Source organism: Epinephelus fuscoguttatus, linkage group LG18 (genome assembly GCF_011397635.1).
Source record: "Epinephelus fuscoguttatus linkage group LG18, E.fuscoguttatus.final_Chr_v1".
NCBI classification, from domain to species: domain Eukaryota; kingdom Metazoa; phylum Chordata; class Actinopteri; order Perciformes; family Serranidae; genus Epinephelus; species Epinephelus fuscoguttatus.
Genome location: NC_064769.1, coordinates 7,277,200 through 7,421,378, shown reverse-complemented (window position 1 = coordinate 7,421,378; position 144,179 = coordinate 7,277,200). Strand labels below are relative to the sequence as shown.

Below are 144,179 nucleotides of genomic sequence, written 5' to 3'. Positions count from 1 at the left end.
TTGTAAATGTATTATATCATTACTCCGTTGTTAAAATGGAGTGCATTATAACTTGTTTAGAACTAAGAACTCAAAGTTTAGGACTTGGGACTTGCAAAACAATGACTTGGTCCCACCTCTGCTATTTGCGCATAGTAATTATGCTCTATATGTATAAGAACAGGCTCAGTTCCATTACAGTTGACAGTGATGTAACAAATAAACATTTGTAATTTAAAAAAAACACAATGACCCCTTTGAGAGAAAAGAAGAAATTATACTATGTATGTATGTACGTGTGCATGTATGTATGTATGTGTATATATATATATATATATATATATATATATATATATACATATAATGTGTAACCCTATCTTTCAGACAGCAAGCCCCAGCAAGGTCTCTGCGACAGGGAAACAGGACTCAAACTGGTGGTTGAGACGGAGCAAACTTCCCTCATTTATTTGCCTTACGAGACACAAAACAAACTGTCTTCAGTTTCTAAGGCACATATTAACACGTGAATTAAATATCAAATACAGAATAAAATAAACTTCATCTGCCTCTGTTACAGTTACTGATTAGCCAGCTACAACACAACTAGCTCCACACAGTTAGTGCATTGGTATAAACACATTTCAATATAAAAATTACAGGAATTGTCCCATCTTTAACATATAACCACTCTTGGGACTGGCATGTTAATTAAATTACAACAGACAGTTATGTTAATGGCTTAAATAAAGTAGTTTCATTAGTACAGTGTTTGGGAATCCTCCTTACCTTACGAGACACAAAACAAACTGTGAACTACGGTGGCTGCGGAGGGTATACATATATACATATATATACATATATATATATACATACATATATATATACATATACATATATATATATATATATATATAATATATCTAATATGTGTGTGTGTATGTGAATATCTAATATTTGTATGTCTTTTATCAGCATATTTAAAGAGGAATAATAGTTAATTTTGACTTCTGTAACCTCCACAGTTTTTCCTCTGGGTTTGATCGGACATTAAGCCTGAGGCCGTCGAAAGAGTCTCACTGTGTGTTATTGATGGATCATCAACCTCTGGATCTCACAGGCCTTTCTGAATGTCAGCCTCTTCATATATATTAATGAATGGGCTGCTCTCCCTGTTACCAGTGTAGTGGCTGCGAGCTGTACAGCTAAATAACACCAGTGCATTAAAATTTACTTATGAGGATTTTTCTTCATCCACTGAGTGTCATCTGAACTGTGTCTTTGAAAAAGACTTGATTTTTACTGCCCTCTATTGGCAGATCAGTGGTATCAGAAAGAGTGCTGATCATATGGTGAGTTCTAATTTATTCAGTGAGCATCCTGCCTTTTAGAGACAGGATGTGTGTTTTAATGTTCGCCTACACTGTTTACACAGCACACAACAGGCTACTTCTCACATCCTGTTTCTAGAATATGTTCCACTTATAAAATGTCACTGATGTCCTCACTGACATGTTTGTTCCTCTCCACAACAAATATCAACTGTGGCAAACTGTATGTACAGTATATGCTTCAGAAAAATTTGAAGTGACAATTAAATTATACTAATTATAAATAAATATTGTTCTCAACGTCTTTATAAGATCAAGAATGAACTTTGAACCTTACATGTTTATTTTGTTATTGTTAGATTTTGTTGTTTGTTTGGCAGTGTGGTGGTGCAGTGGTTGGCATTGTTGCCTTACAGCAAGAGGGTTCCTGGTTTAAACCCAGGGTGGGGGGTGCTCCTCTGTGCAGAGTTTGCATGTTCTCCCTGTATCAGCGTAGGTTTTCTCTGGGTTCTCCGGCTTCGTCCCACAGTCCAAAGACACGCACGTCAGGCATGCAATCGGTGACTCTAAATTAGACGTAGGTATGATTGTGAGCATGAGTTGTTGTCCATCTCTGTGTCAGCCCTGTGATAGTGATTATCTTGAGTAATCAGGTCATGATTTCTGGCAAGAGACAATGCTGTTGAAGTTTGCAAATGTATTGTTTGCTTAATTTTTTTTTGAATTTATTTAGCACTTTGAACCCCACAAGCCGAATGTCATCAAGTTCCATTATATTGGAGAGAACGCAGACATCTCTATTACACTAAACTAAAAGTTTCAAGTGCAAGCTGCTTTAAAAAAAAATCACACTGAGTGAGTGAATTGTCCGCTGTGATTGCTGGTGTTTTGTCAAAGCCTGTTCCCCCATCAAATAGTGCTTCCCTCCTGTTAGTGCGTAACACCTTCTCGTGGTTTAGGTTAGAGATAGGGTTTGGTTCAGGTTTAGGTAGGGAGAAACACATATCAATGGGTAAACAGTCTCCAACCCAACACCACGGGTCTCTCTCCTAGCTAACCCAACAGGTCTATGCTGTTAGAATAGGGACACAACAAAAATGGGAAGGAAAACAAAATTTTTAGCTAGATGCCAAGCTTTGATTTAACAATTTCCTGAACATTTTCAGGTGACAGTGTGTGACCTACCTCAACTCAGCTACCTGACATCAAAGCTAGCTATCAAATACATGTAATGGAGTAAGACGTACAAAATACTTAAAGGGTTAGTTCAGGATTTCTGAAGTCAGGTCATATGAGGTAGCAGGCAGGAGTCCCACCTGGGAAGCTCAGCATTACATTGCTGTAGACCTGGGTTGATGTTAACATGTATTTTAGCCACCTCTTAAGAGGCCCACCTAAAAAAAATCAATACCAGTCTAAGTAAACGTTATATTGGGGATTTTTTGCACTGCTTTACCTTGCTATCAGACAGCCCTTTTATTTGGCACTACATTTTCTAAACCATAAAACTTCCATATTACTGTGCCTCATTTGCCGTGCACGGTATAACTCTACAGCTCTGCAGCTGTTTGGGCCAGACTGTCAGTGGTTTATAGAAGAGACGACAGAAATTAGTCAAAATGGGTCAATATGATAGCGACAACAACTCTCCAAAGATTATTTGGATTAATTTCATTGATATTTTTGTCAGATATGGAATGATGACTGCTGGGTAATATGTATGTTGATGCTGTCCGAAGTCAAGTCAGTGTTAGTTTAAAGACAATACATGCACGATAGCGTGCACTAGGGCCCGTCCAAACTTCAAACTTCAAGGCGGTTAAAGACACGGCATTCTCATGGCCCCTAACCCTTTAAATACAAGTAGCCTACTGTACCTCAGGGTTTTACATATATGCTTAGTTACATTCCACAAATGATATTTATTCCCAGTGTGTTACATGAGCCAGGGATCTTCAGTCTTCCCCCACTACATATATTGTATAAAACTGTGAGCAAACTCATTCACCTCGACAGTATGGATAGGTGCTGCACAGTGATTCATGTGTAAAAGTTTGCCCATCATTAATGTGTACTGTAATAATGTGTTGTTTTAATGAATGGGACAAACTATCTTTGCTATGCTATGTGTATTTTCAGAAGAAAAAAAAACTTACATTAAAACTTAAATGATCAAACACGAATTTGGTGGCCTTTCTGCAGTAACTCTGAGGACCCCATAGGGGTTGCGGACCCCCTGTTGAAGACCCAGGACATAAGTGATATGTGCAGATTATTATTATATGTTATTAAAGTCATGTCTCTCTTGTCATGATGTATTTATTCAAAGTGTCATGTGTTTATGGAAAAACTCTATTCTCACTCTGTTGAAAGCCAACACACTGCTCTTTGTTTGATAAAATCTAATGAAACATAATGTCTTACTATGAAGCACATGTTATCATTAAAACCTCTCTGTACAGAATGATTGTGTCACAGCGTAGAATCCAGAGCTGCGGTAGCTGCCTGGGATCAGTTTTCTACAATGAAATCTTTTTAGTCTGTAAGCAAACTCAAACTGAGCAACGAGCCAGCTACTATCCAGCATCTGAAAGAGAGTGCTTTTGAATTGATTTCTCATTTGACAGCTTTTCTATGATTAATTACTCTTTTGAGCGCATGGTGTGTGTGTATGCATTTGTGTGTGTGCTCTTTGTGTGCATGTCTGATGATCTGAGAGTGAGAGAAATATTAACAGGCTGATTATTGACACGCAGCAGTGAATATAAAGTATGGTTTGATGTATGAGTAATGTTATCACTGTATTAATTTTAAGGGCTAAGAGACACAGCTTCTAGTTGTGTGTGACAAAGTCAAAATCACAAGTAAACGGAAGCTCTCACTCCATGATTTGGGTCAAAAATGAGAGCTGTTGTGGCCCCGCTCCTGAGTCCTGGCTGCGGTCCTTGTGCCCATGAAAAAGGGCCTTTACAGAGCGCCTTCCTTTGAAAAGCAGGGGGTGGAGGGGGGTGGAGGTGGGGCTTGAACATACATAAGAGGCTAAGATAGTCCGCCAGTCCAATTTGGCACAACATCACCAGACAATTTTCTGTTCGTCTAACCTATACGAGGAGGCTGATTGGATCTCTCCGTTCATTTAAATCCCTCTTTATCCACTTCTGAGGCTTGTTAAACAATAATCCCCTCGGATCGTCCTTCTTTTGAAAGAGAAAGACTGTTAGTGATGAGCACAGTCAGGTTACTCAGAACTTTATCCTGGATGTCGGATGAGGACAACGTGACTGGGGTCCAATCCCGGGGCTTGGTCCTGCAGCCTGCCTGGGACTACCTCCACCAGAACCACCACGACCTCCTGAGGAGCCCTCTGTTCCCCGTGATCCTCTCCGTCACCACCTACTTCCTCCTGGTTGGTATATACACTGTGCTCGACCTGATGGCTCCCACCTGGCCCTGCATTAACCGCTACAGGCTCCATCCTGACAGACCCGTCACCTGGCCCAACATCTGGACCACCCTGGGCGTCACCATCTACAACCATCTCCTCTACATCTTTCCGGCTACAGTTGCCCAGTGGTTGTGGAGGCCACCCACCCCGCTGCCCTGCGAGGCACCCACACTCTGTAGCTTCTTCCTGGGCATCCTGGGCTGCATGGTGGTCTTTGACTTCCAGTATTACCTGTGGCACCTGCTGCACCACCGGGTACCGTGGTTGTACCGCACGTTCCACGCCGTGCACCACCAGTACAACCAGCCTTTCAGCCTCGTCACCCAGTACCTGTCCGGCTGGGAGTTATTCAGCGTGGGATTTTGGGCTACAATAGACCCCATCCTGCTCCAGTGCCACTGCCTCACAACATGGGGCTTCATGGTATTCAACGTATACACTTCCACTGAAGACCACTGTGGCTACGACTTCCCGTGGTCCATTCATAACCTGGTGCCCTTTGGCCTCTGGGGTGGCGCACCAAAGCATGATGCTCACCACCAGCGGCCCAACACTAACTTCGCCCCATTCTTCTCTCACTGGGACTGGCTGGGGGGCACCCACTCTGTGCCAGCTCCCTCGGGCCACGCTGCTGCGGGAGAGCCAGACGAGGTGCAGGGGAAAAAAGACTAAAGAGCTGGAATGAATCTCTCATTGACTCTGTCGCTCTCTTACTCAATCTGCCTCTTTTGTACCTGCTCTCACTCCAGCACTTGTTTTTTCAGACCAGTTTCTCTCTTTCCCGTCTGTCTGTCTGTCTGTCTGCCTTTCCTGTCTTTTTGATACTATTATATTGATTCACCCTATTTTGATGTCTGCTCTCTAACAGAACATGGATATTAGGAGCTGATAATCAGTCTAACATTTGACTATCTGGTAAGTTGTTGAGAAGAGCTATCTTTAATGTCTGTTTGTACAATGATAGTATAGATTATCCTGTACTGTTGTGTATTTATCTCTTATTCATAGAGATTTCCCATTAATGTGTTGGTGTAATGTCTCTGTGGCATTCTCAGGTCAGCTTCCACACGTTTCTGAGCTTTTATTGAGCATTTGCAGATGGTAGGTGGTGTGATCTGTCGGAGGGATTACACACACGTTAGCACGTACATTGTCCCTCTCTCCCTCCTCAGCACTGACCCTCTCACTCACACGCATGAATAGCAGGCTTTTAGCTGCACCCCAGTATGATGCGTGGGCGCAATACTAATCTATCGTCCTCTCTTTGAGACCAAATGCTTTCACTGGAAGGTTCTTATTAAAACTCCCCCCCCCCAAAAAAATACAATACCTTTGTGATGTGACTGTGAAAATAAAATTATTTAAATTATGTCAGGTGTTATTCTTTGAAAATATGTTACTATGTCAAACCAATAGGGATTACTGTGAGAATCATCACATTTTTGCATTTATTTCACATTTCAGAATAAATCAAAATGTAAATTTGTGTGGCTTTTCTGAGTCAAAAATGATGTGATAATCAAATAAATTTCAAATGACACACTGACTACTTCTCCTTGGTGGAAAAGTGTGTTTGTTTTACTTAAAGGTGGTTTTATGATATATCGCAGTTTAACTAACATACCAGCAGAGGTCTCTTTTCCTCTCAACACACATCAGATCAGCAAGGCAACAAATTTCACATATCAAGCAGCTTCTGCAGTACATATTTTGACTGACTCATCTCAAGCACAAGAGATGCACACTTTTTCCTTTATGCAAGCTCTTATCTAATGATAACACATAGGAAATGTAGTGAGGCATAGTATGGCTGTGGTGACCTAGTCCCACTCTGTCTGACTCTTCTTTCTGTTCACCTAGAGACAACACTGACAGTCAGAACTGGTTTTGCGTGTTTGTGCTTCACACACAGGCTGACAGTTGCAACAGGCTGTCTTTGTCTTAGAAACACCTGTCTGTCTGTCTGTCTGTCTGTCTGTGTGTCTGTGTGTCTTTGTTACAATTATTCTAGGACTGGGATCCTAAATCTGAATTAAAAAACAGACTTTATGCCCACGTCTGGTAGTAGCATGAATCTCTAATGTGTGTGCATTCTCATTATAAGCTATTTTCTAACTCTCAAATTCATAGAAATAACTTAGGAAGTTAAATTATTTCCTGACTAATTCCTTAAAGGGCTATTTGAGTATTTTTCACTTGGCCCTATTTTCCCATGTTTTTGTGTCTTTGTGGAGTCAACAATTTTTGAAACTGGTCCAACATCACTTTAAGTGGGTGCACAATGATAGTGCGCAATTGCACAGTAATGTTACATTACAGCCTGTTTCGCCACTGCTGGCTGCAGCAGTTTCACTCAGTACTAGGGGTGGGGGTGGGGGGGGCGATACAGCATAGTACTGCAATATTTTTGTGTGGCAATATCATATTGTCACCTAGTGCTAAATATTGATTTTTTTTTAATCAGATAAATTATTAATATTACAAATATAAATCAAACTTTTCATAGCTTACTAGAATAATATAATCAGCCGTTTTTTTTTCATTTAACTAGATACATTTTACTGCAATAAAAATGACTGAAGTGAAATGAACAGACTATTTTGTTTTATCGGTTAAAACTGTTGTTGTTGACAAAGTTTTCCTTTGGGGACATAATTTGCACCTGAAAAAGGGTAATCAATTGCAGTATATCTCAATGTATTTTATTGCAATACTCAGCATATCACAACACATTAAAAATCACGATAATATTGCATAGTGACTTATGCATCATGATAATATCGTATTGTGGGGCCTCTGGTGAGCCCCACCCCTACTCAATACTGGACCAATTTCAATAACAAATGTTCCCATTAGTCACTTCAAGACAAGACAACTTTTTTAATCCCTTGAAGGGCAATTCTATTTGACAGCTCGCGCCACAACACGTAGAAACACAGAAAGAAAGTTGACAGCTGTGTGCAAAATCTGTTAGCCCCAATAATGAATTAAAAAAACACCAATAAATATATTCATTAAAAATAGTCTAATTAAGCACTGGATGATAACATACATAAAAAGGTACAAAGCACCCAAACCATACAAATTCATAAGGATACATTTAACAGTCGGACAGCAGAGGGGATAAAAGACCTAGGAATAGCGATTACCCTTACAAGCAGGTTGGGCATAACGTCACCGTGAAGGCAATAGTGAAAATTCACTTGCTAAAACAAGCCCTTAGACTCAAGTACATGGGAAAATAGGGACCAGGTTGAAAAAAAAACAAAGTTACCCTTTACTACTGTGGTGAGATTTGAACTGTGATTTGTTATGCATTCAGCAACCTATAAACAGAAGCAAACAAATGCTTATTCTTTTATAAAAATCTAAAAATGTTCCTGCTCATATTCTACCATGTGCCAGTCATGTGGTTACAGACCTCTTGCAACTTACAAGAACCTTAAAGCACACCGGACATGTTGCATCATGGAAATACTGTATGCAACACAAACCACCACACATATGTGTGTGCAACTGCAGAACTAACTACGCTGGTACTTTGTCCTTTTTTTTTTTTTAACCATAATAACAGTCGTGAAAAAATATCCCTGAATTCCAAAACATAGGTGAATTTTATTGAAGTTAAATAAAATCACCAGGTCTTAAAGCAATATTTAATGGAATAGATCCACATTTTAGGCAATTTTATTTCTTGAAAAAATCTTCTTTCTTGCTGTGAGTTTGATTAGATGATGTTTCATCACTGTAAAATATATCAGCAGCAAGTTAGCTTAGCTTAGCATAAAGAATGAAAACGAGGGAAACAGCTGGCCTGGCTCTGTTGCAAGTAACAACAAACGTGAAAAGGGCTATATGTGTTGCATTGAGCTCTTTGGAGTGCAGCTACTGTAAATGTGTCTGTGCACGAAAACAAGTCATAGCTCATCATATGGAGAACTTTCCATTCTTGCCATACCAACGCTGTCTCTCATGGCTGTCATTGCAGAGCTGCAAAAAGGTTCAAAGTTTGTTATGATGAGAAAAACGTAGCATGTTAGCATATCTTAAAAAAAAAAATAATGCATGTACATGTTTACTCTTAACTTTACCCTGAAGTCTTTAAGCCTTTCATTCCTGCATAACCATTCATGGTCATGCACTCTGAGACAGGAAATGCCACTCCCTGCAGAATTCATAATGCATCCAAATCTTTCAGCTACACCAACTTGTATAAATTACAACCAGTGTTGACTTCTGAGAAAATAATTTAAGGGGTCTTAACTTTTTCCTTTCTCTGTTTTATTAAACTATCAGATACATAATCCATTTTAAATCTACAGAATTCTTCCCCTGGTGATATTTTATTATCAGTTTTCCATTGCAGCCGCTGAGTCCTTTGGTTAGAAAATATTTCTGTTTGCCTTGGTCACACGGTGGAACTATGTAAATATAACAAAGACAGGGAGTGGCTCTGTCCCCAACATGTGAAAAGAAGGTATTCCACTCAGAGTGCTGACAAAGGGTAAGACGACACTCACACAACAATCATTTACCTCTTAAAACGGCCCCGAGCGCAGCCTCAACCAACCAGTCATTAAACAGGAAGCTATCACCATTCACAGTCTACGTGTGTACCTGGGGGAGGGGGAGGACTCCTTTGGCAGGGCTATTGCAAGAAACACCTCAGTTCACATACTTCTTATCTAGAGATAAGGACCTGGAGCATTCACTCTGGTTCACAATACCCCTTTGTCGACAGCCTATTGTCTTTGTGTGTCTGAAAATAAAATGTGTGACTGAAACACATTTTGAATGAGCTTCAAGTTAGAAAGGAGACCAAAATTGACTATCAAGAGGTAAATGTATTGTTTGTATCAATAAATAAAAATAACTGGGGCAGCAAGCTGTGTGGCTTTCTGTGCTTCAGGTGAAACATGGCCCGACACACAAAAACCAGTGGGAGGACGACCTGTTTTTGCTATCCTCACGACATGCCTCATCACGCTCTTACACATTCTATAACCCCCTCCACTCTGACCCTCTCATCTCTGGCCGTTTCTTTACGAGTCAGTATATTTAATAACTAACTTTAACTAAACATTTCAGTACTTGTTTTACAAAAGCTTGTACATTTTCTTTCATTTTTCTGACACTAAAAAAACAACTCAACACATTCCATGAATTCCTAACATTTTCACGTAGCAGAGACAGCGATCCATGACAATGAGTCTACATCCCTCTTCAGCTGCATGAGGAAAATTCAGCCGATGACTCACTCCACACAGGCATTCAAATCAGTTACGCAATATTAAAAGGAGTTTCACAGAAACTGCATCCTGTTGTTTTATCATTTATTTAAGAAACTATGTAACATTACCACCTTTCTCCTCATTATTCTCACAAGTAAATAAACAATTTATCACACAAGGTTTAAAATAACAGGATAAAACACATTGGTTGCAGGAATGTGCCGAACAGGCAAGATTAAAAACAAAACAAAAAAAACACATGAATGGCTATTACGTTCTGTTGTTGATATGATTAAAGCTACAGTCACCTCTTGTTCTCTTCCTCTGAACACATTAGGTTACTTCTAAAATGGTCTTCAGTGCGGTGAACTGGTCAGTCAGAATCTTGTGAAAATCCACATTTTGTACAGCTGAAAAGACCACATGTCAGTCTTTAACAGGCCTTCCATTTCTATATTAAAAAAATTAAATATGTATTCATTTTTTACATTTGAACACTACACAGCAGTTCATAATGAATATATATATATACACACATATATACACATTTTAAAATGTACTCCCAGCACAGTCATCTTCACATTTTTAGTTCAACTTTGGTTATCTGAGGTCAGCCCAGTCGCCAGAAAAAATATTAGCATTCTGCAAATAACAATATTTGTAACATTTGCATGTTTTATACTAATATCAATGTTTCTAGGGAGGTGGAGGGGATGGTGGATGGCGTGTAACCCGGGGTAGATGTCTGCCAAGCTGCAGACCACTGTTTGAGACCAATAAATAACAAATCAGTTATGAATAAATGAGTCATTGCTCTTTTTCCAGCAGCAAACCTTTATCCCCCAAACGTGGCTGATTTTTGGTGACCCGTCTAAACTTAACCACACATTATATATACAGTATGAAAATGTAACGTATCCATGGTTTGCAGAAATGTATGACGCCAACAATTTTTTCTGGCAGTTGGGTTGCTGAGGTTACCTGGTAATGACTGATGGGCCTTATGTCCATAACCACAGACCTATCCACTGTGTCTCACTGCCACAAGGTTTCTGTGATGCCCTGTTTATAAGCACAAGCACGGTGCATGATATCCCACCAAAGTCTTTCTTTGCTCACCTTTATCCACCTTATTTCTAACAGTTGCTGCTCTGCGTGTTCCCACTATCTGACACATATGACTTGCTCTTCCTGGAGTATTTCATGGAGCTGAAGGAAACCCTCATTCTCTCCACAGTCCGGCTGCTCCTGCACAGCAGAGTGTTCTTCACATGGTTCCTGAAGTCCTCCGACACAAAGTAGTAGATAAACGGGTCCAGGCAGCTGTTGAGGCTTGCCAGGCATAATGTGGAGATGTAGAAGCTGTAACCATTGTTTATCACTCCATCTTTCAGTAGAGAGTAGTGCACCACCAGCATGATGTTACTGGGGATAAAACACACTAGGAATGTCACCAGGACGGTCACGATCAGCACCACGGCTCTCTGACGGTTCTTTGCTGCTGAGCTGTCGTCCATGCTGTTCCCCAGAGCCCTGAGCAGCAGGACGTAGGCCACAGTGATCACTATACAAGGGACGAGGAACACAACCAAACCCATGAAGATAAAGTAGTAGTAAGGAAGCTGCACATCAGGAAATGGATTGTTGGAGTCCCGTATGACGTTGACATCGTGGCAGGTGGTGATGTTGGGGTCTTTGAGTTTGGCGGTGTGGTCATACAGATATAGAGGCGTGCTGGTGAGCCAGATGAAAGCCCAGATGGCCACGCTAACCCCGACAGCCACTTTGTTGTTCTTCCTCTGCTGGGACAGAGGGTGAGCCACCACCCAGTACCTCTGCACGCTGAGGCAGGCGATGAAAAGGATCGAGCAATACATGTTCCCATAAAAGAAGCTCACAAGGACTTTGCACAGCGGCTCTCCGTAGATCCAGTCGTTGCCGTTGAAGTGGTATGCTATTTTTAAGGGGATCCAGATGACAAAGAGCAGGTCAGCCAGAGCCAGGTTGGCCATGTAGATGGAGGATGGGTGCTTCTTCTTGGTCCTGAAGAGGAACACCCAGATGGCCATGCCGTTGGCAGGAAGTCCCACCACAAACACGATGATGTAGACGATAGGGATGAAGACGGTGGTGAGATTACTCTTCAGTGAGTCAGATGTTGTGCGGTCCACAACTACTAGATCTGAGTTTTTAGGGTCCTTAAAACCGATAAACCCTCGTCCTTTACCTAAAATAACATGACAAAAATGAATACATATTAGGGCTGAATAGATTTTTGACTAATCAATTATTCCATCAGACAAAAATATGAATTGTGAGCCATCATTATAAAATCTACCATCTTACAAACTGGTTTAGGTTTGGGTTTAGAACAGCAACGGTTATTCAAGAATGGGCTCTGGATTTTTTTTTTAATTATTTGCAGGCTACAAGATAACATATTAATTATTGACAGTGTAATTCATAAACAAACTATCATTAATTGTAGCCGGGGTTGGTTGGCATATAGCTATTTACTGGGCTTTTGATGGTCACTGAAACCTAAATGCTTTCTTCATCTGCACTCATCTATTATGTTAAGAAATCTGAAAGTCATTAACTTTTTTGGCGAGATAAAGATTACAATGTTATGGTATCAAAAGTTTTTACAAACTGGTCTGTGGACTAAACATTACAAATTTGTGTTGGATCAAAATATTAGAAATATGTTACATACTGTATGGATAATAAAAGTAGGAATCAGCTGCATTTTTCTATAATATTAGAAAGTCTGTGATGAGTGATGGTGGCTGCTATCTTAATGTCATCACAAAATTGGGTGAAAGGTGAGCAGGGTTGGCTGGCACCTGTGAACCAATGGCTGTGGTAAACATTACTACCAATAAACTGGTTAAATGTCGTTTACTTTTAAAAAATGGACAGATGTTCAAGTTTTCGAGTTCTTGTTTGAATTAGTTGTTCACATAGTTTCTATTGGTTGCTTCATATTTCGTAACTGAAAGCATTAAGACGTATGTATTTATAGCATTTGCTGGTGGTTAGAGTATTCTAAAATAAATTATGCCAGAGAAGTATTTAAGGGAGTGAAAAGTTTCAACCAGCCCTGAACTCTCCTACAGCTGGGAGAAAGTAAGATATTTTCTACTATTCTCACGAGGTTGGATACACAATATCTGCACCAATAAAATATAATATTCTCTTATGCCCTCATTTCCCGATACACCCGTCTGTTGAGAGATGACCCCCACCCAATGTCAAAAACTCCAATTCCGCCAAAACTCCTCTCTATTCTAAATAAATAAATAATGATGACAATGGCTTAATACATTAATCTCAATATACTTAAATATTAATAAAGTAAGCCTGTATTAATATACTCTCGAGATGAGACTAAAAGTGTCTCATTGGTTCGGTTTTATGAGCTCACGAGCTCCTCAGACAATAAACAGAGGGACTTCCGGTCTTACCTGCGGCATTTGAGGCAGAAAAGCAGCAGAAAATTAAAAGCAGCGACAATAACCGAGTTAAATCCATGGCGGTGTACTTTACACGCTCTCCGCGTCACTGCGTTGTGACAGTCCGACTCTCACAACTCCTTAAATGTCGGACAACTCATACAACTACACTCTGGGAGGACACACCCCGAGACTACCTGTTTGCGCGCTGTGTACGTCATCAGTGACCCGCCTACTTTGTTTAGCCTGTGGTGGTTTTCCCATCACAGGTTTCTGTGGAGCTCACTGAACCCACGAAGAAGAAAACAAAAAAGTAAATATCCATAATGAATAAAATCTACCTCATTGATATTTTTTTCCTTGAAATCTAACCTTTGAGGTAAAAAAAAAATCAGTTCTGTTATATATTGCATCAACAGACAGACTGCTTTCAACAGTTTCACAATTTCCTACAGCAGAATCATTTTGTTCCTCTTCATACGGTGATGTGCAGTCAAAACAAACAAAGACAGGTTGTCCTGTATTTCATATAAAAACTGCCTTACAAGTACAACCAGAGAGGTGACCTTACATCAGAGGAAGTGTTCCAGGTAAATATAGCTGATGCTGTTGACTTCTGGAAACTATTTTTCACTTCTTCTCTGTACTTATTTTGAGTAGACAGATGTAGTTTTGTGTTTTCTATAATCCAGTTGCTAAATTATGATGTTTTTTTACAATATTGCTTTTTTTTGTTTTACATTACAAAATATTTTAAAGGACCAGCACAGCGATTGTACAGCACCTTCGCCTCACAGCAAGAGGGTTCTGGATTTGAACCTGGTCTTGGGACCCCTCTGTCTGGACTCTGTATGTTCTCAATCAATAATGATGGACTTATCAGTTAATTATTTTAGCTTTATTTTCAACAATTCCTGACAGAACTCAAACAGTGTGACGTGATAGGTGTAAACAGATACAAACTGGGTTATAAATTGATTCAATAAATACAAATTATTGGACTAAATATACTCACCCTGAATAACAACACACCCTTACTGGTAATTTCAAGATTATGTGATCTCCCTCCCTTCCTCACTGTGTCAAAACTGCCCTTGTCATGTAGGGTGATCTGTTAATAATACAACACTGAAGCTAACAAGTACTCAGTGTAAACATGTATATGAGTATTTTTACTTCTGTAAGAGTCTGAACTGTTGCATTCTGTAATTTAGTATGTAATTCAGCAATTCAGAAACCAGTTTGTACAACACTCTTTACCTATTTTGTTGAGCCTAAATATAGAGGCAGTTAGATACAAAATTAGATGTAGGCTAATTTTCCCTGGGGGGGTGGGCCTTTGTTCCAGACCCCCTTAAGTTTTAGTTCGCACGAAATATTTACAGCATCTGGTTCTGCCCCTGCTCTTTAGTTCATCTAAAACCATTTCATTAAAAAAAAGTGATTTTTACCTTGATATAATTTGTTTCACAAAAGTAACGACATCAGTTCAGGAGATATGTTCTATTGTTTGGCAAAGAAAAATAAATTATGCCATTTACTGATATAATCATTTGCCATATAGGGGATTAGATGTTGTTATACTCTGGCTTAGAATGCATCAGGACCTTTGGAAGACCAAAACAATAAACAATGAATTTACAGCAAAGGTTAAATATAAGGATTGTTTTGAAAATAAGGAACATGCAGTTTGACCTTTACAACTGCCTGCCTGACAATAAAGGCTGAGACAATGTCAGTAACCAAATACAAGGTTTCTGACAATTCAAGATTTATAATACCATAAAAAACTCAATATAATACCTGTTTCAGAGTCATACTGGACAAAGTATGATAGAAAAGCAGCGGAGATGATTAGGCCTACAATTATTTCTCATTACACTTTTTTTAACCCAGTACTTTGCTGCTGTATAAAATGTATGCATCTGTTTTTATTTATGTTTTACACAGTGTCCCAACTTTTTGGAATTGGGGTTGTATTTCAGAATTTTCTAAATTCAATTTAAGACTTTTTTTTTTTTATACCTTTTAAGACCTTTTTTGTAAGGAAACCGAGTTCAATGTTTTTTGAGACTTTTAGACCTGCAGACAGTGTGACGGGGGAGAAGTTGTACGTTTTCTTTATTGGCAAACTTTAAAATGTAGTCATACAAGTAAAAATGATAACTATAAAAACACACAAGATATACACGTATTTCAAACTTGTATCATACAACATGCTAAATCTAGGTCTCACTTCTTTGTGGTATGTTCATACGCTTACAAAAGAGTCATCTCAAAATAACAGCGTGGACTAAAAGATCAGACACGTAAAAAAAACACAGACCAAAGTTCAATCATTCATGGTCCAATGAAATGTAATAAAAACAGCAGAAGACTGCATTCAGCAAAGTGCACTGAATATCAGTTGTATTACCAAAACATATAAAAAAATAAAAATCTATTTACAAAATTTAAAAAGCAGTAACTTAGACAGCTTAAAGTTTCTAGGAGGACTACATTTCCTCACAGAGATGGAAGAAGTCACTGTGAAGAATTATCTTACAACCTGAGATTTCAATGATGAAAAATTAGCTTAAACACCAACAAAGCACTAGCACTCAGTGCTCTGCGTGTTCCCTGAATCAGACGTATATGTGCTGCTTTTCTTGGAGAACTTGAGAGCACTGAAGGAGACCCTCATCCTCTCCACTGTCCGCTCACTCCTGCAGCGGAGAGTGTTTTTCACGTGATTCCTGAAGTCCTCAGAGATGAAGTAGTAAATGAAAGGGTCGAAACAGCTGTTAAGACTCGCCAAGCACAGGGTGGTGATGTAGAATCCATACAGGGTGTTGGTGGCGTCACCCAAAAGGAGGATGTAGTGCACCAGCAGCATGATATTACTGGGAGTGAAGCACACTAAAAACATCACCAGCACTGTGATGATCAAGACCACAGCTTTCTGTCGCCTCTTGGCGTTGGTGGGGCCCTCCATGTTGTTCCTGAGTGCCTTGAGCATAAGGACATAAGATATGATGCACACAATGGTGGGGGCAACAAATCCCACAATTCCCATTGTCAGGAAGTAGCCCGCTGCTATTTTCTTCTGACTGGGCTTGGTGACATCATGGCAAGTGATGATGTTGAGTTCTCTTACCCGGACATCCTGTTCGTACAGGAAGAGAGGGATGGTGAGAAGCCAGACTACCACCCAGATTGTTATAGAGACAATGACAGCCAAGCGGTTACTCCTATGCCGCTGGGACAGCGGCTGTACCACGGCCCAGTAACGCTGAACACTTATACAAGCGATGAAGGAGATGGAGCAGTACATGTTGCCGTAGAAAAATGCCACCAGCACTTCGCACAACCCCTGTCCATAGATCCAGTTGTTGCCGTTCAAGTGATAAGCTATCTTCAAGGGGATCCAGATGACAAAGAGCAGGTCAGCCAGAGCCAGGTTGGCCATGTAGATGGAGGACGGATGCTTCTTCTTGGTCCTGAATAGGAACACCCAGATGGCCATGGCGTTGGTGGGCAGTGCCACAACAAACACGATGATGTAGATGATTGGGAGAAAGACGGTTGAAAGATGACTGCGTAGGAAGCGTTTGGCTTGGGAGCTGATCAACACCCCATCATTAGTCTCTGTAGAAGGGAAGCCTCTCGAATCTGTTTCAAATCATGAGATAACAGCATATAAAAAAACAGAAGTACAACAGGCCTGAAATAGATGCAGAGACATACTACAAATTTATTTAAATGTGAAGCTCAGTCAAGGCTCATCTGTACTTCCTTTACATATGAAAATAGATACGCCTGTTTTATATGTTGTAAACGACAACGTCACTGCCCTTGTATTTGCATGTGTCCTTCATGATGGCATACAGCCAATAATGGCACTAGAGGGCAGAATCAAAAGATTCACACAACAACAACCACGGTGACAATGGAGGCGGTCGTTATATTGTACCTTTTAACAGAGGCAGCGGTGGTCTGTAAGCCACGACACACATCACCACATGGGGACAAGGAAGTCTTTTCATTGTATTACATATTTGTTCCGTTCCACCATTTTTTCAATGTCCATGTTGTTACTTTTGCATGTACCTCACTTGAACTACGTTACACTGCATCCACAATCTCTAGTGTTTCGTCTCTATCTTTAAGCTTTCAGAAAACAAATAAATGACGTAATGAATGCAGAGTACACACAGAAGGCTCCATGCATCTCTGCATCTAATGTTGAGCATTAATAAGCCCTAAGACTCAATTAGTGGCGAAAGAAGTATCCAGATCCTTAAGTAAAAGTACTAATACCAAAATGTAAAATTTACAGCCCAGTCACCGACAGAAAATGTTGTCACTGTACATTTATGTAAACCACAAACATGTTACATTAGTACATTTCATATGTATCACATCAATGTTGAAAATTGATGCAGTATATAAGCTGGCTTTGTCTGCCTATGGCTGTTTTTCCAGCGGGAATTGTGCCCCCAAAACTGAGTACTTCAGCCAAAACATTATTTATTCCTAATTATAACCAAGTATACCGAGCATTATTAAAACATGGAGCTTTGATGTATCCACTTCGTAATAACAAACAAATGTATAATATCCGTGGTTTGCAGAAATGTACAGTGCAAAATATATTCGACTGGATTGAAAATCTACTCCACTACAAGTAAATGTCTTGCATTCAAAACCTTACTTATGTAAAAGTATATATCAATAAAATGCACTTAACAGCTGAATCAATAATTCCAATATGTTATTTCCATGGCTTAGAAAAGTTTAGTCAATGTTTGTGAACATGAGCTACTCTCTGTCAAAGCCAGAAACCAGAGCATTAAGTCTTATACTTGTGATGTCATTGCGTATAAATTCTGGAGCTGCTCCATAGACAATTAATGGGAGACTGATTGTGGACCCACAGAATGTTGTTTAATACCAAATGAGCTTTTTCTACTGTAGTGTATTCAGTTCTGAAACAAATGTACCCATATACTCAGAACATTCTCCTGGGTGCTCTCAAGGCCAAAACACACCGACAGCAAACGCCACACTTGAAAAAATACACCCCTTTTATTTTCAATGCACAACCCCACAATGGCGGCGGCAAGACATGCCTTGGCACTCCTGGACGTGCCTCCTCACGGCCCTTTACGCCAATGTCCAATTTCCAGCCTCACTGCCTCCTGGAACTGAATGCATATTTCCCCCACTCGCTACGTGCTTGAACATAGATTATCCTGTAGCAGCTCTTTTTCTCTGCTCCTATGGCAGCTCCTCCTCCTCTTCCTCCTCCTCTGCTCACCACTGATGTATGAAGAGAACTCTGAAGCTGTTGCTGTGTCTCATATGTGACAAAGAATGGACGAAGAGAGACACATTGTTGAGGTCGAGAAATATCCTGAGCTAAACGCCCCAATCCCATCATTATAAAGACAATGACCAAAAGGATATTGACTGGCAAGTCATAGCTCTGGAGATCAGCTCTCCAGGTGAGAAACCTACTTTAATTATGGGCTTCCACACATGGTTTTAAGCTAATGCATAGGTGGAGGAAGTACACTCAACGCGCCCAACGTGTACTAATGGTGGCATGTGACGTGCATCACGTGACACACAACAGCGCCAGTGTGTTTTCAGCTTCAGTGGGTGCGGTTACATGATGGCTTCTCATTCAGAATGAAATCAATCTGAATGAAATCATTTGGAATTTAAGTTTTTCCAGGTAGTTTACATGGAAAATATTCATTCCAAATTAGAGTTTACACGGGAGATCAGTTTAATCGCCTTTTGATCACCTTTATTCGGGTCTGTGCAAGATTTGGGGCAGGGAAGGTTTCTCATTGGATAGGGGGCGGGGCGGATGTTACGTGTTTACGTTTACCAGAAGAAAACACTGTATTCCTCATTCCGGATAACAAGATACTTGACGAAGCCGTTCTTAGTGCCTTTTTCGGGCTTGTTTTGCTTATATTTTTGAAGCAGCAGTACGACAACAACCTTGTTCTGCTAATGCTTCATCTGTTGAGCAGGAGAAGGGAGGTAGAAGGTCGAAGAAGGGAGATAGAAGACAGTGCTTTGGCGAATGGAAACCGGTTAGTGCAATGACCGGTTCTGCCACCGCTAGGTAAATCTCAGAGTTTCTGTATTTCCAACCATCCAATCTTGTCATGATATTCAAGTCTTCTAATGTAGAAATTAAAAATAATGTTTCCGCTGGGACCATCTCTTGTTTTTAGAAGCTGCCATCTTGTCGCGCGCGCTAAATACACCATCGCGCCAGAACGGCAAGGAAACAAGCATGCGCAGAAAGACCGGAATTGACTTAAAGAGGAATGAGACTACAAGTGCGAGAAATTCTTTCATTCAGAATTAGAAATGGAATATTCCAGCCCCTTATATAGGAATGAATTTTCAATTGCATTGGCCATTTTCATTCCGAATTAGGTGTTTACAAGATTATTTTTAATAGGAATGAACTTTCATTCCGAATGAAAAGGGAATTAAACTGTCCATGTAAACCCACTCAGTGTCATCTAGAACATCTTCCATCATTCATTATATGCGTTTACATGGAGCCATGTATTCCTTTTGCATTCGGGTTGGAAGCCCTACCCGAATAGAAATGCTCCTTGTAAACACCTCAATCCGAATGAAAACAGCCAACCCGAAAGAAAATCTAATTGGGTGCACAGGGGTGGAATACACCTCCTACCCGATTCCAGCCATTTTGTTCTTTCTGCGCATGCTCGTTTCCTTGCCCTTCTGGCGCGATGACGTATACAGCGTGCCGTGCATAGCAACGGGCTGAGATAGAGCAGTCGGACTCGTTGCACTAACCGGTTTCTATCTCCCTTCTTTGACCTTCTACCTCTCTTCTCCTCCTCAACAAACAAAGTATTAGCAGAACAAGTTTGTTGTTGTACTGCCGCTTCAAGAATATAAGAAAAACAAGCCTGAAAAAGGCACTAAGAACGGCGTCGTCAACCATCTTGTTATCCGGAGTGAGGACTGCAATGTTTTCTTCCGGTACACATAACATCAGCCCTGCCCCCTATCCAATCAGAAACCTTCCCTGCCCCAAACCTTGCGCAGACCCAAATAAAGGCAATTAAACTGATCTCCCATGTAAACCCTCATTTGGAATGAATATTTCCCATGTAAACTACCTGGAAAACCTTTAATTCCGAATGATTTCATTCAGATTTATTTCATTCTGAATGAGAAGCCATCATTTAACCACACCCATGGAGCAGCTTCAGACTTTATACCCAATGACATCACAAATTTGACTTTTAGCACTCTAGTTTAAGAGGGTTGTTCATTTTTACTAATATATTTGGACTGTCTTCGACCATAGGAATAAAATGGATGACTTTTGAAAATGGGTGAAGTTCCCCTTTAAGGTATGAAAAGTAAAACTGTTCATTGTGCAGTAAAATGTTCCCTGTTTGTATTTTACAGACTGATTTTAAGCATAAGGCCATAGTGGACACATAAAGGAACACCTGAACCTTCAGTGCCTTACAAACATTAAAACTAGACACAGCTGGAGATACATGATTTTCACTGGACAGAGAGGGTATGGAAAAAAATGTAAAGCTGTAATCTGAAATGTAGTGGAGTAAAAAGTGAGTATCTGAAATGTAGTAAAGTTTAAGTATAAAGTTGCATAAAATGTAAGTAAACTACCTCAATTTTGTATTTAAGTAATCTACAGTAGTTAAGTAAATGTACTTTGTAAGGTTACCTTCTACAACAGTTACTTTCGCCTGGGAGCACCTGTTCTCTACTTACAAACAGGCCTCTGAGCATGACTCATCTGCATTACAACGATCTACTTTACATCTAACTTTATTACAGTGTGATCAAACTGCTTCTGACAGACTAACCCCCCCTATAAGGACCTAAACATCAAACATTCAGAGCCTACATTCGACGTAAAGCTCTTTATGGATCCATGTCATGCGTGAGCTGAACGTTAAGACAATAAAAACAACAGATACAGATATAAACAACTGAAACTTTACCTTGTTCACACAGGCAGCTCTGCAGGCAACACAAAAATAGGAACAAGTGAACCCATGGCGTCTTCAGAGTCATGACTGCAGAGAGTAAAATGCAGTAGTGTCCGCGGGTGTGGCTGTGCTCCTCTGTGTCGATGTTAAACTGACATGCCCTCTTCATACAGACGATATAGACACCTGCGTGATGTCATCGCGACTCAGTCACGTGACGTACCGAGATAAGTCAGGTTCCTGTGCTGTTGTTGAGAGTTTGCCTGGAGGGCTTTGAGTCAGAGACGGATAGGCAAAGGTTAGGAAAAATTAATCTTGGCTGGAGTTAAAATTAATGTATTTCTGAAAGAAAGCACTGAAGACAAACTTCTCCCTTGTGTTAACTGGAGCGAATGTTTCTGTAGGACGGGCGGAAACAGTTCAAAGGCCGACAGTCTATGGTTAAAGGTGAACTGCACCTAAAAAAAAAAAAAAAAAAAAAGTGAACTGCACCTCTCCTGGGCAGTGTACAAGATCAGGTGGTTTCCAGGGAGTCATACAGGAAGTCACAGAAATATTTTAAGAACAAAGTCAATTTATCGTAAAATTAAAAAGATACTTGAATATAAGTTTCGCAGTATAATGATGCATAAACCAACACACTGTTGGGAGACATAAACTGGTAGATTATAGTGGGCAGGGGTATTCCTAGGATTTGAGGACACTGGGGGATTTAGCCCGGACCTCTGTGTGTGTGTGTGTGTGTGTGTGTGGGGGGGGGGTGTCCCCAGGGGATCCTCTCTTGGGAATTTCATGCTTTTTAAGCTCTCTAGCATCTTATTACCCTTAAAAACTTTTTTTTTCAATTTTATTTTCCAGATTGATCATGAATTGTAATGTAAAATATTAGCCTGGTATTTGTTAGTAATTAGTATTGAGTAGAAACAGAATACTTTGCAACTGCTACCATTAAAATGTAGAGAATTTTGAGGTACTCGTACAAGAGTATTTCCATTCTAAGCTACTTTATTTTTACAGTCTATGCTTTATACTTATACTTCTCTACATCTCAGAGGGATATATATAGCCTACTTTTTATTCGACTACATTTATTTGTCTGCTTTATGACAGGTTCAGACTACACAACAGTTTTGTACTTTCTAACAGTCACTATGTCAGATTAGGCGATTGTGGAGTCTTGAATCTTGCCATGACTTGGCCAACAGACATGACACACTAACGTCATACGTCATACCTGGTCGACTTTCACGACGTGCGTGATGTCATCAGATTATTCTTGTACTATTTTTATTATCATTACTATTGTTTCAGTCACTATGGCTGTTCATGTGCCAGCCAAAATGTTGTTGTAGTAATATGAAATAGTGCCACCTGATCATAGGTGTAGGATTGGGTAGGGACGGTAGAGACACGTCCCTACCAATATTCAGCCCCTTCCGTATTGTCCCTACCAATATAAACACTGGCTGTCGGTGTCCGCTCAATATGGTACACAAAGGCTTAACAATCAGTGGTGTCAACCATGCGTCCCGCCTCTAACCTCGTATTGCTCATCGATTGGCTCTACTGTTATTTTGGTAACATGTGATTGGTCCCCCCCATCGCCGCTCTCTCTACTGACTTTGTGGGTGCGCGTCACCGTACAGTTCACGGCAGTTCGTGAGGGAATGACACATACATGCGCGTCACCGTTAGCACTCCACAGCGGAGCGCCGAGTGTGAACGGTGAGTCAGTTGGTTCAGTAAATAAGCTAAAAAAAAAAAATAGTATTTTCTGCCAACACCTGTTGATGTTGAGCTAACTGAATGGCGTTCCTTTGCTAGATAATGAGATGCTAACGAGCTAATACTAGCTGAGCTAAGTTTGGCAACTATTAGATCAATATTATATGCCAGAGAACATGAAATTCCACTTCACATGCTCCATCAGCAATCATAGATGTCATGTAGTGATGACACAGTTCAAATTAATGTTTGTAGTAAGATGACATGATAGAAAGAGTCTGAATAAATAAAGTGTAAGCACTATAAATAATAACTCCTTCAGTGACAGTCTTCAGCATCCATGGTGTGTGAAGGAGAGACTTCAGAGAACAGAGATCCACTGCTCCCAGTAAAAACACCAAAACTGAGTCATATTTAGGTATGTAATAGATATTGGGTGTAAGTGCAACATTTTGCACACAGTTGTATTATAATGATTTTGGAGCATTTACATTTTTGTTGATTTATTTTATTTATGTTTAACATGATGAAGCTGACTAACTTGTGTTGACATTATGGCTGTTCTTGAGCCTATATACATTCAGATGTTGTTTAATGAATTACACAATTGTAAAACATACAGTGTTTTCCTCAGGCTACAACAATCAAAATCTATGACTGTTGCATCTCAAATTGTCCCACTGTTCACATGTCTTGCATCAATATATTTTTTGTCAGATGACAGGTAGAGAGACTGGAGGAGATGGAGGAGGAGAGGCAGGAAGAGAGACGGGGAAATAGAGGAGAGACAGGAGCCTCACAGGTGAGATTGAATCGTCAAGGATATGTTGATAGTGAGATTCAGCATTGTGACTAGGGGTAAGTAAAAATATTGATTCATGCATAATATATGTTTTTACCCAATATCAATATCAATTCGGATAACTATTATCAACCCAACTGCATACCGCAGGCTGGTACTGAAGTTAAGCCCCTTCAGAGTATACTGTTATTGTTATGATTATAGTTTACCCTGGGAAGCACATACGGACAGATATGGTGAAGTTATCAGTGTATATAACTAGTAACATTAGAGAATACATTAACCAAGACATTCTTGTATTTAGTGTAGATATCTAAATATGCATTATAAAGCAGTGATCAGTTTCACATGACGTGAAATTGCATTAAAAAATCATCAACGTACAGGTCGCTGCCATGGAGCACTTTTATGTCCCTACCAATGTGAAAATCAAACCTACGCACTTGCACCTGATGGCAGGAGCCTCATTTGAAGCACCACATGCAAACTATGCAAGTCACCGAATCCTGCAAATGTTTCACAGTAAAAGCCTTTTTAGAAAATAAAGGGATTCTCTCAACCAAAATTATAAGGGACTTTTAATTTTAAATGGATAAAAGACATGTTGAGTTTGAAATGACATGATGATGCATTAACTTAAACAGGGCAAACGGGAGTGAAATAAAAATAAAAATGGAAGAAGAAGAAATAAATGGCTGTGTCAAATGTAGTCTGTTTCAAATGAAGTTGGTACCCTCTGCACTTGTGGTAAGTAAAAGCCCCGCCACTATTTATGAATTTATTCCCTTCTCTATTATGAAGAAATAAAATTCTTTGCTAGCTTGATGCTAATAGCAGAACTCAGCGGGTTGCTAAAGTGCCTCTGCTGTTTCACGCCATCATTTTCTTGTTTTTTATGCTGTGTGATAACATCCCTAAAGAAAATGTCAAAAAGCCTGGGCTGTTGTTGCCATACAATTGTCCACAGCAGATTGCTCTTTGCTCCTATTGGTCAAAGTGAGGGCTGTCACGGGAGAAGTTATGGAAGACAAAAAGAAAAACATCATAGACCTCCTGTTAGGATGTTGTGAGGAATAGGTGAAGCTTTACCTTTATTAGCTGCAGTGTTAAAGTGATGAACACATAATTCATCAACAATAATAATAATCCAGTAATATAATATACATGATTCTGAAATTGGCCATCCTGCATAATGGGTACTTTTACTTTCAGTATTTTAAGTATACTTTGATGCTAATGCTTTTGTGCTTTTACTTAAGTAAGGTTTTAAATGCAGGACTTTTACTTGTAACAGTATTTTTACACTGTATTATTGCTGCCTTACCTTAACTAAAAGATCTGAACACTGAGTTTCCAAGACATGTTTGCCTCATTTATAAAACACAAGCATTAAATGGATCAAAAGGGATATTTCCTAAAGTATGATATGATTGAGATCATGGCTGGGCCTACTTCTGTTTTCCCTCACATTACCTGTGACCCAATGAAGAATGCAGAACAGAAGCTACTTCACAGCTGTACAAATATGCACAAGGGTTAGTGTGTAGCCTGTGTTATGTGGTAAGCTATACTAAGTGCAGTGTTTAAGTTTGGCTACTGTGTGGTTGCTGAAACTGACGAGTCTTCCTTCACTACTTCTGTTTGTCTAAGCTGCTGATGGCAATGTCAAACAGTCTTTCATGATCATAATCATACAGGCTTTACTTGTTATGGTGGGCTGGTTTAGAAATTTGATCTTGCTGGTCTACCTGCAAAACCTGTATTTGTAATGGCCCCTGATTCAAGTCCAGCTGAGGGTCCTTTGTTACATATCTTAACATATTCTATATAAGAAACAATTAAAATGCTTAAAAACTACGTGTACTTTGTTGCCATAGGCTTTACTTCCTCATTGTGTTGGGTCCCACAGACCCCACTGCTGTATGTGTACGAATAATAATGATGACAGCAAAAGCTACCATTTCTTTTTCTTCTGACCTTAAAAGTTCTAAAGTGGTAACTCTTCACTTTGCTATAAACGTAAACATTTAATCATGGATGGATTACTGAATGGGCCCCCCTTAGCCTTCACCTGCAAAATGTCTCTAAGATAAAACTGACCACGAAGAGACTCAAAATGACCTCAATGAAATGCAAAGGAACCAGGAAGAGATACAAAATTACCAAAAAATAAAAAGAATTACCTCAAAGAGACAAAAAGTTACGTAAAGACTACAAATACCCCATTTCCACCAAAATTAGTGTGTGTTCAAATACGGATAAACCTGCTAAAAATGAGCTCTACACTCCTTTACCATTGCCAGTAGACCAGAGCTGGGCACATGGCTTGGTGTGTCACTTTTGCCGATACAGACAGGCCCAAGAACAGGAAAACAGTAGAGAGAAGACCTCTGAAAAATTGACAGCGGTTTTGTATTTTTATACTTAGTCTTCTTGTCATTGCACCTTGCCAGTAAAGGAGCTTAAATTAGCGTGTTCATCAGTGTGTTTTGTTCCCAAAACTGCCGATCGGAGCTGGAGGCGATAAATACCCATCACTATTGCAGAGGCATTGCATTTAAAAGCCAGATGTAAGTGACTGTTAGCAGGATTATGTCCAGTGGGAAAGGGGCTCAAGAGTTGCAAAACCACCACAAAGTCTGTGTCTTTCTCCTTTATGGGAGAGGTGGTGGGGCCACTGGTGCTTATCCCTATAGGCAAGTCAGACAAATGCCCCTCCACTTTTCAAGGTGGGGGGCGGACTCATATTTTGCCCCAACACTTTTTTCAACTCTTTTTAAGTCAAAATGTTGTTGCATAATATTTAATTGAATATTTTCAATATAAAATGTAATTAAAAATTAAATAAATTAATCTTATTTACATTTAAATAATCGTATTTGAATTATTCTGCACCCCATTTTCAATCCAAGTGGCATATTCCAGGCAGTACCAAGTGCACCATGGTTGCCATGTCCGCTTATTAGAAGGAGTTTGGATTGTTTGTATTTCTGTAAATTTGCTTTCAAATACTGGTAGTTAGCTTGCCTGTTTTAGTTGTGGATGCATTTCACGTTTTCGCCATTGTAGTTTAAGACACATTAATGATAAAAACGGGACAGATGTGGAGAAGCAGCTTGTCTGATTGCGTGTTTCACTCCGGACATCTGGCGCTGCTCTCTGCACGCGCATACTGCAGCAGGAACTGTAGGCTACAGTCCGGTACAGTGTGCCACAGAGGGTAGCCTACATGAAAAACCAACCATGAAACGCCAGCTAACTATCCATAACTTATGGAACAATAAGATAAGGAAAAAACATGTGAGGTGACCAGACGTCCCGCATTGCGTGGGACTGCACAGCATTTCTGTCTCTTTTCACGCGTCACGCAAATTGAGACCATGTCCCGCATGATTGGTTGTCACCCGCGCTTGCATTCATGCCGGCCCACGTAGGCTCTCTGTTTATTGTCATAGTAACACCGCATATGCGTTTAAGCCCTAGGGCTCGTCCCTCCCGCCCCATATAGCAACTCTTTCAACCTCCTTGATCGCAACAGGTGACCCTGTGCAGCGCGAGTGTCAGTAGGCTCGTTGGAGATGAACTGCGCCTCGCCTGGAAAGTAAACGAGAGCAGGCGGCCGCAGCGGGGGCGGTGACAGAAAGCTGCGGTGAAGTCGGACAGTTTCCAGCAGCCTTCAGTCCGTACAGGAAGTCACAGATACACTAACATCCTGTCTGTTTATTAAAATGCTTTACAAGTGATCTGTAATTTATGTTCATGGTTTATCCTCCATTTGATATGAATTCTCCTGTAAATCAGCATCATAGCAGTTTGACCTGTCCCCTCAACTACACAGGCTGAATAAACTGTGTTTGACTATAAGGTTCATATTTTCAGAGGAAAAAAATACAAGACAACAGCTTTCATTAAGGCTCAGTCAGATACAGTCAGAGCTTCACATCTGTACAGATGTTATTATAAGAATCCTCAAATCTCACTGACCACAAGTCTCTGTGTTGCTAAATACTTCAATAAACAAAACAGTGTTAATATACAGCAGACTACGTATAGTTTATGATGAATGTATTTAGTCTCTGATGACTAAACTTAGCGCTGGGGGCGGGTGTCCCACATTGTCCCTCACAAACCTACTCCTTGTCCCACATTTGGTTTATTGGGACCTAGTCACCCTACCTACAGTTGTGATCAATGCAGCGTTAATGCAGAGCCCTCCAGCGTTATGTTGCTCTGGACAGTTGAAAAAAAAAAATGTGTAACTTCTGCCTTTGTAATCAAATTTGTAAATTGTTAAAATGGTATTTGAATGTCTCATTTCTTTAAATTAATTGGTCCTGCAACATAGCATTGAGATTCATAATCAATAAATTTATTGGAATATGTTTTGTTTCTGGTTTTTCGCACATCCTTACTAAGGTCATATTTTGCCCCCCCACTTTGACACAAAGTTAGGCGCCCATGGGTGGGGCCTTTTGCATATCTGTACCCAGGGGCCTATTGTCTCATAATCCACCCACGCATTTAATGAAGGTGACAAAATACAGATGGATTATTTTTGATTATTTGGTATTTTAACTCTGCAGTGTTGCCGATGAATGCAAACCAATTTGTCCATGCACTACTAAATTCTCTGTTTTTCCCTAAAAACCACAGCTAGCCTAGCGAGAAAGACTCAAGACTACAGTGGTCATCACGAGTGATGTTTTTAGAGACATATGACGCACATTTTAATTGACGAAATGTTAAAACATTCTTTTAGATCGGTATATAGGCTATGCATTTTTACAGTTGTCGAATGTAAGAATCCCTTTAGGCCTACAACAATAAATGAAAATTAAAATGTTGACCAAAGGAACAGTTATTAATTTCCAAATAATTTTCTGTCAAAGCCACAGGGAGCCATTGGAGATGATCTAAAGAGCTGAATGTGGCTCTGGATTTTCAGGTGACTATACACTAATAAAACATAGTACTGTACATAATATGATATGCCATTTCTGCCAATAAGTGCCCCTAAGTAACATACACTGGACCTTTAATTGAACAAGTTTTAGACCGCTGGTTCAACAAAACAAGACATTTGAAAATGGCTTCTGAGGAACTGTGATGGGCAATCTTTCACTATTTTTTTATATTTTGCACTGTGAACAATTAAACAGTTAATCGAGAAATTAACTTGCAGACTCCTCAAGTGGACACAGAGAAATGAACTACAGAACAACCAGCTTTGTCAGCTTGGATTGAAAGATTCAGAAGGTATTTATTCAGTCATAGTTTCTTAACACTATCCTAAGACTAATACACAGTGAAAGAGAAGTGGCTGAGGTCAGATTCCATCCTTCAGGTTACATTTTATTAACAGTATAGTAGCGCTACCTGCTGGAGGAGAAAAAAATCTGGACAATGGTGTAGGATGACAGCATTATATGAGACATTTAAAGTACTTCACATTTCCAACCAGCAGAGGACAGCATGAAACAAACTACACCCATTACTGTTCATTGGATATCTTTAAAGCAATATCACAAGGATATTATACTTAGAGGACAAAAGTGGCCAAAAAACAAAAGTAGTAAGCATATATATATTTTAAGTACAAAGTAAGACATGATTAACAGCTTTTCAAATGTGAAACATAAGTGCTTGAAAATAAGCTTCTCAGCAAAACTACATACAGAAAAGTACAAAAATAAGACAAAATAGAAAGTAGTTTACTTCCATTAAATGTAATACTCACAGGTTCACTTGCAGCTTATAAACTCATAAGCTTTAACACATATGCAGTGCAAAAATAAAAGCATTTCATAGTATCAAGTGTTCAGCATAATTTTTCTAAAGCACATTCTTATCTAATCTTAGCTTCCTTCCTTCCTTCTGTTTTTACCTCATTCATCAGTTAAAAGGAATTTATGTCACTGCACATTGTTATGAAACCAAGACTTTTAGGTATTTGTGTTGGCATGATAGGGTTCAGTTATCCTCCCTACATTCTAATCAGGAAAGAAAAATACATACAGACAGCTAAACCCTGTAGATTATCTTTGTGCTCTTTAGTTGCTGTTACTTGGACTTCATAATAAAATATTTCTATTACTTTAAAATCAGATAGGAGTCAGTTTGATGTCTTTTCAATACGAGTCTATCAGACCAGCAGCTTCTTGTACTGGCTGTTGAGGTTGGCTTGGAAAGAGTCCGCTTTGGTGACTGAGGAGTTTATTTTGGAACTTTCTGTACGACTGGATTTCAGGATCTTTCTGCTGCTGGATCGACAAGAGTCAGAGGTTGTATGGCTGCTGCTGCTGCTGTCTGTAATCTTCTGACACCTCAGCACATTGGACAGTTGTCTCTGGCACTGGGATGATCCAAAGTAGTATACCAGAGGATCCAGGACACAGTTGAGACTTCCCAAACACATGAAGACCAGATAGACTGCGTAGGAGCCATCGGGTGCCTCCTTGCTCTTCTCCACTCCTGCGTTGAACTGCAGGTAGTGCGCTAGGAGCAAACAATTAGTGGGTGTGAAACAGAGCACAAACATCACCAGCACGGTCAGAGCCATCACCACTGCTCTGGTTCTTCTGCGTGAGCGTCCTGGAAAACCTTGTGGGACCCTGCTCAGAGACCAGATGACCCGTGTGTAGGACACCACAATGATGAGCAGAGGCAGGAAGAAGAGGGTGCAGCAGAGGGTGATGAAGTAGATCTTGTAGTGCGTGATTAGCTCATGTATATCCTGGACATCATGGCAGGTGGTGATGTTCAGCTGTCTGATGTGAACAGTCTGGTTTGAGAGGACAAGGGGCACCGAACCAGCCAAGGATATTATCCACATGGTTACACAGGCGATGACTGCGTTCCGTGGCCTTCTCCAAGCCAGGGAGTCGATGGGATAGACCACAGCGAGAAGCCGGTCCACGCTGATGCAAGCTATGAGCAGAACAGAGCAATACATGTTCCAGTAAAAAGCTGCAGTGACCACACGGCACATGAGTGTGCCGAATATCCAGTTGTTGCCGGCAAAGTGGTAGGAGATCTTGAAGGGGAGCAGCGTGGCGAAGAGTAGGTCGGCAAAGGCCAGGTTCAGCATGTAGATGGCTGCCGGCTTCTTAGGCCGGATCCTCCAAGCAAAGGCCACCACTGCACAGATGTTGATCGGCACACTAATGAGGCAGACCAGCGTGTAGAAGGAAGGAATGAGGATGGTGGAAACAGGGCCTGTCAGAAACAGCAGTGCCTCCGCAGAGATATCCTGCCCGTGGAATATTGTTATATTACGCACCCAACCACTTCCATTCACTTTGTCTCCATAATCATCTGAATAATGTTCATAAGGGTCTGGTATTAGTTCAGCTGAACTGTCAGAGATGGCAAAGGTCCTCCCTCGTGCACTGCCTGGAGAGAGAAAGAAATGTGCCAGAGAGAAGGATTGTTCAATCAGGGTATTAAAAAGGTATTTTATTATTCATATAGTGATTAATATTATAGAGCTCATCTTTTTTTTTCAATTTATTTATTTTAAAGAAAATGTAATGGATGATTTGAACCCTTTATGGTATTATGTTGCCTCAAGGTAACGTACCCATTTTTTAAAAATTAGACTCACACAAAACATCCTCAATTAGGATGCTGCACTTTAAAAAAGACTAAGGGCCCCAAGGAAACCAATAATACTGTTCATATTGTAGCATGACTCTCTGGAGGACATGATGAGTCCCTTTGTTGGCGCCTTCCTCACAAGGTTCAACTCCATCAACTGTCTCCAAAAAACTATTACATATATGACACATGACATATTTTGACATATTGACATATGACATATTTTTCTGTCATTTTACAATTTGTAAAAAATAGATTCACAATAAAAGATAACTGAAGTTTAATCTTCAATCGTTTATACGTTTTTGATAATAAAGTAATAGAAAATTGTTAAAATGCAAATGTTGCCCTGAAGCAACATTGTACGCTTATGAATCCCCACCATGACAGGTTTTGGTTTAGTGTATCTAGGTTTGTACAGTATACTGTTTAAATGCATAACAGGCATCATCATTTCCCTTTAAGCTCTGCAAATTAACCTAGATACATTTCAGAATGTTAGTTCAGGTTATGTCATTGTATAGTCTACTGTAACAGTGCACTTTGTGTGTCGTCTCTGCAGAGCAGACACTATACCTATATTTTACACCATTTTTTTCCCATTTACAGAATGAATGCGATATTATTTTATGGCTATTCAAATTACAAGAAGGTTAGTACTCCCAGTTGCTGTTATTGAGGATGAATCAGAATTTACAGGTTTGGAACAAACTATGTCTGTCAAGAAAGACACACAGCAGGACACTGAAAACAGGTGTTAAAATGTAAAACAGATAATCAAACACTGATATGCAATTCATTATCCTGTTTTGAAGAGGGTTTAAATAGTTTAGTTTTTAAAAACATTGTTGATATCAAAGTTTGCTGAATTTATGCTTAAACACATTCATTCCAATGGTTTGTCCACGGTGGTACAGTGTTGTCAGAGGGTAACGATTGGGAAAACTAACTTAGGAAAAGAGTTAATTTTTAATGTTTTTCAATTTTAAATTGTATAAATTTTAAACTTAAAGGTTTCTGAATATTTTCTATGAATACTGTACTTAATTTCCATTTCGTACCATGATGGTATAGTGTTGTTTTAAGGTTATATACCCAAAAGCGTACCCTAGATCAACATTTTCTTTTTTTGAAAATTTCTTTAAATTCTGTTTACTTGGTCTATTTACTTGGCCTTTTTTTAAATTCCAACTGGCATCATAATGCGTAGGCTACCATAGAGGGTTAACAACTGGTTAACGGTTTCATTAGAATTTGGAGAGTATTTTTCCACCAAAAAATGTAAACAAAAAAAAAAAACAAACCATATTCTCTTCTTTTCTCTATTTCAGATTGCAAACTGATGATCTTTGGTTTGTAGAGCTTTAGTTGGAGCAAACATTTGTCCAGCATTTGAAGACCTTGGGCGGTGGTGATGTTTTTTTTTGGTTTGTTTGTTTTTAAACTATATGATAAAATCAACATAGAAGTTGATAATGACAATTAAAAAAAGTTACTTTCACCCCTCTTCTACTATTCTACGTTATAGGGCTGCAAGTAAAGTTTTTATAATGGATTAGTAGCCAAAGTCCAAGATGACGTCATCAAATGAATTTTTTTGTTTGTTTGACAAAACTGTCCAACAAAACCAAACACGTTTAATTTTGTGGGTTTATGACAAAGAAAAAAAGAAGCTGGAACCAGAGACTGTTTGACGTTGTTTCACTAGTTCTGCTTGAGTAATGAAACATTATTTATCATGAAAATTATTTGCTGGTTAATTTTCTTCCAGTCTATTATCAATTAATCTGCCAATCGTTGAGGCACTATTATATTGTATAGGCTACAATAAATCATATCATACATATTCCACCATATATAGCCTATTACTGTACAACGTTACATATTTGTAATAAGTCACAAAATAAAATAAAATCCTGTTGTCTCAACTTCAGTAGAAAGTGAGTTGAAGTTTTCTTACCGTTCCTGTCTGCAGCCGATGCGGCGCGCGCACACACCAGAACCAACAGCAAAGTTTTTAAACACACTGGAAACATGTTGCAGCTGGAAAATGAACTCAAAACACCAGGAGAGAGAATATTAAATATGATAATCTGCGTCTGAGTTCTCCGTGTTCCTCGTGCCTCCTCCGGTTTATTACTGCCGCTGATCACTGTGCAGTGAATGTAGGCTATCACAGAGTTTAGGTTCCGCCCACAGTCCGGTGGGTCCGGAACGCCCCGTGTCCACTAATCAACTGCAGTCTGCACTCACAGAGACATTCCTGCGGTCTGTCGTCACCTTTCCCGTCACACAGCAGCAGCCACATTCAGTCAAACCATTAATAATGTCAGAGCTCGAAATGTACCAAAACAGACACAGATCATTTTCTGGCAAATTGTGAAGTCAAGTGTGAACTTCTACCACTACGAACTATTATAATTATAACTATAATTATAGTTATAATTATTATTAATTTTTATTTTTTTTAAAAATTGTTTATAGATATCGCGATAATGTGAACTCGTATCTGGAATAAACTTCCTGTACACTTGAGGTGTGCCTCAATACAAGCTTTTATTCTTCTAAATGAGGCCTAAAACTATTCTGTTTGCCACTGCTATTATTTAAAGATGTAACGTTGTCATTCTTCAATGCCTTTTTTCTTTTTGTATTTTCTGTTTAATTTCATGTAAAGCTCTTAAATGTGCTATATAAAGACACTTGGAATGTGTTTACACTTTCAATAAAGTGATCACAGAAATATGAAACTGTTGTCAGAATTATGCAATTGAGTGATCCAGGAGTCCTATAAACAGGAAATGAGTTAGAATTTTAGCACTCCCAGTTTCCCCATCTCAAAGTCAGTGGGTTTTTGGTTAGATGCCTGGAATGAGGTCTGACTTTAACAAAAGCTTAAGAGACTTTGATGTCTCGTTCCACGATATAAAATACATCAGTAAATACCCCATTGATGAATGTTGATGAGCTTTTATGTGTCTTAAAAGAGGCAGTTGCTAACAAGTAGCTAATGAGACTACAGAAAGTCTTTACACTGAACATGACTTTACAGTCTTGTTAAGTCATGTGACTGTAATGCAGTTCATTTACTGCCTAATGTTAACTTTTATACCCCTGGTGCTTGCATTTAGGCTTCAAAAATCATAAAAGTGGTGTTCATTTGTGAAATTATCTTGCTGAACAAAACATGAAGTAGCCTATCATAAACTTTTGTTCCCCACAGAAGTCATTCTCTGCAATAATCCAAAATCCAATAGAAAAATCCCATTGGCTCTATAAGGTAACCAAAGCAACGCCAAGTTCTGCGTCGGCCTACATCCTGGCAGCACTCTATAGTGTCATGGCTGCCATGGCAACAGTAGGATTGCCGAGGGCAACCTAACTCAGTCATTCAGTTGTTAATCATTTAATCTGAAAGTGCAGTTTAGAAGAATAACATATCCTTTATTAATTAATATTTTTTGCTGTGTTTTGTACACACAGGCCTGAGATACATACATGCACAAACAGGACCTATCCATGCATTAAATGGTGAGATGTCAGAGTGATTTGACTGCCTTGGACAGGCACCCTGAGCAGTTGGAGGTTCAGTTGCTCAGGAGCACCTTGGCAGTGCTTAGGAGGTGAACTGGCACCTCTTCGGCTACCAGTCCACATTCCATGCTTGCTCTGTATGGGGGCTTGAATCAGCGAGCTTCTGGTTCCCAAGTCAAGTCCCTATGGCCTGAGCTACTGCCACTCACAACTTTATCATTCTGTTCTCCAGGGTTATCACAGGAGCATTTTAATAATAAACAAATATTTAGGTAAGTGAAGATGTATTCACATTTTTCAAAACAAATGTTACAAAGTGCTCCAGAGTAAAATCATTTAACACAAAAGCAACAAAATAGAATCAACACAATGACAAAACATGAGGTTGGTTGTCTGGTTGCATTTATCACTAGCAGAGGTGTGAGATCATACATGTGGTTATGCGTATCAGTGAGCTTTTGTCTCGTGTGTGTCTGGGATTTGTGTGTATATGATACTCTGCTTGTTGCTGTTATTAAAGCAACTCTCAAGAAGAAGAGAAAACTGTAACGCCTTACAAAAGGTCACGTCTTTCATTCATTCATTCTTTTAGGCATTTGAGGTGATGTAACCAAGAAAAATGAGAGCTACAGAACTGAATAGAGTGCTTATCCATTATCAACTGTCAGTGGTATTGCTGAATATGAAAGTGGAGTGTCAGAGTTTTGGGAGTTTCCCTTGAGTTTTGGGATAAAAACATCCACCACTTTCAGAGGATGTAGGAGTACTGATTATACACAAACACATGAATCCCCAGAGATGTTTAAGTGCTTCATCTGTTTGGAGCAGCTGAATCTGATCAGATAAACAGTGAATTACAGAGAGGCAGTTAGGTTCAAGAACAGGTTATGATTTTATAGGATGTAGAACACATTTCGTTTGAACATTTGTGATGAGTTTGGAGTCACATTTTTTTCATTGCAACTACATGAAAACATTTCTTTAGAGAGTGTGTCATGATGTTCTCAGCATGCGACAGCCACCAGCTGTCCCTTCTTTCTCCCTTTTTTCCCATGTGGTTAAAGTCGTTGTTTACTTGTTTCTGTAAACATGTTCAGACTCTCTTTCCAGGAGATTACATGATAATTATTTGTTATTTTGCAAATGGTGAGATGGTTCACACTGCTTCTGGTAGAGATCAAGATTAACCAAGTAATGTTAGCACTGACCTTCACATATGGTGTTTACAACTGCAGTTATCAAGCACTGAAGTAAGGACAGACATGAAAACAAAAAGTGGGACCGAGAAAGTGTTTGTTGGAGCGAGAAAGAGAAATATGTTGAATACTTCTCTGTGTAAGATGAAAAGGGGAACGTGATGGGGGCAGGATGGGGTGGGAGTCATCTGACTCATTCATCCTGAGCTTTATATCCAGTGGGACTATCTGAGCTCACAGACAGACTAAACCCATTTCCTCTTAAAAATATTTGTCGCAATGACCTGTTTCTTATTTTTAAAACAGTTCTGTTATGTAACGTGCCAATGATTACACTTAACTTTTATGCTGCTACAGGTCCTTAAAGATGTACTATGCAGGCTTTTCCCTAAAAAGCAATGTATTGACTCATACAGAAATAATCCCACTTAGTCATCACCTATGACCCCCTCTCAGTGTGTGGTAGTGTATTTATCTGCAGGGACTCTGCCCTATGCCTCGATTGTTTTATTTTCTTCTTATTCTCTGTGTTCAGGACATTTATGGGCGTGTACCCCCACATAGCTCAGGTGAGGTCAGAGCTTTATAAGAAGGTAGCAACCAACTGCCAGACTGGAAGCAACAGCCGTCCAAGAGACACAGTGCAAATATAGAGAGGCGAAACACCAAACAAGAGTGAATCTGGGGTTGACTTTTACTTTTACTTTTGCTTTTGTTAGCGAGTGTTTACACATTGGTATTGGCCAATATTTGCCCTTTTGACTTCCATCAGCCTATCATCAAATAAAATGACTTTCACTTATGGCAGTGGCTGATGTTTTACTGTTGTGTCATGTCAATTTTGGGCAGGCTAAGAAGCAGAGCTCAAGAAAGACTAACAGCGTCCTGTTGTCCCAGGGACATTAGAATGTAACCAAGGTGATGCATTCAAGCTACATATATACAGTAAAAATGAATATTGGGTGAAGGAAAAATATGACATTCTCATGATATGTCTAAATGTAATCTTGTAAAATGTTGTTTTTGTCAAGATACTTGAGTAAATACAGCTGTTTGAAGGTGAAATTTGTTGATGTTCTCCCAGCAATATAAAATAGATATTAGAGGGGGAATTATGGTTTATTATATATAGTAAAAAGGATTTTGGAGCAGTTATTAAAAATAATACTTTTCGTGTGAAGGGTTATTTTAAAGGTTGTTTCATACATTTGTATGGTTGAATTTTTGGTCATTCAAAGGTAGTGTGAAGAAAGACTGAATGACTGAATGATAACAGTTTAAAAAATAAAATAAACAACAACTTAAAAACAGCAGCATCGGCTATTAGCCAATTTGTTATTTTAAACATCTGTACCAGCCCAGAATTTCACAATTGGTGCCTACTTACAACCAATGCACTCCTTCAACTCCAGTTATCTTTTTTAGGAAAAACTCAGCCAGCCTATTTTAAGAACACTGTACTGCTTAACACATGTTAAGCATGTATGTACAGACACATAACACATTAAAACAGAGTGCTGTGGAGCTCAAAATGTTAACTGCACCAGTATTAGTCTATGCACATCAGAAAATTTGTAATATTAGCTGTAAACTAAGAAACCAAAGTATATCAGTATGTGATTCTGTAACCCTTCACACTGACACAGTTTTAACTAGACTGCTACAGCAGTGTAATCAAATTCCTCACTAGTTTTGGCCTTTTGGGGCAACAGAAACAAGCTGTGAACTTGACCATTACAGTTGTGACATGGTGAACAGCTTCCAATTTGCGCACTGATCAGATATGGAGCAACAATGTTATTCATTTGAAGTCGTGCTTGTGTGCACCGGATGAACTCTACATTTGCTCTGGTTTTGGTCTCCACCAACTCCTGAGTGTAATATCTGTCATTTTAGCTGCTAAATGCTTAACTGTGTTCACTAGCTGGTCTCATACTGTGTCTGTCTCCTAATGACTTTACTTGTTCTTTTATCTCAGACATGTTAGGATATTACATACCTTGACATGTTTTGGCGGAAACTTCCGCCTCCCTCAGAAGTGTTAAGAACAACTAAAGTCATTATCAGAAACTAAAGACATAATGAACACCACTGAACTGTGTCTGTCTCCTGTGTGGTGCTGCATGGGCAGGAAGTGTGCAGTGGGTTTATCAGAGCTTCTTCTCTGTCTGATACAGCTGAAAACAAGGCTATGAAAGTGAACCAAAACAGAAAAGTTGCAGGTCACGAAACCAAAATAGAGCAGAGGGCTGAGTGAACTGCAGAGCTGGGTGATAATTCTCTCCTGATGCCATCAATTGTTGATATAGAAATATTAATTATAGGCACTTGAAATTCTGTCATGAGAGAAAGCGCAGCTGGACGTGGTGTATACTTCAGAGGTTATGTTGTTCCTGCTGTGTGCTGAGTTTGGGCGTAAACTAAGAGCTCACTCCTTCTCCTGGGAGGAGGCAGGATACAGACTGTGGGAGATTAGGTCCAGAGTGAAGTCAGTGGCACAGTTCCAGGCCAGTGTTTCAATTCCTGTTGTTTTTCTCTATCCACTTTAGCACATTTTATCGTTCTTTGGGCATCGTCCAGTCAGGATGAGCTGTGAATTCAACAATAGGGTGTTGAAACTGTTGGGAAAAGGAAAAGACAAAAACAAGAAGGTGAACAGTGAGATGTGTTCTACGTGTGCTACTGCGTTCTCAGTCAAAGGTTAAATTTTATAAAATGTCTCAGCTGGTCAAAAGAAATCCCTAAATCCACAAACGTCTGTTTGGCATTCGTTCTTGAGAAGTTGGGTAGGTCAGCTTGTTTTTAAAGATTCAGAGCAGAGAGGGAGAGAGAGAGAGAGAGAGAGAGAGAGAGAGAGAGAGAGAGAGAGAGATGGTGGAAGATTCAGATCTACAACTGTGAGAACCAAAACTGGCAGTCAGGCATAATGTGCATATGTGTATGCATATCCATGTATTTATACCCTTCTGAAAGAGGAACTATGTATTCTGGTCCATCAGACAGAGGTGGTGTTAAACATCCTTTAAGAATATCCAAATTGCAGTCAAAGGAACACTTTTGCTTTGACTGCAATTCTTCAAAAGTGTGTGTCAGCATTCAGCATGCATGAGCAAAAATGTCACTACTGATGAACCTATGTGTTAAATTGAGGGTGCCTTTGGAGAGGTTAAAGGGAAACTTGTGTTTTAAAACCTAGACCCTATTTTCCTATGTTTTGTGTCTAAGTGATTCACGGTAACAACAATGTTTGAAATTGGTCCAGTATTGAGGGAGACCTCTGCAGCCACAGCGGCAAAACACACTGCAATGTAATCTCTAAGGACAATAGTGCATCATCAATTTAGGTCCACTGAAAGTGCTTGTTTTTGCCACTGACAGGCTCAGATTGTTATTAGAAGTGTCTAACAACATTACAGAAAAGACCCTACCCTGTGGCTCAGAACCCCAAATTGCTCCCGATGATGCTTCCATTGGTGTGTGAGTGAGTTAAGGTGGCACCTTGTATGGTAGACCCAGCCACCAGTGAATGAGTGTGTGTGTGAATGGGTGAACGTGACTCGTAGTGTAAAAAGTGCTTTGAGTGGTCAGATGACTAGAAAGGCGCTATACAAATGCAGGTCCAATCACCATTTACAAAAAAATGTGTTGTTTTACCTTTCACTGATCTTCCAGCCCTTTCTTACTCTAAATTCATCAAATACCAATGATTTGTCAGTGATGTTGACGTCAGCCACTGATGCAAAGAGGCACCCTTTGCGATAGTATAAGATGCACTGGGTGTGTTAGTTTTAGAGGCAGTGGGCAACAACCCAATTTGTCAAATACTGTCGCTTTGCCAGTGGGTGTTGGTGTCAGACATATGGGCCTTTTCCACTGTAACTTTTGGCCATGCTGAGTCTAGGTATGCCGCCCCGATTTGTTTTTACAATGTCAGTTTAGACACGCTGTGCCACGCAAAGCTGCACCGGACATGGAGTTTCTCCAGAGTAGGTCCAAAAGCCAGGCGACCCACCCTCAAGCGGGTAGCAGTGACATCTCGCCAACTGCAGCCAACCTCCAATGACCCTGCTTCTCCCCCTAAAACAAGCCATGTGTATTGCAAGACTGAACTCACCTCTGTCTGCAGGAGACCAGAGAGAAAGGCATTTTTAAAAGTCTCTGTGTGTTCAGCTCTCAGGAGTTTTGTAGCTTCTGAATCTCTGTGGTTTGGAGTTTAGTTTCTCTCCTGTGTCCTGTTTTTACTTCAGATATCTGCTTTATTTTATTGCTTTATGTTCGGGACGTTTATTGTGAAGAATCAGAATCAGAATCAGAATCAGAAATACTTTATTGATCCCCAAGGGGAAATTATTTATGTTACAGGTGCTCCTTGCAAGAGAGGAAAGGTACGTGAAAATATAAGAAATTTAAACAATAGTATTAACAAATATATAGTTAAATAAACAGGAATTATTAACAAACATAAACGTAAATATATATATATATACATATATATATTGTAAACTGAACAAGATTATTTACACAAACAGAATATATACAGTCTGGGTGAATGGGGTTATTGCACAAGTTAAATTAAATTATTGCAGTGTGTGAAAAAGTCTCAGGGCCACTCAGAGGAAGGAGTTGTACAGTTTGATGGCCACAGGCAGGAATGATTTCCTGTGGCGCTCAGTGGTACATCTTGGTGGTATGAGTCTCCCACTGAAGGCACGAGAGTACTTTCAGTACAGCACATGGTGGAGTGGGTGTGAGACGTTGTCCAAGATAGTTCGTAGCTTAGACAGCATCCTCCTCTCTGACACCACCATCAGAGAGTCACACTCCGTTCCCACAATGTCACTGGCCTTGCGGATCAGTTTGTTGAGTCCATTAGTGTCCGCCACCCTCAGCCTGCTGCCCCAGCACACAACAGCATAGAGGATAGCACTGGCCGCCACAGACTCATAGAAAATCCTGAGCATAGTCTGGCAGATGTTGAAGGACTTCAGTCGCCTCAGAAAATAGAGACGGCTCTGGCCCGATAGGAAATTAAACATGTTTATCACGGAATTAGCGCAACTTTGTGAGCAGCTTTTCTTCAATAGAGGCAAATCTAATGATACCGCAGCAAGGAAAAATAAAAACAGAAACAGCCAAGCAGGTAGATAAGCAGGTAGACCTGTTGTCATGGAAATGCAAATCCCTGTCTTGCTGGGCTGACAGCCTAAACCAAACCAAGACAAGCGAAGCCAGCCCATAACTGTTGAAAAGGGGTAAGAGATGTATAGAGGCACCCTTTGTGGTATGATATGCATCCAGCAGCAGCATTTTGTAACACTATTGGTGACTATCATAATGTAAAGAGTGAGAAAGTCTGTAAAGGGAGGAAGGGGAGGTGGATGGGTCAAACAAACACTGAACCCTCACCTGGGAGGCCATTGTTCATTTTCCATATGAATTTTAAGCCAAACCATGATGTTTTTTTTCCCTGAGCCTAACCATGTGCCTTTGTTGCATAAACTTAAGGAAATAAACCAAAAAAAATCAAGTGTTTTACCTCCATTGTAAGTTTATTTTGAGAAAGACTGTATGCATGTTTACAAACATAAACTTTACATTTCTTCAGGAAATTGAAGTGTATTTTCAAAAGACACAATGCATGTATTCAAGTGTAACTGACATGCTGTCCCTGAACGTCCAAAACAGACTCAGGAGGGCGTGTCATTTAGCCATTTAGCTCCACTGACAAAGCGGCTGTATTTGACAAGTTCGGATGAGAACATGTCGGAGATTGTGTTTGTGTTTGTAACCAAGTCTCACACAAAGAAAAGAGTCATTGTAAACTCAAACACCCACATTACATAACACTAAGCTACACTTTCTGTAACATTAATAAACTCTTCTGAACACTGCTCTCTCCAACTGTCACTAACATTTCCAGTGTTGTTTTTCTGCAACCAATCACATCTTGCATGATTTCAAAACGAGACTTCTCCTTGAATGATACTTGGTCACAATGACAAACAGACCATGGAAAGGTGAGGACAAATGTTTGATTACTCTGTAGGGATCCTGTCAGACACATAAAATTCTGAGCCAGTCATTGACAAAAACAAGCACTTTTAATGAACGTAAATGGACAATGTGACTGTTTTGCCACTGCAGCTACAGTGCTATCAATCAGTACTGGACCACTTTCCAAAACTGTTCACTCCATTAGTCACTCCGATGCAAATTTATGGAAAAAATAGGGCCCAGGTTCAAAGATGCCAACGTTTCTCTTTAATGCAGTGCTGCAGGAGTCTGGAGTTAGTGACTTATTTAGACACAGTGGAGAAAGTATTCAGATCCTTTAGTTAAGCAAAAATAGCAATACCAGACTGTTACAATACTCTAACACATGTCAAAGTCCTGTGTTCAAAATGTACAGAAAGTATTATTAGCAACATGCACTACTGCAGTGCTTCAAAGAGTGGGGCAGGATGTGTTACAGTTTTTCCCACGGTTGTGCTGTTGACAGACTAAATAATGTGCACCGTATTTGGAGGACAGAGGCTGGAGCATATCAATCTTCTCACTACTTGACACATAGCATGCCAACTACCCATGGGCACAGACATATGGGAGCCACATTGTGGCTTGAGCTGTGTACTCACAGGCCTTTCAACCATGAGAAAACCAGTCTGTGTCTTTTCACAGAAGTACATCCCTGTGTAAGATCGACATCATTGTGGGGAGACAAGGTTGTTAGCAGAGGTAAAAGGCAAAACTTTTCATATCATGTGAATGGATAGTGGAGAGTGTCAGTGCTCCGAGGATATAAAAGTGGTGTCAAGGGACATTCTGACTCTCTCTGTCCGAAAAGAATACCGAAGTGCAACATGAAAAAGTTAACACTAAAGGTTTTGTCACTGCTATTGTTATTTTTTGTCTTGCTTCTTTGTGTAGAGTAATCATACTGTAGTTTTTGGAACTACAGTTGTCACGATGCTTTAGGGGATGTAAACAGGAAGTATAATATCACATTCCAATGTCAAACTCTAAGTTTGAATTTCAAATCCTAAACAGAGCAACAGAGGAGGGATCTCCCTCCCAGGAGAGACAAACATGCAATAAATCACAGCTGCTCTAAGTGTGGCTGCAGGCCAGGCCAGCAACCAGATACACTCATGAAATGCATGCATTAGCTAATATTTAAATCATCCACAGTCCATTACAATATTTTAACTTTTATTATTACACGGCTCTATTAAATACTGTATTCTGATTGGTTAGTCGCGGCATTCAGAGGTCTGATATTACTGTGTAATGACCGTTGCTATGTAGCCCAGCGTTGCTAAGGACGCTGCCCTGACAAGGAGATTCAGCCGTTGCCGGCAGTTTTTTTTCCTCTCCCCCCGATTTAATTTATAAATCAATAAAAATCGTATAATTAAACAATATTTTGTCTCAGATTATTTATTTAACTGATAATTAGCCGTGTAATAAGCGGGATAATGTATAATAAGCCGGTGAATACTGGGAAAATAACTCCCAACAGGGGAACAGAACGCCGACGCGCCATTATCCCTTACATATCTTACATTGAATACACTAATAGGAGACTGCCCCCCTAACAAGCGTCTGTCAGGTTAGGAATGGCAGCTACTGGCTCCTTGGCAACTGGTTGCGCAATGGATTATGTTCTGTCATCAACGCTAATGCTCTGAGCTAAAGTTAGCAATTTTGGCGGACACCTTGCATTTACATTTATTTCTGTGCAGCCATCAGTCATATGCTGGCTCCCTAACTTGGCACTCAGTCATCAAAACTTTAAGACCTTATATGAGAGTCACTTCCTGGAGTGAACGCTGGCGCGTCTGGCTGCCATTGCTCTCAGGATCTTTCATTCATTTGGGGCACTGCAGTTGGCTCTCCTGTCCTTTTAGTTAAATTAATTGATAGTCCTATGAGTTTTAGACTGATAAACATGTGTTTTGAACTAACACCTCACCGATTTTGTTACAGACTGCTGGATCACCTGCCTCCCTCCCTCCCTGCGTTCGGCACCACATCAGCAACTATGTGGATTAACACGCTGGTTGTATGTTCACCTGGCTAACTTTCCGAGCCACCACCAGCATCACATCTTCACCTGGATATTGCTTGTCATTTTTGTCAGAAATTCATTCAAATAAACACAAGAAGTTTGTGCTCTAGAGAAAGGATCAGCACTCAGTGAATCACCTCCTAAGCCCTATGATAAGCTATTGTGGTAAGGCTTAACTATACAGACCAGTGAGCAGTGATAACTAACATGTCTTTGGGGTCATCAGGTGGGAACCTCCTTTCACCAGTGTTTTGTCTAGTTGGTCCCATGACACCTCCAGGAGGCTAGACAGTGATGTCTGGCGTCCCAGAGACACTCCCCTCATGCCAGGTCTCACTGCTCCCCACGCCAACCCAACAACCTCCTTTACCTTACTTACACATGGCTTTCTCAGCCCAAACAGCACTGCCACCTTCAACCAAACCCAGGTTCCGTACATGCGAGCTCCAAGTAGAGACAGTGCTGATACTACCTTTCCCAGCACATTCACCATACTCTATTACACACGTTAAATAGCATAACTCCAATATAAGCTAAGTTAAAGGAGATAAATAAATAATACATTCACTGTGGATCCCGATGGAGCTTCAGCTCTTCGTCCTTCAGGAAAGTCTGACAGTCAACAACAGTGTGCTAGTTAACCTTGCTAGGTTGGATAGCAACGACCTCAACATTAACAATCTCACTTTCTGGTTGTTTAACATCCACTAGAAACCCCTCCATAGATGAGATCACTTCTGCTCTCCAGCAACTCTGGGGACGATTGCACAAAGCATCTTATGTTAACGTTTCCTTGGAAAAAAAATTGGTTATACAAGACATCCTCAAGTCTTCTGCTTAAGGTTTCCTTAAAATGTTTTCTTAAGTTTTTCTCCTTATCTTGGTCTTATACTTAAGGAATAGCTTTAAATTTGGTAAACTGTTGCACAGAAAACCTTAGTAACCAAAGTATGGACAAAAACAAAGTACCTCACTCAATTTTCCAAAGCTGCACTCCTCCAACCCCTTTACAATTAATGCTTGCTCTGGGGTTTTATGCAAATGCAGTCAGTTATTGGACAGGTATTTCATGTAAGCCTTAAGTGTCCTCTTTTGGAGCAAACTTAGGGTGCTTTGTGCAATGGGCCCCTGCCTCTCACCTTTAAGGCCCCTCATAGTCAAGCCTCTCCCTACCTGTCTGAACTCCTTCATATTTACACACCCTCTCATAGTCTAAGATCCTCCTCTGCAACCCACCTCACATCACCGTCTACCATGACTACCATGGGTTCTAGAGCCTTCAGCCATTCTGTCCCCCGCTTTTGGAACTCTCCCCCATAACATTTGCAAATATTGACTCCCTCTCCGCCTTCAAATCACGTCTGAAAACAAACTTTTTCAAGCTGGCATATTAAGCCTGATTTAATGGTGACACACACACTGAGACTTGCACTGATCATGGCTTCATGATGATGATTTAATACCTAATTTTTATAATTTAGATTTTTGTTTCGATATTTTATTCACTTATTGTATATTACAGAATTGTTTGACTTCATGATCTGTGGATATATTGCTGCCTGTCTTTTAACTATGTCTTGTAAAGTGTCCTTGAGTGCTTTGAAAGGCGCCTATGAATAAAATGCATTATTATTATTATTATGGTTAACCCCTGCATAATATGCTGTGTGTCCAGAATAGACCAACGTGATAAAATTACAGTATGGACAGGTAGGATGGCTATATCATAGACAGATTATCATCATTTAAGAAGAATGGATCCAGGAGGATGTCAAGCAACTTCAGGTGTCGCCAAACAGACCTGAGCCACACAACCTCCCCCTCCACCTGGAAAGAGGAAAGACCACACAGACTTAGAAGAGAAAAGAGAGAGATCTCCTGAAGGCACCACCAGCACGGGGAGAGTGCTGACTTCAGTGAAAACTTATCCTAGCAGAGCAAAGGAATTTTTTTATTTATTATCTTGAATTCTTGGAGGTAATCCTCTCACTTCATTTCTTTTACTCCCACTCATCACACTTTCTAGTTAAAACTTCCATGTCACACTCAAGTGTCATGGAAGTTGTGTCATAAAACCACTGTGACACAACATGATTATTACAAAGTGTTTTGCAACCTTGACCACTTTTCCTTCCTCTCTCACAATCCCCCTGACAACAGTGACTATAAACTACACAATGAGTCCAGCTTCTATGGTGGAATAGCACGAGGAATAGAATTTACAAGTGTTAGCCACACTTATCCAGATACCATCATACAGAAAGATTTAGTGGAGTGAAAGAGCGGTAAGAAAGCTGTGCACTCAGTAAACACTACTAAGGCTAGTGGGTATGGATCATAGAGTGTATGTAAAGATGGATGACATGACAGCTCCCTAAAAGTGAAGCTTAAACATCTCGATCGCCCCCTGGTGGCTGGTTGCAATACAGGTCATAAACCCTACCACCTCCATGTTAGTGGACAGGGCATGGGCCAAAATAAAAGGTCAACGTACATGATAAATACATTTACAAGTAAGTTTGGTTTTATTTTCTTATTTCATGCTACAAAAAGGGGGTTTGACGTCATGAATGAAAGCTGTGTGTGCCAGTTGGTGTGCCTGCCATCAGTGGCGCTGCTTGCAATAGGTGTATGGGTGGAAACTTGATCTCTACTGTAAGTAAGTAAGTAAGTAAAATTTATTTATATAGCACTTCTCACAGAGAGGACTCACAAAGTGCTTCACAAGATAAAATACAAAAAATACAATAACAGAAACAATGCAAAATACACAAAAACAAATAAAAAATAAAGTGCAGCGAAATACAGAGATGATACAATGGACAATTAATGGAACGCATGCCTAAACAGATGTGTTTTTAACTGCTTTTTAAAAGTGTCCACAGAAGAGGCCGCTCTCAGCTCATGAGGTAGTGCATTCCACCATTTCGGTGCAACAGCCTTAAAGGCTCTATCACCTTTCGTCTTTAATCTTGTGTGAGGGACAGTAAGTAGGTGGCCTTCAGCGGACCGCAGTGACCTGACAGGACAGTAAAAGGACACCAGATCCGTCAAGTATGCAGGTGCTTGACCATGGAGGGCTCTGTAAGTGATGGTTAGAATCTTGTGCTGGATCCTGAAATTAACAGGGAGCCAGTGCAGGGATGCCAGGACTGGAGTGATGTGAGTGAACTTATGAGATCTGGACAGAAGCCTGGTGGCAGCATTCTGGACTAGTTGGAGGCGGTCTAATGAAGTTTTATTTAGACAGGTGAAAAGAGAATTACAGTAATCCAGACGTGAGGAAACAAAAGCATGGATGATCATTTCTAGCTCGGACTAAGTTAACATGGATCTGAGTTTGGAAATGTTTTTGAGGTGGAAAAAGCAGGAGCGAGTGACAGTTTTGATGGTCATCGAAGAGCATGGCATGATCAAATGTGACCCCAGGGTTTCTCAACTTGGGGCGCACATTTGCCTCCAGACGATGTCACTAGGATGGCAGTGGCCATATCCGGCATATTTCAGTTTAATTTTTGTACAGTAGCGGTGAGTGGAGACATGCTGTCTATCTTTATATACAGTCTATGGTATGGCTAGAGGCAAGTCAAGCTAGTGACCACAATAACACTTGAAATGATGTCTATGCACTGCAGACAGTGATGGTTTGTACAACCTTAAAAACTGATTTTTTGGCTACTTGGGGGCAATGAGAAAAGTTGTCAACACAATAAATCATCATCTTTTAATATGGCAAGTTTGTTAGCAAACAGTTACTTATTTACACATCCAGCAGACACAGAAAAACATTAGCATTCAGTTGGAGTTGTGTTTGTGTTCACCTGATGAATGTAAGTCCAATATTCAGCCAATATTAACTCTGTTTTTAGTCTCTACCAACTCCTGAGGGAAATGTCTGTCTCTTTAGTTGCTAATTGCCCCGCCATGTTTACCTGCTGCTCTCTAACTGTATCTCTCTGCTGTTTAGTTTAGTTCAGATGCATAGTTTAGTATATCTGACCTTTTTGTCTGTAAACAGCTTCCTGCTGCAGCTGGAAACAAAGGCTGACGAGAGCAGTGAGGGTGAAACAAAACAGTTAAAACAAGGTGAACTACAAAGTTGGACGATAATTGTGTCCACCGAGGAGGTCATGTGTTCGGTTCAATTTGTGTGTTTGTCTGTCAGCAGAATAACGGAAAAAATACTGACTTCTGATAGTCTGGGGACACTCCTTTCACACCGGAGAAAACGGCCGTCAACAAAGCGACGCCTCTCGCATTTTGAAAAGGACACGTCCACCTGGAAATGTGCGCTGCCCCTTTTCTCGTCTGCAAGAAAACAAACACACAGAGAGCTTGAAAATGGATGCCGAGAGATTAAACTCCGTTTTATCAAACATGTGCTCAGGCCACAAGATTGTGGAAATGAAGGAGTTACAGTGACTTTGTTTAAAACTTTTAACACAGTCAGACTATGTTTACGAGCACAAGAGTTCAGCGAGCCACCGAAGGACCGTCCTGCAGATTTACTATTGGTTCTGCAACATAGGGAGTTTTTTTAAACTCTGAAATTGTATCCGCCCATCTAAACACAAAATCAGGGAGAAAGACATCAGTCTTTAGTTAAGCAAAGTGTCTAAAGACTGACTTGTGAGTCTAATGAAACTTTAACCGGCCTTTTATCAGTTGCTCTTTAAACAGTCCTTTTAAAACAAATTGTTTTAAATGTGTTTTGAATGTGAATCATGTGCATTGTTTAGCGTTGTCAAAGGAGAATTTCTGTCATTGATGGGACAGGCAATAAACTTTATCTATTCTATTCTAAATTTGGTGGAAGAGTGAAGCATAAGCCAAGGAAGAACCAACTAAATTTTGAAGCAGATCTGAATCATGGAGCGGATGTGCAAATTATTTTACACTTTAAAATACACGATACCCATAGTCTGAATTGGGATTGCACATGGCTCTCACCTTGGACGGCACAAGCAAACATGGAGGTGGCTGATATACAGTACAACATCACGACCTCGAGTGTGATATTGCTTTATACAACAGTTCAACAACTTATCAAATTATTTATGTATATTGTTCCGCGAAAAAAAAAACCAGTTCCCCCAGTCCAGAGCGACAGATAATAACTTACCTTACTTAAGCAATATCACACCAGAGGGAGTGATGTTGTACTGTGATATCGTCGCGGCTGTGATTCGGTCATAGGCACGAGGCCACAGCTGTGACGATATCACAGTATAACATCACAAGCTCGAGTGTGATATTGCTTTTATACAACAGTTCAACAGTTAAATAAGCAAGGCTGATTAAGAAATGTTGAAAAATGAGGACAAAATAGATAATTTAAGCATTTTATTTGTCTTCCGCCAACAAAAATAGTTCCCTCAGGACTTCGCTGTCACCGTTGCTATGTAACGCAGACATGGCGCGCCAGGCACTTACTCTTTATACACATTTATCTGCACGTTTCCAGTAATTGTGCAGCCGGTGAAATAAGTCAGTGGTGACTGCATGGTGGACTGTGGCTTCACAGGCACAGCCGACTCTGCCTTCTGATCTGACAGTATGTTGCTTTTCTCCAAGTCATTGAGCTCCGCTGATGAAACACTGACAAACCTGGATGTGTGCTCAGATGGATTCAGCTTCTCCTCTCCCTCATCTTCCTCTGATGACCATTCATAGTTCAATTCAAAACTTATTTTAGGAAATAAATCCATATTTTTGGCTGTTTGACAGTGGATGAATTAATTAGCCTACAACGCAACTGCTGACCTAACTGACACTAACCGTCAGTTTTGATTTGATTGTTGATTGCAATCAGCTGTGAGGCGGAGTGATACATACACAGTGAAATAACCGTGATGTTGTACTCCAATATCATCACGATTTTACTGTCTCTCGACCAATCAGATTGCAGGGCCGGAACTAACTGTTGTATAATTGTTCTTATCTATCGTTCTGCCCTAGTCTGTTGCCAGGCAACGCAGCACACACGCCAGGACCTCACAAGCTACTTTGTATTTACATTGAGCTGCAGCTGTGTAACTTCGTACTTAGGACAGTTCGGCTGCTGAAACGTTGGCAAACCTGGATGTTGGCACGGCCGGACTCAAACACACCTGGAGGTCTGCACAGAAGAGTCCTGACTTTCCTTTTCCTCGTTCTCTCATGACGACCACTCATAATTTAATTCAAATGTAATTTGGGGGAAAATATCCCTCTTCTTGGCGTAACGCTATAGTGTCAACTTTGACAGTTGGTTAATTAACGGTTGTATTTATATTTATATCACCTGTGAGCGGAGTGATTTTACTGTTACATGTCCCAGTGATGTTGTACTCTATATCAGCACTCTCAGAATGCCTCTCGTCCAATCAAATTACTCGGTCGGAACTAACTGTTGTATAATATAAAATAATTGATTTTATAGCTCTCTACGTTTTTATTTTCCTTCCAAGAAGTGTGTAACAAGTCAGAGTTCTTTTTAATTTGTTCTGATGTCAGAAAAGAAGAAGGAAGGTTTCACAGTTATCTGTGACTAAACTTTACTACAGGGTTTATTGCTGTTTATGTAGCCTAAGTTCTACGGAAAACATGAGAGACCAGTACAGGAAACCATCCAAATGTTCCACTTATCTCTGTCATCTGTGCTATCACTTAATTTCACCATGGATCTTCAGGGACTGTAGGGATACTTGAGTAATTGCTTTGTCATGGCACTTGGAATACTGTGGCAACTTCTCTGGAGCTGTAAGTGGAAAAATGATTGCAACATTAGCCTACCAGTCATAAATTGTACAAGAAGCAATGGAATGAAACAGTCCTATAATGGAGGGGAATGTCGCCCTCTTGTGGGGGAAACTGGAAGTTTTCTTATACAGACGAGAGTAGTGACAAGCATATTTAAAATAGCATGAAAGAGTCACATCTAATGGGGCAGTCAGGATATGTAGGCTACTTGATGGCATCAGTTATCTCTACGTTTGTACTTCTTCACATGCTTGATTGATCACATGCTTTTTCTTAGAAAATAAACTTGATTTATTGTCTTTATTATCTGTTGAAGACATTCAAACGAAAGCAGTGTCTCCCACGGTCGTAAATATACTTGTGGTGGGTAGCTGGCAGAAAGGACCGACATTACCTGCATGACATTAGCCTATAATGTAGGCGTGGGGGTGTCCAAACTTTTTTGAATGGGGGCCAGATTAGATAATGTAAAAAATACCTTGGAGCCAGCTGCTTCTCACATCAAGTTGGACAAGCGCAACAGTTTAATCTTTCAGTGAAAATGTATTCAAGCATGACTGAAAACTGATTGGCCCAGGGCTGGACTTTGGACATGTCTGGCCTACATCATTTTGCTCTTTTCAATCACACTTAGAGCAAGTCTTTATTATTTCTTTGTCTGCTGTCTGTCTTTCTGTCTGCTTGTGTGTTTGTGCTCATCTCTCTCGCTCTCTGTGTAGACACAACTGACAAACATTTCGAAAAACTAGTGGTTGTATACGTATGCGCAGCAGTCAACTTTCTCCACAGTATACATCCGTGTCTGTGAAAACATGGATGCTTCATACATATCTTCCCCCTAGCAGCACAGAAGATCTATAGAGTCAGCACAGTTTCAGACGCAGTCGCAGATCAAACAGGTAGGAGGGGATAAGGCAAGGGCAGACTGTTCACTAATTAAACAATCGCGGATGGCCTCATTCTTTGGAACTGATAAAGAGACAAAAAAAAATTTCCTAACATTGGTTGCCATACCTGAGCAGCCTGCCCAGGTATGTGTGGGAAAGACCCAAAAGGAGATACACCATGTCTCTGATCTAAAAATGCCTGAAATAGACATTTACCCCACAACATGGCACCTGTGCTTTACTTGGGCATTTCCATTTAATACATCTTTATCTCTAATACACTACATCTCAGAGACAAATATTGTACTTTTCACTCCACTTCACTTGTCTTACGGGTTTAGTTGCTTTTTCAGATGACCTTCCTGTCCAGTGAAAACTGTGTATCTCCAGAATTGGTCATTTTAGATTTGAATGTTTCTGATAAACTGTAGGAGGAAAATATTATTTGTTTGTATAGCACATTTCATACACTAGGACAATTCAAAGTGCTTTACAGAGCAATAAAATATAAAACATATTAAAGGATACAGATTACAAGAAAAGAGAAAAGAAAAAATAGATATAAAAGGTAAAATGAGTTACTGAATGATTTACAATTTAAAAAAAAATCAACATTAAAAAATAAAAGTGCAGACAAGAGGTGCAAAGATAAAAAGATGATTTAAAATGATTGAAATCTGAGATTAAAAATAACATTGCACAGAGTGATTTAGACACAGTGAGATTTTGAAATCAACTCTCTGAGTGACAGGTAACCGGTGTAAGGATTTTAGAACTGGAGCAATGTGGTCATATTTCCTAGTTTTTGTCAGGAATGTAGCAGCATCATCCTGAATAAGTTCAAGTTGCCTAACAGCTTGTTTTGAAAGGCCTACAAACAGACCACTGCAGTAATCTACCCTACTGGATATAAATGTGTGGACGAGCCTTTCAAGGTCTTGCTTTGACATTATTCCTCTGACTTTAGCAATGTTTTTTAGATGGTAGTAGGCAGATGACCTTAGGGATTTGATGTGGCTGTGGAAATTTAAATCTAAGTCCGGGATAACACAGAGGTTTATTGCATGACTCTTAGTTATGAGAGAGAGGGTGGCAAGGTGAAAGCTGGCACTCTGACAATTATGTTTGTCTTATCTCCTTTGAGTGACACAGTGACACAGACATTCTGGAGGTCCATAATCACCCGGTGAAAGCAATATGTATATTTGTGTGTCATCTGTATAATTACAGTAGGCCACTTTATTATTGTGTGTGATTTTGCCTGATGGAAGCATATAGAGATTAAACAAGAGGGGTCCCAAAATGGACCCCTGTGGGACCCTACATGTCACAGCCCTCTGCTCCGACTCATTGTTACCAGTTGAGACAATGTACTTCCTGTTGTAGAGAGTCCAACCCAGTTGTCTTGTCTTTGTAACAAAATGGTGTGGTCCACTGACTCAAAAGCAGCACATAAATCCAACAGCACAAAAACAGAAGCTTTGCCTGAGTCGGTGTTCAGGTGAATGTCATTTATTACCTTTATGAGTGCAGTCTTAGTGCTGTGATTGCGTCCCAGACCTCCAGCCTCAGGCCCCACCATCAGTGCTGGGACCCATCTCCATGCCAGGACCTATAGTGTAAAATCAGGTGACCCATAGTGGAAATCACGTTTATTGCAATTCCTTATCAATAAAAAATGTTTTTATACCACTGCACGTTTAGGCTACTAACTTATTTCTTGTCATGCTTACAGTAAATAAATAAGTGTAACATATGTTTAGATGCCGCTGTATTACAGGCTACAGAGAAGAGAAGGTTATGTTACAGCCAGAAACACAGGCGGAGGCAGGAGGGATGTTTCACTTGCTATCACTTTATTTTTGCATTTAACAAATTTAAACCAGTTCCTACTCTGAACTCTAATTCATGCAGTGCATCTACATCTTAACACAGGTATGTCCAAAGTCTGGCCCAGGGGCCAATTTTAACTTGCCCTTTGCTTGACTTTCAAAATATACCAAATGTGGCCTTTTACACAATAATGGTTAATTGAGCAAGATCACTTTGCAATTTTACCCTTCACTTCACAATAACAGGACTATCATACAGTTTGTAGACAGGCATCGTTCATTAAAAGATAAAAATGGTTGCATTTGTCTCACTTTTTTTTTTAAACCCATTTGATGTGAGAATCAGTTGGCCCCCAGGTATTTTCACGTAGTTTTATTTGGCCCCCATTCAAAGATGTTTGGACACCTCTGTCATAACATGTCGACATAAACTGCGTCAATAATACTGCAGCCTAGAAAACTACATGAGCACATGAAGAACACACATTGGAACAGTAAACAGTATGAAGAATAGTTTATTAGGTCCCTTATAACCCATGTCAAAAAGGGGTAACTGACCCAATAATAAACATCACTAATCTCAATTGACCCCTCACAGTTTTACTGATTCACCATCAATAAAGAAGTTTAGGTATGTTATACCTGGGACACTCAAATGAAACAATGGTGATGGAGATGGGTCCCTGTGCTAGAGGTGGGGTCTGAGGCCGGAGGTCTGCAGCCAGACCCTTCTCACTGTGATGGGGCCAAAAGCCTGATGGACAGGTATCAAAGCAGTTGTTCTGTTGCCAAGTTTCCATGTAGCTGGTAGAGAACTTTTTCAGTAACTTTAGTGAAGTGTTTTTCTGAGCAGTAGGAGAAAACCTGATAATGTGTACTTTCACTTAAGTAAGGTCTTGAAGGTCTTATGTATTTCACAGTTAATGAATATTGCTTTCATTCATGTACATGTTCATAAAGCAGTGTTCCATTAAAAACCTTAAAAAGATGGATCTATTTATTCACATATATACTGTTTGAAATTGGAGGAAAGTTACTTGTGAGGGAAAGCAGATGACTCTTTGGCTATTTTTGTATCTTACAGTAAACAGGACCTCTCTGACTTTATGCTGCATATCAGTAAACAAGTTCATGTTGTGTTTGTGGCGAACGTAAACTCAGCTGCATTATGTGCTTTCAGTTTGAGTCATCTGTGATGTTTTTAGTTCCATGTCAGCAGTGACGTCACAGGCGGGAGGCGGATTTCACAGATCTGTCTACGTCTGTGGTGACTCTGGGGTCGAACAGATGCTGGTACTGAAAACATCTCTCCCCGAAGATGATAAACAGATTAGAACAAAACAGGGTAAAGGTCACATCTGTGATCAGCTGGGTGTTAATACAAATGTGCAAATAAAAATACTTAAATAACGTTTCATACTGTGTCTTGAACACGATACAAGTAAATAAAGTTTCCTGGAAGCATAAATGCAAGATTAAAAATAGCAGAAAACCGCAATTGCTCTTACCATAGAAGACATCTGTAGCTAAGATATGAGTGCTGCTGGTGTGGTTTATGAACCAAACATGCTTAAATGAAACACAAAAAAGAGGGGAAGTGAAGGCTAAACATAACTCCTCATGTTCAAACAAGCTTATCATCTGCAGACAGCCATTTCCTTGCTTCTTTCCGCTTATGACCTCACTCCACATCCTCCAGGCATCCAACAGAAGGAACCCATAGTTTCCTGATGTGCCACATAAGAAGTGGTGAAGTATTCAGATCCTTTTCTTGTGTAAAAGTACTAAAACCACACTCTAAAGTAAAAGTCCTGCACTGAAAGCTTTACCTAAGTAAAAGTAAGAATAATCAGGAACATGTATTTAAAGTAGTAAAACCCAATTCAGAAAAATCAAAATAGATAAATAAATAAATAAATAAATAAATAATATATGAAATAATAAATAATAATAATAAAACACCCCCCAAACCTACATTTATTCAAAATAAATAGAAAGCAAAATAGTTGGCAATTATTTTTCTGTCAAATGAGCTCTCAAGTGATTAATTAACTAATTCAGTGATATTCAACTGAAGGCCTGTGAATTAAAAAAGAACTGATTTACACAGGAAATTGCTTTTGTAGTTTTAATATATATAAGATGCCAGAGTGCTTAAAAAAAGCATCGTGTCTAAACGATACATACACAATAGACAGTGTAAAATGTTTCATATAAGTGTATGAACAGTTATCTAAAAAAAAGCGATTAAACTATACTTACTATACTTCTATGGGCACCTGATTGATGTATTCAAAGTGTGCCATTTTTGATTTAATGCAACATACTTATTACACCAATGATTGTCATTAGTGCTACCAAAGAGTAACTAGAATACAATTAAGTGTACTTGACTGTACTGTTTTGAGACACCCCTAAGATGATTCCTGATAATTCTTTCCTATGTCCTTTTGGCTGTATTCTTGTCGTGCCCAAGTAAAGAAAAGAATACCAAAGTATATTTAATTTAAAAATACTTAGTATACTTTCATGACCACTTGATTAACATACTAAAAACGTTCTACTTCTAGTGTACGAACAATGTATTTAATATGATAATCACATATCATTAATGCCACTAAAGACATACAAGATGCATTTAAGTGCACTTGACTGCACTATTTTGAGACACCATTAAAAATACCTGAGTCTATCTTTTATTACTGATTCTGTACTTTAATTTTTTTTTTATTTTTCTCTACTTTAAGTATATTTTAATCAATTTTTAGTTAACGTTTAATGCAGTACTAAATATACAATAAATTTATTTATAATTAAAGTGTTAAAATATTTTTCAAGTACAATTTCTTTTTATTTGTTATGGATTTTAAGTGTACTTAAATTGTAATTAAAAAATAATTCTTGTATAAACAAAGTTGGGTTAAAGTATATTTTTAGAAAGTACTTAGTAATAAAAGATGTACTTAAGTATATTTAAATACATCTTAATGGTGTCTCAGAATAGTACACTCAAGTACACTTTGTTGTATTTTAGTGTGTCTTAAGTTGAACTAATGACATATAATTAGCATATTAAGTACATTGTTAGTACACTCATAAATAGCACACTTTTAGTATATTGCCCATGTGCCCATGGTAAGTATACTTAAATTAAATATACTTTATTATACGTTTTTGTTTCACAGGCACTACAAGAATACAGCTAAAAGGATGTGGCAAAGATACATACATTATAAGGTGTTGTTCGTTAGTGTCAACTTTGACTCCATAAAACAGAGAGCAGTGCAAGAGAGTGACAAAGAACATGTGTGGGGGTGATACATCAGAAGTTCATCCTGTGCATGTTAAAACAGAAACGAAAGACAACCCACATTCCTGCTGAAGCGGAGGAGATGTCAAGTGTTTTTTTGTTTTGTTTTGTTTTTTTTTCACTTGGTAAGTTTGGGGAGGTGTTTGTGACTTCAGTGAAGCCACACAGCAGCAGCAGCAGACGGAGGTGACACATGGAACTGAGCATATAGGACCAGAGAGACGCACGGTTTTTCTGTTTGTGTTTCCGTTTGTGTTGCTGTTCAACAATAAGAAAAGAAATGGGGAAACTTCTTCTGTTATTCTTTGTTATTCTACTTTGTGTTAGTGGAACTCTCCAAAAGAAAGGTAAGACATGCTGATGTAACTTTAGTTTAACAATGAGTCTTCTGTGTAAATATTTATTTTATTATGTTTTACGTTTAAAATGAGCTTATTGTGAAACATTCACCTATCTTGTATACTTGCAGTAATACTGTCGACTGTTTTGTTAATTATATATTATTTGCTGATAGCTCCCAGTGAAGAAAATAAGTGATTTCTGGTTAAGTTGATTTGTCAAGTATTGTATTAAGTACAAACTTAGATTAGGCCTTCTTGTACTTTCCATTTTCTACAACTTAATACTTCTACTTCCCTACACCTCAGAGACAAGAACTGTATTATTTCCTCCGCTTTATTTGTCTGACAGCTTTTGTCACGAGTTGTCACCTTCTGTCCAATGAAAACCATGTATTTTCAAATTTGGTAATTCTGATGTTGAATGTTTGTGATAAACTGAAGGACAAAGTGTTCCTTTATGAGCTGAGAAAATTCTCCTCCTTCTTAAGCTTAATAAACTCTTTAAAAGTAGCTCAGTCCATAGGGACTTGGGTTGGAAATCAGAGGATCGCCTGTTCAAATTCCTGTCCGGACCAAATGTGGAGCATGGACTGGTGGCTGGAGAGGTGCCAGTTCACCTCCTGGGCACTGCCGAGGTGCCCTTGAGCAAGGCACATTAATGCAGCAATAATATTCATCCAAAAACATCAGATAGAATAGAAAAACACTGACAGGGAACATTTTACTACACAGTGAATTATTTTACTTTAATACTTTTAAGTACACTTTGCTGATACATTCAAGTCTGAATACTTCTTTCACCATTAGGAATCAAATGAATCAAAAACTACAAGCTGCAACCTGCACAGTGGTGATTGTCACAGTTTCACTACAACATCAGTTATTACAACATCTGATGGCTCATTACTAGGACGCACCCCAGTCACCAGATGAAAATGTTGGCCTTGTACATTTCTGTTCCGCTTTTCAAAATCCCCTCCGAGCTAACAGCTTACACACTGAAAATGGCAACAAGGTATGTCTGCTTTGCTCTTTTGGCAAATAGTTTTAAAGATATAGAACAAATAAAAAAACTTGCGAATGCACCTTGGAACAGCCCAGACTTCGTCTTGCAGGGCTCTCGTGCCCTGTTGATCTATTTTCTGACATGATCAGTCAGAGTTCATTTACCACATCTTTTGAATAATCTCCAGTCAGGCTCTACCTGAATACGATCCCTTTCGTGCCAAGGGCCTAATCTCAAACTGGATGGATCAGCAAACCTTCTGTTGCCATTGTCAACATAACTGCTCTCCTCCTGGTGAGTCTGCTCTGTTAGCACATGCTAACACAGCAGCAGTGCTAACATTCAACACTGAGTCATTAAATGGTTCCACCAAACTCACACCCATGCTGAAACGGCTCGACTCTGTCATTAAACCTGTTAATAACCATAAGGTAATGTTAGCGGTGTGATGCTAACAGTTAGCCCTGTCACTGTGTGTGTTCCCCCCAACACTAAATTGCAAGCACTGTTGCTGCATGCTGGGCTTTGTGCCGCCCAGGATAATTTTGATTGGTACAAAGGCACAAAAACAAGCCAAAGCATTTTTCCCTCTGTAGCAGAATGGTAATAGTGCTTTTTGTGCCAAAACCTAGGCTACTGACATATTAACCACAGCGTTGTTGAAATATATTGTTTCGGTGTATCCACCACATAATAATGCACAAATATAATATGAGTGTCCATAATATTCCATAGCAACCGTTAGCGTTGCATATCCAAATGACCAATGGAAAGATGTGTATTACATCATCTATTCAACATGTATCTCCATTGGGTGTCAGAAGTGTCCATCAAAGCGCGTAGAAAGTCAAAATCGTCAAAAGTGGAGATACGAGTTTTTCATCGGACAGCGACAATATGCGTGGTTTGCAGAAAACGTACAATGCCAATATTTGGCTGAACACCTTTGGGTGGTTGACTGTTGGTCGGACATAACTGAAGGCGTCACTATGAATTTTAGAAAACTGTTTTCTGGCATTTTAAATTCAAAGTTATTAATGGAGGAAATAATCATGATATTAATCACTAATGAAATAACCAAATAGGCTTTCATTTGAAGTGTATTTTGATAAAATAAATTGGAGTATGATGAATGTTATGAATGACGTGATCACTAACTTTTGTATGTTTCTGTTTTTGCTGCAGGAAAAACAAGGAACAAAGTGAAGAGAAACAACTCTGAGCCTGCGGTTGCCGTGCCCAGAACTTTTTTAGGAGACCCATTCATTCAGACCAACTTGTTTTCTGTCCTAAATGGGACACAAGCTCCCCTTTCATCTCACTCCCCTCCAGCACTGCAGTCTCTAAGCAACAACACAGCCAGCTATCTCCGCGGCCCTCTGAGCACACGGGTCATCCCAATTATTTATATGTTGGCGGTCGCTGTCGGGATCCCAGCCAACATCGCCATCTTGTACACTCTGGCCACTAAAATTAGAAAGGTGTCCTCTGCCATTCTGTACTGCAGCCTGACCGTCTCCGACCTCTTCCTCCTCTTCTCCCTCTTCTTCAAGGCTCACTACCATTTCCATGGAAACCACTGGGTGCTCGGGGAGGCTGCGTGTCGAGTGGTCACGGCCTGTTTCTATGGCAACCTCTACTGCTCAGCCCAGACGCTGGCCTGCATCAGCATCAAGCGCTACCTGGCTGTCGTGCACCCGTTCATGTACAAAAGTCTCCCCAAGAGGATGTTCACTGGCTGGGTCAGCGTGGCTGTTTGGGGGGTGTTTGGTGCCGCTGTGGTACCCGAGCTCGTCGTCCGGCAGAGCTATTGGATCCCTGAGGTGGGCCGCATCACCTGCCATGACGTATTGCCTCTGTACCAAAACTCCCATGTCTTCCTGCTCTACTACAACCTGTTTCTAACCATATTTGGCCTCCTGTTGCCGCTGGTGGTCACGATGGTGTGCTATGCCCGCATCGTGTCCGAGCTCAACAGATCGCACTATGACTGGGCGATGTACATCAAGGCCAGCTCCCTGGTGTTAATCATCTTCATGGTGTGTTTCACTCCCGCTGGAGTCCTGCATTTCGTCCATTATGTGCAACTGTTTGCAGGTGGAACTGAGAGTTTGTATGTGCACTTTAAAATGGCGGTGTGTTTGTGTTGCCTCCATGCGTGTCTGGACCCCTTCCTCTTTGTCATCATGTCCAAGTCTGCAGGCTCCAGGCTTTACTCTAGGGCCGTTAAAGGCAAGACTCTGAGCCTATCCATCTAACAGAGACTTACATGTTACCAAAACCTGTCTTTGATTGAGATTTAGCAACATATGAAGAGGAAGATTTTCTCTATGGCTGGAATCCAAAGAGAAAGCAAACTCGACTGTATTTATGATAAACAAGCAATGGACAGACTTCCTGTTGCATTAAATGTGTTCTCTGCAAGTAGATTAAATATTTTTGTATAGCAATACAGTTTTCATGTGTGTGAGTCTGTGATGTGTTCAAATTACATAACTGTCTACGCCACTTATGCTAGAAGGCCAAAAGGCCCTGTTCACAGTTTTTATGTCCACACTCTCGCTAGCTGCCCACTAGCATGCTCACATTAGCAGTTGTGTTGGTACAGCTGAAGATATTGTCAGCAGAATTAATCACGTCTTGTTCCAAAGGGCAAAATGATGGATGGTCATACAGAACTGGATTTGAACTTCATCCTACTTGTTGTAAAATGGGCAAGTTATAGAGTGCTAGTGCGCCATCACGAAACCAACCACCACATTCTGCACTGATGACATAGTCCCTGTCACAGGCGCATCAGTGTCTTTGAGTGTCCTCCTGGTCGATATGTGTGTCAGGGGGGGCCCTGACAGTTTGGGCCCCTGACCCCAGTGGTGCCTAGTAGGCCCATTTAGTAATCCATCCATGGATATGTGGTCAGACGTGTCCCAGACCACCTCTGCAGAAGGCTCAAGTGTCGTCCACTTGGATCACTCAGGACACATGTTAATACCTGTAACTGTAAACAAGGCTGCAAAGAGAGATAGGACCTAAATATGTTAATGTGTGTGTATGTAAGATATTATTTTGGCTATTTAGTGTCTAATTTTTACTTGGATATTTTGCAGCCTAGCTTTAGATATATATTGAAGTAAGTGCTTTGTTTAACTAAGCCTTTAAACTCATCAAGAGGAGAATAAATCATTAACCTCCCCCCACCAGCGGGTGGAGGTTCCTGAAATGATTTGCACGTGACATTATCTGTCTGAAAACAATTATCAAGTCTGTGGCTAAGATCTAAAAATAGATAAGTGTATGAACTGTATCCTTTCCTTAAGGGTTGTTAATGAATTAACTGCATGGTTTAAGGTTTTTTAAGGGCTAACAAAACTTTAAAAGGGCTTTAATTTTTCCTTTGTAAAGAAAAAGACAGGAAATTACATGCTTCATAGGTCTACTACTGGAGCTGAACCAGGGATGTTGCAGTCAAACCTATCCTCATACAATGTTAGTTAAATTAACTAACAGTTCACTTGGTTTGACATGGTCCCAAACATTGGTCTCTAGAAAGTCCTGAGGTAAAGCTCTGTGCTGTCTGACCTATCCACTAGCCCAACCTGTATATAGGGTTTAGGTGGACATTTGGCCTTTAAACTGCTTCCTTATTTACTCCCATCAGCACATTGGTAATTTTATTACAGCCTGAATGAATGACTGAATGTTACTGTAATTTGTAGTATATGTGGACAATTATTCTCTGTGAGAAACGCAGGTTACCTGAGTCCTGAGAGTTCAGCTGGTAGAGAAGCTGCCTCATAGTCTGAAGGCTGCGAGTTTAAAGGACAGCTTAATGGGACTGTGATTTTGAACACATGACTGGCATTTTTTAAAATAACATTTGTATGCTTTTGTTATGACTTTAAATGTATGTGTTTTAGGGGCCGTACACATGTTGCATTTTTGCATCCCCAAATTCATTGTTTTTAGTTTAGACACACGGCAGGTGCGCTCAAACGCCAAAACAATGGTGTTACGACATGCATGTGTATCCTAGCACCTATTTTTCAGGCTGCGACACCTGCCCTGAGATAATCAGAGTTCAACTTTACAGTGGACAGCAGCTGGGGGCTTTCACATAAGGGACTGGGGCCCAAATCTGAGTACACATGGCCCCAAAGTCGTGTGCCCCAAAGGGTACATTTTAATGAATAACAATATTCTAAAATGTGAAACTTTAAAGATTTAACCTCAATTAGAGATTAATTTTTTTGAATGTAAAACCCCTGATAATGTACAAAAATTTGATGTTTGTGAATAAACTGGTGTATATAAGAAGGATTTAAGGGGGTTTAGAAAACCCCTCAAAGATTCTAACCCTATCTTTCATTTTGAAGAAATAAAACAATCTGCCTCTAACAAATTAAAAGTTTTATTTTGAGCAATAAAATGCACTTTTGCTCAGTTGAATACACTCTGGGATTTTTTTGCTATGTATTACCTGTTGCATATGGTGGTAAACGTATGCTATGCAATGCCATCATTATCTGGTATTCTTGTAGCCACAGCTCAGTAACGGTTACGTGACCTCACCTTAATTCAAGTGAAAAGAACAGTCGGCCCCAGTCTGCCCTCTGTGGTTAAAATGAACAACAGAACCTGACAAAGATGGTTGATTTCATATAAATGGTGCCATCTACTGGTGTGAGTGGATGCAGCCATATTTGGACACTGAACAGAATGAAAAAAGCCCTGCAGCTGTTCAAATGAAACTCTTTATTCAATATGTAGACACCAGAGGAATCCACCTTTACACTGCATCCACTTGATCCTTTTCTTATCAAAATAAATCATATCAAGGACAGGTAACAGTTTTTACACACACCTCCACATTGTGTTTGTCAGCAGAGGTTTTCAAATCTGAAAGTCACAACTCAATTTCATTCCTGCTTCACTGACTTTATGATAGTAATGAATCTCACTGGAAACCTTCCCAGAGAGCAGATTTGACCACCCCTGCTGGTTAACACTTTGTAGTACATACAGTCATCTCACCACTAGCATGCCCTTTCACAATGACCCAGAAGTCAACTGATAATGAACACCTGTCCACAACGAACATGACGACGCACAAGAATGATACATTCACCTTTGACCCGGGAATCACATGTCTGTTCTCCCCCGCGGAGGAACAGCAAAGACACCAAAATGGAAAAAGCACACACAACAGAAGCACTTCAGTAACAAACATGCAGGATTTCTTTTTGGAAACAGTGACTTTGTTCAGCACAGGTGGAGGAGACGATGTGGATGAGCAGACAAATGCAGATAAAGCATTAAACATCAGGAAACCAGATCTTGAAACAGTTGCATTTCAGTCCAAAAAAAAAGGAAAAAGCTGCATGTCCTAGGTCACAAATTTGCTTTCTAGAATAAGAAATATGGCAACATAACATCACATACTCTATGTTGACACTAAATATCATCATCATATAACTGACTCCAACATAACTGAATATAACAGTACTGTACTTTTCACTTATCTGACTTTTTTGTGTGATTAAACAAACTCAGAACATGTTTTTATTTTTACAAATTACCTAATGCATTTTAACATTGTAGCAGCAATAGTTCCATTCATTTGAGGTTTTAAAGGGAGTGTTCACCCAAATCACAAAAGCACATATTTTCTTATTTATCTCAAGAGGTGTCAAGCCAAACTGATTATTATTATTATTATTTTATCTGACCAGTTAACCTTCTCTAAGATTTCTGCCTCCACCTCATTACAATGGAGAAGGGTGTACGACCATACTGGAGCTAAAGTCCCAGGGCCTAACAAGACATAAGCCAGGGAAGTCACAGAGGTTTCCTGCGCATAGCTACGATGATCAGCACACTGTAGAGCAACAAATCATATTGCGTTTTTTAATGCCACAAATCACAATTCAATTAGCCATAGCATTGTGATCTTGGCTGTGTGCTGATAAAGAGGAATGAACAGGCAGCTGGAGGAGACCACGAGCCTGTAAGAGAGCCCTCTGCTGCTGTAGAGGAGGATAGAGGACCGTGTGCTGAGGTAGAGGGAAGAGAAGGAGAGGTGCCGACAACTGGAGGAGAAACACCAGTAGTAGACAGGATGTCTGCAGGAGACGGATCTTCCCATGATGCCACTGTGCACACAGGCCTATCTGACTGATAACCTACAGTAGTGTTGTCTTGACTTATTGTTGACATATTATCTTATATTTATATAAGATATTGAGTTTTATATTCTCTTTACAGATAAGGCAACAGTCTCACAGAGATTCCTGAAATGGTGACAACCTCTAACAGCGCGTTACTTGGTCAGGAAATGTCGGGGGTCAAACCGAATACGCTATTTGAAAGAGATAATGCTGTGAAACAGTTCCAGTTTAGAGAACAAAAAAGTACTTGGTTAAAGGTGTACTATGCAAGATTTTTCTAAAAAAAAAAATTAATGTATCGACTCATACAAAAGTAATCTATCTTTATCATCACTTATGACCTCCTCTCAGTGTGTGGTGGTGGTGTATTTATCTGCAGAGACTCTGCCTTCTGCATGGATCTTCTTACTTTCCTCTTATTTTCTGTGTTTGTGAAGTTAATGGGTTGGTACCCCCACAGCGCTCAGGTGAGGTTAGGGCTCGGTAGGACCAGGTGTCAGGTGAATGTGGTTGGGCATTACTTTCACTTTTGCTGGCGAACGTGTCTGCAAACAGTAACTGACAATCCTGCATCTTTAAGTTTAGGAAAAGATTGTAGGTTGGGGAAAAATAACTAGGTATGGGACCTAAGTCACATAAACTTGCATACTTTGCATAGTTCCTTAAAGTACCTCCATGTAGTACTTTGTACAGTTATGTAAAGTCCATAAAGTCACCTAACTATACTGACTTTTAGCTAAGACATGAACAGCAGTGTCCTGCTTGAAACTTGTTGAACCCATTCACCACTCCCACTCACCCTACATGGACTTCTGTGCTCTTACTTAACTTGTATGTCCACCTCAATAAAAGATTCTCATTGACTTTGCATTGGCATTGTTTCCTTATTGCTGACATAGAATTTTAACACATTTGGTGCCAGTCACCTTGTAATGCAGTGTTAAGAGTTTGTGTCAGAAACAACACCAGTAACTCTGGATGGACAGTGTGCTCTGTGGATTACCCAAAATGACCAGGATACTAATGTGAGAAAGATAAGCTCCTTTTACACAAGCGCTGCAAACCTGAAATTATCTAGACATTACTCGGAGAAGCTGTATGTAAGAAAGCAAATGTCCAAATCAGTTGAATCAGACATTTAATGTGTGAATAAAGCAGGTTATTGTCCGGAGAATTCACAGTGAGTGAATAGGCATGTTGATGATGTTTCAGATAAACCAGCTACGTGATGGCGGTGTAATCCGCGTCATGTCTTTTCTCTTGCATACTCTACCCCAGCGGCATCCTTCGCCTAAACCATACAGAGTTTTTCCAGTAGGTGAGAACACTTCTGACACAATCTCCTGTTGTGTGTTACATGTGTGAAATGCAAACTCTGGGCAATGTCTGGAGTTCATATGAGAAAACTTTATGTCTCAGTTCAGACTGAAATATCTCAACAACAACTCATGGTACAGTCAGGGTCCCCAGACGATGAATTCTACTGACTTTGGTGACCTCATAAGGTCCACATTTATTATTTATTATTGTATAGCTATTAAGTATGTTTTTTTGGAATTTGGGTGAACTGATCCTTTAAGCATGGCTTTTAATTTCACTTAATCATGTGGTTCAAATCCTCCAAAAACACCCAGCTCCCTGGTATAGAAAACAAAACAAAAAAGACATGGCTTTCTACATATGATGGTCACAGGAACTTATTAGGGTTTGTCTGGACTCACACACACACACACACACACACACACACACACACACTGCAGTAGAAATGAGACACACAAAAAAAAGCAGGAGAGAGCAGCAAAGCTTCCAGCAAAGGTTTGGAAGGAGAGACGGGCTCAATGGAGAGAGGCACGACATTTGAGAAAGGCCTTTGAGTTTTTGGAGGGAGCAGCAGCAAGGCAGAAAGAGATAAACAGAGCAAGAGGACAAGACTGGATGAGAAACACTATGAGGAAAGATGGTGAGACAGATAGAGAGGGGAAAAAAACAAGGAGAAGAGCAGATAATAACAGCAGAGTATAAATTCTTCTTGACAAGGTCGGACTGCAAACGGAGAGCGGAACCCTTCGTGGCGAGCTCAGCGCAACGAGACGAACACAACACAGACACGAGAGAGGCAGAGAGAAAGCATTCAGACAAAAGGTTTCCAATCTCAAAAGTCTCTTACTGTAAAAAGCAGAAAATGTAAACTTCTTTTCACTTTAGAAATGTAGCTGCTGAAGTTGCCGGTATTGACTAAACTAGTTTATTGATTTTTTGTTTATTTTTTTTTTCTTATGGCCTTGTCATTCTTGCAAATTGTGGCAAAAGGCTTGAACGTCGTCAACCATTATTGGAATACTGATCACAGGTAACAAAAGTCAAAAGCACCTTCGACATTTGGCCTTCAAACATGAACTTGTGAAGCAATAAATTACACACAAAATTACTTAATATATAAATAAACATGTAATAAACACATAATTACTTATACTTAAAGGAATAGCTTGACATTTTGTTGAACTATACACACTTCCTTGCTGAGAGTAAGATGAAAACATTGATACCACTCTCATATCTGTATGTTAAACATAACGCTACTGCTAGCAGCCACTTAGCTAAGCTTAGCATAAAGACTGGAAGCAGAGCCAGACAGCTAACCTGGCTCTGCACCTGACCATGAAACAGTCTGGCTCACAATCCCCTTTAAAACCACTGCTTTTTATTTCTATGCTTCCATTTTTGCAAAGGATGAAACAAACAAGCTACAACACGTTAATTAGTGAGTTTTAAAGGTGCTGGTGGGCAGACTTTGCTACTGTACCTGTCGACAGGGCAAGGCTCTTTTCACCTGCTTCTAGTCTTTCAGCTAAGCTAAGCTAAGCTAAGCAGCTGCTAGTTTTGGCTTTTTAGCTCTGAATAAGTTATTTCCAAAAATATCACTCTATCCCTTTAATCTGAGTGAGACTGGGCAGGATTTGGAGGGGGAGGTTGTGGGAGGTCCAAGCCTTTTGCAGCTTTGACACATGCATGTGTGGGTTGCATGTGTGAAACAGCTAATGAGCTGCTGATATACAGAATTCTATCACCACTGATAATTCATACTTGTTTCTGAACAGTAGCCTCCCAGTTCCTGCAGGAATGCCCAGGGCTTTGGCAACCAGCCACCAACATTTGGTAAATTCCTCACCCTCGATTGTAGTCTTAAAGGTTAGGTTCAGTATTTTTCAACCTGGACGCTATTTTCCAATGTTACTACGTCGAAATGACTAATGAGAATATTCAATTTTTGAAATTGTTCCAGTGTTGAGCAAGAGTGCTGCAGAAAGCAGTGCAAACAGGCTGCAATGTAACCACTCAGGGCATCTGTGCACCATTAATTTATGTCCACTAAAAGTGCCGTTTTTTGTTGTTGTTGTTGTTGTTGTTGTTGTTTTAACCACTGACAGGCTCTGGTTGTTATTCTAAGTGTCTGACATTATGGAAATTATTCTACAGAGATCAACCTTTTTGTTAAAAAGTAAGATCCGATTTTAGTGCATATGTAGCCAGCATATTTTCACATCCAGTTGTTGAATTAAGGGTTTATTTCAACCAAAGCAGAGATGGTGATTGGCAGTGGAGAGACGAATCAAGATGGTTTATGTGAGTTTTATTTTGTGTCTGTTGACTATGAACGAAGTGTGTTTTACCATGATAAAATTACTGTTTGTTTAAATAAAGTCTGGTGGGTTTTGGGGATGGTCATTTCAGCGCTGTCCTTGCCATAAGGTTGTCAGACACTTACAATAACAATCTGAGCCTGTCAGTGGCAAAAAGTCATTGTTGTTCCCATTAATCACTTTGACACAAAAACATAGAAAATAGGGTCCAGGTTGAAAAATACCTAAGTTACCCTTAAAGTCTTTATATCTACAGCTCATTGTTAAATTAAACTGCATTTTATTATCCTTTGTTATTTACCAGGTACTTTACTCATACATAACAGAATAACAATAACTTGTCCTGTACTGTGTAAGTACACAATCAAATTATTAATCAAATAATAAATACAAGTGGGATGAATGCTGTGCTAGTTTCAGTGATAACCTAATAAATCATAGTCCATAAGTGAGTGGTTATTCAGTGAAGTGAGTAAACACCTGGTAAACAACACGCTGTTCTGTGTTGAGGTTTACATGAGGACATTGGCACGTGTGTCTGGCAGTCGGAGCCCCACCAGGCCGCCGCCAACCAACACAGACGATGCCATCAGGATGGGGATTGCCTTGGTGATGCCAACCAGTGAGCCAAAGATCAGGTTGCCCAGCACTGCTGCCAGCTTACACATGGCATTACAGAAGCCAAAGCCTGTACCCCTGAAAACAAAAGAGACAAGTAGAAAAAAGAGTCAGAGCCTGTTGTATTAAACATACTCAAGTGTTTGTTTCTAGAAAAGGCAAATTGCTCATGGAAATATATACTCTTTATTTTGTTCTCACCCAAGAGTGTCTGTCATATGTAAATATATGTATTTAATGAACGTTTCCTGAATGTAGCCACTTTCTGTAGCTGACTTAGAATATCCACCTCATGGTTGTATCAGCACAGTTTCAAGGTGGGCACCCAAGATTAGAGTCACCAATTCAATATCTGACCAAATGTCGCTCCTTCTCTTGCTGAGTTACGATGTTAAGTTATGGCCAGAGGTGTTTTTTGCAGAACATTGTGATGTCACAGTGAAGTTGACCTTTGACCTTTTGAATGATTTGTCCATTTTAGACATTTGTGTAAAATATTGTCATAATTAAGGCCCATTTATGCTCAACGTTACATAGCTCTAGTGAGACACGAAGAAGAAATAACAATGGCTTGAACCTGGCTGCCAAAGCTTGCTGGCTGATTGCTGTAGCGAGAAAGAGCAAGGTGACAGCTAGTCACTCTGCCTCACTCACAGGCGCGCTGTGCGAAGCAAGTTATTGAATGCCCCAGCGGCCATCCTAAAGTACTGGAAATGACGCTCGTTGTCAGTTTCTCTCATTGGCAGTACTAGAGAAAAGAATTCTCCGTCCTCCAGTCGCGATGTATTTAATGGCCTCACCGACCACCGCCTCCTACAACGCTGCTTCTGTTTTTGTTTTTTATGCAAGAGGTACATCATCAATATCTCCTCCACAGTCACCATCATCAGTCATGTTAAACATTTTGGTGGTGACACAGACTGGCACATGCAGCTCAGCTGGAAAAGCTCCACTTCAGCGTGACAGTACACAATTTATTTTTTAGATAACATTACATGAGACATCATTTTTATTTCATTCTACATGAGGCGTTCTACATGCCTGAAAACAGAGTTAACTTGCCCTGTATAAGCCCTAATGTTGATCCCTGAGACAGCAGTGTTATTTTATGTAAACTTGCTCTCAGAGTTTCAGAAGTTGGGAGGGAATTTTGTGAACTTTTCTTCTCTTTTCTTCTTCTTGCTGTTATTTAGCAGTTGGCTTTATTTATTTTTTCTTTAATAACTATTGACTGTGAATCCAGATTGTATGGACCCAGTAGTAGACAGTGAAATGCTGCTCCTTATGTCTTTGAAACATGGGGCCAGGTCTCTATTTACTGATAAAGCATGTTAAGTGGATCCATTGGATTGCATATGACTGGGTGTTTTTTTTCAGGATTACATCTCATAACAAAGACACAAGATTTTGAGAATGAAGTCCAAATTATTTCAAGAATACAATGATAATATTTTGGGATTTTAATATTCATACAAATAATGATTAATACTACATTGTCAAAAGGTGAAATCAGTGTGTCAGCAGGTCAAATGATGGATGTGAATGACCTGAGGTCATATGTTTTAAGGAGATTTTAGGATATTGAACTGAAATGACATGACAAAAAAAATCAATGCACTCTTTTTATCACCTATATATTGCTATTACTGATAAGGGAGAGGTGTAATTTTGCTACGTATACACACTGTATATGTAGTGAGTGCAGCCCCCACCTCCTGTCTGTTGGGTACAGCTCAGTGGTGACCACATCAAGGGAGTTCCAGGCAGAGATACTAAGGCCATTGTAGAGACAGAGCATGAAGATCATCATGGACTCACTGGTGCCAAACCAAAGGAAGAAGCAGCTGATGCCTGACAGCACCATGGAGCCTCCTGCGAGAAACAACACCAAACATCTTTTACATCTCACGCACAGAACAGCCTTGTTTACCTCACCGCAGCTCACTGCAGACACACAGGCCAACATCAGAAGACATTCAACCAGAGGAAAGCTTTGTTATTTAAAGAGAATGTGATATCACACCTAACATGCTGAGGCGTCCTATTTTGTCCATGAGGAGGGCAGAGACGATGTTTCCAGGCAGCACAGCCAGCGTTCCCAGGAAGTTGACAAAATAGACCCAGTAGGCACTGTAGTCGTCATCGTACGTCATCTGACAGCCTGTCTTGTTGTGGTGGAAGGAGCTGTTGATCACTCGGGAATTTGTTAGTTTGGTGTCGTCGATATCTGCAAGTGTGAGAAGCAAGCGCTCAGTTTTCACACTGTGTTTAAATAATTCATTAGGGTATGTTTTTATCTGCTATTGTCTGCTTTCCACAGTTAGATTTCAAAGAGCAAAAACTGGCCTCTTTCTGTGAGTTGAAATTGCTGCAGAAACTAAAAGCTCTGGCTGCTGCTGAGGGGGTATATCAAAATCTATTGTTCTGGTGATGCTGAATTTGTTTTTTTTTTTTTAAATTCGGTTTTAGACTCCTCTTGGGTTGTCTTTGACATGCAATACTGGATAACCAGCCGCAATTGCCCTGGGGCCTCTGACTCTGGGAAAGGGGACATAAAAGTCCTGGGTTCACTGGATGTCAGAAGGATTTGGTCATTTTGATTCACTTGTCACTAAACCATAATATTACCTGAGGTTGCTCCTGCTCTGTCTCTGTTATTTTAGTTTGCATTGGGCTCACATGATACATATTCCTTAATAAAGTCATGTGTAAAGCTGGGCTAGGCAGTTTCATTTTTGGCATATCTGGGCAAAAGTTCCATCGTAATCTTTAAGCATATTGTAATTCAAGTGGACTGAGAGAAAACTAGACTCCTGCATCTTCTCTTGGCCATTTAAAAAAGAGGGCGCTCCTACTGGCTGTTCTGCAATTGTATATGTATGTCCCTTCAGTGAAAGGCTGATTCAATGGCAGAGAATCCTGCAGAGAAAGTTGCCATTCCAGCACTAGCAACAGCTGCCTACACTGCAAAGCAACCCAAAAATGGAAGATCGAAAAGAAGTCTAAAAGAAAGTCTGACAATAAACGGAATAAAACAATACCTGTGAAGCGTTTAAGAGATGGAGAGAAAATGTTGCTAATGCTAACAGTTTTGCCCTCTGCTAACCATAGGTTCATAGCTCCAGGCTTTAAGTTCACATTTAAAGCCTTCTCCATTTATATGCTGCCCCTGGGCGCTATATTTAGAAAGTACAATATAACATTTCATTGCTTTGCAGATGACTTACAGATCTACCTTCCTCTTCCAACAAACAGCTCTGCCTCCATTCAAGCTCTGCTGAACTGTCTCAGTGATGTTCACACATGGATGGCTTCAAATTTCTTGAACCTAAACAAATCCAAAACTGAAATTATTTTATTTGGCCATTCTGACCTTTTAGATGGCTATGACAGTGCCATTGGCCCATTAGCTTCCTACTGTCACCCTGTTGCAAGGAACCTAGGAGTAATTTTTGACTGTGCCTTTTAATTAAAATTTAAAAAACAGATTAGTTCAGTAGTCAAATCAAGCTTCTTACAATTAAGGCTACTTAGTAAGGCAAAGCCCTACCTCCCTCCACTTGATTTTGGGAGGGCAATTCATGCTTTCATTACCTGTCGTCTGGATTATTGTAATTCTCTTTATGCTGGATTGGACCAGCAGTCACTGAAATGCCTGCAGGCTGTCCAGAATGCAGCAGCCAGACTGCTGACAGAAAAGAAAAGATGTGATCATATCACCCTGATACTGGCCTCTTTGCACTGGCTCGCTGTCCAGTTTACAGTTCAGTTTAAAATCTTATTATTTGTTTTTAAAAGCCTGAATGGCTTAGCTCCATCCTATCTATCTGAGCTTGTTCAGCTTCACATGACAGCCAGCGCACTGAGATCAAGCAACCAGCTGCTGCTGGCCTGTCCCAGAACTAAACTTAAAAGCAAAGGTGACAGAGCCTTTTCCGTTGTGGTGCCAAATTTATGGGATACTTTACCATTCCATATAAGGGCAGCCCAAACTTTGGAACACTTTAAATCTCTTTTAAAAACCTACCTCTTTTCGCTTGCTTTCACCTCTAGTTGAGACAGACATGTCTTTTACAGCTTTTATTTGTATTTTACCTGTACTCTAGTGTTGATGTTTTATTGTCTAAACCTATTGTTGATCTTATTGATAATTTTTGTGGTTTTTGCTATTCATTCATTCTTTGGATGAACTGTACAGCACTTTGGTCAGCCGAGGTTGTTTTTAAATGTGCTATATAAATAAATTTTGACTTGACTTGACTTGACTTGACATTTACGTAGCTAACATAGCTACAGCCTATAATCAAAGTGTATCCTCTGCCACTTCAGACCACCTCGCCAGGAGGAGAGCAGCCACAGCTCCAGGGACTGACCCCCAGCCAGCAGTTGCAGCAATCTGAATCCAGCCAGCACACTGTTTAGCTCCAGGGTACTGTGTGGCCCCTACTTCCTGCTGGATCAGCAAACTTTCTGTTGCTGCCGTTACACAACTGAGACCGGGCACTTGCCACCAGGAAGGGAAAAACTGAGGCAGGGGGGTGTATTTTCAAATTCTGATGTTTTTTTTTCTTTTTTCCTGATTTCTGCCTGCCCTAGCTTTAATAAAATCATCACAAACTACGTAAGTGACGCACAGAAAACCTGCAGCCTAGTTATTATTCCTTCTCAGAAATACCAGCGTCTAGGTGTCTATTGTCCCATCTTACTCTCTGCAAGAAAGCAAATAAGCATATTTCTGAAAAATTCCAAACTGTTTCGTTAATCTGAATGAGTCTTAATGGTTAATAACTGCTTAATTAAAACCTTGCACTAGCATATTTGCATTTTTCGATTTGATTCATAAGAATTACCCTTCTCAACTCTGTACAGTGCAAATGTCTGTGGGCTCTCTCCCTAAACAGAAAAGGTTTATTAATAATCTTCAGCAGCTGCAGCAAAGAGAAAACATTCCCTGCTCTCACCTCTGCTCTCATGACGCACTCCTCCCTCCCTCTCTCACTCTGTCTCTCCTTGTTTTTCCTTATCCTCTGCTCTCCAGAGACACATTGCTGGGGGCAAAGAGACTTCATTTCCCATGGGGCATTACCAGCAACCTGACATGCCCTTACTGTTTCCATGTTCAGCGCTTTTCCTGAGTGCTGGAGGGAACTATTTTTCCACCCTGCGCTCCCACAAGGTCTGATTCAGCTCTGCTTCCTCTCAGAACGTTTTAAATCTCTGCCGTGCCTTTGCTTTTCTTCCTGCTTGTGTTTTTGTCAGCTTCAAAATGATTGGTTTGCATTTTTGTAACATATCCTGTATATATTAAAAATACATTTTGATGCTTTGTATGCTTGGGCAGATAGTTCCAGTGGATCAAAACAATAGAAAAAGCTCACATTTGGAAAAAAAAATTCATAGAATCTTGTTTATGTGTCTTACTGTTCAACTAAAACATCAGAGCCAATAAAAAGCATCACTTCAGGACTGGTTGTGTGGTTAGAAATTGCCATTTTCAGTGCTCTGCAGCCAAGCCTGGCTCAGTTTCTTTGTTAACTACAGTCGACTGAGTTCAGAGAGGCAATCTGTGCAGGGCCACAGAGGTTAAGCAGTAATTTAGTGGCATAAAGCAAAAGCCATAAATGCTCAAAACCATTCTTTCTTCCCCAGAAGCTTGGACGTTAGACCCAAAATGAACTGTCAGACAGAGACAGAGAGACTGAGTGAGACTTATGTGTGAGCCACCTACAGAATAATAGGATTTTCAGGGGTGGAAGGAAATACTGTGTGCTGGGGCGGAAGGCTGTGAATGTGAGTGAGTTCTGCAGATGGAGACTCACCCGTGTTGAAAAAGAAGGAGTCTACAAAGGTACAGTTTTTGAAGTAAGATGCTAGGGAGGAGACATCTTCAAAATAGCAGTTGAGAAAAGATGAGTCGATGAATGTGACCGCCTTAAACTTCATACTGATGAACCTGGGAGGAGGAGAAGGAGAGACAAGATGGAGGTGGCAGGGGAAGACATTAACATATGGATCAAAATAATAAACAGAGATTGGAAACATATTTCTGACAGCACAAGTGCTGATATTGAACTATTCCTCTTCTTTTTTAAATGGTAAATGGGTAGTTTAAAACAAAAAGGATCAAAATTGATGCAGCAGAAGTAATAACATTGTGGTTTTTTACCCATGCATTTTTACTCCTTGTTAAAACTTGGCTCCTATATTACCCACATGACATGACTGTAGACAGTTCAGTCACAGATTTGAGTGTGTTATGATAGCAGTGGCTATTTTAGCCTGGAGCTGTTAGCTTGTGGCAGTGATGAGCAGCGGGCTAAAGAGGTCTCACTTCTTTCAAACTCCACAACCCCTGATGCTTTTCTTTTACAAACTTGCACAGAGGGTCACTTGGCAAATTTATAATTAATTAATAATTAATAATTTGCATGTAAACAGGCAGTATGCTGAAAACACACCAAACAGTGGCAGAGCCTGCGACAAGCTGCCGTGCAGTAGATATGGAAAAGTGCCATGGCTGCTCGAAGCTTAGCAAGCTGCAGCCTTTCCGGTCTGCGGTGAACTGTGGCCAAACTAAAAGTTGGGGTTAGATTAAATTTTGCCAGCAACTTGCAGCCGAAGAATACCAGCAGCCAATCAGTAAACAGTCCTGTGACTCCTGTGACATGTTGACTGATGTTACAAAGAATTTCTTCCAGCCTGAACACATGAACACACCTCCTCGCCACAGAAATAAATTTCAGCATAGCGTTAGTTCAGGCAAGACACAATGTCAAGCTTCCTCTGCAAGCCGCTTCCATCCCAGCTCCTCCTTTCTGTTTGTCACTGGTGCTGCTCTATTGTGTTCCCAAGGGGTCTCTGCTGCTGCTCTCCCTGCATTAGGCTTTCCTCGTATGCACGTGGAAGGGCAGAGAGGTGTGCTCACTCATGCTTAAGGCTTTCCATGAAGACACATGGAGGCTTTCTCTGTGGGCCTAGGAATGGCAGAGAGGCCTCAGAGAGGAGCCATACCGCCAACTACAATACTGCAAATGGAAATAGAATTTTCTTTGACTAAAGTGGTCTTGACTGAGCTAATATTACTTTGCAACTGCTTGATGTGTTTTGGCATTATTGTGTAAAATCTACAGAGATCCCCTTTACGCACAGTGGGGGAATGTAACTGGCAGTGTGTATTAAATTGCATGTTAAATTGAATTGATATTTTGAGCGCACAAGTGCACTTGGTATGTTCACACTGCATAGTATAGGAAAATGCAGTGTATTACTGGCGCACTCAAAAAAAGTCCAAAAGTTGTGTGTGGAATACTGAACACTTCTCACCCTCAGTGGTTGCCATCTTTGTGATGTAGTGGAAGCTAGGTCACAAACTTCTCAACAAAATGTTAATGTGTTAAAAAACAAAACAAAACAAACAAAAAAAACCATTGTTACTTCCGGTAAGTGCAAAACTGCAGTGTACAATTTGAGACAACACTACCCTGCTGAAATTAGTGCACCACGCAAGAAGTACATAGTGTATATAGTGTACTACATTGAAGTGTACTACAATTTTAAGACACACTTTAAGTACAAGTACTCGAGGACTTTACCTAAATACTTGTACACTGCTTGAGTATTTACATTGTAAATACTCTAAAATGATCTGACTGCTGTTCTTTCTTTATAGATAAATATTTCACATATATACTGTACAAAATATGATATATTGTTATAGCTTTACTTATCCAACAGTATATAAAGCAATTAGCAAGTAAATTCAATACTTTCAGCCATACCCAAGCTTTACAGAGAAAGTGAAGCATAAAGTTGAGGAATGCTTGAGTACAGCAGGAAGGGAGGCATTTACTTGTGATGCCTGGACTTTAGGATCAGTGGATTCATCAGCACATTATCTCACAGAGGACTGGTGACTGATGTCTCACATTCTCCAAACTAGAGCAGTGCATCAAAGTCACACCGGAGCAAACACTGCAGACTTCCTGCAAATTGCAAAACAAGAATGGGGGATTGTGGTTGTAACAGACAGTTGTAACACTTCTAACGTGGGTGTTGCCATCCACTTAGCAGGATACCTGTATATTAAGTCCTTTGCTCATGTGCTTAATTTGGCTTTGCAGAGGCATTTTAATTAGGAAATGTAGTGGTGACATAAGTATAAATACTCATGTAAAGTGCAGATGCTCCCAAAAAATATGTTATTATTGTAACAAAGTTTTATTACATTATGCCAAAAAACCTGAAAACAACCTATGTGGTTGTCTGGATTGGAGGATTTGTTGAAAACTTCACATGCTCCTTTAATGATATTACTACTTTTACCCAAGTGGAAAATATGAGTACTTCCTCCGCCTCTACTTAATGAAGTAGACATGATAAAGATGTCAATCCTTCAGGATGTCGACAGTAATATGAATCGTACCATTCTGTAACTGATCTATGGGATCTGTAACATGCTGCTGTAGGCTACACAGTATCATGGTATTGGTCTTGATTTAATCTCTTAATAAACGCTCTCCAGTCAGGATGGAAAAGAACAGCGTATTGTTGCGTCCTCTTTCTGGTCTTTGTGTAAGTGAGAATCATAACCAGGAGGAGCAGGAAAAGATGTGAGTGTGTGTGAGAGAGAGAGAGAGGAAAAAGGAAAGAGAGATAAAGCTTTTAATTTCCTGGTGGTGGGGGAGATAAAGGAGGCAGGATTAATATTACCCGCAGAGGTGTGTTGTTTGTGGGAATGATGAATAGCACTGCTATCCCACAACGGGATGAGATGCTTTTAACCACAACACTGTGCCAAGGGAGACTCACAGGTTTGGATCACAGTTTGTTACATTGCAGCTGGCTTTAATCATTTCTTTATCATTATTCCCTTTGTCTTTTTCATTTACCTGTCATTTAGAAAGACTCCGTTTCTGTGGATCTGGTTCTCCAGGGTAAAGTTAAAGGTGAAGTCTTCAATGCGTTCGTTGTTGTGGATCTTCACTCTAGAGGCGTACTCGTCGGCCTGAAGGTGTTTAATGACATCTGGGAACCACACCGACAGCCCGTAGTACCTGGACACAGCAATAGCTTCTGTGATAAAATGTGACCACTGACATGGGCCACTCTGGCACAGCTGATTGTTGTACTGCTCACTCTCAATTCAGTTTGAATTCTTGTGTGAAGTGTTAAACTTCTTGTTATATTTCTTTGCTCCTCGATGAATTAATGATAAAATGTTTCAGTTTTAATGCACATTAATTTCGTTGTGCCACATTCTGGTGTGACCAGGGGTCTTATTAATAACTTTTGCATACTCACAAAACGAGGCCCAAAAGAGGCATACGCCACTTCAAACACAAAAGTTGTGATTTACAAAACATGACAGGAGAATGTGCACACCTACAGGGAAACTCTAACCCATGCGTACAAACATTTTGGATTCAGGGGAAATTGGCGACGCAATTGTTGAGGTGGTAAAATGAAGCCAAATTGTAGAAATTAAATGTGAGAGACGTCATTATATAAATAATGATGGCTCTCACACATTTAATTTCGCCTCATATCATGTTACTTATAGATCTTGTTCACCATAAACATTCAGTCTAGTGACTTTAATAGTGCCTATGCTAGTGAGCCACTTTTCCATAAACATCTTTCAGTTGTAAAAATTGCAAGCCAACTCAAATCTCACCTCAAATTTTGCCCATTATTTCATCAGCACTGTCTCACCATCACATTCCCACCCCAGGAACTCAAAGGAGAGGGATGCAGCTGACACTTGTGGTGGAGCGCACATCAAATAACATTACATAATTGCAAAACAGAGCACCAACAGTTTTGAATAACATCCTACAATACTGTTAATACATATCACCAAGCATGATTTCAGTCTTTAGATAGTTTTTGCATGTAAAATCGCCGCAGTAAACATGACTGTGTGAACACAGAGTGCACAGGAGACATCACTGTGTCGGCCATACACACTTTTCCAGTCACCTTACGTACATTCACCACCTGCATTTATAAACTCCATATGCTCATTTTGTGTCCTAATAATAAGGACAAGATTGCCACAACAAACATAGATAAAAAATTATGTTCACTTATCAAAAGTTAATCTTCAAACAATATCTCAGGGTCAGGGATACACTGATAGTCACTGGTGTGAAGCAATCAGTCTAAATGCTGCAAACAGAAAAACACTGTGGTTACACTTGGCCGTTGCCTTGATTCACCTGTAAAGAACCACTGATCAGCAGGCTCATTTCGATGCATCAGTGTTTATGAGTTGCTTTGCATTGAACATTTATAGTTAAATGTGGCATGTAGAGGGCGGGATACAAGGCTGATCCACATGCAGACAACTCCAAGCTGATTTTGGTAATTTTTGTTATCTTAAAAATACGTCTGCAACCAACCTACTTATCCTTTTCCAGGTCTTATCAATGTTACCACAGAAATAAGGAGGAAGTAAATCTGGCTGACGTTGGTGATCTGACATTAGGATTACTCCTCTTGATGAAGCTATAGGTTAGCTAGCTATTTAGCCAGTGCTTTGCTAACATTAGCTAAATATACAGTGTAATGTCTCTGTGAAGATTGTCAGTCTCCCAGTCACATCTTAAACTGTCTCAAACTTTGGTTTTCTTTTCAACATAGACGAGCCTAGCATATAACATTATCTGAGTATAACAGGAAAGGGGAAAGTTGTCTGAGGTTCTGCCAGGTTCTAAGCCAAGTCATCAAGCAACTTTACAGTCTGTACAGCATATAACACCTTTTGTCCGCTGACTCTTGCTTGGAGGGTTGGAGGACTTCCAACTTTATTGCAGCACATCCAACTGATGAGTTTGTGACTACATTTTGCATCATCAGCTAATTGCGTGTGTGTGTGTGTGTGTGTGTGTGTGTGTGTGTAAAGGTCAGTACGTGTTTGTATGTCCACATACAAGCAAAGGTTTACATGGGTCAGAGTCGCGGCGTAATTGGCTATGGTGTACATCTCCAGAGGAGTAAAGGGCAAGGTTGTGTCAGAGGTGCAGCTGGTTTATTGGTATTTTATTGAGCTGGGAGATCAAATTAATAAGCAAAGAATCTTGCATCTGTTTCTGTATTGGAACAAGAGGCAGTGAAACCTGCCGACAAAAAGCGACCTGACAAGACAAAGACAATAACAGGACCCGAAAAATTAAGACAATAAAGACAAACTGAGACCAAAAAACAAAAACAAAAAAAAAAAACACACAAGTTGACATAAATCTAAACCAGCAACATACAACTTTTCTTGGAGTATAACAGAACCACTTTTAGCTAAAAGACTGTCCTGAAGGCTAAAACTTTCTGACATGTACGTACTGCAATTCATTACAGCTGTCGGCAGAAAAAAGCCAAATGGCACCTTCTCTCAAATAGGTTCTCTCTTTCTAATCTAAGCTGTCAACATTCATCAAGAGGCTATAAGTGAGAGAGCATCTGCCTCAGTGCTAAGTACCTCACTGAAACTGTTATTTAGCTGGAAAGTAGTGGTGACTCAGCTAAGTATCACTGAGAGCAATACATAGCATCATTTAACATGATGGAGGCATGCAGTCATATCATAGAGGAGTGTGGAGGAAGTAGTGCTGTGCAGAAAATCTCTTACCCAAAAGACAGAGTAAACCAGACTGCAGCCAGTTTTATAGTGTTGTCTCTCACTGGGTAGTTGAAGCATCTCATAAAAGTCAACCATATCTGTTATAAAAAGGAGGAGATTTTTATTTATTTAAAATTTTAACAACCAGAAAATAAATCTGTGTAAAACAAATAAACAGAATCATACTCCTCTGAGCTCAGCCTTGATCTTGAAGAGGACCTTGAGTACAGGGTTGGCTGACTCATTCTGCATCTCCACAAGCTCGTCCAGTTGTTTGGGGATTTTTATCCTGTTCACCTGCAGGGGGAGACACTGATCTGTCACCTGCTGATGGCACTGCAGCAGCAGGAAGAAGGATGCAAGTGTTGCAGGGCCGCTGTGTACTCACAGTGAAGACTCTCTCGGGCTCTCCGCGGGCACGCATGTTGGTGTCGTGGATGTGTTTAAGCACCATCCAGGCCTCGTCGTGTTTACCCATCTAAGGGACAGTTATGTGATGTTACATGCATGCACACATCAGGCTCTACCCGTTCATCCTCTCGTGGCTGGAGCTAGTCAACTGAACCTTTACAGTCCCTTCAATTTATGCCCTTATTATATCGTTACTCAGGTTTGCTTCTACACTTATAGAAATGATTTGATATATTTTTTCAGGTTTATGTATTTCAATTACATATCAAATTTTTTATCCAACTGAGTCAAGTAATTTGAAAATAATCCAAAAACATATTATCTATTTAATTAAATCAAATAATACTAGGACGAATAGACTGACATTTTATGTAACTATAGCCCATAACATTTATACCCATTCACATTCCATACCCAATTCACATTCATAAAGTTTATGTTATTACTGTAATAAATTCTATGCAATTCAAATGTTCTCCTTAGTCCTTTCACCTTAGTTATTAGTTCAAGGTCCACACGGTTAAATACACTCAGTGTCATAGTTGCATTTGTCCATGTCGAGGAGCTACTTTACTGTATCTGTTCAGCCGTCTGTTATTCACTCACTCTACAGCAAGAAACATCACTTTAGCATAAATGTTCTGTGCCAGAAAATTCACTGTACTTCAAATTATAGTGTCACATTTGCGAGTCACTTGCGGTCCAGTCATAATGGACCTGCAACCCAATTTTAGACCGGGATCCACCAGTTGGGAACCACTGTCTTAGAGTGTACATATCTGGGCAAATCTGACAAATACATATCCATAGTAACTGCACTAGTCATGTGCTAATGAGTTGCAAATTACATTAATGCAGGGGGTTTCAAAGTCTGATACTGTGGGCTCCTCATAATGACACTGATTGCAGAACCCTCCACTTCCAACTACAGTTTCTACATAGCCACAGTTAGTAAGCTTTGGGCTATGTTTTAAACTAGTGGTTCCCAACTGTTGGGTCGCGGTTCAAAAGTGGGTCACAGATCCAATCTGAATGGACACAAGTGACTTGCAAATGTGTCAAGTTTGTAAAAAAAAACACAATTTTTGAAGTATATGGAATTTCCAGCACATAGCTTTTATTTTGAAGTGCCGTTTGCTGATGTAGGGGGAATGCTGAATGGACAACTACATAACAGACACAAACACAAGTGTGACACTGAATGTATAAAACTGTGTAGACCTTGAACTAATGACTCAGGAGAAATCCAGACCCTGTGGCTGGACCAGTTGGGAACCATTATTTTAAGCCTACGACAAGTAGCTCGTGACAGACGTAAACATTAATGGCGTCCTTCTTGGCTGAGCTGTACATTAGCTAGCTCAGTGGTGCTAGGTGAGCTAGCAGTAGAGGCACGCTTCCTTCTGCACAGTGCTACAGTGGGTGGGTGCAGCTTGGTAGACAGAAAGTAGTTCCAATGTGAAACTGCTGACAACAAGGTCTGTGTACAGTAATCGCTACAGGTTACTACAGGTAAGAGAAAACATATGTATTTTTTATCTTGGGGTGAACTGTCCCTTTAATTGCCTCTATGAGCTGTGTGTCCAAACTAGTAACGTAGCTCCAACTGCTGACCATGTTGGTGAGTTGCTGTAATCAGCAGCCAGACTACAATTACTAACTTCCCCTTGTTTGTAGAATGCCGGCGTGCATCTGTCCCGTCGACTTCATGCAGTATTTTTGTCTCGTGTCCCTCCCTTTTACACCTCCCCTTCAACTCACCCCTGCCCCCCTATGGAGACACGCCTCACAGTTTGGAAACCTGCATTGATGCAAAGATGCAATTCATGCTCTAAAAACTGCTACATTTATTTTCTTATATAAAGTGGTAAAAATGGCAGCAAAGTGTGAGTGATTTCTCTAATATCCATAAGAAAAATGATCATTGTCATTAAGAGCTATAATAGTGCTGCCAGCATCACGATACACTGCGTCTCTCTCTCTTACCTCCAGGAAAAAGCGGGGGCTCTCAGGCATAAAAGTGAGAGCCACCACTGCAGAGACACACGGCAGCGCACACACCACCACAAACACTCTCCAGCTGTGGAACTGGTAGGCCGAACCCATGCTGAAGCTCCAACCTGCACAAAGAAGCAGTCGCACAGAGATATAATTAATTTCTAATAACATTAAAAGACATCAAATTTGAATAAAACAAACACACAAAAATACATTTATAGCTTTTTCTTTCCCTCACGGTTGGACGTTCTGTAGCTGTTCAGTCTTGGACAAACATACATGATGTTTCTCTGCCACAAGCTAATGAAATTAATTAACCTGCAGGTCAACTACTTCCCCAGTGTCACTGCGCACTCTTTGGCATCAGTGGATACATAGTCCTTCGTCTCTCTCTCTCCCTCTCTCCCTCTCTCTCTCTCTCTCTCCTATTGTCTCTCCCAATTCCAACCTGTCCTTTTTTTGCCTGAACATTTTCAATACTTGCAACAGGAAATAGAAAATAGAAAATTCCACATTTCCTTAAGAGAGGAAAAAAATGGCTTCAACTCATTTCTGGGGTGTTGCTAAATATTTGGGACAGCTTATTGAGTTGCTAAGGTTTTGCTACAGTAGACAAGTGGACATGGTTCCTAGGTTGTTGGTAGATAGTTTCTTTGTGCGCAGATAGTTGTGCTGGGTGTCACCAGTTTGCTGCTAGGTGGTTGCTCTGTGCTTAAAAGCACTGCAGATGGTTCCCAAGGGGATCAGTGTGATTGTTAGAACATCTCCAAGTGGTTGCTATGGTGATCGTGATGGTGCAGTGGCTTGAGCCTGAGTTTAAATGCAAAAGATCTTGGGTTTGAATTTTTTCAGCACCATGGAGAGAAACACAGAGAGCCTTAAGCTGCATTCAGGGTTTAGATCCTGATAGGTCTGCCATACAAAATGTACAAAGCTGTTAATGTAACAGAATTCAAATTTTAATGCAATTTTTAGTGCTAGCAGTCTTAAGACAGAGCAATGCCATCATTCCAATCAGTTTCTCCCAGTTAGAATTCCTACAGTTTTAAGGAGTTTTTTTTTACCAGGAGCTGAATTATCCTCAGAGGTCGCCTCCTGTCCAAAACAAACCAGGTCATTAAATCTGCTAAATACATGGAATAAGGGGGATGCTAGCCCAACTATTGCCTAGCCTTTCTCTCTGATAATTCAAGATCCAGACAAATCAGGAGCTTTTAACTGGGAGCTGAATTATCTGCAGAGGCTTCTTCCTCTCCAAAACAAATACACCCCAAGATTTATATTGCCCAAAACACTGAAAAAAGCAATTTTACTTTAAAAATCAGTGTTTCTCCAACACTTTTTGGCTAGTTGTGGAGGGGACGCTAACCCAGCTGCTACATGCCGGCATTTTCTCTTTGATAACTTAAGATTCAGACATTTAGGAGTTTTTTACTGGGTGCTGAATTATCTGCAGAGGTCTCCTCCTCTCCAGAACAAACAGACCCCAAGATTTACACCAGTAAAGACGCTGAATAAGGCAGTTTTACGTTAAAACTGTCAAGCACAGCAGGGGCTGGAGGTGAGCTGACGCTAACGTTTGCTCATGTTGTTTCTCTGAAAACTTAGGATCCAGACTTCCAATAACAGAAATCATACATTAGGTTAAAACATACTGTGAAAAATGACTGAAATCTAAAATATGTATTGTAAAAATGTGGCTTGAAACTGGATAAAAAGTAGATCTGTGGCAGCATCTGGCCGACAACCACAACCCTGACGCATGTGTAAAGGGGCTATGATGCTACAAAAGGGCCATTGCCTGTCTGTGGCATTGTAACTAGGGATGCAGCGAATATTCGGTAACCAAATATATTCTGCCGAATATTGCAAAAAACCACACATTCTGTATTTAGTGGAATAAGTGAAAAGCAAGGCCGAATAATAGCAGCGTGTTTTGATGACGCAATCAAACAGTGTGCGGTGATGGACGGAGTAAAATGTCGGTAGTGTGCCGATATTTCAAAGTGTTGGAGAGCGATAGAAGAAAAGCGGTTTGCAAAGAATGTAATACTGAGCTATCTAGAATAGTGTTGCAGGGTATACTGGAACCAACGGTAGACCGCGGTACTAAAACACCACCGTACATATGATACCATAATGTTGGAGTACCGTAGTACTACGGTACCTCATGGTACCACTACTGTGGGATAAGTTCAAAGTCCAGTCGCAAGAGGGTGAGTGTCCATGCGCTGTCCAGTAACGGTGCACGCTGGCCACCTGGCACTCAACATGCTGCTACAGTGGTTTGTTTTCCAGTGACATTTCAGGTATTAGCTGAGCTATTGAGTATCTTTAAGCAGTGAAAGTTATCATTAATTTATTTTTACTTGTAGGTTAGATTTGTTTCAGTTTGCTACAGTGATTTGTTTATATATGCTACAGTGATTTGTTTTCCACAGAGCTCTACGGTGCGAGCATTTTACTTGCATTTGCGACTAAAAACAGTTTTGTGCGAGCAAAAGAAATCATTCAGGAGCACGCTGTGCGAGTACAGATTTCAACCAGCAGCAGAAACGAAAGGCGAATCTTGCCGGTTGTGGGTTTAACGAGGGTCACAGACACAGACAGGAATGTATTCCTGTCAAATACGGCGGCCATAGTGCTCCACAGCACAAGATAACAGCTTACCGGCGAAGGAGAAGCCCGCTTCCATGTCCAGTAATTTCCTCTTCTTGGTGTCATGACTGCCCAAAAGTATCTGAATAGCCGAGCCGTGGCGGCACACATTTCTCTCTTTGTGGCAGTTAACGGTCCACAAACCTCACTGCACTTAAGGGACTGCTCTTTACTTGTCAGAGGTGGAGGGTGGCTGGTTGAATTTTGGTTGATTTTTATATTATTTATTTATTTTATTTCGATCCCCGCTATGTTAATCACTTATTGATTGACAAATTTTCATTTCGGTGCATCCCTAATTCTAACATTGTTAGAAACCTTTGGGATCATGTACACAGCTCAACAAAACAAAACAAAACAAAACAAAACAAACATTGGTGTAGTCATTTTAAGATGGCACACTGATGGCTTTGAAATACCATTTGACCTTGTTATTTTCATAACAGAAAAAATCTAAACTGCATTGTCTGTTTGTTTGTTTTTTTGTAGCCTGGTTTATTTTTAAACAAATAGAACTGTATTGGTTAATCACAATAACTTGTATTATGAACTCAGTATCATGAAACGCTTCTGCTGAATGGATGCTTTTTTTTTTACTTTACAAACTAGTAAGCAGTGTCTGAATAAGTTGTTAGCTTTGTTCTTTTGAGACCGATTTGTTTCATTGAAAAGGAGCCTGCAGATCCTCCAAAGGACCTGACCCACATTTGTTTTTTCATGAATTTGGAAAAAATAAAATAATAAATAAATAAATAAAAGATAAGGCATATAGTGTAATGCAAAAATAATGCAAGAATCACTCATTAGTATTTGTTGCAGTAGCAGTGCTTACTGCCACAGGGAGGGGCAGAGAGCTATGAGTGTTAGAGACTATTGAAAAGTGGTGAGTAAACTAGTGACTTGTATTTTTGCATGGAGGAATGACATCTGAAGCATTTAAACTGTTATAGCTCAACTTTTACACCGTGAAAGGAAGCAGACAGGAATACATATGTCAATATAAATGTGTGCACTTATACTTTTAATTGTGCTTCCAAATTCTAAATGTGATATTTATGCACTATAGGGCTAAAAAATCTCTTAATGAAATTAATAAAAATAATTATGTGTCCGTAGTGCTAACAGTTACTAATAGTACTTTGGCTATTACTGGCCATTTTCAACATTACATAAAATAAAAAAGGTCAAGAAAAGCATAAAACTTTCCGTGTGATTTCTTCCAAGGTGATAAAAAGATACATAAATACATTAATTATGGTTCAGCACAGAAAAATATATTAAAATCTATGAAATCTTAAAAAGCAGGTTCAAACAATTTAAATTCAAAGACAACTGTTGCGATATGATATGATATTGTGATTTAATATCTTTTTTCAACTGTGAATTCTGTCCCTGAAAGGAAAACTTTGTCTGCTTTTTCTGACACGATTAGTTTTCAGTCTGTTCATCTCACTTCAATCATTTTTTTATTGCAATGATATTATATCATGATATTGTAAAATGTATCTAATTGACTGAAAAACAACTGATTTTAGTCTTCCAAAAGTTTTGTTAGTATTTGCATTATTAATAATTTATTTAGCAAACAAATAGATACCTGGCAACTGCCTATCAATACAATATTGCCACACAAAAATATCGTGATACTATGCTGTATTGGTATTTTACCCCACCCCGACCAAAGACGCTTTGAATTTGGACTGAACTTATTTGTTGGAGCATTGTTTCCAAGCCTTTACACATGAAAAAAAAAGTTATGCTTCATCACAAAGTCTCGGAACGTTATATATTACATTGCTGATAAAAATCATAACACACCCCTCATCAACAAGTCAGGAGTAACAAAATCTGACAGAGCATGTGTGTGTTTGAAGACCCAGTCTGAATTTCACCCATACAGCCAACGGCTGTATCTGAAAATCAGCACCACAAAAGAATGTTAGTGTGGATGTAGAACAGTGTGTGTGTGTGTGTGTGTGTGTGTGTGTGTGTGTGTGTGTGTGGCCTGTGGTGCTGCTCCAGCCTGTACCAGTACAAACCTCATTAGGGGGATTATAGCTTTAATGGACTGGAGGGGATGGCTGACTGATTCAGATACTCAGCAAGATTTATGTTCCTATTCTACAGTAAGTGAGCACGCATAAGACACACACACACACACACACACACACACACACACACACACACTGTCCTTGGCAGTGTTCGAGGCTGTGACACAAATTTTTTAGTATAGGTGTGTTAATGAACTCATAGAAAGACATACGGACAAATCTGTCTTACCTCTCATACTGCGACACACACCCCTACACACACGTAAAAAACACAGGTTGCTGCATGACTTTCTTTTCTTGGAATTTACCACTTCTTTTACCGTGTCACATTCTTACACCAAAGACAAAAGCACACACACACACACACACAGTTATCTGGCCTTTGTCCACCAATCAATGCAAAGAGCACTGCGGCGGAACCTATTACCCACACGCTGCTGCGTCTTGGAAAAAAAAAATGTGTTAAAACACTGGCGTCTAATCAATTGGCCTCAATTATGAGTCTCAGCTGGCCCTCTCACACTCACTCACATGAATGGAGTTTGTGACAACAGATAGAGAGCCTTTCAATGGAAACTACAAATGAGACACAAATACTTGTCTCAGTGTGCTTGTGACCCTGTGTACACACATTCTTTTAGTCATAAAACAATAACTACTTATTTTGTGTTTATCTGTCAATTGTTGAGAGCAAATAACCCACAAAAGGAAAAATAATAACTAAAAAACTACAATTACTGCCTAGCAGCTATATGCCTCTGTGAACCCGTCAAGTTGCACTTTCAGTTTACATTCATGTCTGCGAAAACATGGATGTTCCACACACATCTTCCCTTCCAGCAGCACAAAGGATCTATACAATCAGCACAGTTTCAAGGCGGGCACCTAAGATTAGTGTCATCAATTCGGTATCTGAGCAAATGTCTCCCCCTCTGTTCCTGAGATATGTATTGATTAATGGCCAGTAAAGTGTTTTATGCAGAACATTATGATGTCACAGTGACGTTGACCTTTGACCTTTTGGATATATAATGTCATAGCTTCATCATTTTATCCTATTAGACATTTGTGTAAAATTTTGTCATAATTATAATTAATACTACTACTATTACTATTAATAATTAATAAATAGTTAATTAATAATTAACTATTAATAATTAGGACGTTCACAAGAAAAAGACAGATGTAAGGTCAAAGTGACCTCTGACCACCAAATTCTAGTCAGTTCATCCTTGAGTACAAGTGGACCTTTGTGCCATAGTTAAAGAAATTCCCTTTAGGTGTTCTTGCGATATCACATTCATGAGAACTGAGATGGATGCAAGGTCATGGTCACCTTATCCTTTGACCTATGGCCACCAAAATCGAATCAGTTCATTTCTGACTTGAAGTGGATGCTTGTGCCAAATTTGACAAAATTCACTCAAGGTGTTCTTGAGATATTGCATTCACAAGAATGAGACGGATAAGGTCACAGTGACCTTGACCTTGACCTAATCAGTTCATATTAAGTCCAAGTTGACATTTGTGCCAAATCTGAAGAAAATCCTTCAAGGCATTCTTGAAATATCCTGTTCACAAGAATGAGATGGAGAGCCAGACAGATGGAAAACCCAAAAACATAACGTCTACAGCCATGGCTATTGTCGGTGCAGAGGCATGTAAAAACTCTTTGGTGTCACAATTAATGTAAAGGTTAGAGAGATACCTTTCACTGAAACTATGGGTAACAAATGAAAACAAATCTGTCTGACTGGATATCACAAAAGGTAAGTGAAAAAAATTTTTTTTTTACAAGTTTTGGAAACTAATCCTTTGAGCATTTTGAGTTGTTGCAGTGATTGAAAGGTAACAGGAAGTAATTAACAACAATAGGGTCAATGAGACCAGGATTAAAAAAAGATCAAAGTACCTGTATCAGGTTATATTAGAGCCAAAAATACAACCCAATATAAAGACACGGTGCATCTTTCAGCTGTACCTATTTAATATATTTACATGCTGTAATTACCTCTCTGTATAGTAATTCCATGGCGGAGTCTGCCATTCCTGCGCTGAATTCAAAATTGCCTTCACATGAAATGATGCAGCATATCATCTGTGTTACTGTTTGTAATTTTATATCATTGATTTCAGCCTCACTGTTTACTGTTCACTGTCCTGAACAACTAAAGTTACAGCTGGTACAAACCGTTTCTGACTATTGCTGTTTAATATTAGAAGTGTTAAACCAGCAAAACATTTGGTGGCTTTTGTCATCAAAAAAACAAGACCAAAAAAACAAAAAAAATATTTATGTCCAAGAACAGCCTACACGTGACCCATGTTTTAATGTCTTTGGTTATCATCTCTAATGTGAAAACATCACATTCTAACATGGTAAAAAAAAATCTAAAGTGTCCAGTATTCGATTAAAAAATCCGAGAGTACCACAGAGTGTCTCTCCTTTTGGGCCACTGACAGCGCTGTCAGCTGAGTCACTCACACTGGACAGCAGTAGGTTGTACCAACATCTGCTTCAAAATGACTTTAGCTGACTTTGCTAACATTCAGTATTGGAGCTGAGAGCATCGCAGCAACAAACAGAAACAAATCACACTCTGCATTGTACTGCCCTCTATTGCCATCACAGCTAGGTCATTCTGAGGCAAGACTTGATTGTAATGGTCTACAGCCTGCAATGCTCTTACTCTGCACTTCTCCATATATAATGACGCAGCTACAAAAATTATTCGAGTGATAAAATGGGAGACAGCCTGGGGGCTTGTTAATTGATGATTCAAATTATCAACATTTAGGGGGCAGCCCTAGTTAGCACTGACAATGATGGCTTAATGAAAGAAGACATTTTTGACACAGGATCAGATTTTATTATTGAAAGGAGCAACAAAACAAGAAGGAGCACACTGAGCTGTTCGAGCTGCAGGCCATGGCTGCACACCTCCAACTCTGCAACAGTCTGACATAAAGTTTTAAACTACACCTAACACAGCTACTCAAGCAGGACAGAAGCAGCCCCCAAATGACCATTTCTATATCAATTACCCAACCTGTGTTACATTGAATTCATGAAGAAACTATTGTTTTCGTTGTATGCCTTCACGGTAAATGAAGAATCTAAAATGGAGAAAATTCTTGATGAATTGAAGTCATAGAGGTCCATGTTTAACAACACCAAAACTATATCAAAATATGCATTTCCAAACATTCAGACAACCTGTGCAGTTTATCCAGTCGTATGCTCAGTACATTCCAAACAGACAGCCCTTCCTGACGGGATACTGAATGTAAAGTGAAACTTTTTCTATGCTCTCTTCAAAGCCAGACAAAAACAATCATTTTACCTCCACTAATACAGGAGCTGTTGGTCTACTGCTGCCTCGATCAGCTAATTTGTTTGTGTTTTTATGAGACTTTGGTATTTTAAAGGTTTAGTCATGATTCAGTGAAGTCACACAATAACACAAACAATCTACCACTGGAGGCAGTGAAAGAACAACACCTCTAGTGTCCAGTGAGGTAAAAATTGAGCATAGTGTTAGTTCAGGCAGGACACGATGCCAAGCTCAGCTCACATCGCAGCTACATCGGTTGATCTCAAATAGCAAATCAACTGATGGAACAGCTGATTGATGGAAAGGAGTCAGCTGATAGATCACATGATTCCTTTCTATAAAACCAATTCGCAAATCTCATTCAGGGCGCCCTATTTAAACTGCTCTGGCCTGCCTACTGCTGCTACTTCCTCTGCACGCTGCTTTGCAACTCGCCTCCACCCCAGCTCCTCCTTTTCATGTTGTGTCTGACTTATCAGCGTCAATTGTCATTGATGCTGGCTCTGTTCTGTTCTTGTAGGGTCTTTGCTGCTGCTCTCCCTTTCCATGTAGGCGCATGGAAGGGCAGGGAGGTTTGCCTCTCTGCCTCATGCTTTCCTCATTTGCATGTGGAAGGGCAGACAGGTGTGCTCTCTCCACCTTATGCTTTCAACATAGGTGCGTGGAAGAGGCTTTCTGCGTAGGCCCGAGGAATGGCAGAGGGGCCCCAGAACAGAGCCATACCATCAAATATGATACTGCAAATTGAAATAAAGTTTTCTTTGTCAAAATTGTTCCTGACTCAATTATTGTTTTTGTCAGTGGAATCTGGCTTTAAAGAGGGCATAGATAAGTTTCACTTTCCGTTCAGTTCCCGCTGGAAAGGGCTGTCTTTTTGGAAAGCACTGAGCATATGACCGGATAAATGACACTTGGATTATACTGCACAAGTTGTGTGAGAGTTTGGAAACACATGTTTTGATATAGTTTGCTGTTGTTTAACGTGGACCCCTTTTACTTCAATTCATGAAGAATATTCTCAGTTTTTGGATGCTTTGTTCACAGGGGAGGCATGCGAGAAAAGCAAAGTTTTCTGCACAAATTCAACTTAACACACGGTGAGTAACTGATATACAAATGGTCATTTGGACAGGTGAAGTATTTGTTTAAGATTTCTGTCCTGCTTGAGTTGTCGACACCTGTGGCTACTAGTAGTAACAGAAACTGTGGTTTAATGCTACAAGTCCCAAAATTCTGGGGGCAGCAAACACTTGTTGAGCAAGCTACTTCGTAAGGAATACATCACAGGACCAAAACAACCAATGCAGCAAAACTCAAAGAGATTTAATAAAGACCTCCGTGAAGTATGCCTTTAAGGATTATAACTTTAAAATGATGGACTTGAATTTTATCAAGATAATCAAACTTTTTATATTTTTGTTGATATGTAAAAATACTCCCAGGGAAAGCCATGGCAACAGATTCTACCTTTGACCAGATGTTATTACCTGAACAGTATAGTATGTGATGTTCTCTTTTTCTGGCAGTCTTGACTCAAGGCTAGACCGAAGAAGTGTGCTCTTCACCGACTACTTTTCTTTACATGTTGTCCTGAAGTTTGTTTTGGTCCACTGACTCTATTCTAGATAAGAACACCACTTGGTCGAGGTACTTAATCAACGTGGGGGCCAGGCATTATAGAGTCCCACGCTCGGCTATCCCCAGCAGAGACAGTGTCCTGATGGCCAGGGTCCAAGAGCAAACTTCATTATATCTGATCAACACGGCTCTGAAAATGGCAAACAAAGAAAACCTTCCTCGTCATTCATCCTTTCCTTTAATACTCCTTCACTCTGTCCCTTCCTCTATGTTTTCTCCCGCCGCCTCCCTTTAGCCCTCTGCTGTATCCCCTCACCTTTCGATTATCCCTGGCACAGGCCACATAAATCAAGCGCTCTCCACCTCTCCCCCTAATCTCTTTCTCTGCTCTTCTTTCCTTGTCCACGCCCCTCCACACCAGATTGATTTCATTTTGCTCATTTTGTTCTTGTCCTCTGACACACACCTCCTTCCCTCTCTGTTACCCTCCACATCTCCCTCACTACATTTTATGAGATTTGTCATATCAGCAAACCTTTTATTTTTTCCTCCTCATATATATAGTTTTACCTCCAGTGCCATCAATTAAAATTGCATGAAATAAACACAAATACTGACTGTGCAGTTGCATTGTGGACCTCAGTCATGTAAATATCACAGTTCAGTCCTGTTACCTTTTGGTGATGGCAAAAATTTGCTGAAAATTAAAAAAGTTCTGTCAGCTGACAGCTTGCCTGGCACACCCCTGCATATCTTAGTACACTGATATTGCGGCAAACTTAAAAGGCCTTCATGCACATATTTGCTGTCTAGGCTGACATATGCTTTGTTGCTTTTTCTGCTGCTGCTATTGTCAGAGCCTCCACCTACACTGCCACCTGCTATGTGTTTGTGTACACCCTGGAGGGCCTTTTCTAAATAAAGCCCCAGGATTCAGGAAGTATTTGCAATGCAACCTGCATGTTATCTATCGTGGTGCGATGTATATGCATTGCTAACAGCGGGGAGCATCATCAACAGAGGAAACATACCACCGAGTCCAACTTTATTACCATTTCTATTTGCAGTAATGTTTAAAGTAGTGATGCAAGTGATTCCTGACAGTGGGACACTTTTCCAGTTTGGAATCTGGGTCGCTGGAGCTGAAAGTACATGTATATTGAGTCATTTTGCCTTATTACTAAGGCTGTGTTCTACAGTCTCAACCTCCTCTGCAGCATAATGCTGTGTCATTCAGCAAGGTGCTGCCTTGGCCAACCAAACACATAAGAGCACATTCCTGGAAGGCTACCTTTTAACACTAACAAATTTTGATTGTTTACTGAGTATAACAAGTCATTGTGCAGTGTTTTGCTGTCTGTTGAACCTTTAAAGCCCCACTCCAGCCAGTGTTACTTTCTGTTTTTCAGTTAATGTTCCATCATAAACATACAATGGGGGGAGGGGTTAATACTCAGATGGAATCAATTACTGTGGCAACCAGATTGTCAAACAGCATATATGTCAAGGTCAACGTCATTAGCAAGGATAGTGACAGTGTGGATATTAGTATGACTAGCAATACCCTTACATAAGTTACGAGGTGGAAAATGTTCCTCTACTTCCTTCACCTGGAGAAAAATTATTGAATGTGAATCTAGCGTCAGCTGGACTTCAGTTGCTTCAGAATGATGGCTGCTCAGCTTAACTATCTAACTAACAGTAGTAGTCAACATAGTTTCTGTAATGGCAACAACAAGTTGTACAATAATAATCATATCGGCTGTTGTGTATTAGCTACTTTGTATCAAACGGGTAAGGTAGCTACACTGCACATCGGCTACTCTGTATTTATCAGGTAAATTAGCCATACTGTATATTGACTACTATATATTGGGTACTTTGTATCAACAGGTAAGGTAGCCACACTGCACATCTGCTACTTTGTATCAAACATGTAAGGTAGCCACACTGTCCATTGGCTATCGAACAGCTAAGGTAGCCACACTGTACATCGGCTACCTTGTATCAAACAGGTAAGGCAGCCACACTGCACATCTGCTACTACTTTGTATCAAAGAGGTAAGGTAGCCACACTGCACATCTGCTGCTACTTTGTATCAAAGAGGTAAGGTAGCCACACTGCACATCTGCTACTACTTTGTATCAAAGAGGTAAGGTAGCCACACTGCACATCTGCTGCTACTTTGTATCAAAGAGGTAAGGTAGCCACACTGCACATCTGCTACTACTTTGTATCAAAGAGGTAAGGCAGCCACACTGCACATCTGCTACTACTTTGTATCAAAGAGGTAAGGTAGCCACACTGCACATCTGCTACTACTTTGTATCAAAGAAGTAAGGTAGCCACACTGCACATCTGCTACTACTTTGTATCAAAGAAGTAAGGTAGCCACACTGCACATCTGCTACTACTTTGTATCAAAGAGGTAAGGTAGCCACACTGCACATCTGCTACTACTTTGTATCAAAGAAGTAAGGTAGCCACACTGCACATCTGCTACTACTTTGTATCAAAGAGGTAAGGTAGCCACACTGCACATCTGCTACTACTTTGTATCAAAGAAGTAAGGCAGCCACACTGCACATCTGCTACTACTTTGTATCAAAGAGGTAAGGTAGCCACACTGCACATCTGCTACTACTTTGTATCAAAGAAGTAAGGTAGCCACACTGCACATCTGCTACTACTTTGTATCAAAGAGGTAAGGTAGCCACACTGCACATCTGCTGCTACCTTGTATCAAACAGGTAAGGCAGCCACACTGCACATCTGCTACTACTTTGTATCAAAGAAGTAAGGTAGCCACACTGCACATCTGCTACTACTTTGTATCAAACAGGTAAGGTAGCCACACTGCACATCTGCTGCTACTTTGTATCAAACAGGTAAGGTAGCCACACTGCACATCTGCTACTACTTTGTATCAAACAGGTAAGGCAGCCACACTGCACATCTGCTACTTTGTATCAAACAGGTAAGGTAGCCACACTGTCCATCGGCTACCTTGTATCAAACAGCTGAGGTAGCCACACTGTACATCTGCTACTTTGGATCACACAGGTAAGTTAGCCATATTGTATATTGGCTACTGTGTACTGGCTACTTTGTTTCAACAGGTAAATTAGCCGTACTGTATATCGGCTACTGTATATCAGGTGCTTTCTGTCAAACAAGTAAGTTAGCCATTCTGTATATCAGCTACTGTTTGTTGGCGACTTCTTATCAGTTAGCCATACTGTATATCGGCTGTTGTGTATTGGCTACTTTGTATCAAACAGGTAAGGTAGCTACACTGTACATCGGCTACTATGTATTTATCAGGTAAATTAACCATACTGTATATCGACTACTGTATATTGGGTACTTTGTAAGTTAACCATACTGTTTATTAGCTGCTGTGTATTGGCTACTTTGTATCAACAGATACTGTATATCTGGTACTTTGTGTCAAACAGGTAAGTTAGCCCAGCTCGGCTCAGCTAGTTCACTGTCTTGTTTTGCCTAGGGTGAGTCTGTGCTGCCGGTGCAGCAACAACCTTCGCTTTTAAACTTTTAGCACAAAATTAAATTATTTGTAAGAAAAATAGTGTGGCTAACCGACATTGTCAGAAAATGCCAAAATACACTGGGGTGGGGCTTTGAGCGTATTATCTGGACAGGCTGGAGCTGATTCATGTCTCACCAGTACCTGAAACAACACACCCCCACCAAATGCAGCCCCCTGCCTTGTTTTAAAGGTCTGGTCTCTGTCTGAATATCAGTACCTCAGTACCCTCTTTTAAACATAAACTGAGAACTCATTTTAATCTAATAGTTTTTTTTGATCAACTGTGATTTGTCTGTGATTTGTCTCTTTTTAGCTGTTAGAATTTTAATTTTATATACTTTTTTAAAATATTTTTTTATCCATCCCTTTCTGTTATACGATCCTGGTTTTACAGTAAAGCAGTTTCTTTTAGGAAGTACTACATAAATAAAGTTCTTATTATTAAAAGAATTCTTTGATCCAGTCTCCAACTTTAAGAGCATGTGATGAGTTGAGGAGAATATTACTGTAATACTGATGAGGAAAAAGTCACTAATGGCTCAGAAATGTTGCCTGGCACTCACATCAGTCAGTCTAGCGTTATTATGAATGGTACATTAGGTCACTCACCGTAGTGTGGGATGATGGCCCAGGCCATGGCTGAGGCGTAAATTCCTCCGATCATCCAGAACATGCAGAGCCAGCTCAGATGCTCTCCTCTCTTCTCCCGAGCCAACACCTCCGCAAAGTACGAGAATACGATTGGTACCGCTCCACCAATCCTGCAAAAATAGTTTGCTGTAATTAGCTATATGTGCTTCAGGCACCAACCCTCATTGTAAATATATTAATGTGTGTGATGACAAACATTTATGAACATGCAAAACAGATGTGTGTTTACATAAAATCATTGGGAGAAAAGTAAAGGAGTTTGTAGGCAGTTTATGCAGTTAGCCATTTGACTTGTTAGATTTGGACCTCATTCTGATCATCAAGCATAAACATACTTAGTGTGTCTTGTTGCTTTGAACCTTATGTTCATTTTCTTATAACTTTAAAAAGGAGCTCAGCTTGGGCAGCAGGCAACCATGTGTAAACTCTTATGAACAGAAGAAATGAAATCATGTCACAAGAAAGATTCCTAAATGAAACAGTGTTTTCAAACTCATACCATCAGTAGACAGTGACACTGCCCACTTCAGCTTTACGTTTGTTTGGATGAGAATATTGTTTTTGTCCACAAACCAAAGAAAATGAAAAAGCATCACACTGTAGCAGACAGGATATTACAAGAGTGTCATTTCATCTTTGATTCATCTTTACTTTTACTTTTCCACAAACTTCCTTGTTACATTATTGCACAGAATCAGAGGAGTTTGAATAAACTATAGCAGTGACAATGTCAATCGACCCATATTAATATGACTGCATAATGTCATGTCATTGTGTTAATGCAGCTGAAGCGGAGCATCAGTGAGGTGTCGAGCAGAGTCAGCAGGAGCCCATCTGTGTCTGCAGTGACTCTCTCACTGGTTTGTTTCACAGTTCCACAGTTTCCAAGATAAATTAGAAGAGGAAGACTGAGGAAGAGGAGTGAGGAGTAATGCAGACTCTGTTATATTCTGTCACACTGTATCTATGTTTTCACTGTTGTTGCACATTTGTTTCTATTTATGGGGCTCTGGAGCCCATTCAGCGTAACATACAATACAGTGTATTTTTAAGTTTGTGTGACAACAACTTTTTTATTCCACTGTATTTCAGATTTGTTTGACTTTATGAAGGAACTAGAATTACTACCTCCCGCTTGCATGTCTCCGCCAACCAGTCAATTTGTAGTTACAGTTTACATCAATGTCTGTCCACAGTACCGTAGACAGTGTTTCATATATGGATGTTGCCACAAAGGAAATGCATATTCTAAAACATGGATGCTTCACACACATTTTCAGAATGTGACCAAATGCCCAACCCAAAAAAACAATGCCTCCGGCAACAGCTTTCGCTGTCATAGAGGCATTAAAATATTTCAGATTTCAGATTAAATATATGTACTCTAAGAATTCATATTTTTCACATTATGACTTGTCTCTTATTACAATTTGTTCCCATATACTATAGTTCAAGCCATAGCTGTGGAACTCAATCTGTATAATCTGACAAATTGATAGTTTAAATCTCCTTTTTCTATTTGTGGAGATAGTTATGGTATTAGGAAAGTAAGGAAAATCTTAATGAAACAAGCAGAATCTGGTCAAACTTGCAACAACGTTCAATGCCAGATCATATTTCTCCCACACTGAGGTTGTAAAAAAGATGGAAAAGCCAGCGTTTGCCTCGAAATCTGTTCAGGCAGATTTCCACCAAAATTTTACGTATTCCTAAAAGTTATTGTGCAGTCATAAATCTCTTTTACCCCCATCATAAATACGCACCTGAGTACAGATTGAGAATTAAGTGATGAAATAAAAGCTAAAGCCACTAATTAAAAATTTAACGCAGAGCCATTAAGGCAGAAGCTGTTTTTTTGGACTCAGATAGAATGACAGGCTTACTGGTAAATAAACACAAGTGAGATGAGTGCAAATCAGGTAACTCTGTTGCCAGAACAGGACGATTAAACTGGGTGTGCTGGCAACAGGGCTGGATTTGTGGGTTCAATGGATGAGATGGAGATGAGTACACACTACACACTCAAATGAATTTTAGGATTCTCTGGTACAGCAGCCTGAAAATAATGTTTTCTTACTATTTGTCTCTGTTTTGACAGCTCTGTTTTTGGAACCAATCACATGTGAGCCCTCAGGCCAACAACGGCCTTGTCTGACTTTAATCTATATTTTTGGTTTCATAAATATAATTTAAACTTAGGGGCGGCACGGTGGTCTGGTGGTTAGCACTCTCGCCTCACAGCAAGAGGGTTGCCGGTTCGATCCCGGGCATGGAAGCAGTGTTAGACCAGCAGCACCTGTGTTCGACGAGGTAAAATTACTGTTTTTGTCATTTGAACATTGAAAAGTTTCACTTTTCATTTCAGTTCCCTGTCGGAAAGGGATGTCTGTTTGGGAAATACTGCGCGTAAGATTGGATGAATGAGACTTGGATTATGCTGCATGATTTGTGAGTGAGTTTATTAACAGATGTTTTGATATTGTTGTTTGTTGAAAATGTGGACCCCTACAACTTCTTTTCATCAAGAATTTTCTTCAGTTTTTGGATTATTTGTTCTCTGTGGAGGCATGTGAGAAAAACAAAGTTTTCTCCATGAATTCACCAACATGTTCTCATAGAACGGATTGTATGATATCCTACCAAAAATGTATACACAACAGTTCATATGATACCCAAAAAATGTATGTCCTTAATGTTACAGTTACGTACATTTTTTTTTCACCCATTCGTCACCCCAGTCTGCCTCCTTTGAGCACTCAGGACTGCTTCCTTGTTTACTGCCTTCAGCACATTGGTCATGGGATTGTAGTCTTTCAATATATGTGGGATATGCATGAATTTGGGTGCACTGCTTTTTGTAGGAAAACAAAAAATATGTGGCAATAGATTCAGTGCAACACAGGATAAGTAATTGAAATACACATGGTCATTTGGGGGGGTGAAGTATTCCTTTAAGTCATAACCATTAGTCCAATGAAATGTAATTGTACAAACTGGGTCACATATTTTTTTTCTTTTCACTGTACATTGAATTGTTGAGTGGGTTGACGTTTGATATGGAGGTGACCTTAATAAGTCATATAAGACCAGTCAGATCAGTGTGATGGGTGGGCTTGTCATTTATCAAGGCTGTGGGCAGCCAAGCAGACCACACCAGTGCTACAGTGCACAAATGTTCATTTACTGTGCTCGACTCATTTCTGCTAACGTTTTTGTTTTGCTTTGTTCTGTCTCCCTCCACCCCACTCAGGGGATGTAGATGGGCCGGTGCCAGGCTGTTAGAATAACCTCTTGTCATGTGCTTTGACGTTGGAGGGAGGGAGACAGCAGAGGAACTGGTGGGAGGACAGATCAGATCAGACTGGAGAGGGAGAAGTCCTCAGAGGGACTTCAGTCTATCAAACACATTGAGGTGGACAGGGTGTAAAGTTGAATAATATTCAAGACAAGGGAAGCGTGAACTCACCCAAAGCCAGATACCATGCGGCAGAAGAGGAACATACTGTAGCCTTGTACAAAGGAGGACAGGAAGGCGAAGAAGCCATTGAAGGACATGGATATCAGCAAACACTGCCTGCGGCCCACCTTGTCTGAGAGACCGCCCCAAAAGAAGGCTCCAAACATCATCCCCAGATACACAATACTACCTGGAGACAGGGAGGGGGACAGAGATAGATGTAAATTATCTCAACCATCTGGAGTCAAATCTTTGTTAATCAAACTGAGTGAATAAAACACATTACACTTTGGAGATGGGAGACAGTTTGCTGACGCACTCATTCTTGCATGCATTCCCCCACTGCTGCATTCACATTAAAAAAATGTTAGACAAACAACCTTTTTGAGGCAAGTACAAAGAAATTTTACATTTTGGAAAAAACATGCCTATGATTGTCTTTCTTTTTTTAAAACATAAATGCATAAAACTAAAAAAAACCAAAAAAAAAAACCCCAGTTTCGTTAAGGACCCCTTTGTCGATGGGGACATTTTACAGTGCTCTCTGGTGGACAAGTTATGTAATTTTCATGCCGTTTCTAAATTATTTCAAGCAAATTTTGTCATGTGTGCACTGCATTTTCTTTATGCTTATTAGCCAACATATACATTATTGCCAATATATATTTAAATAGCAATACCTTACCTTACCAATACCTTCATGTATTTATGTATTTCAGAGGATTTCCCCATTTAAACATACATAAACCAAGTCCCATCTAAACATCTCTACACAGTTGCCTATTTGAAAAAAATACCTTGTTTATAACAGAAAAGTACAAAACTTACTTGAGAAGAAATTTACGAATGCTTGCAAACACAGTGCTTTAAACCACAGAAAGTAAAAATAATGGACGTAGCTGCCATGATGTCACACATTGGTCTGTGCACTCCAGTTTTGAAGCCTTGAGCTCTGCATTTCTGCTCTCTCCATGTTTTTCTTTTTTCTTTTTTTTTTTTTTTGCCAGGAGGCACCATATCTGTGGCAAGGCTGGTGCTGTAGAGGAATGACTCAAAGCCTGAGGACACTATCAACAAACAGCCTGTCACCCAAAGTGGCCTGCCCTTAATTATGTGTAACTTAACGCCTTATTAAAATATAAGTATAAAAGTTATAGAAAAAATGTACCCCCGTACACTTGTCATGAATGCTGAAATAAACAAAAGAGACCATAACTGTTTTTGTATCAGGGTGTAAACGTGTATTTCTGTTGTAATGCTGAGCATTTTAACATGGGGGTCTAATGGGATTGGGATGGGATGGGATTGACTGGCCATTAGAGGAACTGCAGCTTTTGGCACTGCAGTGTTTTTTAGTCCTGGAGGCTGACACTTAGTTTAAACCATACTAAGGGCTCTAGTTTCGCAGACTGGGCGAGGCGGGGGCGCAGCGCACCTGCGCTTCGCCAACTGGGTGTGGCCAGGCGGATTTTGCAAGTTTGGCACACCATGCGCCTGGCGCAGCTACTCCTGTTTCCCACCTCCGTCCCTCCTACCTGCGCAAGTTGGAAAGAGGGAGGAGAGAAGGCGTGGAGTGTGTTTTACACACATCACACCAATCAAATGAGCCCCTCTCCTCGCCCTTAAATGCGCCGCGCGAAGGCGTAATGAGAGTTTACTCAATTCGCCATGGCAGAACAGAGCAGAAGCGTCACACGGTCAAACCTCTCCCAGGAGGAAACTGATGTTTTGGTCCGGGAGGTCCAAGCTCGCAGTGTCCGAATATACGGAACTGTGAGCAGACCTCCACAGGCTGATGATGCAAAGGTAGCCTGGGAGGAGGTCACCACAATTGTAAATCAATGTTGCGTTTCTCTCGTGTGCGCTCTCTCTCTTTCTCTCTCGCAGTCTCACTCTGTTTCTTTTCTTTTGACTTTTCTAAGATGACAGATGCTGAATATATACTCCCTATCTGATGCTGTGGCTGTTTGTGGTTGGCTGAGAGGGATGTGAACTCATTAGTTTTGTTAATCAAATCAGGCTGGGTTTCCATTATGCGTGCCAAACGTGCCAAACGGTGCCAATCCCCTTTGATCTGACATCAGATGTGACGGGACAGTCGATACAGAGATACATTAATGTGCTGATTGCAGATAGTTGCATTGAATAGTGGTTTTATGGCTATTTATTGCATTATTAATGTGCCTGATATTCTGGAAACCTACCTGTGAGGTTTTGGTGACGTGCGCACTGTCCGCCGGTCAGCCAAACTTCGGCTTATACCGGCTGCGCTCCGCCTGCGCTGACAGTAGACCTGGCTTCAGCTGGCGAGTTTTTAGCGCACCTTCGGCGAAGCCTTTTGGTACGAAACTGTCACTGCGCCAAGCTGGATCTGTCGACACCTCCCCCTGCTGCGCTGCCACACCCATCTCAGCGCACCTCGGTCTGCCAAACTACCAAACTGAGCGCGCCTCGAGTTGCGCTGCTCGAAATTAGCTCTGCGCGGGGTTCGCCACCCTGCGCCACCCTGCGCTGCGCCGGGAAAGTAGAGCCCTAAATCTTGAATGCAGGAAAACCATATCTGTACTGGCTTCATAGAGTTAAGAGGTGTAAGTTTGTTGTGCCTGTGACCACACACATAATCACAGCTAGGTGTGATCAGGTGACAGCACCAACTGTAGCAGTGGGTATGGAAAAGCATGGAATCACAAATAGGTGGCAGTGCAAGCCAGATAATGTGCCACAGTGTGGTCACTCTTCAAGGGCATGGTCACACATGTGTGAAATCAACATACAAATATTTGCCTTCACTTCCTTTCAATGCAAGCAAAGTGGCGAATAAACTATTTGTTTCTAAATGATAGATAGATAATATAGCATAGGTGTAGCACAGGCACTAAAGCTCTAAAGCCCTGTACACTGTACAGTATATCAAACAGTACAGTATGTCAGTTACACATTAATGAAATACATTTTGTACTGTTTGATTGGTCTGACACCTGGTGACATTTCAGGTATTGGTAGTCCAATATTGCACTGGTCTTAGACACATACACACACACACACATCCATATAGTTACACACAAATACACACACAGCTACTAAACATAAGTTGAGGCATTAAGTGGTGCTTTCCAAGTGCATTGTGGAGTAACAGAGCTCTAAAAGAAATTGGTTCTGTTATTTCCCAGCTATCGACAGAACACTGAGAGGTCACATAAAATGTAAGTCTATATAAATAGCAGAGCTGGGATCAATTGAGTTTGGCTTGGAGCACAACAAGGCCACAACACTGTATATCAACTCGACCGTGTTTTGACTGGACTGAAGGCATAGTTTTCCTAACTGTAATTATGATAGTCACTGTGTGACATTGTGTCTGGTGGTTTTCTTAGTAAGGAAATGGAATATTCAAAGAATGTCACATAATTCAGTTGACATTTATTCAGGCATACTTTTATTTAAGCGCTTGAAGATCAAATCATCATTTAACTGTCATACAAGAGAGCCAATAAAAACAAATGGACAGTGAAATAATTTCTGTTTTTCTCAGTCAGTAGCTAGCTTGCTGTATATGAAATATGCAGTCTGTAGGTTTCTTTATTTGTGATGCAGGTGCAACAGAGAGATTACAAGGCCAGCCCATTAAACTTGTGCTGGGTTCACAATGTCTGCAGGAAATGCTTAGCTGTGTTTTCAAAGTCTAGCCTATTAGATGAGCTTGACCTCTGCATGCACTGCAGCTTTTCCTCAGAATGGATGTTTCATATATGGCTTCAGTTGCTTGGCACAAGTAAATAAATTAAATCATTCAAAACAAACAACTTGTGTTTGTTAGCCTATCATTGCTTAATGCCATGCTAATTACTACATCCATGGTATCACACTCTTGCGTAACATTCTCAGCTATTCATAAAGCCCATCCAAGTAAGGTAAGGCACGTTAAGTAATGTAGTTATGTATGTGAGTAAAGTTACAAAGGTTAGGTCAAGGAAAGTAAAGATACGCAGGTTAGGTTTTAGCAAGTATAGTTACGTAGATTAAGACAAGGTAAGTAAAGTTATAAATTTAAGTTCAGTTATGTAGTTTAGGTTTTGGCAAGTAAAGTTACAAAGGTCAAGGCAAATAAAGTTTTGTAGATTAGGTTTAGGCAAGTGTTACGTAGGTTAGGTAGGTTTAGAAAAGAAACATGGTGATGCCATACCTTAAAATAACTCAAATTCACTTTCACACAGTTCTGACCACCAGTCTCCTGGGGCATAGTCCTGTGCTTTATGAACCATCCACTAGACCAACCTGTCTTCTTATGTGGACTTTCGGTCATTATACTACTTTCTCACTTTGCTAGCAGATTGGTCACATGATACTTGGGCTATAGGAAATTTCTGGCTCGTGATTGCGTAGGTTGTATACAAATTGTGGTGCATTACTTTTCTAAGATATACATATGAACCTTGCATGAGACCAGCCTGACTAATAATGTGAACCCGCCACCATAGGTTACATAACCCTCGAAATAAGCCACAATTTAAGTGCGCATGTGCACACTTGCACGCCCGTTAAAGGTGCACTGCAGCACTTGAAGAAATAGCACTGCACCCTTGGGGACCACATTACATGATAAAACTGAAGTGTTAAAAGATTAAGTTACAACAGCTGCTCAATGTGCACAGGCAATAATGTGCTCCAACAGAGGCTTCATTTTGCATAGAGGTGTGTTTGCATTTCCTTTATCTATTTACTGGCATCTAATATGGTAATTTGAAATGTCTATAGTAACTGCTGTTTGTAAACCAAACATCTCTTGTGATACAATGAAGATTTGACTCCAGTTTAATTCTTCTGACTGAAATGAATCTGTCTGGAAAACTGATATTTCTAAAAGTGACCGTGGGGAAAACAGAGCAGTAGTTGACCTCTCAGCCCTGCTGTTAAAGTCCAAGCCTTCATCTCTGGCTGCTGCTTTTTTACCGCAGGAAGTTGGGGTCATTTCTCTTCCTGTCCCCAGCAACATGCAGCATAAAGGACGGGCTGGTGGAGAAGGGTGGGGGTTGTCAGGCTAGTAAATAATCCACTTTACTCTCTACGTGCTAATAAAAATGCTAATGGGTTTGGAGGAGGAGATGCGATTGTTTGACGAGGCAGCACCAGAACGTACGCAGACAGAGGAAAGGAAGCCTTTTCTTTTTTTCTTCCCCTTTCCTCTTTTTCTCCCTCTGTGTTTGAGGTGATGGGATAGATACGCCGAAAGTAGAAGGTCTTATCAAGCTGCACAGACATGATGCTGGGAGCTAGTGATTCATTACAGGTGACAGCCACTGGGTCTATCTATGCACAGCTGCTGCAGAGAAGGCTCTTCTACCGGCAGCAGGATATAAAGAGCAAGCTACACTCCCGCTAGCTTACAAATATCAAAGTGAATATCAAAACGGCTGCATTCTGCACTAACTGGTGACATCTTTTGAGTGGTGTAGCTACACACAGACAATGCATGTACTCAAGAAGATGCTATCTGGTAACACCAGTTCATTTGTTTTATGACTCTCCTTACACTGGGTGTGTGTCTGTAATAAAGGGGGAGGGTAGTGGGGGTGATGGGGCATCTGAGACACATTATGAATCTTTCTGAGATTGGATTTTCCACTGGGTTCAAACTCAGGTCAGACCTTAAAACCTCCACTAGCCTCACGATTTCAGGGCTTTTATGTAAATGAGTGAGGGACAGTTAAAAGCAATGGAGCCCAGGGACAACAGCTTTGTTTAACTGTTTGGCCTCATGCAGGCACCACATGAAAAAATAATGGGCAATTTAACAAAAATGGATTGTGGCCGCTCATTGCATCATAAATTGTGCATCACTTGCATCTCAACGTCCAGTTCACATAAGAGCAAGTTTCCCTTTTGTTGTGTCTGATTGCAATTATCCATAACGCAAAGTATAAATGTTTGCACCAAGAACACAGCAGGTTGCACAATGGCGGAGATAAAAAGAAAACTGACATTTTCAGGACCTGACCAATGAGGTGCACAGGCATTCCTCAAAATTTCAGGTAAGAAATTTGATAAATGACAAGTCTGGATGTGACAACCTTAAAAAAATGCACTTCACTTGCCACCAACTCTCCAAAGATGCTAATAATTTCACTGTAACGTGTGTGTGGCTTTTCGTGCCAATCTTTGTGAAATGGAGCATTGTTGCAGTGAGGCTTATTTGCATAGAAAAGGGCCAATTTTTCACCAAATGTATGCATATTACATATTTTACATATGTGCAAAAAGCCAGTAATAATAACCTGTTCTTATTTTCAGGGCATCAAATAGGGCAGCCTGGTCAGTGGCTCTCTCTCAGGGTGTTCTAATACAGTGTTTGAATGTTTTTCTACCAAAAATAAGACAAGAAAGACAAGGCCTTTAGTTAACTCCAATGTAATCCTATCTATGGCAATAGCGTAGTAGAATAAAAAAAAAACATTGTGATTAGAGCAAGAAAGTCCCAGTAGCATCGAAGGAAGGGGTGGTAGATCGCTCAAAGGCACGCTGCACTTTCACCCAGGAAACTAGTGTTTGTATCCTGCATGAAACCAAAAATCAACTTGAGTTTTGTTACTGGTGAATGTAAGATAGTCGTCAAGTGTCATACTTGTTAAGTTATTGTAGTTTTGTTGTCTAAATCTACAGTAGTTTTAGTGGCAAAACCTACATTTTCTGTAAAGTCGGAACTTTATTTTGAAAGACCCAGTAGCATGTAACAACTGGAAATCAACACAGAAACTGACACATCCAAAACTGATGTCAGAGGGGCACCTAGAGCATCAGAGTTTGGAGTGCAGGGCCACTGACAAAGCTGCCATATTGGACTAATTGGAAGCGGGAATGTGTTGAAAGGAAAATGCTTTTTGCTAGCTGATGTATTTCCCCCCTTGGCAGGTGCTTTGAGGACCACAAAGCACCTGTACGGGTTACCAGCTGCAACAAGTGATTCAATCCTTTTGTAAATTCGGCCCTGAATATCTTATGTCCATCACCAGAATAAAAAAACACGGCACAATTTAAACATGTTATCAACCTCAAACTGATCAGTCCTTCAATAGCAGTAACACCAGACAACAATTACCTTTAAGTTATATGCCGTACTTCATGTGGTGTGATTCTGTATGATTCTATACAAAAGTCTCTTCTTCACTACTACAAGCAGCAGCTTCAGTCCTCTATCTGTGTCTGCACAGGATGTGTTCAGCCACAGTACTCTGTGGTCAACCACGTTTTAAAAGCACTCAGGGCCCAACACACAATTGAATCAACTATGTGTGCAAAATAAAAGAAAACTTTAAGCCTAAAAAGGTGCTCTGAGTCTTTGCTATGCACATAAAACGCAAGTGGGAAGTGAGCCAGGAAAAGTCATTTGGATACATCCAGCCTTAAGCCACGAATCTCCGTACCACATGTTGTGCCAATCCATCTGGCATTTGTTGATATATTTAAGTGAAAAGTTCGACTTGCTGATGACAATAAATGATAACTCACAAGATCAATGTCAGTGGCATAAATCTTTTGAGGACTAACGATGTCCAGTGTCTGCACTAAATGTTTGCATTTTGGTTGTTGAGGTATTTCAATCTGGAGTGCAGAACCAACAGATCAACTTCGCCAAACACATTTTCCCACTTTTGCCCTGGGGATGTCTAGTCATGCAGATGGTTACATTAAATTTGGTAACGTTTTGAGCAACTGCATCATTTCTTCAGTTGAGACTAGTTCAAAAGAAAATTGTTCACCAAGCATGCTGCTCTCATGCACTGTTCATACATTTAACTACAAAAAGTAATGTACCAAAATTCGTACTATCCTACGTAATTATGAGCCAGTGATTTGTGCATAACCCACATAATTTGGAGGGCTGAGATCACATGATCAATGCCCTGACAGGAGTAAAGAATAAAGCTGGAAGCAGTCTCGTAAGGACGTAGGTTGGGTTCAGAGCTGAAATTTGAATCAACTTTTAAGGTACTTCTTGACCATATTTCTTTCCCTAAAGTTGAGGAGCGGTTAACACCTAAAGGTTAGGGTTTAGGACCTAAACCTAACCGCAGTAACTTAATTTGCCCAAACCTAAAGACACTCAACCATGTTTTTTCCCCCTTAACCTAACAACAGTAACTTAACTTGCCTCAAGCTATCCTCTGTAACTTTACGCTAAGTATGCAATGTCATTCATTGGGCGCTAATTTGTAGGAATGGAATCATACCAACCGTTGTATAAGGACATGTCACACCAAGTATGAAGTGGACGGATTATCCAAAATGACTAGGGGTTTCATTTATAAACATTAAGTATGCACAAAGCAAGGCTTTAATGACGCATATAAGACTGTAACTATCTCCATGGCAGGCTAGTATAAAAATAAGTTAGTTTTTTCCTTTAAGTACATGTATAAAATCCATTTAGCAGAAGTACTGTGGTAGTAAAGTTGTACTGAGCCCACCTGAACTGTAGCGCTAATCTTTTTCTTATAGGCAAGAGCTCCCAGCAGACGCTGTCTGTGCTCTTTTTAACGGTACACTGTGCAGCTTCTCTGCATCCAGAGGGATTATTTCAGCTAACTCTTAAGTTGTCTTCACACATGCTGCTTTTTTTCCTCCTCTGTAGTAATTAGCTCTTATGTGTAAGTGTAATTCTCTCTTGACACCTCTCTACTCTGTTTTCTCTCCACACCCCCGTGCAGTGTCCAGACATGGATGAGAGGAGACAGACAACAGTCAGTAGAATCAAGCGCTAATTTCCTCAGTGGAAACATTCAGAACATTATGTGAGAGCTTCAGGATTTCGACAGATGAGGGGATTCCCGAAGGATCTTGTGTGATTGACAGGCCAGTTACGGCAGGGAATGAGCGCAGAGGAGGGGGAGGCAGGGAGGGAGGGGGAGACTAGACCCCCCGGGAGCACAGCACATTCCTTAGATATTAATTATATCAACACCTGCTGGTTTCTTTTTGTACCACTGGAGTTCACTCAGAATATTCTGTCTCATTTAAGTTTACACTGTGTGTTTACAGTATGCAATTAGAACACATTATAACATCAAAAACATCCTCAGACCAAGAAACAGTCGCCTGATTCACACACACTGTCACACAAATTTTGGACCATATAGAGCTCCATCCAAGTTGGATGCAACCAACTGCCATTGATGGCAATGTGACCAAAATGTATCAGCAGATCAAGATGAATTCCGGATCAGTCAGGAATGTTGGATGCAGCAGAGAGACGAAAGATCAGAGTTTACAAGAGAACAAGTCTGGAATACTTTGATCAGTTTCTAGATGGGATAGCTCGCTAATAAAAAGGAGAACTTCACAAGAAAAGTGATCATCATAAAGATGAACCAGATCAACAATCCAGATCAGAAGTGCAGAATGAAGACTAGAAAAAAACATCTATTTGAGATTTAAAGGGGAACTAAACCCCCCTCTCTGGGCATTACTCCACCCACAGCTTGATTTAAAAAAATTCAGAAAAGATAGGCGGAGCTATACTATAAACACAATACTAACTGTAAACCTATACTAAAATACACTATGCTAACAATACAATTCGACAAATTACTAGCTATTCTCTCTGCTCTACTACTCTCTCTGCTCTGATCCAACCTACTCGCTATCAGTTTGATAACTGCGGACAGAATGGTTTTATAGTAAGGGGAGGAGTACAGGGATTAGGGCAGGCTTTAGCGTGGACGGTTAGTGACGTCATTCACCTCGAAAAAGAGTCGTTCGCCTCCAATGTAATGTAATGTAAATTCAAATGTAGTAACCAGGTTTCAAGCTGTAGAGGGCACTCCATAGCACATTTTTAAAATAAAATGTAGATTTTCAACAGTTTGCACTAAACTGTCAAGATTTTGAGCAGGATCAGTCAGTAACACTGCTATACAACCAGAAACAATGATTATCAGCTGAAAAAAATGGTTTTAGGGTTTAGTTACTCTTTAAAGCTATAGGAATTTTAATCGTGAACTATTTCTTTGTCTTGAAATGTAATTAAATCAATAGTAGAATTATATTTTAATCTGTATCAAGTGTGAGTGAGTTCCACTGCTCAAAATGGGACCCCCTATGGAAACAAAACACATCCAAGTTGTTGTATTCAAGTTGTTTTCATGCTGCAGTACCATTACAGCATTTAAATTCAAACTGCGTTGCATGCAGAATGGAGAGAACAGAAATTATAAAATTATTTTAACTTGCAATATTCCATTACGATTATTGTATTAAACATTAGTTAATTAGGTAATAAGGGTCTTATAAGTCTTTATAGAATGCATATTAACATTATGTGTTAATAAGACTATGTAAGAGTTAATAATAGCATCATGCATGTGTTTACTATCAGATACTGTAAGCACATATATAAAACACATTATTATGTATCTATTAGTGGTTAACCATGCACTAATTAAATGGACCTGCATTTGTATAGCACCTTTCTAGTCATCTAGTGACCACGTTCACCCATTCACACACACATTCATACACTGGTGGCCGAGGCTACCATACAAGGTGCCACCTGCTACTCAGTTTTAACACACTCACACACCGATGGAACAGTCATCGGGAGCAATTTGGGGTTCAGTATCTTGCTCAAGGACACTTCGACATGCAGCCTGGAGGAGCCTGGGATCGAACCGCTGATCTTTCGATTGGTGGACGACCCGCTCTACCTCTGAGTCACAGCCGCCCCATTAACATTTAGCTATGCTTTTTGCAGCTAATGGATCTAAAGTAGAACTATGCCTTTCAAGGGTCAATAAATTCCTAATTTTAAACTTATTTTTTGTTTGCTTTTTAAAGATATTCAAAGAGAGAGGGGATGACATGCAGTAAAGTGCCTACTGCCACAAGGACTCGAGGCATTGTTCTCGCTTAAAATGCATAGCTGCAAAAAGCATAATTAAGTGTTAATAAGTCCTATCGAGGCATTGTTTGTGCTTTAGATGCAGTTGATGCGAAAAGCATAGTTAACTGTTAGTAAGTGCATAATAAAGGTAATAAAGGACCCATTACACCTATCAACATATTGTTCTCACTACCCAAGAAGGTTACCCCACAATGGAAATGTAGCTTATATTAAGTATGTGTACTGTGTTGTATATTTGTAGCAGTTGAGCTTGTGAAGTAAGGCTCCTAAACGCTTTCTATGTGTTACTTAAAAGTTTTCATCATTAGCATATTGACATAGACAGCTACAAGAGCTCCTTGTTCACTTTAATCAATACCCCTCACTACAAAAAACACACATCTTATGTTTTATGGTAAATCCACACTGAGCTGTGACCTCTTTGTCTAGACTGTGAATGGGCGAATAGATCCTGTGCTGGTGCTTTGTTGTAAAGGAGAAAGAAACAAGGACAGTGAATGAAGAAATGGTAGCAAATGTCACTGGATTTTTTAATTAGCTTACCTCCAGCTGCAACAGTCTATTTATTGCACCCTTACCTGTCGATAGTGTTTGTAATTGTACACATAAAGTAACTGCAACACACAAAGCAAGAAAGATTGCCATCGATTACACTAAGCTCCTACGAGCAGACCCTCATGCAGATGTACTCCTCAAAGTCTTCACTCTGTGCTACACCTGCAGCATGACTTCATGCGAGCAAGAACACATTTTTAGCGAACATCCTCGAAATGCAGGAAAACACCAGCAGACACATTAAAGCCATATGTGGTGGGAGAGAAAAGAGAGGGGAGGGCATTGATGGGAAGTGTATGAAAGCGGTTCTCTCCCTCTCCCTTTCTTTCTCTGGGGAGGTACGTGAGCCAGTCTACCATGGCTAAACTGCAGTGAAGCACAATGCTGCAGAGATTAACTCCAGCCCATATCTTCAAATCGCCTGCATGGCTATGAGACACAGAGAGGGTGTGAGAGAGTATAAGAGAGGGATTACAGCAGGAGGGTAACAGAGAACAGACAAGAGCAGGGAGGAAAAAAACCTGGAACATCCCATATCTGGATAGCATCTCACCTTTTGTATGATATTACAGGGAAAGCCATTTTGGGTGAAAGTCCCAGTATCTGGAGTAGATAATGGACAGAAATGCTAGTGATGCATGCTAATAAAGGAATGGATTCATTTTTCCAGAGAATATTGAGAAGAATCATGTATAGTAAAAATGTAAATGTAAAAATATCATGGTGCTGCATTTTAATTCCTTTTAAAACAATCGAGTAGGGCACTTTGGAAGATATTCCTTCCTTTTCTATTTTGTCATGTATTTTATTGTAAAGGCAGTGGTGAAATGTAACTAAATACACTGCTCAAAAAATTCTCTTCAATCTTTACTGATATACATTGTATAATTTCTTGAGAACAAAATGACATAGCAACGGTCAGTGGAAACCAAAATCATCAACCCATTAAGGGCTAGATTCAAAATCACACCGAAAATCAAAATCAAAATTGAAATCACAGCTGATCCAACTTGCCTGAATTTTATCACAGCAACTCATAATGTGACTCAGTAGTGTGTACGGCCCCCGCAAGCCTGTATGCACTCTCAGCAACGTCTGGGCGTGCTCCTAATGAGTTGGCAAATGGTGTCCTGTGCGATCTCCTCCCAGACCTGGATCAGGGCATCAGTGAGCTTCTCAAGAGTCTGTGGGAGTACTTGGTGGTGTCGGCTGCACTGATAATGATACCTTACACCCCATATGTGCTCAGTTGGGAACGAGGGGAATGAGAGGGCCAGTCTTTTGATGCCCTTGTCATCCAGGAACTGCCTACACACTCTGGCCACATGAGGCCGGGCATTGTCATACACAAGGAGGAACCCAAGGCCCACTGCACCAGCGTAAGGTCTGAGGATTGCTTTGAGGATTTCATCCCAGTACCTAAGAGCAGTCAGGGTACCGTTGGCTATGACATCGAGGTCTGTGCGACCCTCCAAGGATATGCCTCCGCATACCATCACTGATCTACCGCCAAACCAGTCATGCTGGATGGTGTTACAGCCAGTATAATGTTCACCAAGGCATCTTGAGACTCTTTCACACCTGTCACGTGCTCAGTGTGAACCTGCTCTCATCTGTGAAGAGAACGGTGCACCAATGGCATACCTGCCAGTTCTGGTATTCTCTGGCGAATGCCAATCGAGCTGCACAGTGCTGGGCTGTGAGCACAGGTCCCACTGGAAGATGTCAGGCCCTCATACCACCCTCATGGAGTCTGTTTCTGACAGTTTGGTCAGAAACATGCACACTAGTAGCCTGTTGGAGGTCATTTTGTAGGGTTCTGGCAGTGTTCCTCCTGTTCCTCCTCACACAAAGGAGCAGATACTGGTCCTGCTGCTGGGTTGATGCCCCTCTACAGCCCTGTTCAGCTCTCCTCACAGCAGAGACACAGCAAACCTTCTTGCAACCGCGCATATGGATGTGCCTTCCTGGAGGAACTGGACTACCTGTGCAACCTGACTGGGCTGCGAGTACTGTCTCATGCTACCAGTAGTAACAAGGACACTAGCAGAACACAAAACTAGAGAAGAATCAGTCAGGAAGGATAAGGAGAGAGAAACTGTCTGTGGACACCACATGCAAAAACCATTCTCTTTTTGGGGGTTGTCTTGCTTTTGGCTCTCCATTGCACTTGTTGTCACTTTCATCTGCACCAAAGCAGGTGAAACTGATTCATAATCCCTTGTGCTTCCTAAATGGACAGATTGGTATCCCTGAAGTTTAAGGGACTTTGGATTTTTTGAGTGTACATTTATTCAAGTACTGTACTTACTGTACTGTGCATTTTTGACATACTTGTACTTTACTTGAGTATTTCTATTCTATGCCTCTGTAACTTAAGGCCAAAACACACCGGCGGCGTCATATGACGGCGGCGTCATTGACGCAAGTCAAATGCCGCCCCCAGCACACACAAAAAGCGTCACGCTGCGGGGTGTCAACCGGATTTCTATTGCCCACTCCAGTCCGCTAGGTTGGGAAGTACAAAATAGCGCTTTTTCAAGGGCGGTGACGCTGGAAAAATAGGACAATAGCATAAAGTGCCACGGCGCGGCACGTCGACGTGCATCGAGCCGCTGCCGGTGTGGGTTTGTAAATAGAAAATAATGGGGTGGTTGTTTTGACGTGCGTCGTATGCCGCCAGTGTGTTTTGGCCTTTCTACTCCATCTCAGTGGGAGATATTACAGTTTTTACTCAAAGTGACTACTTACTTTAAACATTAAAACTAGAATTACTGCCTCGTGGTTGAATGTGTCACCAGTCACATTGCAGTTACAGTTTACATTTATGTCCATTAAAACATAGAGGCTTCACACACATCTCCACCCAAACAGCACAGACGATCTATACAATTAGCACCCAAGATTAGTGTCACCAATTCAATATCTGACCAAAAGTCTCCACTTCTGATCCTGAGTTATGATGCTGATTAATGGCCACAAAGGTATTTTTGTAGAAAAATATGATGTCACAGTGAAGTTGACCTTTAACATTTTGGACATAAAATATCATCACTTCATCATCATTTATTCTATTAGTCATTTGTGTGAAATTTCATCATGATTAGCATATGAATGCCTGAGTTATGGCCAAAAACATGATTTGAGAAATTCCCTCAAGGTGTTCTTGATATATTGTGTTAACAAGAATGCAATGGATGGGGTCACAGTGACCTTCACCTTTGACCTTTCAATTCTAATCAGTACATCCTTGACTCAAAGTTGATGTTTGTGCCAAGGGGTCAGTCCCTGGAGCTGCTTGTCCTCCTCTGTAGCAGCAGGTGGTGAGACAGAGGACGCACGGTGATTCGAGGTTCATGCTAATGTTAGCTACGTAAGTGTGAACTTGAACCTGCAGCCATGGGCTTTTAGCTCTGGTTACCAGAAGGCTTAACTATTAGCAACATTTTCCCTCCATTTCTGAAATGCTTCAATGATACTGACAGACTCCATTTTAGACTCTCTCTTTGATATGTCTGTCTCCCTTTATTATGTGTACACATTTGTAGAACAGCCAATAGATTTTCTAGGCCCTGAAAACAGAACCAAGAGGAGGTGCAGATGTCTAGACTTTTCTTGATTTGCAACATGTTTAAAGGTTATTATAGGATTTTTGCCCAATGAAGCCACAATAAAACCGCCTACCCCAGCTTTAAGAGGTAAATATCCATATCCATTTATGCATTAATCTTGAAAATACTTTAAAAGTATTCATGTGAATGTTTCCCCATTTCTACTCATAATGTCAGATTATAGGAATCAGTATACCTCAAATAAAGTGCTTGTTACGTCCTCACACAGCATTTGAATCCCCCCCCCTTGCCCACACACTCCTCCTGTCCAACACTTCCCGGCAGTAGTCCTGACCTGAGACTGATTCAGCTGCGCATGGCTGGAAAACCCCTTTCCGCCTGATCAATATCTATTTTTGTGCAAGTAATTGATGCACTACAAAGAACGATCCTCATCTACCAGTCTGCTACTTTAGATACTCTGCTATTACAGCTGCTTGTTTCTCTATGCACATGAACTGCTCTTCAACTACTTGCAACAAGGAATGATTTAATGTGAATAAATTATGCACTTGTTACACTAAAAGCATTAGGTCATGTAGTGCCATTTGAGTTTAAGACTAGGCTGAAACCAGATTTGACTGTGCTGGATAATCTCTGTATCAGTTCCTCTATTTTATTATTTCTCTCATGAGTCTTTTTCCAGCCAGATGTCCACTGAAGAGGCTCTCATTGACCACTTACAGAGGCGCTGACCTTCACAGAGAAATGTAAAAAAACACCACTCACATCTATTCTGTAACATTTATTCCTCTAAGTGCATCCACAAGTGAGCATGTACGCACATCCTTTATTTATGCGGTGTGTGACTGAGTTGGTAAAATGACTCATTCTTTCTATTCTTTGCCTCCTGGCTCCCACTGAGAGATGAGTCAGAATATGGGTGAAATCTGGGTGAGTATTAAAACATCCCACTCCCCAAAAAACAAACAAAGTACGCATTCTCCTCTGGGTTATAAAACCACACAATCATATTGTGAAAATCTTTTAATCTTTCTGTGGAAATTATAAGTGACTGATGCTTTAATTTAACACTAAGCCTGGACACAGTATACATTGAGAAAAATCTGCCAGTGCTATGCAACTATTTTTGATATTAGTGAGACATTTATTAAAGCCAAGTCACACACAACACAAACAGACACACGATACTCAGACATACAGACCCGTTGGTGGCATACACAAACACGCAACTTTTCACGAGTGTGGGAGAGATCCTTGTACAGTAGCACAACACACCTCCTACTCATGTATCCAAACACCTGGTGCCATGACAACCCACTGGCAAGCTCCTAAAGCAATGCGATTACAGTTGCAAGTGTCACCCACTACTCTCCATGCACAGCCCTGCATGTCATAAACAACACGCATCATTAGAAGGCTGCTAGCAGCGCAACTAATTTCATTAACACCCACGTATTTCTACCACTCTGTAACTCCATGTATTTTATTTTCATCTAACTACATCAACCAGAATCCACACCTGATTTCCAGATGGCTCACTACACCTGAAAGTCAGGATTTCTCAGTGTCACTCATCAACAGGACAGCCAAGGTCTTGCCTCTATGACCGTCACATTGTTCACATACAGATTCAGAATATTCCTGATGAAGTGCAGTACTGCTTCCTCCACTTAACACAGGCAGTACTGTTCTCCATCACATTGTGTTAGGCTGTCACTTTAAGTACACTGTAATCCAATTAAGATGATTACTGTAAATTTGAGGCTTAGATGCTTTCTTAAAGATATGAGATACTTATCCATAGTCAATGCATTACCTACAGTAGAGTGGAGAGTAGGTGCGTCCTGAGTTTGAGAGACAAGCAGGAGTACCTCCACGGATGCTAAGCAGTGTGCTGCTGCAGACTGGGGCAGCAGCAAAACCAGGTTGTCCTCACAAATGTTTCATATGCAACCAAATTACATATCCCATGTATTTTGAAAGGCTGTGTGACCAATGCACTGACGGCAGTAAACAAGGAAGCAGTCCCTGGCGCTTGTACGAAGGCAGGTTGGAGTGGTGGATGGGTCACAAAAAACTTTCATATTGGGTCGCATATTTGGATCCGTGTGATTTTTGAGTAATTTTAAGGTATGTCCTCAGTCACCATGTTTCTTTTCCGAAACCTAACCACAGTACCTATTATTGCCCACACCTAATCTCAATAACTTTACCTTAATTACATTACTGTACGTTAAGGACGTTATGCCATTTGTGGGGTGAATATTTTCACTACTGTACCTTGCTGTCAGACAACCCTTTGCAACTGGTAACTGCTAAAGCGTTACCAGTTGCAAAGGACTGCGAAAGCATTTTATCACTCCCTTCAAAGCAACCAAACTCCATTGGCAAAACCTGCAAGTTTTACCTTGCTGATCATTGGAGCTGTTGGTCTACCCCTGCCTTTAGGATTGCATTTGTTTGTGTTACTGTATGACTTTGGTGAATCCAAACTAACCCTTTAAAACAACACGTTAGTCACACAATAACACAAACAAACTAGGTGATGAAGACAGCAGTAGACCAGCAGCTTCCATGTTCAGCAAATTATCAATGTCAATGATGTCTGCCTTTAAAGAGAGCATAGAAAATATTCACTTTCAGTTTAGTTTCTTGTTGGAAAGGGCTGTCTGATGGCAAGATGAAGTGGTGAAAAATATTCTAAACATAGCATACACTTTAACTAATTTTTTTTTATGGCTAAAATATGTTTTGCTGCTGCCCCCATCAACAGCAGTACATAGCTTAGCTTCTGTGGCAGTACTCCAGCCTGTGTCAGTCAGTCTTATCTATAGGCTACTTTGTGCTCAGTGCTAAATGTTAATTAGGTGAAATCAAAAGGCGGTGAACACAGTGAACCTTATGCCTGCTTAACTTAAGCACGTTAGCGTGCAGATGTTAGCATTTAAAAACATCATTGTGCATAAGCACAGTCTCACAGAGCGGGTCCATGTCATTGGTTCGACATCCCATTAGTCCAACTGTCCACAGTCCACGGCGGGCGTATGGTGCGCCGCGACTGGCTTGAGGCGGAGCAGGCTCACAGCTTATGTGTTTGTCACTTTCTTTTTCATTTTAACCCACACGATGATCTTTTCCTGACCCTAACCACGTGGTTTTTGTGCCTAAACCTAACCAGACCTTAACCAGGGCATCATGATGATTTCAGAACGGACTTCGAAACAATGAGTTTAATATGGTCGGAACAATGGGATGTCGAACCAATGGGCTGTCGAACCAATGGGCAGTTCCCCACAGAGCAGCTACCATGACTGTAGAGTCTAACAGACGCTTACAGTCCTTATACTTTTGTGTGCATTTTTAAAATCCTTAATTAGATAAAAACAGTTACATACCGAAACATTGCACTCTGAGTGTGATGTGTTTCAAAAATTATTTGTCACAAAAATGGAAAGACACATTTCCTCCCTTGCTTCTCTCCACTCAAGTTACCGCCTTAGGGTGTTGCCACTTTCTGTCCACATCTTTAATTTGGCACTGTGGCTACCTGCATTATTAAATGATACTGTACGGTTATTAAATTGCATTGCAAGCATCATCATAGCTGGTGTGCATCTCTGTCGTAGAGGATTTCAAGAAGCACATTGCTTCCATATATTTCCACTTATCACTTCCTTTTTATAAGGTCTTGACCTCACATGCCCGCTGTGCCCACAAACGTTCCGAACACAACAAAATAAGAAGGAAATACAGGCAGATGGCAGAGTCTCTGCAGATAAATACACCGCCACACACTTCTAGTGGTTCATAAGCAGAGTTGGGTATAACGCGTTAAAAAGTAATGTAGCGTTACAATGTAACGCATTAGAGTACTCTGATTACTTATTGCAGTAACGAGTAACCTAAGTTAGTTTGCTGTTTGAGTAATGAAATACTTAAGTACATTTTCAAACAAGACATCAGTTACTTCCGTTACTTTTAGAACACTGGTCCTTCAGCTCCGAAACAGCAACGGCTATCGTTTGGTTCTCATAACGGAGATAATGTTAAACCTATCAGTGTGAAAGAAGCCACGGAGCTTGTGGCTCGCTACGTGGTTGGAGAAATGCTGCCGTTGTCTATGGTGGAGTCTAAATAGGTGGAGTAGGACTTGCTGACTGACATATTTCAGACTCAGGACTTGTATTATGCCTGGTACACGCTACACACTGGTACTCACCAATTATCCCCGGTCGTCTTTCACGGCGTGTGTGATGTCATCGGGTTATTCTTTAGAAAATGGAGGGATTCTCCCAGCCAAGGTTATAAGGGGCTTTTAATTTGAAACAAGTGTTGAGTTTGAAATGACGGTGCGATATGTTAACTTTATAAAGACAACGGAGTGGATAAAAAGTAAATATATAAACACACAGAGGGATTAATAAATAACGGACCGTCTATAATGTAGTTTATTTCAAATGAAGCTGGGAGCCTCTGCAGTTGTGGTGAGTAAAAGCCCCGCCGCTATTTGTTAATGTTATTACTTTATGTCCGACCGTGAGGATGTACCATTGTTTGCTAGCTTGATGCTAATGACAATAACGTTAACTCAGCGGGTTGACAAAGTGCCTCTGCTGTTTCACGCCATCATTTCCCCCTTTTACTCTGTGTGGTAACATCCCTAGAGGAAATATTTAAAATGCTGGGGTGTTGTTGTCATACCGTTGTCCACAGCAGCAGATCGTTATGTGTTTCTAGTGGGCAAAGTAACGGCTGTGATGGAAGAATCGGATCTCAGTGAAGGGCAAGTGGTCCATAACTTTAATTTTGGAGACAAAAAAATGTAGGCTTAGCGCCTTGTGGTCCATTGCCCAATAGGAAATGTAGAATACTCAAAAGTACTTTAAAAGTGCTTGAGTTACTTTTCTGAGGGAGTAACATTGGAAGTACTTTTAAAGTAATTGAGTTACTTTACTCAGGGAGTGACGCAGTAAAGTAACTGGTTACTTTTAAAAAAACTTACTTTTAAAGTAACCCTCACCCAACACTGTTCATAAGTGATGACTGACAAGGGATTACTTTGTATGAGTCTATACACTATTAATTTTAGGGAAATCCTGCATAGTATTTAAAATACCTTTAACAAACCATGTTTTTTGTGAAGTAGAGATTAATTTTCTAGAATTTCAGGGAAAACAGGATCAAGTGCCATTTGTGCACCTAATCTTATTTTGATTTATACAGAGAAGGAACAGCTACTTTAACAAGCCCGTCAGTGATCCAATGACATTGAAAACAAGTCCAAACAAATGCGATTGATTGCAAACAATGTACTGTAATGGTGTAATGTAAACTAATCCAGTTTGGCTAATTCATGTATCAGAAATTATAACCATTGAGACAGTTTGTACTAAAATTTCATTTAGACATTTTTTTCCTACAAGTACAAATACTTTCTACACACTTACAAACTGTAATTTCTCCAGCAGTTTTTGACAAGTTTAAGGGGTGATTTAGGAGCACACACTTACTGATCATCATTTGAAAAGCTCAGCATCTCTCTATTTATGCTCTCAAAAACTTTGACACCACACATAACTAATCTGAGACAAGTAGGATTTGTACCTAGGTTTATTGTAAACTCTAACTTATCCATCTCACTGTTAAGAAGCCGAAAAATAACTTAATTAAAGCCTGAATTCTTTCTTAATCTGCAACATGTTATTCTTGTGTCCTCTCACAGAGTTGGGATTTAAACTAAACTTTCATCTGTTTCAGACTGTTTACTTACAGCACAGCCACACTCACAAATAACTGAGCCTCCTACCTGCCTGTCAAAAAGCATCAACCCTAACTGTGCAAAATCCTTATTTCCCAACTTCCCTCACCTTCCACCTAAGCAACCATGGGGTGAACTCTTACAATTTAATCCTTCACAAAGGTCTTTAATCTCAAAGGTTTACAGTTCTATCCAGTCATATGATGATCATTTAACCACCAACATAAGGGAGACTTGGGAGCGTGAGCTGGGATTAGTTTTTGATGAATGCTGGTGGGAATCCACACTGAAAGTCATTCACAAAACCTCTATTTGTGCCCGTTTGACCTTGATACAGTTTAAAGTTGTATTTAGATGCCATTATTCAAAAACAAGGTTGGCACAGATTTTCCCAAATATGGTAGATGTCTGTGACAGATGCGGAGGATCACCTTGTAATCTTATGCATATGTTTTTCTCTTGTCCAGCTCTGACGAACTTTTGGCAAATTTAATAATAATGTAATAGCTTTTACCTCTGTAATTGCTAAACGCCACCTCCTTCTGAATTGGAAATCCACAACAGCTCCTTCCAGCTCACAATGGATTAAAGAGACTATGTCATTTTTGAAAGTAGAGAAAATTAGATATTCAAGAAGGGGAACCTTGAGCAAATTCTACAATAAATGGCAACCATTTATGGATTTCTTTGCGACAATATAATCCCCCACACACACTCCCTCCCCCTTTTTTTTTTCTCTCCCCTCTCTTTTTTACTATTATTTATGTATTTTATCTGTTATGTTTATGCGGACAGTTTAATCATTTTATATAGACTATTTCTAAATACTTTTTTCATTGTACAGTATTTTCATTTTTTGCAACCGTTATTTGCTCTTAAAAATATACAAATCTAAATCTAAGGGTGTATACAAACATGTTTAATGATCACACCAATGTACACTGATATATGTAAGTGCCTCTGTTACTCTTGTACTGTATACACATCAATAAAAATATGAAACAGAAAAAGCATCAACCCATCAACTTTCTTGAGTCCAGCTGATGGTGGCTGCTTGCTCCACTGCCATTCAGCGGCTAAGTAGTGGAGCTAACTGCAAACTGCTAACAGCCATTGCTGCAACTAACAAACTCCACAGAATCATTCAGCTGGACCATCCGCAGTCACACACACACACAGCTGATTATCTACTGCTGAATTACAGCTCACAAGTCGCACCAACAGTCACTGCTGCTCTGGTGTGATTGTTTTTGCTGGCTAGTGAAACATTTTGGCGCAGACCATTTACTAGAGTTTGCCTGCCTGTTGTTCATGTGGCATTTGAACGTAATAGTAAGTACAGCCCATCTCGGCTTTAAATGTCTGATAGTCCACCACTAATATTTTCATCAATTCTCGTTTTGTCAACAAAAATGAAACATGGATTTTGTCTTAGTTTATATTATCCAGATATATTTTTAGCTCGTTATCTTCTTATATTCGTCATGGAAAAAAGGCTATTGACAAAAAAATTTCGGCAATGAAATTAACATTGAGGACTAACACATCCAAATAATGCAAATGGGAGCTGAATTCCTGCTGCATGTATACAGTCAATCTGACCCAAACTGGCCTAGGCGCTCTACCCACGTTCCACAGTTTCTGCCCTGGGCTTTGACCCGAAAGTCGAAAGCATTAAATATGTAACAAAAGAAGAGAGGAAAAAGAAAAAGTAAAGCATACAGCACGTACAAAATGTACAAAGCTGTAAAATTGTCCATCATGGTATCAGTTTGCTGCTAGCTAACAGTAGATAACTTGTTTGTTGATTGTTTGGTCGGTACCAAGCAGGTGAGACACAGTAGAGTTTGTAATGTATCTGTGTTAAAATATGTGTTAAAATAAATAGTTTATTATTATCATTATTAGTTTTATTATTGTTATTATTATTATCATTAAAATACAAACAACTCAGAAACGTGTGGATACTGAATAACTCATTTTACTATAATGCAAATGCTTACCAAGCCATCCAGCACCAGAGTTGGGGACACACATGTCTGTCTCAGCACTGGGTAGGACAAAGCCCACTACGAACACCTCCACGCCATCTGACATGAGCGCCAACCCAAGAACAAAGAACAGCTGCCACTGGAATCTTCCGTGGCCACACTCCTGCATGATCAGCTCATACTGCTGGGCGAGCTCCTCCTCGTCTGCCTGTCTCTCATTTTCCAGCTCCTTGCGGCTCTTTAGGCTGTCAGAAACCGGCTGGCCCAGAGCCACCTGGCCGTCCCGCAACTTCCCATCACTGTGGCCTGGAACGCCTTGGTACTCCCCCTCGTAAATCTCGTCTTCATCATCGTGGCCCTCTGTGGCATCACTGGAGGCCCCATCCTCTTCGTTGGCTGCATTGTCAGCGTAGCGACCGTCTTGCTGACCGTAAGTATTGTAGTTGTCCTCATCTTCGTCCTCATTCTGGAAGCGGTTGTAGCTGCGATGAGTTGAGTATTCATCTGAGGCACGATCAGCAACTTTGTTGAAATTTTTGGCAGCATGCCTCTTGGCTTCCTTAGCGATGTCCTTGGCACCTTTCGCCAAGGAAGTCCTGTTGTTATGTGTTTCGTCCATCTTGGCACAAGGATATCTGGCACTAAAAGTCTTTTAATTCAAATTTAATGTGCTTTTATTCCACCAGGTGCTACAAATGTAAAGTGCCTATTTTTTTTTTCCTTTCTGGTCTTCTATCCCCAGACAGAGCAAGACTTAAGGCAGTATATTAGTGCTGAAAAGCCAGTCAGCTGCCAGGACACTAATAATTAAGTAATGATGTCTAATTCCATTGGATGGGAGTAGGCAGACAGTGCTGAAATAGAGACAGTTGATCTCAAACTGGAAAGATCCTCAGTCCTGTCAGCGCTCAGCAGAAGAGACTAGCAGCCTGTGGGGACAGAAAAAGAAAAGCAAGTTTAGCTTGATTAAAAGCTGTCTGTCACAAACACTTGACTGCAGTATTTCTTGGCGCACTGAAAAGAACTTCAAAAGAGTGTTTCGACACTGAGACAGCAAAACTGAAGCTGATACATCAGTCTACTAATGAAGTGGAAATGCTTTACTGAGTGGGAGTGACGAAAGATGATGATACACTGAGAACAAACTGTGCAAGATCATTGAGTATTCTGACAAGTATCTAATGCTATTTTAATTGTAATATAAAAACTCTACCCTATGGAAACCTTTAACTGTAAAAAAGTAAACTTGTGGCCAGTTTACTACAAACACATCAACATAAACAAGAACAGATAAAACAATACATACATGTTTAAATATGATACGTTGCAATTCAAAAACACCACAAACTACAGCCTCCAAAAAGAGTCAAATAAGCACGTCAGTGAAAACAAGACCAGAAAACAATGAGCTCAGGGCGCGCTAGTTGAAACAGAAGTGTTTCAGATTATGATGTTTTAGTTTGGTACTGAGCGTATGATTTGATAATAAAGCCTTGGATTATACTGTATGAGTAGTTTGAGAGTTTCTAAGCAGATGTTTTGATACAGTTTTGCTGTTCTTGCTAGAGCACGATTTGAATTTGCTCAGCGAGTCACTCTGGCAATCAGTAATGATGCTCATTACCCATGCCGCTGGAGCCAAACTGCACCAATCACATCGGTGTATCTGATATAGGCGGGCCAGAGGCGAGCTAAACAGATGACGACAGCACTGCAACGACAAAGTCCAGAATCAGTCAGTAAACACTGCAAGATGGCTACGGATGAACACCAGTTGTTTGAAACGGCTTTGGCCGCTACAATGAACGAGTTAGACTTGGCTTTTTCTCTAAAAGAGGAACAGAAGACGGCGCTCGAATCTTTCCTTTGCAAGAAGGACGTTTTTGCTGTTTTGCCGACCGGATACGGCAAGAGTCTAGTCTACCAGTTAGCTCTGCTGGTAGCGCTCTGGATACGTCACCCCGTGTATTGTTCTGATTGGTCGTAGTGCTATCCAGTTGCAAGCAGTGATATTTTCAAATGCTTGGTGTCGCCCCTCGAGGTGGGCCATTTGCATTACTCATAGCCAGACCCTAAATCTTTCTAGATTTGGGTCTGGATTTCCAGGCTAGGAATGTTCAGCCTTTTTTGGATTCTTCATTAACTTTTCTTCACAAATTCAAGGTAACACATGGTGAATTACTGATATACAAATAATCATTTTGAAGTATTTCTTTAAAGGTTTACTTTGCAAGAACTCATGTTTTTGTTTTTTTCATGCTGTGTCCACGTTTTTTGTAGCTTCATCCGGGATGCGTGCTGTTCATGGTCTGGGACTGGTTGCCTCCTTTTTATAAGGTCCTGACCTCACGTGCCCGCTGTGCCCACAAATGTTCCAAACATAACAAAACAGGAAGAAAATACAGGCAGAGGGCAGAGCCTCTGCAGATAAATACACTGCCACACACTTCTTGTGGGTCATAAGTGATGACTGACAGGGAGTTGATACACTATTCTTTTAGGTAAATCCTGCATAGTATACCTTTAACAAACCATGTTTTTTTGTGTTTGGAAGTAGAGATTAATTATCTAGAATTTCAGTGAAAACTGGATCCAGTGCCATTTGTGGATAAAATGTCAAGCACTCTACTTGCAGTTTGGCTGAACTACGTGCGCCTAATCTTGTTTTGAGTTATAGAGAGAACAAACAGCTACATTAACAAGCCCGTCAGTGATCCAATTACATTGAAAATAAGTCCAAACAAATGTGATTGATTGCAAACAATGTACTGTAATGGTGATAAGTCTGTTAGCTGTCAGCCAAGCTTGCAGGAACTCCATTTAATTACAACTTATGTCCTTGAAGTGTTTCTGGAGTATTTCCAGGACTGTGGCATTCATATAACGCACGCAACTGTGAACTAGAGTCCTCCAGTGATTTGTACTGATGTGCTCTATTCTCTCATTATTAACTTGCTGATGACATGACAGTTGTAGGTCTTATCATCAGGGATGAAACACCTTTAAGCCTGTTGTGTAGACATCAGTCCATTAGAAAAAGTGTCTAAGTGTTTGTTGTCATTACTGCACTTACTAAGTGCTCTGCTCCCTGTACTCTAATTGCAATTAATCAGTAAATTATGAAATTCAAAGATTCATGGCAATTAGAAAAATTGTTTAACAGCCCTTATTTTACTTCAGCGTTGTGGAAAATATACAGAGTACTGATCATTGTCGCCACTCTCAATGCCTGTGTGTTAAAGCTGCTGTTATCAATATTTTAACGTATAAACACAGTCACACATACATTAGTGACAAACACAGATACTTTTTATTAGATTCAGTGCACATTTGTGTCAAGTCAAATAGAACTGAATTAAATTGAATTAAATAAATATAATTCTCACCCAACATCCTGTATTCATTTGTATGACGCATTTAGAGGTATTACATTCTTGGAAATGAAGCTTTTGTGACCGTGTTTTCTGTCAGATCTGATTCATTTCTGTGTTTCTAGGCTGGGAATACATGTCAGCCTGTATGACTGACTCCCCGTAGGGCTTTCTCTACTGTGACGCTGGTATGGCCTCTCCAAAGACCTGTCAACACATCAGGCCCGAGCTGTCTGTCTGCCACCCTGCAGCTGGCGGTCAGCAGGCCCAAAGGCTGCTGCAGGAGAAACACCAGCGAGCTTTGGGCCCTCGCTTTACACTCCAAAGCCCTTCAGCAACACTGTTACTGACAGGGCAATTACAGATGGAACAAATACAACACGCTGCACATGCAAAAGACATGGGAAGTAGCATTTTCATAGGTGGCCATTTGACAACAAAACACTGATCTGATATATTCTGCGTTTTCTTTTATTATCGTCTAGTTTCAAGATATTTTAACAATCTTGGAATAAATAAATAAATAATAATAACAAATAAATAAATGCAAATGAACAAATATACATTAAAAGTTGATTTTCTAATGTCACTGTACAACTGGTTTGTGTTTTTGTAGTCCCAACAGCTCCATCAAAGTGATACATATCTCAGTGTAGTGGATTGCTTTCCGAATTTCAGGAGCTGAATTCTGCTTGTTAAAGGTAAACTATGCAGGAATTGTTGGTCACTGTTTGTTAAAATCACAAGCAAAAGTGAGAGCCACCCCAACTTGGTGTTTTGTCCAGCTATATTTACGCTTACGTTTTTTACAGCACTGCGTAGCTTCCTCTGGGATGCGTGCTGCTCAGGGTCTGGCACCAGGGACCTCTTTAATAAAACTCTGCAGAGAATCCTCACTAAATGTTTGCGTATATACAAATGAGGAAATGTACATATGCCAGATAATATTCTGATTTATAAAACCATGTGTGTGCCTGCCAGTATGCAATTTCCTTTTATAAATCCCAGATCAACTTGGAATTGCCCGCACATGAACCAACCTCATATCCCGCCCTTTACACAGCCACATCCAACCATACATGGTCAATGCTAAGCGTCTCATTAATACTGATGCATAGATGTGAGCCAGCTGATCAGTGGTTGTTTATGATAAATCACGGCAACAACCGAGAGGAAACCCAAGAAAACGGATCGTCCTGATGCAGAGAGGTGGTGGTTGAGATGCTTGTGGGTGAACTGCAGGTTAGAAAGCACATAGCCTATTGTTTGGTGGGCAGTGGGGTCACACACTAAAGAAAAGGTAGTGGGAACATGTTGCTTCTGTTTTTAGTGCAGTGAGTTCATTAAACAGGACACTTCATGACAGGTGGTGTAAGATCAGATCTAAAGGTGAATGCCAAAAAAAAAAAAAAGAAAAAGAAAAGAATTACACCCTGACGTCTTTGCTTATTTACTAATTTACAAAATCTGTTTGTGCAGGTGGTGAAGATGTGTCTCCAGTGCGCTCTGACTCGTGTTCCCTGCAGCCATTTTACACACAAAAACTATCTGAAAACTAAAATGGTACCTGGTAGTCTTTGCACAGTATTAGAAGAGATAATAGAAAACAGTTGATGCAGTGTATTGCAATTCTTTAATGCTGTTTAATGTTAATTTGGATTTCTACAACTGGCTACGTTCATTTCATTAGTTATTCTCATTAATGTGATTGAGGTGAAAATGACTCAGTATATCCACGCTTATTATCAAGTAAAGGAAAGCTGAACTTGTCACCTGCCACAGCCTTGCACCATCCAGCTGTATACGGTGCTCTGCACAGCTGACCACGAGTGTCAGCAGCATACATTCTGGCCCTGACCCTCTCCTCTGAGCTTTGGTGGTGGGGAATGTGATGGTGAGACAGCACTAATGAAATATTGAGCGGGATTTGATTTAAGATTTAAGGTGACACATCTTTTGCAATCAAAAGGTGCTTATAGAAAAGTTCTGGCTCAGTGGCACAAACACCAATAACACTGCTGCATTTGAATGTTTATGAAGTGGATCTATAAGAAATGTGTGGTATCAGGTGAATTTAAATATGTGAGAAATCATTAAACGCATAATAATTCCTCTCACATCTAATTTCCACAGTCTGGCTTCAATTCACCACCTCACCATCTGTGTCGCCAGTTGCCCCTGTTTCCAAAATGTGCACCGCATGGGTCAGAGTTTCCCTAAATTTATGCACAAGTTTTTTTCCTAAGCAAAGTGGCGTACGCGCACTTCAAGCCCTTTTTTGTGCATACGCATGTTCATTGCATTATAAATGAGGCCCCTAGTCACTACATTTTCATTTGTCCCAACCTCACCTGCCCACTCTGCCTAGGAATGTCCCAAACACAGCAAAATAAGAAGAAAACAAGAAAATGCAGGCAGAGTCTCTGCAGATAGCAGTTACATATGGATGTAGATTTTGGGGAAAACACAAACGAGACAACCTCCTCAATATTTAGAACCAGGGAAGACACAAAGTGATGCATAAAATATTCACCAGAATGCAAAAAAAAAAAAAGTCTTTGATGCTTTAAATTTTCTGGTGGAGTACCCCAGATATTTCATAAGTGTGTCCCGCGATGTTGAAATCAAAACCTAGGCCCCTGTACACCACCAGACACTTCTAGTGGGTCATAAGTAAAGATTAAGAGGAATTACTCTTGTACGTGTCTATTCATTGTTTGTTTGTTTTTTTCTTTCTTTTTTGGGGAATCATGCATAGCCTACCTTTAAACTTTCAGTAGAGATGCATGCCCACAAGAAAAGCCCACATTTCTGGTCAGAAGGAGAAAATCACCGACTTTAAAACATCAACAGGTTTTTGGATCTGCAACAACCATTCCACTTTTCCGTATTTTGACACGATAAACGACACGTTAGGGCATGTTAATCAGAGCATGCGCTGCTGCATGTAAACGAGAGTGCAATATTCATTTTTGTTAGCCATGTAAACAGCTCAAGGCTCATTTATGCTCAACGTAAGATCCTGAGACAGACGGAGCCATTTTGTCTATATTTGTGCACATTTTCTGAAAGATTTCCTATGAAATAGAGCAGTACCACCAGAAACCATGGGGGCAGTGTAGTGTAGTTTATGTGAGATATGACTGTAGGACACAACAAAGACATTTAAAAAATGGCGGAACAGAACAAATCAGTAATATGGTGAAAAGAATTCCCTGTCCACGTGTCCTGATGTATTTAATGTCCTCAGAGACCTGCCGCTGTAAAGAGTAGATATTACAACCTCATCTACCGTGGACTCATTTGTTCCTGCATGAAACTCTAATGCCATCTATCGGCTCTATCTATTGTGCAAATTTCTCTCCTCCGACCCGCCTGTGGGCAGACTAGGTGTGCATATCAAACGGACCCAAAGGACTAATACGCCACTCCACATGCGCACTGCACAGAGGAGCCGCGGAAACTCAGTGGTAAATGGGTCATCTGGGTTGTCAGTGATTTCTAGCCTAAAGTTGTGCGTAAATGAAACTGTAAATGTCACCTTATTTATAACTAACACTACTGATGGCTCTTAATCGTGTTTATTTATGCTGGTTATAAATAGCCTACACATATCGGTTCATTAATAGACTACTTACAGTAGTTTTATTTTGTAAGCAGCTTGACTTTAGTTTAATAGCAGCACTTGTTCTATATTCTTATTTCTGAATGTAATTTCAGGTAGATCTAGTGAAGATGTTGCTTGCTTTATAATTCTTTTATGCTGGTATCGGCAGCCATTTAACACGTGCAGTAAATGTCCTGTTGCGAGACCTCTTGCGGATTTTTTGAGTACTGCTCATAATATTATGTAGTCACCTGTATCTAGCAGACATTGTGTGTGAAATTGTGTAGCTTACTGTTTTCAGTTAAAATAGTTTATACAGCTGTATAACTGACTGTTTCCTCCACAGTCAGACAATTTGCTTGTGTTCCTTTGGATTACCACAACGTCACACATTGTTACTTGGATGTCTCTTTATAGTGAGTAGAGCATTCAGTGTATATATCTGCCTTTACCTCTGTAGGACATTATTAAAGATTGTTGACTAAACTTCTGGATTCTGACCAAAGACTTAGGCCAGCTTTGTGTTCGCCAGCATCTCAATGCACATATTTCACATCTGTGCCAACATAAAGGAAGTATGGGCAGTGACTTTTACAACATTTGAAATGGACGTATTATATTTTCATATATCAAGGAAGTATAAATGAGCCCTCAGCAGGAATGTTGTCTTTTTCGGGATACAGTCCAATAACCATATATGCATGTAAACACAGTGAATGTGTCAGGTATTTGACATGTAGGTAAATATAAGTATTGGATCAGATTAGATATTGGAGATATGCAATATAAAAGGACTTGCATCTCAGCTATTGACCCTAGGAAGAATAGCAGCCATTGGCATCTGCTAATCAAAAACAGTAACACACATACCAGACAACCTGAAACAGGCATGATCTGTGAAATGATTCATTTACAGATGGCTGACGTGTTAAACACAGTTGTTTCTGGTTTCATTTAGCACAAGAGGATATATCCTCAGAACAGGCCTTGAAACACGAGTATTCTAGCATTCGATATCACAGTGTCTCAATGTCACTAGTGGTAAGGTGATACAATACAGCCATTTTTTTATATGATTGTGTCTATCAGGAAGTATTAATAAAATAATCTTTCTATATTAAGCTGAACATGCTACTCTATTTGTATCTGCAGTCCCTGGAGTGGAAAGCATACACTGAGGTGTTGAGACTGGGTTAAGTGCCCAAATAGAGCGTGGCAGGTTGATGTATGGTGTTTCTGCTCACCTTTGCTCTGCGGGATTAGATAAAACATCAGTCTGGATCCGTCATTCGAACATGCTGCACAGCGACCTAAAGCAGCCCGAGAGACTTTGGTGCAATGCAGCAATGAAATGAAGTAGGAAATGTGTTCTAACTAACTTTGTGCAGATGATGAGACAGCGACTCCCCCGGCCATGGATGTGTCTAAACCAAAACTCACCATCCTATGGCTTCAGGACAACAAATAAATGACCTGCTGCTGTCTGGATTTACACTGCACCATTTCCTCCATCAGTTTTGTTAAATGAAAGCACAAGTGAGTCGGAATTTTTTAAATTAAACTATGTGTACTTAGAAGGGAGCCAGTGCTCAATATGTGACGGCTCACCAGAAAAATAACAGTATTTGTCAAAATGACTTTGAGAATATACTTGTTTGCCTTTTTGCCGAAGTTCAGTGAAAGGTCTGAAACACTCTTGTATCTGTGCATCCAGCATGCATCTAGAGCTGGGAAGTTCTTCACTAGCTTAGCATAATGACTGGAAGGGGGGGACAGCAAGCCTACAGAGAATTATCCTGTAATGTGTTAACACCAAATGCAAGGCAGATTTTCATTTTGCGTTACTCACGCGCATTTTAGGCTAGAATATTTCGTGTTGACTCGCTTCATACGCACAAAAAACTTATGCCATACGCGTATGAAATTTGGATGAATGAACTTCCACTAGTATGTCCTCAGGGTCATACGTCCCTGGAGGATCTCACTGCTGATTGGCTATCGCAGCATGAATTTGTCACTGAAATTTAGGTTTTTCAACTCTCGCGAATAAGCGTTTGATACGAAATCGCGCTACTGGCTTAATTCGCACCACTTAATACACATATTTCACATCATTTGTGTCACATCCACCTTTGTCGCCCGGTGGGAATTCACGTCTAATGGCTTTTTAAATTGACTTTACATGTAATTCCTTTGTGCAAACTGTTTTATTCATGCCTGGTATGAACACAACATCAGGTCCCTGTCAGGAGGCAGGTTGAGATGGTGGATGGAATAAAAGATAAAGTCCGCACACCAGAAGCTGCTGTAATGTTACGTCTAAAAATGTATTTAGACATAACATTACGTCTAAATAAATGGTGTGCGGACTTTTCTTTTATTTCATACTTAACTTTTGGTCCAGCACCCAGCATTAAGTTTTTGGGATGTGCGTGCTACCTTTACCTGTTAGTGAGATGGTGGATGGGTCACGAACTTTGAGTCATCTTAAGGTACGTTGCCACCATGTTTCTTTTTTTAAACCTAACCACAGTAACTTTACTTGCCTAAGATTTAATTAGTACATATAAAAAAATAAATTTAAAATAAAAAACCTTACCTCCATACATTTACATAAGTTATGTAACTTTACATTACGTACGTGACATCATTCGTATATGGAGCTAGAACCGTCTCAAAATGAATGAAGTTTCATTGCCGAAACATTTTCATCAACGAAATTAACACTGATCCATATACTAAGATTTAGAAATAGACACATTTTACAAATTACATTATATCCTTATGATACATAATTCACATAAAGTTTGGGAGGTTAGGTTTAGGCAGTAAAGTTACTGTGGTTAGATTTAGAAAAACAAATATAAGGGATGCATGATAATATCGGCATCAGTATTGGCTGATATTGGCCTTAAAATTAACAAAGAATTGGCCAACATACTTTTTCTTTTTTTGCACAGTGAATGACATTGAAAAGCATTCTATTTCATGTCTCCATCTGCTGGTGGGCCATCATGATAAGCATATGCATGCATAATATGATGTTAATTCCACTAAAGAAGAGACTTGATACTAAACTAAAGAAGGAAAAAAGTGGACACTGATATCAGTTATCAGTCAAATGAGTTGTTACATATCAGTTTATCGGATATTAGCAAAAAATCCAATACCGTGCATCCCTAACAAACATAGTGAGGACATACTTTAAAACGACTTAAAGTTCACACAGTTCAGAGCACCAGTCTCCTGTGGAAAGTGCTGGAGGAAAGTCCTATGTTTTGTAACCCATCAACCTCCCCAACCTGCCTCATAGCTGGACTGCTCGGGACCACTTCCTTCTTTACTCCTGTCAGCACATTGATCATGTAATCGCAGCCTCCCAAAGTACGTGGGTTATGCACACATTTCTGGCTCATCTTAATGTGGGATACGTGCAGATTTTGGTGCATTGCTTTTTGTAGGAAAACGTTCACTCAGTGCAGTAGGAAAGCCTGGGGTGGCAGGTGTAGTTTGGTAAAAAAGAAAATGCCTCCTACATAAGGACTGCTCACAACAAGGTCTGTGGATTAACTTGAGTAACGGCGTCATGATTTCTGGAAAGACACATTGTTGTTTAGTTTTTCAATTTTTTTTTTATTTATTTTTTTATTACTTTCTTGGGGGTGTTTTGAGCACCACAAGCCAATGGCCATCTAGTTCCATTAAACTGGAGAGAAGGCAGACATCTCTACAGCCAATATCTCCAACACTCTGCAACTCGCATAAAACAATTTAGACTGATAAACAGCACTAATGGTGAGAGTAAAAATGTGTATTTTGACTTGGAAGTGAACTGGCTCTTTAAATAAAAACATAATCATCAAAGGTGGCAGATATACCTCAGATCATATGAGTGATTTTGGAGACCAATGAAAAACTACATATTTTGCCATTTAGATATAAAAACTGTTGCGATAGGTGGTTTAAAAAGGCTCAGTGACACTATTGACATGTTGTACTTTTACATTGCTGAAAATAGTCTCTGAAAAAAGTACATTACAGCAATAGACGCATATTCTACCTAAGCACAGTTCTCTTTGCAAACTTCCCTGAACTCATTTCCAGCGACGCAGCTCCTCTGGCTGAGTGCTTGACGTCTGAGACTAAAGGTCGAAACTCCGTGATAAACCTCATGATATGCTCTGAGAGTTTCTGCACCAAATGGCCAAGAAGAAAATAGCCAATCAACTCGCTGCACTGCAACACTGAGAGAACTTTTATAATAGAGGGGAAATGAATAATGGTGCATAACAGGCAGCCAGGTCTGTGTATAATCCCTGGTCTCAATTCACCTCCTCCATGCTGATCTGTGGTTCCCGCTCTATGACTGTCAATCTCTCCTCACTTCTTTCTTTCTTCCTGCTCTCTCTCTCTCTCTCCATCTTCTCGTCTCTCTCATCCGAGTGCACCAAGAATTTCAAAGTCATCATCTTGATGGAAATGCAGAATATGAAAAATATCCCTCTTCTGTTGACATTTCATTATTCACGATAAGCTAACCGTTCTCCTCCTTATGCAAATGGTCATTAATGCTGACATTTAGAAGTCTGTCCGTGCACTTTGAACTCCAGAGATAATTCTTTTAAGTCCAAATGTCCGGTCTGTCTTTGAAACAACCTATATCCTATGGTGTTTCCACACAACACATACTGCTGATGTAAAAGATGAAGATATATATTGTTATAAAGAAGCTACCACATTTCAACCCCCCCCCCTCCCCTCCCCTCCCCCCCCTCCCACACACACGCACACACACACACACACACACACACAGGAAAGCTAATATCATTTATGGCTGCTTTTATTTCCTTTCTGATGGCGACTCCCCTTCGCCTTCTGCTGTGATGCTGTGATTGGGGTTATTATAACAGCACCCTTATGATGTGATTTTAGCAATCAGCAGAAAAATTCCTGTGAGCTCTGAATCAGCAGTCCACGGAGAGAAGAGAAATGATTTCCTCGCAGTCGTGCTGTCACGGCCCGCTGACGCCATCCAGCTACGTTCATTAATCACTCACGCAAACGCACACACGGAAACACGCACATACGGTAGATGCATGCGGGCACACACGCATACACTCTGCAGGTGCATACTCTGAGAGGACATGCTGTGCAGGATAAAATGGAGGAATGTCTTCTGCGGGACATTGATGTATTCCAAAAAAACTTTCTCTTAAAAATTGTGGTTTTGAAGTGGGGAATACTGAGCAACAATATGTTAATGCAAGTGGTGTGCACAGAGCCCCACAGGCGTTTTGCAGTGCCCACAGATGGCTGCAGTGGACAGTTGCTAATGCACATCGTGTAAATAAAAGTACATGCCAAGCTCAGCAGATGCTACATGAGTGAGGTTTGGGTTTTGAGAGAAATTAACATAGGAGTCCTCTGCAGTCGTGCTGCTTAATATGCAATAAGAGGTCTAAAAGAGAAATGTGGCCAGCTTTAGGACTGTTGGCACAAGTTTTACACTTAAATTAATCTTTAAAGAACTGCTTCAATGTTCAGCCTGAATTTGTATTTTTCATGAATATGCTTGGAAATATCTGGGTCAAATACAAGAAACACACAAGAGAATCAAGAATCGGCTTTCTTTGATTTTTAATAGGGATGCACTGAAAGTTCGGGGCTGATACCGATATTAAAAACAATTTGGCCAATAGCAAACACCAAAGAGTTTTGTTGTTGTTGTTTATTTTGTTTTTGTTTTTTATTTCCCCTTTTGTGACAGGAAAAAACAAATATCATTATAAAAAGAACTGCTTTAAAGTCATTAAGGTCTTCATTACACTAGCTTTGAATGAGCACAAATTCAATCATACACATTTAAGAAACCTTTATTATAACCTTCTTTCACTAAATAATGTCGTTAAAAACAAATAACTGCTTCAAAAGCATTTTAAATATAAACATTATAAATTTCTCCTTCAAACAGCTGTATTTATTCAAGTTTCTCGCCAAAAACTGCATTTTACAAGATTACATTTGACCACATCACGATAACACCATAATTTACTTTGTCTAATACACATTTTTGCTGAATACAGCTTGACCGCATCAAGATGTATCTCAATGCAACCACCGTTAGCTGTCACGTTGCATTCCATTTACTCCGGAAGCCGGAGATCAGAGCTGGGAATGACGTCACACCCGAGCTGACCTTGTTCCAGTGCAACAAGTCAGAAAACCAAGATGTTGTTCGCAATACCAGTTTTAGTCAGGTTAGCTATTGTTAGCAATACCAATTGATAACAACACACTACACTATATATGCACATACAAACACTGTAGCGTCATTTCCACACATAAATGTTAGACAGAACTGTGTAATGAGACACAATTAAGACAGAAATGCTAATTAACAGTATTTTATTACAGCTTTAACTACTGTTGATGAGCAGCCATCTTGATTCTGAGGTCAGGGTTGGTGAGGCTCCTCCAACATTCAGAGTAACTCTGATTTTAGGGGGCATTCCATTTGAAATTTCTGACCGGGAACTTGGAAATTCTGACTTTCCAGTGCAAATGAAGTGCACCATTACTTCTGGCCACTGGCTACTGACAGCTGATGTTAACTAGCTCTCCTCCTATAGATTTCAACACAGATTTGTTGTTCAAAATATAGCATTATCAGGACAAGTGAGTTTATTGCGTTATTTTTGTACTGAAGGAGTCCCGAGGAAGATCTCTGTTCATCCCAAACTAGTTTTCTGTCAACTCCAGAATGGCAGGACATTAGTCTCAAGCTCTGTTTTTTTATTGTCCACCGCCATCTTTGAATGTAATTTTATTTGTTGATAGTCAACAAAGCAAACCAAAAAAAAAAACAATATTCAGTGCATTTTCATGGCAATTTATCGATTTATTGTGTTAGTCCCACTTAAATCGTATTACATCGGGTTTCTCAAAGTCGGACTAACACGCCCACATAATGCAATTGGGAGATGAACTACTCCTGCATGTATACAGTCAGTCAGACCAAAACAGGTCGAGGTGCTCTGCACATGCTCCTCAGCTTCCACCTGACTTTGACCTGGAAGTCAAAACCATTAAATGCGAAACAGTAGAAGAAGCCACTATAACATGGTGATATAAACATCCAGAGCCGTTTTTGGATTGGCGAAATGTACAGAGTTGTAAAGTTGTCCATCTTGGTACCAGTTTGCTGGTAGCTAACTGTAGCTAACTTGTTTGTTGATTGTTTGGTCTGTGACGTAATAGGTCAACAGGAATAAGGTCCGATACTAACAAGCTGAAAGGAGGTGTATCACCACCTATAGTAGCAGAGTTGGACATGTACTTCGATCAATAAAACGATTCCCCTCCTGTGCTTGTATACTGGGACAAGGACAGTTGTCTATTTAAATGGCCTAGTTGAGCTATAACCGTAGTTTGACTTCACTGTGCATGTAAACGTACTAACTGATGTGCAGACGAAAAATTGGTGCATCTCGAGCTCTAAGAAGTCAGTAATAGTGATGCATGATATGCCGATATGTAACAACTTATTTGGCCAATAATTGATACCAATATCGATATATTCACTTTTTTCCCCAACTAATTTTAAGGATCATCAAGTCTCTTCTGTAGAGGAATTAACATCATATTATGCATGCATACTCTTATCGTGATGGCCCACCAGCATGTGGAGACATAAAATAGAATACTTTTGTGCAAAATAGGAAAAAGCATGTTGGCTGATTCTGACAGTTCATTTTAAAGCCGATATTGGCTGACACCAATAACATTATCGTGCATCCTTAGTAGGCTACATACTATTTGTTCATACTATTTATTTTGTGCAGGTACGGTACATTTAGCATACCGTAGCTCTACTAATGCTTATGTACATATTTCATCATCTATTTCATCCCTTCACCAGTACCTGACAGCTCCTTGCATTTTCTTTTTGTTTTTAAATACAGGATTGTTTTCAGTCTTAACACCCACAAGGTGAGAGCTGCTGTACAGGCTGCCAGCCATGTGGCCATCTTAAAATAGAGTTTAATATACTGCAAATTTTTCATCACTCAGCAAAGCCCCTTGACTTTGTAGGTTTTACCAGCTGAAACAATCCCCAGTCACCCATGTGTCTGCTGTCCTAGTCATTGGCAAATCAGGGCAGTGGACAAAACACACAGCACAGGCCCTACAATAAAGAAAAGTAAAGCTTAGCCATGTTTGTAGTTAAGTTGAAAAAATGTTGATCTGTGGAAAGATAGCATTTTTTCATCCCAAGTTGACTGCAGACATCTGTAAGATTGAGAGCAAAGCTTTGAAGATCTACACCCACTGCTGGAGAATAGGTTAATAGGTAGGGCTGGCACATAATATGGAGAGTGACATCTTTTTACAACTGACTGCAGATCTGGAGACTTTGTAGGCAAACTCAAGATGATTAATTTAATGAAAAGCTTGATCTGACTTCCAAACATCTGAAAAGGAACGTTGAGGCATTGGAAACGTATTCCTCTGCCTCCCAAAAAAAGAAACATGCTGATGAAGAGGCACTTAAAACACGCAGCCTCAAGAGGCTACTGAAGGAGCATGGCCGCCAGGGGAGCGGTGGAGTGGGGCTTTAGATTAAAGGGATGAACACACACTACATTATACAGCAGCATCATGCCTTCCAGCTCAGAGATCCACTGAACACAAATGAAGAGCAGAAACACATAAATTCACAGATTCACAAATGCAGTGCTGCAAAGGGAACTATCAAACAACACAGCACTTAATTTGGGTTCTCCTCCTGATGTGTGCACACACAGCACACACAGCACACACACACACACACACACACACACACACACACACACACACACACACAGCTGCCTGATTGCTTGTATATAACGATGACTGTGAGGGTTCACTGACTGCTGGAGTTTGACCAGCTGCTGTGGGGGTCCCTGTGTGGATGCCCAAACTGTGTGTGTGTGTGTGTGTGTGTTTTTCAGAATTAAAGAAATAGTGCAAAATTTGGGGAAATACACTTATTCACTTTTTGCCGACAGTCATTTGAGAAGATCATTCTTTTTCATGTTGGTGCGGTAAATTTGGAGCTACAGTTAGCAGCCAGTTAGCTTATCACAGCATAAAGACTGTATGGGAGACACACAGCTAGCCTAAGTCTATTTGAAGGTGACAAGATCTGCCTAGCAGCACCTGTAAGGACCCGGACACACCACATAGACGTCAAAGAAATAGCAAGGTCAAAGGCTGAGTGTTGCATCACCTCACGCTGCCTGTGTCTCAGCCAGAAAGTTGAACTGGAACACAAAGCAAAGACTACAGCCGATGGCCAACGAGCACATATGTTCTATACCTGCGTGACAGGAAATATCTCTCCATACCAGCAGCCGGCAATAGTCTGTATTCGTCATTCAAAAAGAAAAGAAAAGAAAAGAAAGAAAGAAACCTGAAGTACAACAGGACGGATACTAATTAGCTCATAGGGAGGGATTTCTCTTAGCAACAGGCTCAGATCATGCTTAATCGGCCAACAGTGGACAAGAGCTAGCTTTGCTGGCATGTACATACAGAAAACGGAATGCTATTAAATAGATATATGTACAGCCAGTGGCTTAAGGTTACCATTGGCCCTACTGCACACTATTGTGACAGGCCCTAATGCACGCTAGTTACTAGGCGCACACACACTAGTGGCAACTGTTTACAAAAAAAATCCAAAGGAATCTAATTTAGCTTTGCTACTTCTTCCTCCTGTTCATTTTTGTCCTTCTTACTACTGCTTTTATGTTTTAAAGGAATGACTGCTCACTGGACTTGTAAGTGAGCTCAGTTTCTCCTCTGTGGTGTTCTACAACCATCTATTGTTGGTTTGTGTGCATATTTGAATGGTTAGACGATGCTCCCCTCTCCCCTCTTTCCAGGCTAGTGATTGGCTGACAGATTGCAACCTAGCTTTTCCTCATCATGACATGTGGTGCATATGCATGTAAGACAGACCTTCTTTTGTGTTTGGATGGAACCCAGATAACAATCAATAATAAATGGTTAAATTGACTGAATAGATGCCTGCATTGTCAGCTGCTGAGCTAAAGCAAACACGCAGGTAAAGGGGCCTAAGACAAACATTCATTTACTGACTTGGGTGTTTGACAAATATCTATTCAAACTGAACCTTTATCCTGTCAGAGAACGGCCCTGCAGCAAACACCTGGTTTTATTTCTCAATGTTTGATCCAGTCAAACTTCCCATTCAGCCTCGTGGGACAGCTTTATGCAAAACTCATCTGTCACTTTCCTCCTTTTTGTTCCACTTGCAGCGTGGAGCTACAACTGCAGCCGACACAGCGGCTCCACGGCTGAGCACAGCCCACAGACCACGTACAGGAAGGAGCATCAATCACAGCGGAGTCTTTTGACGCTAGTCGCGTCCCATAATTAGATTTCGGGCTGTCCTGCTGCCTGGAAATCAATCCTCCCTTGCGAGGCGGCGGCACAGTGCGCTGTACAGTTAGATGACTGTCCTCACACTGCATCGAGCACTGACTCCTGAGTAATGGATGGAGCCCCCCCCCTCTCTCTCTCTCTCTCTCTCTCTCCCTCTCTCTCTCTGCGCAGCTCACTGCAGATTCCCTCTGCCTGCATGTGCGCGCTCGGCGGACGGGAAAGCTCGGGGGTTGCCTCCGCCGTGCGTGTGTACCAACTCATCTTTCCACGACTGTTCAGCACGTCAGGATGGTAACACCCTGGCATCATCACCACAACCACCTCACACACGGTGGATCTGGAAAGTCACTGCATTGATTGTTAAATCGTGCGCAGGGTCCTTTTTTTTTTACTGCATTCAGAATAAAAAAAACTTTCCTATTATGAATCAGGTGCGTGTCTAAGAATATGCTCTTATTAAAAAGAGACACATATTCTTATCAAATAGGCCACAATACGTATGGTGTAATCTTTTTAATAACGATTATGCTGAACAACTCTCAGAAAGTTATCCAACTTTTCCGTCAATCGTGCGCACAGCGGCTTTATTTTATTGCCATTGCAAAAATTTTCATCATCAGGTGCATCCGACATCCCCTCTTTCCATTTTGCATATTAAATGATCCAAAAAGGCAGATAAAGATAGATAGGATCAATATGTTCCCCTACAGCGGAGTGCGGAGGGAGATGAAGTTATAGTTTGGCACATTTAGAAAGCAGATAAATACTCACATCATAGAGAGGAGCAGATGCATCGTACCGAGCTCGATGAGTCGCCCGCTCCCTTGTCCCCCCCTCTCTACACAGCAGCAGAGATAGAAAGCATCGCGCCGAAGATTTTTTCTTGTCTTCTTCGATGCAGCGGTTTCTCTGCTGCAGTCCAAGGAAGACGAGAGATGCTGAGAGGCTGAGGGGAGGTGGGAAGCGTGAGTGTGATGGGGGGAGGAGGAGGAGGAGGAGGGGAGGGGAGGGGAGGGAGCAGACTGGAATCAATAGTAGGCCTGTATCCTACGGACAATAGTGAGTATTTCCCCGTCTGATACAGTACAACAGCATGTGGCGAAGGCTCCGTGATGCAGGAGGGTTGGCAGCATCACAGGCTGCCGAGTTTAAAGGGAGGATGAGCACAAAGAGGAGGAGGAGTGAGGGCTGAAAATGTGGCTCCTGGGAAGAAGTTTACTGAGGGATGACAGGACTGTTGCTGGATCTGCAGCATCAACTTAAAAACCACTGGAGCTTATACTGCCAAAGTCACGCAGTGGAAGCAAATAATCTGCTATAAATTCAATTTAATAATCTCAATTATGATCAAGATTTTAAGATTCAAGGTTTCTTTATTAGTGCCCAGGGGTAAGTTTGCTCATCCATTCATTCATTTTCCATCCTCAATTATTCTCTTAGGGGGGGCCTGGAGCCTGTCCTGGCTGACATTGGGCAGGAGGCAGGGTTCACCCTGGACAGATCACCAGACTATCACAGGGCTGACAACCAATCAATACAGCCAGTTTAGAATCGATAATTAACCTGCATGTTTTGGATTGTGGGAGGAAGCCGGAGTAACTGAAGAAAACCCACGCTGACGCAGAGAGAACATGCAAACTCCGCACAGAAGGGCTCCCTCACTCTAGGTTCCAACCTCTCACTGGGTTTGAACCAGAAACTCTCTTGCTGTGAGGCGACAATGCTAACCACTGCGTCACCATGCCATAAGTTTGTTGTGCAGATGGGAAACTCAGCATTCTAGCATTCCAAAAGAAGATATGACATCAATACAGATTTAAAGGACATAAAAACGAAACACATTACAACAAGTTTCATCTACCTCAAATGAGGTGTCCATTCCTTGATTACCCAAGTTATTCATATTTCTTTAGTCCATAAGGGTCCTCAGATCAAAAGAATCTAAAGGGCTTTTCATAAAAGGTAATCGAAGTTGTGAGTATTGTTTTAACAGGATAAAGTGGTGTTAATGTCGGTATGCCAGGCGCCGTAATCCTCAAGTACCGTAAATCTTTATCTCAAGTTCAAGAAACCAAGTGAGGATCCTTCTGAGGTTTTGGTGGAAGAGACATGCCAAAATGTTTCCCAACCTGGCAGTGATTGCAGAATGCTTTCACCATCTTGGCATCAAGTGCAGCCAGTTAAAGAGACTTTTCCTCAGCTGGATTTGTAATTCAAGAATGGAGAACCGAGCCTAATGTGAGCGACTGCAGCCTGTGCATGTTTATTCAAGGGTGTGGGTCAGGTCCTGGGACTTTTATTAACAGGTGTGGGCAGGTGTGGCTTTGACTTAATGACGAGTAATGGGTCACAGGATTCTCATGGTCAGTTCTGCCTTTTGGCTGTCAACATCTTGGTTTTGGGGGGCCAGAGGTGACCATATAAGGACGGGGGGTTGGAGCTGTTGAGGAGTAAGGGCTGGATCTAACTCATAGACAGTGGCAACGCCTCACAGACAGCCTGTCACTCAAGTGGCCCCACCCTTAATTATGAGTAACTTTGGGCCTTAATAAAACATAAACAGGTGAGTTATATAAAAAGACTACCCCCTGTGCAGTTGTCATGAATGTTAAAATTAGCTATAGAGACAAAAATGTTTTTTTTGTACCAGGCTTTAAACATGTTTATTTCAGCTGTAAATTTGGGGATTTTAACATGGGGGTCTAAAGGGATTGACTCAGTTTTGGAGCCAGCCTCAAGTGGTCATTTGATGAACTGTTTTTGGCATTTCCGCATTGGCCTCATTTTTCTGCCTCGTAGGTTGCTGCTTGGTTGAGACTCACCTGTGAGCTTACAAGCCTATTTGACCAGTCCCTCCAGGATTTCATGGGCAACAGATAATGTGCTCTGTTATGTTCATAACACACAGAAACACATAAGTGAAAAAGACAAAAGATTAGAAATTTAACACATTTACTTAAATTAGTTTGCAATAGGCAGATTAAAGCATCGCATCTCGTTCCCACTTGAATCAGTCAGGAGAGAGAACTCCACAATTGTATCTTCTGTTTGAGTGGTGAGACTGTGAGACCCACGTTACTGACCAAACACTAAGCTGTCACTGATGGCCGTCAGAATGTATAGGGATTTAACACTTAATATAACATGTACATCACTGCGCCTTCTGAGTTTGCTGTTGACTGCTTCAGTGGAGGCATGTCGCTGTCTCCCCTGACAGAGAGGTCTCTGATGATGCAAGCAGTGCACTCATCTGTGACTGGAAAGAGTCTCCTCCTGTAGCTGCTGTAGTGTTTTTGTGTGTACTTATGCGTTTGTTTGTTGTTGTTTTTTCCATCAAGTTTCATATTAAGCTATTTAATGTTTTGGATGGTCCTTACAACAGAGGACACGGAGTTAACAGCATGTGTTACTTCTTTCCAGGCCTTTGATTTACCTGTTTCTGTCACACCACAACTAACAGAACAAAAGAAAATATTTTTCTCAGTCTCAGAGCCTGGAAAGGTTTTCTCTCTCTCTCTCTCTCTCTCTCTCGCTCTCTCTCTCTCTCCCTTTGTTTGCTCCATGTTCGCAGGTCCACAAGATGCACCTATCCATAGTAATTATCATCTCCTTATATGGTGGTCCCCGGCTATTCATGGGTGGTGATGTATGTTAATTGCTGACTAGCAGGAGCATAATCAGTTTCTGATTGATTGGCATTCATGAACATACACACGTGCCTACAATCAAATCTGATTTTCCAACAGTCTTTGTAAATCTGGTGT

The 144,179-nt window shown here is 40.4% G+C and overlaps 6 protein-coding genes across 6 annotated transcripts; 2 read left to right on the top strand and 4 right to left on the bottom strand.

The window, feature by feature from the left end:
- Window positions 1-4,430: 4,430 nt before the first annotated feature.
- On the top strand, window positions 4,431-5,531 carry ch25hl2 (cholesterol 25-hydroxylase like 2). The gene has a single exon (XM_049603952.1). The coding sequence runs from the start codon at window positions 4,531-4,533 to the stop codon at window positions 5,422-5,424; it is 894 nt and encodes a 297-aa protein (XP_049459909.1). The 5' UTR covers window positions 4,431-4,530; the 3' UTR covers window positions 5,425-5,531.
- Window positions 5,532-10,068: 4,537 nt separating this feature from the next.
- Window positions 10,069-13,802, bottom strand: f2rl1.2 (coagulation factor II (thrombin) receptor-like 1, tandem duplicate 2). Its single transcript, XM_049603947.1, has 2 exons — window positions 13,451-13,802; window positions 10,069-12,210 (listed from the first exon to the last, which is right to left on the bottom strand). Exons 1-2 carry the CDS (start codon window positions 13,515-13,517, stop codon window positions 11,120-11,122), a joined length of 1,158 nt encoding a protein of 385 aa, XP_049459904.1. The 5' UTR covers window positions 13,518-13,802; the 3' UTR covers window positions 10,069-11,119.
- Window positions 13,803-15,933: 2,131 nt separating this feature from the next.
- Window positions 15,934-21,841, bottom strand: f2rl1.1 (coagulation factor II (thrombin) receptor-like 1, tandem duplicate 1). The gene is made up of 2 exons (XM_049603945.1): window positions 21,463-21,841; window positions 15,934-17,089 (listed from the first exon to the last, which is right to left on the bottom strand). The coding sequence occupies exons 1-2, from the start codon at window positions 21,617-21,619 to the stop codon at window positions 16,032-16,034; spliced, it is 1,215 nt and encodes a 404-aa protein (XP_049459902.1). The 5' UTR covers window positions 21,620-21,841; the 3' UTR covers window positions 15,934-16,031.
- A 7,371-nt stretch (window positions 21,842-29,212) lies between these two features.
- On the bottom strand, window positions 29,213-33,741 carry LOC125905761 (proteinase-activated receptor 1-like). The gene is made up of 2 exons (XM_049603951.1): window positions 33,534-33,741; window positions 29,213-31,369 (listed from the first exon to the last, which is right to left on the bottom strand). Exons 1-2 carry the CDS (start codon window positions 33,607-33,609, stop codon window positions 30,120-30,122), a joined length of 1,326 nt encoding a protein of 441 aa, XP_049459908.1. The 5' UTR covers window positions 33,610-33,741; the 3' UTR covers window positions 29,213-30,119.
- A 23,465-nt stretch (window positions 33,742-57,206) lies between these two features.
- On the top strand, window positions 57,207-62,915 carry LOC125905758 (proteinase-activated receptor 3). Its single transcript, XM_049603948.1, has 2 exons — window positions 57,207-57,488; window positions 59,674-62,915. Exons 1-2 carry the CDS (start codon window positions 57,422-57,424, stop codon window positions 60,744-60,746), a joined length of 1,140 nt encoding a protein of 379 aa, XP_049459905.1. The 5' UTR covers window positions 57,207-57,421; the 3' UTR covers window positions 60,747-62,915.
- Window positions 62,916-63,221: 306 nt separating this feature from the next.
- LOC125905753 (synaptic vesicle glycoprotein 2C-like) lies at window positions 63,222-141,339 on the bottom strand. Its single transcript, XM_049603942.1, has 13 exons — window positions 141,187-141,339; window positions 123,001-123,917; window positions 100,225-100,405; window positions 96,717-96,868; window positions 82,923-83,056; window positions 80,914-81,003; window positions 80,712-80,822; window positions 80,535-80,623; window positions 77,800-77,964; window positions 74,731-74,864; window positions 70,935-71,138; window positions 70,624-70,783; window positions 63,222-68,989 (listed from the first exon to the last, which is right to left on the bottom strand). Exons 2-13 carry the CDS (start codon window positions 123,605-123,607, stop codon window positions 68,806-68,808), a joined length of 2,211 nt encoding a protein of 736 aa, XP_049459899.1. The 5' UTR covers window positions 123,608-123,917; window positions 141,187-141,339; the 3' UTR covers window positions 63,222-68,805.
- Window positions 141,340-144,179: the final 2,840 nt, after the last annotated feature.

Bases quoted from the DNA above. Each gene is read 5' to 3' on its own strand.
- ch25hl2 (XM_049603952.1), top strand. From the start codon at position 4,531: ATGAGCACAGTCAGGTTACTCAGAACTTTATCCTGGATGTCGGATGAG.
- f2rl1.2 (XM_049603947.1), bottom strand. From the start codon at position 13,517: ATGGATTTAACTCGGTTATTGTCGCTGCTTTTAATTTTCTGCTGCTTT. The intron at 12,211-13,450 runs GTAAGACCGGAA...ATGTTATTTTAG, and splicing joins TTCTGCCTCAAATGCCGCAG to GTAAAGGACGAGGGTTTATC.
- f2rl1.1 (XM_049603945.1), bottom strand. From the start codon at position 21,619: ATGAAGAGGGCATGTCAGTTTAACATCGACACAGAGGAGCACAGCCAC. The intron at 17,090-21,462 runs GTAAAGTTTCAG...GATTTGAAACAG, and splicing joins GAGCTGCCTGTGTGAACAAG to ATTCGAGAGGCTTCCCTTCT.
- LOC125905761 (XM_049603951.1), bottom strand. From the start codon at position 33,609: ATGTTTCCAGTGTGTTTAAAAACTTTGCTGTTGGTTCTGGTGTGTGCG. The intron at 31,370-33,533 runs GTAAGAAAACTT...TTCTCTCTCCAG, and splicing joins ATCGGCTGCAGACAGGAACG to GCAGTGCACGAGGGAGGACC.
- LOC125905758 (XM_049603948.1), top strand. From the start codon at position 57,422: ATGGGGAAACTTCTTCTGTTATTCTTTGTTATTCTACTTTGTGTTAGT. The intron at 57,489-59,673 runs GTAAGACATGCT...TTTTTGCTGCAG, and splicing joins TGGAACTCTCCAAAAGAAAG to GAAAAACAAGGAACAAAGTG.
- LOC125905753 (XM_049603942.1), bottom strand. From the start codon at position 123,607: ATGGACGAAACACATAACAACAGGACTTCCTTGGCGAAAGGTGCCAAG. The intron at 80,823-80,913 runs GTGAGTACACAG...CTCCCCCTGCAG, and splicing joins AGCCCGAGAGAGTCTTCACT to GTGAACAGGATAAAAATCCC. The intron at 68,990-70,623 runs GTGGGGGCTGCA...TTTTGTTTTCAG, and splicing joins CTGTACCCAACAGACAGGAG to GGGTACAGGCTTTGGCTTCT.